This window comes from Mustelus asterias, chromosome 16 (genome assembly GCF_964213995.1).
Source record: "Mustelus asterias chromosome 16, sMusAst1.hap1.1, whole genome shotgun sequence".
NCBI classification, from domain to species: domain Eukaryota; kingdom Metazoa; phylum Chordata; class Chondrichthyes; order Carcharhiniformes; family Triakidae; genus Mustelus; species Mustelus asterias.
The window spans coordinates 80,131,533-80,234,525 of NC_135816.1; the positions used below are offsets into that span (position 1 = coordinate 80,131,533).

At 47.6% G+C, this 102,993-nt stretch overlaps 1 protein-coding gene across 4 annotated transcripts; it reads right to left on the reverse strand.

Annotated features, from left to right (window-relative positions):
- Nucleotides 1-11,183: 11,183 nt before the first annotated feature.
- On the reverse strand, nucleotides 11,184-98,781 carry LOC144505268 (NACHT, LRR and PYD domains-containing protein 3-like). 4 transcript variants are annotated; one of them, XM_078231320.1, is made up of 12 exons: nucleotides 98,716-98,781; nucleotides 62,648-62,743; nucleotides 61,259-61,425; nucleotides 53,652-53,823; nucleotides 53,482-53,547; nucleotides 39,908-41,645; nucleotides 38,226-38,312; nucleotides 31,246-31,416; nucleotides 25,370-25,540; nucleotides 19,467-19,634; nucleotides 12,265-12,357; nucleotides 11,184-11,523 (listed from the first exon to the last, which is right to left on the reverse strand). In XM_078231320.1, the coding sequence occupies exons 1-11, from the start codon at nucleotides 98,768-98,770 to the stop codon at nucleotides 12,270-12,272; spliced, it is 2,979 nt and encodes a 992-aa protein (XP_078087446.1). In that variant the 5' UTR covers nucleotides 98,771-98,781; the 3' UTR covers nucleotides 11,184-11,523; nucleotides 12,265-12,269. The 4 variants fall into 4 exon arrangements, with proteins under 4 accessions (XP_078087446.1, XP_078087445.1, XP_078087447.1 ...); XM_078231319.1 differs by lacking the exon at nucleotides 11,184-11,523 and having other exon boundaries at nucleotides 11,560-12,357; XM_078231321.1 differs by lacking the exons at nucleotides 11,184-11,523; nucleotides 98,716-98,781 and adding an exon at nucleotides 66,858-66,950 and having other exon boundaries at nucleotides 11,560-12,357.
- Nucleotides 98,782-102,993: the final 4,212 nt, after the last annotated feature.

Consider the following 102,993-nt stretch of genomic DNA (forward strand, 5'->3'; position numbering starts at 1 on the left):
GGGGTACAAGTGTTTTAGGCGAGACAGAGGAGGGGCCAAAAGAGGTGGGGGAGTAGCGGTATTAGTTGGAGAGCATATTACAGCGGTGCAGAGGGAGGACAATTCAGAGGGGTCGTGTAACGAGTCACTCTGGGTGGAGCTTAGAAACAGGAAAGGCGCAGTCACTATGTTGGGGGTGTACTACAGGCCCCCCAACAGCCCAAGGGAAGTGGAAGAATGGATATGTCAGGAGATACAGGATAGGTGCCGGAAATATAGGGTTGTTGTAGTGGGAGGACTTCAATTTCCCTGGTATAGACTGGAAATCGCTGAGGGCAGGGACTCTGGATGGGGAGGAATTTGTAAAATGTGTACAGGAGGGTTCGTTGGAACAATATGTAGACAGCCCGACTAGAGAGGGGGCTATACTGGACCTGGTACTGGGGAATGAGCCCGGTCAGGTCTTCAAAGTTTTGGTTGGGGAACATGTGGCAAATAGTGACCACAATTCTGTTAGCTTTAGGATAGTGATGGAAAAGGATGAGTGGTGTCCCAAGGGTAAGGTGTTGGATTGGGGGAAGGCTAACTTTATTGGGATCAGGCAGAAATTGGCAGCTCTTGATTGGGAGAGGCTGGTTGAGGGTAAATCCACATCTGGTATGGGAGCACGGTAGCACAGTGGTTAGCACTGCTGCTTCACAGCTCCAGGGAACCGGGTTCGATTCCCGGCTCGGGTCACTGTCTGTGTGGAGTTTGCACATTCTCCTCGTGTCTGCGTGGGTTTCCTCCGGGTGCTCCGGTTTCCTCCCACAGTCCAAAGATGTGCTGGTTAGGTTGATTGGCCAGGTTAAAAAAAAAAAAAATTGCCCCTTAGAGTCCTGGGATGCGTAGGTAGAGGGATTAGTGGGTAAAAATATGTGGGGATAGGGCCTGGGTGGGATTGTGGTCGGTGCAGACTCGATGGGCCGAATGGCCTCCTTCTGCACTGTAGGGTTTCTATGATTTCTATGATTCTATGGTATGTGGCAGTCTTTTAAGGAACAGTTGTTAGGGCTACAGGACAAGCATGTGCCTGTAAAAAAGAAGGATAGGAAGGGTAGGATTAGAGAACCGTGGATAACCAGGGAAATTGAGGGACTGGTCAAAAAGAAAAGAGAGGCGTATGTTAGGTCCAAGCAGCTAAAAACGGAGGGAGCTCTGGAGGAGTACAATGAAAGTAGGAAAGTACTCAAACGGGGAATTAGAAGAGCAAAAAGGGGTCACGAAATGTTCTTGGCAGACAGGATTAAGGAGAATCCCAAGGCATTTTATTCATACGTTAGGAACAAAAGGGTTGTTAGGGAAAAAATCGGACCTCTCAGGGACAAAAGTGGGGACTTATGCTTGGAGCCCAAAGAAGTAGGGGAGATCCTAAATGAATACTTTGCGTCGGTATTCACAAAGGATAGGGATGTGTTGACTGGGAGTGTCTCTGAGGGGAGTGTTGAACCGTTGGAGAAAATCTCCATTACAAAGGAGGAAGTGTTAGGTTTGTTAGAGAATATAAAGACTGACAAATCCCCAGGGCCTGATGGAATCTATCCAAGGCTGCTCAGGGAGACGAGAGGTGAAATCGTTGGGCCTCTGACGCAAATCTTTGTCTCGTCACTGGACACAGGTGAGGTCCCAGAGGATTGGAGGATAGCCAATGTGGTCCCGTTATTTAAGAAGGGTAGGAAGGATAACCCGGGAAATTATAGGCCGGTGAGCTTGACGTCCGTGGTGGGGAAGTTGTTGGAGAAGATTCTTAGAGATAGGATGTATGCGCATTTAGAAAGGAATAAACTCATTAACGATAGTCAGCATGGTTTTGTGAGAGGGAGGTCATGCCTCACTAACCTGGTGGTGTTTTTTGAAGAAGTGACCAAAATGGTTGACGAAGGAAGGGCCGTGGATGTTGTCTATATGGACTTTAGTAAAGCGTTTGACAAAGTCCCTCATGGTAGGCTAGTGAAAAAGGTTGGATCTCATGGGATAAAGGGAGAGGTGGCTAGATGGGTGGAGAACTGGCTTGGTCATAGAAAGAAGTTTAACAACACCAGGTTAAAGTCCAACAGGTTTATTTGGTAGCAAAAGCCACACAAGCTTTCGAGGCTCTGAGCCCCTTCTTCAGGTGAGTGGGAATTCTGTTCACAAACAGAACTTATAAGACACAGACTCAATTTACATGAATAATGGTTGGAATGCGAATACTTACAACTAATCCAGTCTTTAAGAAACAAAACAATGGGAGTGGAGAGAGCATCAAGACAGGCTAAAAAGATGTGTATTGTCTCCAGACAAGACAGCCAGTGAAACTCTGCAGGTCCAAGGCGGCCTTCGCGACACACGACAGCGCAGAGTCGCGGAGCAGAAACTGATAGCCAGGTTCCGCACACACAAGGACGGCCTCAACCGGGATATTGGGTTTATGTCACACTATTTCACATAAATATTTCTGCTTTTTTCCTCCTGAGTCTTTATCATGCGATCCTAGAATCAGAATTTATGTCACACTATTTGTAACTCCCACAGTTGCGTGGACCTGCAGAGTTTCACTGGCTGTCTTGTCTGGAGACAATACACATCTTTTTAGCCTGTCTTGATGCTCTCTCCACTCCCATTGTTTTGTTTCTTAAAGACTGGATTAGTTGTAAGTATTCGCATTCCAACCATTATTCATGTAAATTGAGTCTGTGTCTTATAAGTTCTGTTTGTGAACAGAATTCCCACTCACCTGAAGAAGGGGCTCAGAGCCTCGAAAGCTTGTGTGGCTTTTGCTACCAAATAAACCTGTTGGACTTTAACCTGGTGTTGTTAAACTTCTTACTGTGTTTACCCCAGTCCAACGCCGGCATCTCCACATCTTGGTCATAGAAGACAGAGGGTGGTAGTGGAAGGGTCTTTTTCCGGCTGGAGGCCTGTGACTAGTGGTGTACCGCAGGGCTCTGTATTGGGACCTCTGCTGTTTGTGATTTATATAAATGATCTGGAAGAAGGAGTAACTGGGGTGATCAGTAAGTTTGCGGACGACACAAAACTGGCAGGACTTGCAGATAGTGAGGAACATTGTCAGAGGCTACAAAAGGATATAGATAGGCTGGAAATTTGGGCAAGGAAATGGCAGATGGAGTTCAATCCTGATAAATGCGAAGTGATGCATTTTGGTGGGAATAATGTAGGGAGGAGCTACACGATAAAGGGAAGAACCATAAAGGGTGTAGAGACGCAGAGGGACCTGGGTGTGCAAGTCCACAGATCTTTGAAGGTGACGTCACAGGTGGAGAAGGTGGTGAAGAAGGCATATGGCATGCTTGCCTTTATAGGACGGGGCATAGAGTATAAGAGTTGGGGTCTGATGTTGCAGATGTATAGAACGTTGGTTCGGCCGCATTTGGAATACTGCGTCCAGTTCTGGTCGCCACACTACCAGAAGGACGTGGAGGCTTTGGAGAGAGTACAGAGGAGGTTTACCAAGATGTTGCCTGGTATGGAGGGGCTTGGTTATGAGGAGAGATTGGGGAAACTGGGGTTGTTCTCCTTGGAAAGACGGAGGATGAGGGGAGACTTAATAGAGGTGTATAAAATTATGAAAGGCATAGATAGGGTGAACGGTGGGAAGCTTTTCCCCGGGTCGGTGGTGACGTTCACGAGGGGTCATAGGTTCAAGGTGAAGGGGGGGAGGTTTAACACAGATATCAGAAGGACATATTTTACACAGAGGGTCGTGGGGGCCTGGAATGTGTTGCCGGGCAAGGTGGTGGAGGCGGACACACTGGGAACGTTTAAGACTTATCTAGACAGCTATATGAACGGAGTGGGAATGGAGGGATACAAAAGAGTGGTCTAGTTTGGACCAGGGAGCGGCGCGGGCTAATTGTTCCTTGTTTCTCGTTTCAAGGCTTCATTCTATGATCATCTTGCTGGTGCCAGTACAGAGCGAGACTGCGGATAGTTGGGAACCTGTCTCGGGGGCAGGGAATTCATATGGTGTTCGTGGAAGTGGAAATGACTAGGGTTGGGAAGCATTTTCCGATCAGGGCCAGTGTGATCTCCTGGACTCGTTTCGATCGCCTCAGGGGGTCGGAGAGGAATTTCCCAGATTTTTTTTTCCCCATATTGGCCCTGGGGTTTTCACTCTGGGTTTTCGCCTCTCCCTGGAGATCACATGGTCTGGAATGGGGGGGTGGGGGTGAGTTAATAGGTTGTGATGAACAAAGCATCGTAGCTGTGAGGGACAGCTCGGTGGATAGGATATTGGTATGTAGATAGGCTGGAAAATTGGGCGGGGATCCTGGATTCAGGATTCAATCCTGGACCGGGGAGCGGCGCGGGCTTGGAGGGCCGAAAGGCCTGTTCCTGTGCTGTATTGTTCTTTGTTCTTTGTATAAGCCGACCATGGGGGACCTTATCAAACACCTTACTAAAATCCATGTATATGACATCAACTGCCCTACCTTCATCAACACACTTAGTTACCTCCTCAAAACATTCTATCAAATTTGTGAGGCACGACTTGCCCTTCACGAATCCGTACTGACTATCCCGAATTAATCCGCATCTTTCTAAATGGTCGTAAATCCCATCCCTAAGGACCTTTTCCATCAATTTACCAACCACCGAAGTAAGACTAACCGGTCTATAATTACCAGGGTCATTTCTATTCCCTTTCTTTAACAGAGGAACAACATTCGCCACTCTCCAGTCCTCTGGCACCATCCCCGTGGACAGTGAGGACCCAAAGATCAAAGCCAAAGGCTCTGCAATCTCATCCCTTGCCTCCCAAAGAATCCTAGGATATATTTCATCAGGCCCAGGGGACTTATCGACCTTCAGTTTATTCAAAACTGCCAGGACATCCTCCCTCTGAACATCTATTTCCTCCAGCCTATTAGCCTGTAACACCTTCTCTTCCTCAAAAACATGGCCCCTCTCCTTGGTGAACACTGAAGAAAAGTATTCATTCATCACCTCGCCTATCTCTACTGACTCCATACACAAGTTCCCACTACTGTCCTTGACCGGCCCTAACCTCACCCTGGTCATTCTTTTATTCCTCACATAAGAGTAAAAAGCCTTGGGGTTTTCCTTGATCCGACCCACCAAGGACTTCTCATGCCCCCTCCTAGCTCTCCTAAGCCCCTTTTTCAGCTCATTCCTTGCTAACTTGTAACCCTCAATCAAGCCATCTGAACCTTGTTTCCTCATCCCTGCATAAGCTTCCCTCTTCCTTTTCACAAGACATTCCACCTCTTTCGTGAACCATGGTTCCCTCACTCGGCCATTTCCTCCCTGCCTGACAGGGACATACCTATCAAGGACATCCAGTATTTGTTCCTTGAAAAAGTTCCACTTTATAATAAGAAGTGCGTATTCCGCACACACCGCCTCGCCATCCTTGGTTGTGTTGTGGAAAACGGGGTCATTGGTCCCAATCCCGACCGCATGCGTCCCCTCCTGGAACTTCCCCTCCCCACCAGCCTCAAAGCACTGAGGAGATGCCTGGGCTTCTTCTCGTATTACACCCAGTGGGTCCCCAATTATGCGGATAAAGCCCGTCCGCTCATCAAATCCACCTCTTTTCCCCTGACGGCAGAGGCCCGCCTGGCCTTCGACCGCATCAAAGCAGACATCGCCAAGGCCACGATGCACGCTGCAGACGAATCCATCCCGTTCCAGGTGGAGAGCAATGCGCCTGACTTCACCCTAGCCGCCAGCCTTAACCAGGCGGGCAGACCCGTGGCCTTCTTCTCACGAACCCTCCAAGGCCCTGAAATTCGACACTCCTCTCTAGAAATGGAGGCCCAAGCCATAGTGGAAGCTGTACGGCACTGGCGCCACTACTTAGCTGGTAAACGATTCACCCTACTCACGGACCAACGGTCAGTTGCGTTCATGTTTAACAACATGCAGCGGGGCAAGATCAAAAATGATGAAATATTGAATCATAGGACTCTGCAGTGCAGAAAGAGGCCATTCGGCCCATCGAGTCTGCACCGACCACAATCCCACCCAAGCCCTACCCCCATATCCCTACATATTTTATCCACTAATCCCTCTGACCTACGCATCTCAGGAAACTAAGGGGCAATTTTATCATGGCCAATCAACCTAACCTGCACATCTTTGGACTTTGAGGTGGAGAATCGAGCTTTCCACCTACAATTATGACATCTTATACCGGCCCGGGAAGCTCAATGAGCCCCCAGACGCCCTGTCCCGGGGAATATGTGCCAGCGCACAAAGAGACCAATTGCAGACTCTCCACAACGACCTCTGCCACCCAGGAGTCACCAGGTTCTTTCACTTCATTAAAGCCCGTAACCTGCCCTACTCCATTGAGGAGGTCAGGTCTATAACCAGACACTGCCAGGTCTGCGCAGAGTGCAAACCGCAGTTCTATCGGCCAGACAGAGCACACCTCATAAAGGCCACCCGCCCTTTCGAGCGCCTAAGAGTCAACTTCAAAGGCCCCCTCCCCTCTTCTGACCGCAACATATACTTCCTCAACGTCATTGTCGAGTATTCACATTTCCCTTTCGCTATTCCATGCCCGGATATGACCTCGGCCACGGTCGTCAGGGCCCTGCACAGCCTCTTCACCCTGTTCGGTTTCCCTAGCTATATCCATAGCGACCGGGCATCCTTTATGAGTGATGAGCTGCGACAGTACCTGCTCTCCAAAGGCATAGCCTCGAGTAGGACCAGCTACAACCCCAGGGGGAACGGACAGGTAGAGAGGGAGAACGCGACAGTCTGGAAGGCCGTTTTACTAGCTCTGAGGTCTAAAGGTTTTCCAGTCACCCGCTGGCAAGAGGTCCTCCCTGATGCACTACACTCAATTAGATCACTCCTTTGCACAGCTACCAATGCTACCCCTCATGAAAGAATGTTTGTTTTCCCCAGGAAGTCCTCCTCAGGGACCTCACTACTGACATGGCTGACATCCCCAGGCCCTGTCCTGCTCCGGAAGCACGTGAGGACCCATAAGTCGGACCCCCTGGTCGAAAGGGTCCAGCTCCTCCACGCCAACCCCCAATACGCCTCTGTGGCGTACCCCGACGGGCGGGAGGACACGGTCTCTATTCGAGACCTGGCACCCGCCGGTGCCCCAGGGACCACTACGACCCACAACCCCACACCCCCAACCTCCGTATACAGCACGCCTGAGCCCCAGGAGCTGCCACCACGCACCCGACAACTGGAAGGGACTACAGACGACTCGCCCGAGCCCCAGGAGCTGCCACCACGCACTCGACAACCAAAAGAGACCACAAACGACTCGAGTGGCTACGGCCTGGCGCCTGAACCAACACCGCGGCCACTGGAACCGACACCACAACCGGCACTACGGCGGTCGCAGCGGCAGATCAAGCCCCCAGAGAGACTGAATTTGTAAATATTGTTCCACCCGCCTCACCCCCGCTGGACTCTTTTTAAAAGCAGGGGGTGAATGTGGTAAACCACTGTAAAGTTATTGCCTGTGTGTGTGTGACATGCTTGGACACGCCCCTGCCGGCCCCCCCCCCCGGGTATAAAGGTGACTGCTCCCACCCCCCCTGCTCAGTCGCCGGACCAGTTCGTCAGCATGGCTGTGCTCCAAGTCTTTCTTTTGTGAATAAAAGCCTGTTTGTTTTTGCGTACTCTCTAGTCCTCGCATAATTAATAGTGCATCACTATCTACAATCTCTCTACACATCTGCTGCTCGAGTTCCTGCCGGCTATTGGGGAGTCTATAATATAGTCCCATCGGAGTGATCATTCCTTTCTTGTTTCTAAGTTCTATCCATTTGATGAACCCCCAAGAATAACCTCTCTTAAGGACTGTTGTTATGCCCCCCCTTATCAAAACGGCAATTCCCCCTCCTCGCTACCTGTATCTCTGTCACGCCTGTAGCATCGGTATCCTGGAACATTGAGCTGCCAGTCCTGCCCTTCTCTCAGCCATGTTTCTGTCGTGGTGATAATATCCCCGTTCCCAGAGCCAATCTACGCTCTGAGCTCATCCATCTTACCTGTTAAGCTTCAAGTGCATTGAAATAAATGCAGTTTAAACCAGAGGTCTTCTATAAGAACATAAGAACATAAGAAATAGGAGCAGGAGTAGGCCATCTAGCCCCTCGAGCCTGCCCCGCCATTCAATAAGATCATGGCTGATCTGACGTGGATCAGTACCACTTACCCGCCTGATCCCCATAACCCTTAATTCCCTTACCGATCAGGAATCCATCTATCCGCGCTTTAAACATATTCAGCGAGGTAGCCTCCACCACCTCAGTGGGCAGAGAATTCCAGAGATTCACCACCCTCTGGGAGAAGAAGTTCCTCCTCAACTCTGTCTTAAACCGACCCCCCTTTATTTTGAGGCTGTGTCCTCTAGTTTTAACTTCCTTACTAAGTGGAAAGAATCTCTCCGCCTCCACCCTATCCAGCCCCCGCATTATCTTATAAGTCTCCATAAGATCCCCCCTCATCCTTCTAAACTCCAACGAGTACAAACCCAATCTCCTCAGCCTCTCCTCATAATCCAAACCCCTCATCTCCGGTATCAACCTGGTGAACCTTCTCTGCACTCCCTCCAATGCCAATATATCCTTCCTCATATATCTCTCTCCCTTTACTGTTCCCCTGGCTACCTTGACTACGAAACTTGCGTTTGTTGGCTCACGTAGCTACATTAGGGGAAGAAGAGGATGAATCTTTTCATCCAGAGGGTAGTGAGTGTTTGGAACTCACTAGCTGAACCATAGAATCACTAGAGTGCAGAAGGAGGCCATTCAGCCCATCGAGTTTGCACCGGCTCTCCAGAAGAGCATCTTACCCAAGCACGGCTCGGATCCCATGAATGAATAAAGAAAATAATGAATAAGACAGGTTGTCTGTTCAGTCTGTCACCATCAGAAAGCGTTCCCTCGATCACTGATTATCAAATTAGAGTTGAGATCATTGTTTGAGATTACTGCAGAGTAGGGAGACTCATTTAGTATCAATTATTTAGGAATCTAATTAATCCATTTAGTATTCTCTCTACCCGACACTGTTGATTAGTAGATCAGTTTATCTTGGGATTTTGGGGAATAATAGGCCGTGTTTTTTGTACTCGGCCAAATTCTCTTTTCCATTGCCTGTGGCTTTCACCAATCAGATGTCAATCTATGGCGCCCTCTGTCTGTTCAAGTGGACATGATGTGGAGATGCCGGCGTTGGACTGGGGTAAACACAGTAAGAAGTTTAACAACACCAGGTTAAAGTCCAACAGGTTTATTTGGTAGCAAAAGCCACACGGACTCTTTTTAAAAGCAGGGGGTGAATGTGGTAAACCACTGTAAAGTTATTGCCTGTGTGTGTGTGACATGCCTGGACACGCCCCTGCCGGCCCTGCCTGAGACTCCTGCCCCCCCCGGGTATAAAGGTGACTGCTCCCACCCCCCCTGCTCAGTCGCCGGACCAGTTCATCAGCATGGCTGTGCTCCAAGTCTTTCTTTTGTGAATAAAAGCCTGTTTGTTTTCGCGTACTCTCTAGTCCTCGCATAATTGATAGTGCATCACTATCTAAAGTGCATCACTATCTAAAAAGAGTCAAACTCGATGGGCTGAATGGCCTCCTTCTGCACTCTAGTGATTCTATGGTTCAGCTAGTGAGTTCCAAACACTCACTACCCTCTGGATGAAAAGATTCAAAAGCCACACGTGTGGCTTTTGCTACCAAATAAACCTGTTGGACTTTAACCTGGTGTTGTTAAACTTCTTACTGTGTTCAAGTGGATGCAACAGATCCCAACTGCTCTCATACAAGAAAATATGGAGAGTTCCCCAGTGTCTGCAGAGACATTTTTCCTTCAATTCGTTGATCTAGTGAGAAACTGATATTAGAAATCAGCAGCCTTACTGAAACCTTTCAATTTCCATTCCAAACATTTGAAACACCAGTCTTACACCGGAATGACATGTTTCTTCCCCATCCATTTCCCAGCTGTGGATTTCACTGTTAAAGTCACTAGAATCTTAGAATCTTAGAAACCCTACAGTACAGAAAGAGGCCATTTGGCCCATCGAGTCTGCACCGACCACAATCCCACCCAGGCCCTACCCCCATATCCCTACATATTTACCCACTAATCCCTCTAACCTACGCATCCCAGGACACTAAGGGGCAATTTTAGCATGGCCAATCAACCTAACCTGCACATCTTTGGACTGTGGGAGGAAACCCACGCAGACACGTGGAGAATGTGCAAACTCCACACAGACAGTGACCCAAGCCAGGAATCGAACCCAGGTCCCTGGAGCTGTGAAGCAGCAGTGCTAACCACTGTGCTACCGTGCCGCCCAGTAATCGTCGGCTCAAATTACCCTGAGATGTTGCTGTTGGGCTGTCTTCTTGAATTGTTGATGTGACTGTTCGATAAAACTAAGCGAAATACTCGGACACTTCAGAAGCAGCTAACATAACAGTCAATCACATTGGAGAGGGTCTGGAGTCAGATACAGAACACACCAGAAAAGGACGGCACATTTCCTTTCCAAAATCTCAGACAGATTAATGATCATTGACAATAATTTCTTTTTAAAATCCACTTTCCATTAAACTGGATTAAAATTCTCAAACTGTCACAGAATCATAGAATCGCTACAGTGCAGAAGGAGGCCATTCAGTCCACCGAGTCTACACCAACTCTCTGACACAGCATCTTACCCAGGTCCACCCCCACCTTATCCCCATAACCCCACGCATTTACCCTGCTAATCCCCCAACCTATACATCTTTGAACACCAAGGAGAAATTTAGCATAGCCAATCCACCTAACCTTCACATCTTTGGCAAGCTTTGACAGCTTTGACAAAGGGTCACCTGGACTTGAAACGTCAGCTCTTTTCTCTCCTTACAGATGCTGCCAGACCTGCTGAGATTTTCCAGCATTTTCTCTTTTGGCTTCACATCTTTGGACTGTGGGAGGAAACCAGAGCATCCGGAGGAAACCACCTAAACTCATGTTCTCTGGGTTATTACCATAATCTCTGGATTGTTAGTCCAGCAATATAATCAATACACTCCCCTCCCTGAGAGTTGAAATCTACTCCATTAAATGGTCATTTATTCCATTGTAATTTGAGAGTCAGGACCACTAATTGGGTTCCAGCATCGCAAAATATGTGAAAACTGTTAGAATATTTTTATCTTTCTGTTCACTGTTCTTTCCACAATATCGTATCAATTCCTCTTTACTGTACTGTGATTAATTTGACCTTTGAGTTGTGACTCTTACATTAAATCATGGCGTCTAATCCCTCTATCCTTTGATCTGTCAGTCTGTGGCTCCAGGTGGTATCTAACACCAGGCCATCTTTCTGTGTGAGCAGTAGGTGTATGTTGGTTCCTGTTTTGCTGATATTTGAAGTTTGATGAATACAGTGAAACTTCACCATTTATTATCGCAAAGTGAGAGTAGAATAAACAAACCACATATGATGGGAAATGTAAAATAGAACACGAAATGATGTAACGTACAGCAGGCCCATCAGTACCTGGAAACTAGAATCAATGCAACAGAGTTTACCAGGTCAGGTCAACTTCTTCATTTGACACACCCCAGGCCCATGTGTCATTCCAGCTGTTTAGAAGCTCACTCTTCAATGGGTAAATGGCAGCAATGTCAATAGGGCAGATTGTTTTCTTACTGAGGGAAGGCAGAAAATCACTGGCACTTTCAGTCCAATTCCCCAGTTACACAATCTGCAGGAACCTTCCCAACAAGATATTCTCCCTGGGTCACCCCATGCAGTGGGTGTTTGTCCCTATTGGATGGTAGGATCTATTCCAGCTGAACATATGACTCTATTAACAGACCCTAACCCCATCCTGACTCCACACAGGTTCACTTCCCAGCAGAGTCACTGGGCACGGATACGGAGCAGGAACCCTGGTACTTTACCCTCAAACCCAGGAATACTGAGTGTAATTGTCAGTGTCCCACTGCAGCCCAGACTGATCCCCCACCCTGGCTCCTTCCTTCTGCCCAGTGCCCCATTGGGGAGCATTCAGCCCGAAATCCTGCAGGAGCTGGGCTGTGGGTCCGGGCGGCCGAGTCATGTGACCCTGTTGCTGGGCCTCTGACGTCACAACGAGAGATGACACTCACTCAGCTCCAGCTGGAAACTGGGAAACGGCCAATAGGATTTCAATAGGAGTGCGGCCGCTTAAAGGGGAGGGACAGGAAACCAGACACAAATGTTCATAGAAAGAAAGCAGAAATGATTATAAATTACAATATTCACACCGCCACAGTCAGTCCCGGTCTGGATTCTTGCAGTGACTCCAATTGTCTCTCTCCATTTGGACTGAACTGATTGGACTTCAGGCTGAAACAAATTAAAGATGAAACAGGAAATAAATAGATTGAACAACAGTGTAAATAACAGGAGAATGGAGTTAACGGGACAAATCTTCTGGTCGCTGGATTGTCAAGAGTACAGACATACGGCTGAAGATAAACATCAGAGCCTGACACATGGGCCTACGTGGGAATTGCCCCGTAGGTTTATATTTCCATTGGGAACTCCCTTGCTGCCCGGGACCCTGTGTCTCTGACTCTGAATTAGAGTTGGAGACTTCAGATAGATCCACACGACTTAACTGATAGTTACTCAGGTAATGTTAGAAAGCACAGCCTGGTCTATTACCTGGTTAACTCCAAAACTGAGTCCCCCAGTCACCCCACAAAGACCACCATACTGCGCCTTCCACAATATTACTGGCACCCCGATTCATGTCAAAATGTCCCCCAACCACCACACCAACCCGACTACCTCCCCACCAACTACCCCCTTGAACAAACGTAACAAATCCTCCCAACTTGACCACACTCAACCCAACCTCTCCTGACCTGTGACCTAACAACCTCTGACCTAACCTCATTACTCCCAACTCAACCCAACCCCACTACCTTCTCCAACTCTGCCAACCAACACCAATCCCTCACCACTCAACCAGATCTGACTGGACCCCAACCACATGACCTGCCCCGAACTACCATCCAAACCCTGACTAATCCCCTCAACTCAACATGACTACCACCCGACCACTCCCCCAACAACAAAGACTATTTCCCCAACCTGTCCTCAGGTCCCTGACTAACCATTCATTCGCCTACAAACCTATCCTTTCACTCCACCATTAACTAAAATGAACTAAAAGGTTGAACTTAAACCTGACCTTATAGGAACATAGGAATTAGAAGCAGAAGGAGGCAAATTCAGCCCTTTGAACGGCAGAGCAGGCTCAATCAGATCATGGCTGATCTCTCCCCAGTCTCAAATCCAGCCCCCCACCTCTTCCCCATGCCCCCTTATCTCTTTTTTTATTTGAAATGTATCTATCTCCTCTTTGAAACTATTCAACGATTCAGCCTCCACCGCACTATGGTGCAGCGAATTCCACAAATTCCTCTGCGAGAAGTAGTTCCTCCTCATCTCAGTGTTAAATTAGTCTTTTATGCGGCACCTTGTCAAACACCTACTGGAAGCCCAGATATACCACATTCATAGGCTCCCCTCGATCCACTTTGCTGGTTATGTCTTCAAAGAATTCAAGCAACTTTGTCAAGAATGACTTTCCCTTCGTAAAGCCACGCTGACACTGGTGGATTGAGCTTTGTATTTCCAAATGCTCATTCATTTCCTCCTTAATGATTGAGTCCATCAACTTCCCCACCACAGAGACCAAGCTAACCGGCCTACAGTTTCCTACTTTTTTCCTCTCTCCCTTTTTGAATAGGGGCGTCACATTAGCGTGTTTCCAATCCACCGGGACCTTACCAGTGAGCAAGGAATTTTGAAATATCACAACTTAATGCATCCACTATCTCTGCTGCCACCTCCACTTCCCTAGGGTGCAGGCCATCAGGTCCTGGAGATTATCTGCCTTTAATCCCATTAGTTTATTCAATCCCTAGGGATGGTTATTGCACCAAGTTCCTCTGCATCAACGACAGTTTTTGGAAAATCTTCATTATTCTCTACCATGAACATAGAGGCAAAATATTGGTTTACTTGGGCCAACTCTTTCCTCAGGCCTGTATAATTACCTCTGCCCAACTCAAATTCTAGTTTGGTTCTCTGTCTTCTCTCGCTCAATCGGAATCTGAAATTCTAGCATGCTGGGATCACTCTTTCCAAGAGGATCTTTGACAACAAGACTATTTATCAACCCTTCTTCATTACATAATGCTGAATCTAAAATAGTCTGCTCTCTGATTTGTTCCATAACATGTTGCTCTGAGAAACAATCCCTCATACACTCTATGAAATCTCCCTCGAGGCTACCTTTGCCAATTTGATTAATCCAGTCAATTGCAGCTAATGCTGTAAATTGGGGTGTGTGCTCTCTCTTCCCCAACTCTACTCTGCTCCAATGGAGCTCCCCAGGGTCACTGTGCTGAACACCTCTGGAGAAATATGCAGTAGTTTCAGGTTAGGAGAATCTTCACGTACAACAGCAAACCACTTACCATTTCCTTCTTAATGAAGCTCAATCCATCATTGTGCCTATGAAAACAGAGACCTCAGAGTGCTGTTTTGAGTGCACGGTGAGTACTGTTTGACTAAGAGGAGTGCTTTCGGAGTTGGATGAAAACGGAGTTAAAAGGAGGTAAGCAGTCATTAAACTTGCTTTCAGGGTGAGCTAAATTAGTTCTTATTTGGGAAGTTAAAAGCTTTCCAAATAAGTGCATTCTGCAACAGGAATCAGCTGAGTCAGTTCTCAACTGAACTTGGCTGGTTGTTTGTACCACTAGTTAAAACCAGTTCCAGGGCTTTGTAAGTTGTGCCTATAAAAACAGAGGCCTCAGAGTGCTGCCCTGACTGCACCGTGAGTGCTGCCTGACTGAGAGGAGTGCTTTCGGAGTTGGATGAACACAGGGAGTTGGGTGAAAGAGGCAGCAGTGGCTACAAGCGAGAGTGCTGATTGGTAAGTAAGTGTTATTTTTTCTTTTTGCTCTTGACATTGTAGTTGTTGTTGTTGTTGTTGTACACTACTATAGTGTTTCTGGGTAATTTCTGTGGTTTATAGTTTGAAAAGGTTTTATTCGGTAGTAACAAGGAGCAGGAAAAAAGGGCCCTAGAAAATTGGATATAATCTGAAACAAAACATCTTTCAAAAGTTTAATTTAAAGGGGTAAGACATGACAGGAGAGCTCCAAGCCGTGGTTTGCTCCTCTTGCTCCATGTGGCAGGCTGGGGACAGTTCCAGTCCCCCGGGTCAGCATGTGTACAGGAAGTGTCTCCAGCTACAGCTCCTGGAAGCTCGAGTTTCAGAGCTGGAGACACTGTGGAGCATCCGCGAGTCAGAGAGTATCGTGGATAGCGCGCATAGAGAGGTGGTCACAGCACGGGCTCAGACTCCGCAGGGAATGGGTGACCACCAGACAGAGCAAGAGAGATGGGCAGGTAGTGCAGGAATCTCCTGTGGCCCTTCCCCTGCAAAACAGATATACCGCTTTGGATACTGTTCAGGGGAATGACCTCTCTGGGGAAAGCAGCAGCAGCCAAACTCGTTGCACTATGGTTGGTTCTGCTGCAGAGGAGAGGGGTAAAAAGTGTACCAGTGCAATAGTTATAGGGGATTCAATTGTAAGGGGGATAGACAGGCGTTTCTGTGGCCGCAAACGAGACTCCAGGATGGTATGTTGCCTCCCTGGTGCTCGGGTCAAGGATGTCTCGGAGCGGCTGGAGGACATTCGGAAGGGGGAGAGCGAACAGCCAGTGGTTGCAGTACACATTGGTACAAACAGCATAGGTAAAAAAAGGGATGAGGTCCTAAAAGCAGAATACAGGGAGCTAGGGAGAAAGTTCAGAAATTGGACCTCAAAGGTAGTGATCTCAGGATTACTACCGGTGCCACGTGCCAGTCAGAGTAGAAATGAGAGGATATATCGGATAAATAAGTGTCAGGGGGAGGGTTTCAGATTCCTGGGGCATTGGGACTGGTTCTGGGGGAGGTGGGACCTGTACAAATTGGACGGGTTACCCCTGGGCAGGACTGGGACTGATGTCCGAGGGGGAGTGTTTGCTAGAGCGGTTGGGGAGGGTTTAAACTAATATGCCGGGGGATGGGAACCTATGTAAGGAGTCCGAGAAGGAGGGAGCAAGGACAAAATGTGGGGAGAATGTTCCAACTACATCAAAAATCAGGAAAAAAGTTAAAAGGAAGGAGAACTCAGGAGATGTTATTAATGGAAGTATTAGAATTCAAAAAGAAGGTATAAAAACTAGCATAAAGGCACTTTATCTGAATGCTCATAGCATTCGAAACAAGGTAAATGAGTTGACAGCACAAATCATTGTGAACGAGTATGATTTGGTGGCCATTACAGAGACATGGTTGCAGGATGGTCACGACTGGGAGTTGAATATCCAGGAGTATCAAACTGTTCGGAGGGACCGACAGGAAGGTAAGGGAGGTGGTGTAGCTCTGATATTTAAGGATGATATCAGGGCGGTAGTGAGAGATGATATAGGTTCTATGGAAAAAAAGGTTGAATCCATTTGGGAGGAAATTAGAAATAGTTAGGGGAAAAAGTCACTGATAGGCATGGTCTATAGGCCATCAAATAATGACATCATGGTGGGGCAAGAAATAAACAAAGAAATAACTGATGCATGTAAAAATGGTACAGCAATTATCATGGGGGATTTTAAACTACATATCAATTGGTCAAACCAGGTCGGTCAAGGCAGCCTTGAGGAGGAGTTCATAGAATGTATCCGTGATAGCTTCTTGAACAGTATGTAATGGAACCGACAAGGGAGCAAGCTGTCCTAGATCTGGTCCTGTGTAATGAGATGGGAATAATTAATGATCTTGCAGTCAGGGATCCTCTTGGAAGAAGCAATCACAGTGTGGTTGAATTTCTGGTTGGCGATCAGTGACTAGATGGAGCGTGAGAAGGTAAAATCCAATACCAGTGTCTTGTGCTTAAACAAAGGAAACTACGAAGGGATGAGGGAGGAGTTGGCTAAGGTAGACTGGGAGCAAAAACATTATGGTGGGACAATTGAGGAACAGTGGAGAACTTTCAAAGCAATCTTTCACAGTGGTCAGCAAAAGTATATACCAGTGATAAGGAAGGACTGTAGAAAGAGAGATAATCAGCCATGGATATCTAAGGAAATAAAGGAGGGTATCAAATTGAAAGAAAATGCATACAAAGTGGCAAAGATTAGTGGGAACCTAAAGGATTGGGAAATATTTAAATATCAGCAAAAAGCCACGAAAAAAGCTATAAAGAAAAGTAAGATGTATTTTGAGAATAAACTAGCTCAGAATATAAAAACAAATAGCAAAAGTTTCTACAAATATATAAAATGAAAAAGAGTGGCTGAAGTAAACATTGTCCTTTAGAGGATGAGAAGGGGGATGTAATAACTGGAAATGAGAAAATGGCTGAGGCATTGAACAGGTATTTTGTGTCAGTCTTCACAGTTGAAGACACAAATAACATGTCAAAAATTGATGACAGGAAGGCTATGGCAGGTGAGGACCTAGAAACTATCATTATCACGAAAGAGGTAATGTTGGGCAAGTTAATGGGGCTAAAGGTAGACAAGTCTCCTGGTCCTGATGGAATGCATCCCAGGGTACTAAAAGAGATGGCGGGAGAAATAGCAAATGCACTAGAAAGAACAAAGAAACTATTAATTAGTGGTAATTTACCAAAATTCGCTGGACTCTGGGGTGGTTCCCGCAGATTGGAAAACAGCAAATGTGACCCCACTGTTTAAAAAAAGGAGGTAGACAAAAGGCAGGTAACTATAGGCCGGTTAGCTTAACTTCTGTAGTAGGGAAAACCATAGAATCATAGAAACCCTACAGAGCAGAAAGAGGCCATTTGACCCACCGAGTCTGTACCGACCACAATCCCACCCAGGCCCTACCCCCATATCCCTACATATTTACCCGCTAATCCCTCTAACCTACGCATCTCAGGACACTAAGGGGAAATTTTAGCACGGCCAATCAACCTAACCCGCACATCTTCGGATTTTGGACAAATAATTCTTGAATCTATCATCAAGGAAGAAATAGCGAGACATCTGCACACAAATTGTCCCATTGGTAAGACGCAGCATGGGTTCATGAAGGGAAGGTCATGTTTGACTAATTTGGTGGAATTCTTTGAGAACATTACATGTGCAGTGGACAATGGGGAACCTGTGGATGTGGTGTATCTGGATTTCCAGAAGGCTTTTGAAAAGTGCCGCACCAAAGACTGCTACATAAGATAAAGGTGTACAGTGTTACGGGTAATGTATTAGCATGGATAGAGGATTGGTTAACTAACAGAAAGCAAAGAGTGGGGGTAAATGGGTGTTTTTCTGGTTGGCGATCAGTGACTAGTGGTGTGCCTCAGGGATCAGTGTTGGGACCACAATTGTTTACGATTTACATAGATGATTTGGAGTTGGGGACCAAGTGTAGTGTGTCAAAATTCGCATTTGACACTAAGATGTGTGGCAGAGCAAAGTATGCAGAGGATGCTGAAAGTCTGCAAAGGGATATACATAGTCTAAGTGAGTGGGCGAGGGTCTGGCAGATGGAGTACAATGTTGGTAAATGTGAGATCATCCATTTTGGTAGGAATAACAGCAAAATGGACTATTATTTAGATGGTAAAAAATTGCAGCATGCTGCTGTGCAGAGGGACCTGGGTGTCCTTGTGCAGGAATCTCAAGGAGTTGGTTTGCAGGTAATTAAGAAGGCAAATGAAATTTTGTTCTTTATTGCTAGAGGGATGGAGTTTAAAAACAGCGAGGTTATGTTGCAGCTGTATAAGGTGCTGGTGAGGCCACACCTGGAGTACTGTGCACAGTTTTGGTCTCCTTACTTGAGAAAGGATATACTGGCACTGGAGGGGGTGCAGAGGAGATTCACTAGGTTGATTCCGGAGTTGAGAGGGTTGGCTAATGAGGAGAGACTGAGTTGGGGCTATACTCATTGGAATTCAAAAGAATGAGGGGAGATCTTATAGAAACATATAAGATTATGAAGGGAATAGATAAGATAGAAGCAGGGAAGTTGTTTCCACTGGCGGGTGAAACTAGGACGAAGGGGCATAGCCTCAAAATAAGTGGAAGCAGATTTAGGACTGAGTTGAGGGGAACTTCTTCACACAAAGGGTTGTGAATCTGTGGAATTCCCTGCCCAGTAAAGCAGTTGAGGCTACCCTCATTGAATGTTTTTAAGGCAAGGATAGATAAATCTTTGAACAATAAAGGAATTAAGGGTTATGGTGAGCGGGCGGGTAAGTGGAGCTGAGTCCATGAAAAGATCAGCCATGATCTTATTGAATGGCGGAGCAGGCTCGAGGGGCCAGATGGCCTACTCCTGCTCCAAGTTAGATTTAGGCCAATTTATATTTTAAAATCCAATTTATATTTAAATTTTTAAACCAAAAATTAACACAAACACTCACTTTATCCACATAAGACTCCTGCAGGTCAGTATGGTGCGGTGGAGAGCAGGGACAGCTTGGTCTGTGAAGAGATTTGTTACCAGGTTCAGTTTCCTCAGTGAGCGGTTTGTACTGAGAGCGGAGGCAAGATCCTCAGCACAAGAATCTGTGAGATCATTTTTGCACAGACTGGGGATCAGAAAGGAAAAAATAAGGAATTAGGGTAAATCCCCAGTGTTTTAAAGAATGTCATTATTAATGGTAACTATGAGACATTCAAAAATCAAACTTGTGTTTATTTAACTTAACTTAGAATCTCTACAGTACAGAAGGAGGCCATTCAGCCCATCAAACTACACTGACAACAATCCCACCCATCCCTATCCTCGTAACCCCACATATTTACCCTGCTAATCTCCCTGACAATAAGGGGCAATTTAGCATGGCCAATCAATCTAACCCACACATCTTTGGACTGTGGGAGGAAATCGGAGCACCCGGAGGAAACCCACGCAGACACGGGGAGAATGTGCAAACTCCACACAGACAGTTACCCAAGGCCGGAATTGAACCCGGGTCCCTGGCGCTATGAGACAGCAGTGCTAACCACTGTGCCATCATGTCGCCTTAAACAGTTACTTCAGGCAAATCCCTGCATAGAGGCTGACTCGAGTTGGACAACATTTAATTGAATTGATTTTTACTGGAAATGCTCAGCAGGTTAGGCAAATATTTGTGAAAGAGACAGAGTTAAAGTGTGAGCTTTCATTAGCACTGGGAAATGGCAGTGAATTGAGAGTGGTGGGTGGCTGGGGAGGAAACAAAAAGGACAAAATGGAGTGATTAAATGGCAAAAGGGATGATGGGACAAGACAAAAGCACAGGATCCTCTTGTCCTTACTTGGAGTGGCTCAGGAGGGACATGGGATAGTCAGTCGCTCGGGGATGAAGTTTGTGGTGAAGTTGAAAATATTTTATGGGTTGTGATTTTACCAGAAGCTCTGAAGTCCCAACATTGGGATTGGAAATGGGCGGTGTGCCCATGTGGGCAGGATAGACAGAGTTATGAAGATGATATTATCAGAGCTGGCAGGTAGGGGGAGCTGTCCACTCAGGTGGCATGGGCGGGGCAAGTCCTGGTTCAGGCAATGCTGGAGCCATTTTCAAAGGTAGCCAATAGCACTTCCAAACATGGCAGCTCTGGCGGGAGCAGCAAATGAAGGGCTGAAATGACAGAAAGCAGATCAAGGCTTGCTGCTCAATTACTAATGCCTCCCTGCAGGTGCTTCTCCCAGCTGCTCAGACTCGGAGGGAGGTCCTGTTCCCTCAGGATAGAAGGAGAAGATGACCCCATCTATCCAAAGATGTGCGGGTTAGGTTGATTGGCCAGGTTAAAAATTGCCCCTTAGAGTCCTGGTAGGTTAGAGGGATTAGCGGGTAAATATGTGGGGGTAGGGCCTGGGTGGGATTGTGGTCGGTGCAGACTCGATGGGCCGAATGGCCTCCTTCTGCACTGCAGGGTTTCTATGATTTCTATGATATCTAAGCAAATATTCATCATGGAGTGCGGTTACAAGTGGTGTACCTCAGGGATCTGTTTTGGGGCCACTGCTGTTTGTAATATTTATTAATGATCTGGATGAGGGTATAGTTGGGTGGATTAGCAAATTTGCTGATGACACCAAAGTCGGTGATGTGGTAGACAGTGAGGAAGGGTGTCGTAGTTTGCAGGAAGACTTAGACAGGTTGCAAAGTTGGGCCGAGAGGTGGCGGATGGAGTTTAATGCGGAGAAGTGTGAGGTAATTCACTTTGGTAGGAATAACAGATGTGTTGAGTATAGGGCTAACGGGAGGACTTTGAATAGTGTGGAGGAGCAGAGGGATCTAGGTGTATGTGTGCATAGATCCCTGAAAGTTGGGAATCAAGTAGATAAGGTTGTTAAGAAGGCATATGGTGTCTTGGCGTTTATTGGTAGGGGGATTGAATTTAGGAGTCGTAGCGTTATGTTGCAACTGTACACAACTCTGGTGCGGCCGCACTTGGAGTACTGTGTGCAGTTCTGGTCCCCACATTACAGGAAGGATGTGGAGGCTTTGGAGAGGGTGCAGAGGAGGTTTACCAGGATGTTGCCTGGTATGGAGGGGAGATCCTATGAGGAGAGGCTGAGGGATTTGGGATTGTTTTCGCTGGAAAGGCGGCGGCTAAGAGGGGATCTTATTGAAACATATAAGATGATTAGAGGTTTAGATAGGGTGGATAGTGATAGCCTTTTTCCTCTGATGGAGAAATCCAGCACGAGGGGGCATGGCTTTAAATTGAGGGGGGGTAGTTATAGAACCGATGTCAGGGGTAGGTTCTTTACCCAGAGGGTGGTGAGGGATTGGAATGCCCTGCCAGCATCAGTAGTAAATGCGCCTAGTTTGGGGGCGTTTAAGAGATCCGTAGATAGGTTCATGGACGAAAAGAAATTGGTTTAGGTTGGAGGGTCACAGTTTTTTTTTTAACTGGTCGGTGCAACATCGTGGGCCGAAGGGCCTGTTCTGCGCTGTAATGTTCTATGTTCTATGTTCTATGTTCTAAGTCTGGATGGAGATTGCCGAAGAGGTGAGCAGGTGTGAGACTCGTGGTTGCAGTGTGGCAAAAGGATCCTGATGCGTTCTGACAAGGTGAATGCAGCACAGCCTGATATATGAATAAGAATATGTTGCAGGGGATCAAATTAAGCTAATGAAAACATATATAATCATGGGTTTAAAACACTAACACAACACTGACACCGAATGAATGATCTTAGACTAAAGAATGTATTGATAAGAGACTGTCAGTGTAAAAGGCAGTTTGATTAAATAACAAGTATTTCTCATTTAAACATGTATTTTGGATTTCTAAAGCTATTTCTTAGAATTTATTTTGTAAAACTTCAGCCAATGGCAAGGTACAGCAAGGTCTGATGGGATGAGACACTCAGAAGTGAACCACATTGCCTGTTGAATGTGGACATTTTTATCAGAAGATGTCAGGAACAAAATGGCTTCCAAGACCAGCTCAATGAATAAGAGCGAGACAAAGCTGAAAGCACAGGTGCAGCCGGACGTGAACACTTTCTCAGGGTCTGGCTTATAGCGACGTGAATGTGAATCTGTGAGAATATTAACTTTAACCTTTGCTGTGTTGCTGGGCAACCAAGGGCGGTAACATCCAATATTAAGGACAAGCAATATCCCATGAGGTCAGGATGTAAGTTGTTATTGGCCTGGAGTTGGTGACAGGGATGATTATTGACTGATTTGTATTAATGTTTACTGGATTATGCCCACCAGGAAGGTGGGAGATAAGATTATGAGAAATGTATAATTGGCCTTACGGAGGCATTGTATTTTCAGAGTGGTATTGGGTTTGCCAGAGCCTCCTAGTGGGGTGCTGAGCCATATAATTCTCCCATTCGATCTATTGGTCAATAAAAACACGTCTTGGAACAGGACATTTGTTTCGCGAGTTTCTGTGTTTAGCAATTCAGTCTCACAGAAAAACCCTCTACATGATGGAAGTGAAATTGTAGAAAGAACATCTGCACCTAGGCACTGGCAATGCAAAGGCATTAAGCATCAGAGACATGTCAGCTAGGCTGGCACCGGCATAAGCTAGTAGAGGTGTTAACAGAGAAAGACTACAATACCAGGACCCTGCCTGGGATGGAACATTTAAGTTATTTAAGTTCTCCTTGGAGAGACGTAGGATGAGAGGAGACCTAATAGAGGTGTATAAGATGTTGAGAGGCATAGATCAGGTGGACACTCAGAGGCTCTTTCCCAGGGTGGAAATGGCTGCTACGAGAGGACACAGGTTTAAGGTGCTGGGGGGTAGGTACAGGGGAAATGTTAGGGGGAAGTTTTTCACACAGAGGGTGGTGGGCGAGTGGAATCGGCTGCCGTCAGTGGTGGTGGAGGCAAACTCAATAGGGTCTTTTAAGAGACTCCTGGATGAGTACATGGGACTTAATAGGATGGAGGGTTATAGGTAGGCCTAAAAGGTAGGGATATGTTCGGCACAACTTGTGGGGCCGAAGGGCCTGTTTTGTGCTGTAGTTCTTCTATGTTTCTATGAAGAGAGGTTTGCTCGGGTTGGGTTGTTTTCGTTGGAACAGAGAAGACTGAGGGGGCGACCTGATCGAGGTGTACAAGATTATGAGAGACATGAACAGAGTGGATAAGGAGCAGCTGTTTCCCTTAGTTGGAGGGTCAGTCACGAGGGGACATAGGTTCAAGATGAGGGGCAGGAGGTTTAGGGGGGATGTGAGGAAAAACTCTTTACCCAGAGGGTGGTGACGGTCTGGAACGCGCTGCCTGGGAGGGTGGCAGAGGCGGGTTGCCTCACATCCTTTAAAAAGTATCTGGATGAGCAGTTGGCACATCATAACGTTCAGGGCTCTGGGCCAAGTGCTGGTTGGTGGAATTAGCTGGGAGTTTAGGTGTTTCTAATGTGTTAGTGCGGATGCAATGGGCCAAAGAGCCTCTTCTGCTCTGCATGATTCTATAATTCTATAAACAATGATTTTAACAACAATAATGGCAATATTGGCTTTAAAAATAAATTGTGTAACTAAGAGTTAAGCATGCTGGGGATTTTTGGTCAACTTATAATTAAAAACAGATGCAGAGCGTAAAGTTGCTGTGAGCCATGGCCTGACCTGGGAACTGTAATCTGAATCTTCCTGTGTTGACCAAATATTGGAAGTTGTTTATGTTGACTGAGACCTGATGGCACCGAGTTTTATGGGTTTTACGTGGGTCTTTTAATTGACTTCATTTAAATTTAAGACATAAACTTGACCCAGACTTCTCACTTTCACAGCAAAGACCAAATTCTATCATATCATGTATCTATCTAGAGGCAGCTTTAGAACAAAGAACAAAGAAAATTACAGCACAGGAACAGGCCCTTTGGCCCTCCAAGCCTGCACCGACCATGTTGTCCAACTGAACTGAAACCCCTTACCCTTCCGGGGACCATATCCCTCTTTACTATGAGGTTGTTTATTAATCCTGTCTCATTGCACACCACCAGGCCTAAAATAGCCTATTTTGTGTTGGGCACTATAATAACATGCTTCTCCAAGAAATTGTCTTGAACACATTCTATAAACTCATCTTCCATTCAACATTTGACAATCTGATCCATCCAATCTCTATGAAGATTAAAATCCTCTATGATTATTGTAGTACACTTTTTACAAGCCCCCATTATTTCTTCTTGTAAACTCTGTCCGAGATTTAGTGGTGTTTGGAGCCTATAAACAACTCACACAAGTGACCTCTTAGCTTTGCTAATTCCTATCTCTACCCAAACTGATTCTGTGGCTGGAATCTTATCACCAGTCACACTCGTGCGGGATTTTCCCATCCCGCAGTGAACGGAGATTTGACTGGGCGCCAAATTCTTTGACCTCACTGCAGCAGGGGCATGGTGTCAATGGCAGGTAAGATCACGTCCTATATCTTGACCATTTCAACTAAGTTGACTTCTCACTACTGTACTAATGTTATAAAGCAGAGTGACTCCACCACACTTTCCTGGCAGCCTGTCCTCCATTTATTGTCATCTATTCACTTGTCCTTTCTTTGAAAATCAAGGGCTGCTGTGTCCAGGGGAGAGCTGTGCGCCACTGAGGAGGAGGAGAGGACCTCAGAGGTGCACAAACCGTTATTCCCCCGCACCACTGACACAAAGATTTGTGGGACTGATATCCCATTACCTTGGGATCAAAGAGAGATAAGCAACAGAAGTTAGAGTAAATGCAGTTTTCCTTCTTAATAACTGACACCAATGGTAATGAATAGTGTTTTTTATAGGAATACCAGTCCACAAAATATATTGTTGAATATTCAGTTCTTATAAACACGATCCGACAAAGTATGGCACTTACTCCAGTTCTTGTATTTTACAGTCAGGATTCCTTAGAGCCACAGACAGTAGTTTAACTCCTGAATCTCCCAATACATTATTACCCAGGTTCAGATCTATCAGTGACTGGTTTGGACTGAGAGCAGAGGTGAGGTCCTCAATGCAAGAATCTGAGAGATTGTTACAATACAGCCTGGAGATCGGAGAGGGAGAAATAACAGGAATCAGAGTAAATCCCAGTGTTTTTAAGTATACCATTCTTAAAAATAATAGTGTGAAGTGTGGGGCATTCAAGAAACATAACTTCAGTTTATGGAGGAGGCAAAACTGGAAATTTGAAATATAAATAAAATATGCCAGGAACTCTCAACAGGTCAGGCAGTATCTGTGAAGAGAGAAACAGAGTTAATTTCAGTTCAATTAGCTTTTAATAAAACTGGAAAATCGCAGTGAATTAAATTGTTTTAAGTGAGAGGGAAATGGGGATGGGCGGGTGACAAGGAAAGAACAAAATGGAAGTGCAGGGGTGATTAAATGAGAAAAGGATGATGGTGCAAGACAAAAGCACAGGATTCCCATGTCCTTAACCTGAGTCACTGTGGTGGGACAGGTGATGGTCAGTGGCTCAGGAATGGAGCTTGTGGTGGGGCTGAAGATGACTTGAGAAAAACCTTTTTCACACTGCCAGTGATTGGGTCTGGAACGCACCAGTCTTGAAGTGTGGTGGAGGCAGGCTGAATTGAGGAATTTAAGAGGGCCTTAGATTAATATTTGAATAGAAACTATGTGTAAGGATATGGAAAAAGGCAGGAGAATGGCCCAAGTCATAGAACAAAGAACAATACAGCACAGAAACAAGCTCTTCGCCTCCAAGCCTCCAGTGCTCATTTGGAGAGTCAGTGCAGACACGTTGGCCTAATGGATTGCTTTGGTACTGTAACAATTGTGTGATGATAATGACTGGCAACTTACTGCTATTTTGACTGGAAGCTGGTGATGTTGCAGTGTGGACAGGGTTAGGTATTTCAACCATAGTCCACAAAGGATCATTGGTATCTCTCTCGAGAGAGAGAGTTTGTAATTTCAGAGACACGACTGAGAAAATGTGGGGCAAGGGGAAGAGGTGGGAGTCCATGAGCTTCCATAGCCAGTACGGATGTCAAACCCTCTTAGTGTCACACTCTAGCCACTGAACCGACTAACACCACACCATTGCCAGAGACAGCCAATTAATATCTGATAGGAGAGGGGAAGCCGTCCACTCAGGCAGCACAGGCAGAATCACAGAATTGTTACAGAGCAGAAAGAGGCCATTTAACCCATAGTGTCTGAACTGGCTCTCTGACTGGGCAATTCACTAAGTGCCATTCTCCCACCTTCTCCCTGTAACCCTGTGCATTCTCCCTTTTCACATTACAGTCCAATTCCCTTCGGAATTCTTCAATTTGACGGGTTTCCACCACACCCTCAGACAGTGCATTCCAGACCTGAACCACTCGATGCAGGGGAAGTCTCGGTTCAGGCACTGCTGGCACCATATTTAAAGTAAGAAGTCTCACAACACCAGGTTAAAGTCCAACAGGTTTATTTGGTAGCAAAAGCCACTCGCTTTCTGAGCGCTGCCCCTTCACCAGGTGAGTGGGATTTCTGTTCACAAACAGGGCATATAAAGACAAAAACTCAATTTACAAAATAAGGGTTGGAATGCAAGTCTTTACAGGTAATCAAGTCTTAAAGATACAGACAATGTGAGTGGAGAGAGGGTTAAGCACAGGTTAAAGAGATGTGTATTGTCTCCAGCCAGGACAGTTAGTGAGATTTTGCAAGCCCAGGCAAGTCGTGGGGGTTACAGATAGTGTGACATGAACTCAAGATCCCGGTTGAGGCCGTCCTCATGTGTGCGGAACTTGACTATCAGTCTCTGCTCAGCGACTCTGCGTTGTTGTGTGTCGTGAAGGCCTCCTTGGAGAACGCATACCCGAAGATCAGAGGCCGAATGCCCGTGACCGCTGAAGTGCTCCCCAACAGGAAGAGAACACTCTTGCCTGGTGATTGTCGAGCAGTGTTCATTCATCCATTGTCGCAGCGTCTGCATGGTCTCCCTAATGTACCATGCCTCGGGACATTCTTTCCTGCAGTGTATCAGGTAGACAACGTTGGCCGAGTTGCAAGAGTATGTACTGTGTACCTGGTAGATGGTGTTCTCATGAGATGATGGCATTCGTGTCGATGATCCGGCATGTCTTGCAGCGGTTGCTGTGGCAGGGTTGTGTGGTGTTGTGGTCACCGATTCTGGAATCGGTTGCATTCTTGGACACACGCATCCCCATCAAGGATGGTCACCTCGGCACTTCACTGTACGGCACGCCCACGGATAACCTCACGATGCTCCACTTCTCCAGCTTCCACCCTAAACACGTTAAAGAAGCCATCCCCTACGGACAAGCCCTCCGAATACACAGGATCTGCTCGGATGAGGAGGATTGCAACAGACACCTCCAGATGCTGAAAGATGCCCTCATAAGAACAGGATATGGCGCTCGACTCATCGATCGACAGTTCCGACGCGCCACAGCGAAAAACCGCACCGACCTCCTCAGAAGACAAACACGGGACACGGTGGACAGAGTACCCTTCATCGTCCAATACTTCCCCGGAGCGGAGAAGCTACGGCATCTCCTCCGGAGCCTTCAACATGTCATTGATGAAGACGAACATCTCGCCACGGCCATCCCCACACCCCCACTTCTTGCCTTCAAACAACCACGCAACCTCAAACAGACCATTGTCCGCAGCAAACTACCCAGCCTTCAGGAGAACAGTGACCACGACACCACACAACCCTGCCACAGCAACCTCTGCAAGACGTGCCCGATCATCGACACGGATGCCATCATCTCACGTGAGAACACCATCCACCAGGTACACGGTACCTACTCTTGCAACTCGGCCAACGTTGTCTACCTGATACGCTGCAGGAAAGGATGTCCCGAGGTATGGTACATTGGGGAAACCATGCAGACGCTATGACAACGGATGAATGAACACTGCTCGACAATCACCAGGCAAGACTGTTCTCTTCCTGTTGGGGAGCACTTCAGCGGTCACGGGCATTCGGCCTCTGATCTTCGCGTAAGCGTTCTCCAAGGAGGCCTTCACGACACACGCCAACACAGAGTCGCTGAGCAGAAACTGATAGCCAAGTTCCGCACACATGAGGACGGCCTCAACCGAGATCTTGGGTTCATGTCACACTATCTGTAACCCCCACAACTTGCCTGGGCTTGCAAAATCTCACTAACTGTCCTGGCTGGAGACAATACACATCTCTTTAACCTGTGCTTAACCCTCTCTCCACTCACATTGTCTGTACCTTTAAGATTTGATTACCTGTAAAGACTTGCATTCCAACCATTATTTTGTAAATTGAGTTTGTGTCTTTATATGCCCTGCTTGTGAACAGAACTCCCACTCACCTGATGAAGGAGCAGCGCTCAGAAAGCTAGTGGCTTTTGCTACCAAATAAACCTGTTGGATTTTAAACCTGGTGTTGTGAGACTTCTTACTGTGTTTACCCCAGTCCAACGCCGGCATCTCCACATCATGGCTACCATATTTAAAGGCAGCCAGCAGGACTTTCAAAGGCAGCAGCTCTGGGGGGACAAGTGAGGGAGCCCTGGTTATTAAACAGAGGGCTGAAATGGCAGGAGGCAAATTAAATGTCACCCTCAATTCAATGATGCCTCCCTGGATGTCCTCCACAGGGTCAGAAGGAGGTTTTGTTCCCTCGGCACCATCAAGCCAAGTAAGTCTGATGGAGATTGCCGAAGATCTAAGCAGATGTAGGGCATGTGGTTGCAGAGTTGGAAAAGGTGAATGCAGCAGCTTATAGCATTTAATGTGAGGCACATGGGGTTAGACGAAGATGAAGGTGAAATTGGTAAAAAGGCTATCACTAATCAGACACTGGCAATGTCTAAGCAGCAGTCTTGACAGTCAGACTCTCTGTGGAGTCCCTCAATCGGTCAGAAGTGACTGCTGCACTGGCAGGGAGGAGTAGTTGCATGCAGGAGGCATCCCTGTGGAGACATGATGGACGGTCAGGCTGCCACCAGCACTGGTGCTGGGAGACCTAGAGAGAGAGTGGGAAATCGCTGATGGTGAGATGGGTTGTGGAGCTGATGGTGAGATGGTTAAATGGATGGGCACAGGAGACCTTCTGGTGACCACAAAACATAGAGCTCACGTGTCCATCACTGGTCACATGGAGCAGCCTGAAGGATGGAATGTGCATCTGATCACTCTCCTCTCTCATCAATCACAGCTTGTGTGACCGGGCGAGAGCCATCCCCAGGTGAGCAGGTCCTCAGAGTGTGCACTGTCACATTATTCCCCCACATCCCCGGCACAAACATCTGTGGGGCTGACATCCCATGGCCTGGGGATCAGAGAGAGAAGTAACAGGAGTCAGAGGAATGCAGTGTTTGGTCCAAAGCTTCCATTCCCTGGGATGTTGTAGACTTTTACTGTGGAAGCTGAGCTCCAAGGTCAGCTCTTATCTCTCTCCAGAGATGCTGTCAGACTTGCTGAGATTCGCCAGCATTTTCTGTTTTTGATTTATTATTGTCACATGTATTTGGTTACGGTGTTACTGCCTCCTCAGCCTTCCCTGCTCTGAGAAGAACAAGCCCCAGCCTAACCAGCCTCCCTTCATAGCTGAAACGCTCCAGCCCAGGCAACATCCTCTGCACACTTGCCAGTGCAATCACATCCTTCCGACAGTGTGGGGATCAGAACTACACACAGTATTCCAGCTGTGGCCTAGCACAGTTTTTATACAATTCCGTCATAACCTCGCTGATCTTGCATTCTATGCCTCGGGTAATAAAAGCCAGTATCCCATAGCCTTTTTACCCATCTTATTTACCTGTCCTGCTGCCTTCAAGAACATGCACCCCAACGTCTTGGGGGGTACTCCAAAGATGGATGGAGGACTCTGGGAAGACTCCATGTAAGCATTGCATGGCAATGGCCCTGCAAGTTCAGACTTCTGTTGGGCAATTGCTCTGCAATGGGAACCATCTGATATTCCGATTCAAATTTCAGATGGTTCTGACTGTCTTATAGTAATAGTTGCCCAGAAAATGTTAGAACAATTAAAACCATGTCTAACTCCTGGGTAACTATAGTCCTGACCATTGCGACCAGCCAAGGGACTCCCCCCAACTGTCCCACAGCAACACCCCAGAATACAGCCCCTCTCCCTTAGTCGCCCCCCCCCCCCCGCCCCGGCCCCCCCTCAATTCTGACCACACTCCCCAGCCCAAATATCCCTATAACCCTGGAAAAAAGACAACCGTCCCTTCCTTAATGTTCAACTCTTCCGCCCTCGACTGAAGGAGTCGGTAACCTGCTGCGCTGCACCCTTCTCACCTGGCCTGAGTCAGAAGGTGGGGTGAGAAAAGGCGTGGCTACATTTGAGAGTAAACAGCGAGGAGCAGAGTGAGAATCTGACGCTGATTGTCACCCTACACAAGTTATGGTTCTATCACTGACAGTGATAATAATGATGTGGAGATGCCGGAGTTGGACTGGGGTGAACACAGTAAGAGTTTTAACAACACCAGGTTAAAGTCCAACAGGTTTATTTGGTAGCAAATACCATTAGCTTTCGGGGCACTGCTCCTTCGTCAGATGGAGTGGAAGACGAAGGAGCAGCGCTCCGAAAGCTAATGGCATTTGCTACCAAATAAACCTGTTGGACTTTAACCTGGTGTTGTTAAAACTCTTACTGTGATAATAATGGACAGTGTTTATTGATTATTCTGATAACAGTGGCCATAAGATATTGTTGGATTTGCAGTTATTAGAAACACAATCTCACAGTCTGGTACTTACTCCAGTTTCTGGATTTTACAGTTCGGATTCCTCAGAGCCACACACAGGAGTTTCACTCCTGAATCTCCCAGTTCATTGTAATCCAGGTTCAGATCCACCAGTGAGTGGTTTGCAATGAGAGCAGAGGCAAGGTCCTCAGCACAAGAATCTGTGAGAGCGTTATTATGCAGCCTGGAGATCAGAGAGAGAATGTTAACAGACTCAGGGTAAATCCCCTGATTTTCACAATACTATTATTAACCATAATAATGTACAAAACTCCAAAAAGCACAACTTCCATTTGAACAGAAGGTTAAATATTGTAGATCCCAAAAATACTCAATGTCTGAAAAGAATCAAAAAAAAAACAAGACAAAGCTTCCTGGCTCCCCAGTGTCAGATTTGGTGAGCTAAGAATCCACTGGGAAATGCCTCCTGGAAGCTCCGACATAAGGGTTTACACGGCTTTGCCCAGGAGTGTGAACTTCCCCTGGGTAACTGGGCTGGAAACGATCTACCAAAGTAACCTTAATGTGCAACTTTGGATGGTGCTGCCAGTTTCACCCCGCGGGTTACTCAGAAACACTTCTAACTTCAGAGTAACTAATTTAAACATGCAGACTGAGCTCCACATGGTGCATGTCCACAAATTCCATCTTCCTCCCCCCCCCTACCCCCGGGGAACCCCCACACCAAATAATTACCCAACAAATAATCACCCAACCAACCCTCCCACAGCATTTACCACCCACATCTCCTACCTTGGCCTGAGACAACTGAAACACCCTGATCAGAACGACAATACCTCCCACTCTTCCCCAACTCAACGCCCACCACCCCTGACCCTACTCAACTCCACCCCTTCCCCACCTGTCAGGAACCCCCAGCACCAAACAACCCCCTGTCCCCCAAACACCTCCTTTCCAACCCCAATGACATCCCACCCTGACCTGGTCCTCCACACCAACTCCCCCCCACCAACACTCCCCCCCCCCCCCCCCCCCCCACCCCCAATATCCAGAACTTTCCCATGTCCAGACCCCTACCCATTCCGATGTCTGGTTCCTGTCCCACCATGTCTGATCACCGCCCCCATCATGTTTGGACAACCCTACTCCCCTCTCCACTGTCCAGCACCGCCGCGCCTCCCCCTGCCCCCACCACCCCCCCCTCATCCCACCCCCCCCACCTCCCCACCCCCACCACCCCCCCCCACATCCCACCCCCCCCATCCCACCCCCCCATCCCACCCCCCCATCCCACCCCCCCATCCCACCCCCCGCCCCCCCACCCCGCCCCCCCCACCCCAACACCACCCCACCCCGCCCCCCCACCCCCACACCCCCCCACCCCACCCCACCCCAACCACCCCCCCCACCCCACCCCCCCACAACCCCCCCCACCCCACCCCCCCCACAGCCCCCACCCCCACCCCCCCTCCACCCCCACCCCCCCACGAACATTTAAGCGGTTATTGGATAGGCACATGGAGCACACCAGGATGATAGGGAGTGGGATAGCTTGATCTTGGTTTCAGATAAAGCTCGGCACAACATCATGGGCCGAAGGGCCTGTTCTGTGCTGTACTGTTCTATGTTCTATGATATAGAAACATTGAAATGTCAGGAGTCGGCCATTCGAGTCTGCTCCGTCAATCACTTTGATCATCGAATTCAATATCCTGACCCCCCCCCCCCCCCCCCCGCCCTTCCCCCCCCTATCCCTTGATCCCTTTAGCCCAAGAGCTATATCTAATTTCTTCTTGAAATCAGACAACGTTTTGGCCTCAACTATATTCTGTGGTAGTGAATTCTTCACCTCTGGGTGAAGACATTTCTCCTTGCCTCAGTCCTAAAAGGTTTACCCCCTATCCTCAGACTATGATCCCTAGTTCTGGACTCCCCCACCATTGGGAACATTCTTTATGAATCTACCCTGTCTAACCCTATTAGAATTTTATGTGTTTCTATGAGATCTCCCCTCTCTCTTCTAAACTCCAGTGAATATAATCCTAACCAACTTAGTCTCCTCATATGACAGACCTGCCATTCCAGGAATCAGCCTGGTAAACCTTCACTGCACTCCCTTTATAGCAAGGACATCCTTCCTCAGATGAGGACACCAAAACTGCACACAATACTCCGGGTGTGGCCTCACCAATGCCCCATACAATTGCAGCAAAACATCCCTATCCCGATACTCAAATCCTCTCGCTATAAAGGCCAACATACCATTTGCCTTCTTTCAGTGACTGGTGCACGAGGACTCCGAGGTCTCGTTGAGTATCTCTGCAGGTTACGTTGAGTATCATTGAGATGCTCTGGGCTCCCTCCTCAGTGACAATAGGGATTTTTGTGGCATGTTAGTATTTTAATTGGATGATTGGATGTGACAAGGCTGCAGAGCTTTGATGTCATCCATTGGTTTTGGCATCATTTAGCTCCATGTGTCAAATGCTGCTTCCACTGTTTAGTCTGCAAGTGGCCGTGTGCTATAGAGTCATAGAGATTTACAGCGTGGAAACAGGCCCTTCGGCCCAACTTGTCCATGCTGCCCTTTTTTTTGAACTCCAAAGCCAGTCCCAATTGCCTGCATTTGGCCCTTATCCCTCTATCCCCATCTTACCCATGTAACTGTCTAAATGCTTTTTAAAAGACAATATTGTACCCGCCTCTACACCAATTGAGTGTCTGGCAGTTCATTCCAGACACTCACCACCCTCTGTGTGGAAAAGTTGCCCCTCTGGACACTTTTGTATCTCTCCCCTTTCACCTTAACCTTATGCCCTCGAATTTTAGACTCCCCTACCTTTGGGAAAAGATATTGACTATCTAGCTGATCTGTGCCCCTCATTGTTTTATAGACCTCTATAAGATCACTCCTCAGCCTCCTACGCTCCAGAGAAAAAAGTGCCAGTCTATCCAGCCTCTCCTTATAACTCAAACCATCAAGTCCCCGTAACATCCTAGTAAATCGTTTCTGCACTCCTTCTAGTTTAATAATAACCTTTCTATAATAGGGGGACCAGAATTGCACACAGTATTCCAAGTGTGGCCTTACCAATGCCTTGTACAACTTCAACAAGATGTCTCAACTCCTGTATTCAGTGTTCTGACCAATGAAACTAAGCATGCCGAATGCCTTCTTCACCACTCTGTCCACCTGTGACTCCACTTTCAAGGAGCTATGAACAAGTACCCCTAGATTTCTTTGTTCTGTAACTCTCCCCAACGCCCTACCATTAACTAAGTAAGTCCTGGCCTGGTTTAATCTACCAAAATGCATCACCCTGCATTTATCTAAATTAAACTCCATCTGCCATTCGTCAGCCCACTGGCCCAATTGATCAAGATCCCGTTGCAATTGGAGATAACCTTCTTCACTATCCACTATGCCACCAATCTTGGTGTTATCTGCAAACTTACTAACCATGCCTCCTATATTCTCATCCAAATCATTAATATAAATGACAAATAACAGTGGACCCAGCACTGATCCCTGAGGCACACCGCTGGTCACAGGCCCCCAGTTTGAAAAACAACCCTCTGCAACCACAATTTTGTATCCATTTAGCTACCTCACCCTGGATCCCGTGAGATTTAACCTTATGCAACAACCTACCATGCTATAGCTTCATAAAGCTAACACCTCATTTTAAATGCAGCCAAGTCTAAGTTGTTGATATATGTAAAGAAAAGTAGTACTTGCACAGTACCGATTATTGAGGAAAACCACTGTATGCTTCCTGCATCTGAAAAAGTACCGCTCGCCACTATGGTCTGTTTCCTGTCAGACAACTTCATATCCATCCTGCCTTTGTCCCTTTTATTTCATGGCCTTCAAATTGCTACCAAGCTAACGTGTCTATTAATAATAGTGTTTTTAATAACACAATTACTGACAGGAACAGCAGTGTTCATATCAGTATTAGTTGTATTGCAAACACTTCCACTATTAATAAGTACATTATTAAAATTATTCTGTACCATGATTAGTGCCATTGACAACTGAACCAAGCCTTAAACTCCTGGGCTGTAAACTCTGGAATTCCCTTCCTAATCCTCTCCACCTCATCTCTCCCTTCTCTTTTAAGAAGCTTCTTAAACCTCCGTCTTTGACAAAGCTTTTAGTCACCGGTTATAATAACAATGTAACTGATACTAATATTGCTGTATTGTGTTAGACATCCCAGTATCATAAACATAATCTCACAGTTTCTATATTCTACAGTCACAACTCTGATGGCTTATTCATAGAACGTAGAACATAGAACAGTACAGCACAGAACAGGCCCTTCGGCCCACGTTGTTGTGCCGAGCTTTGTCTGAAACCCAGATCAAGCTATTTCCTCCCTATCATCCCGAAGTACTCCATGTGCCTATCCAATAGCTTCTTAAATGTTCCTAAAGTTTCTGACTCCACTATCACTGCAGGCAGTCCATTCCACACCCCAACCACTCTCTGAGTAAAAAACCTACCTCGGACATCCTTCCTATATCTCCCACCATGAACCCTATAGTTATGCCCCCTAGTTACCACTCCATTCACCCGAGGAAATAGTCTTTGAACGTTCACTCTATCTATCCCCCTCATCATCTTATAAACCTCTATCAAGTCTCCTCTCAACCTCCTCCGCTCCAAAGAGAAAAGCCCAAGTTCCCTCAACCTTTCCTCATAAGACCTACCCTCCAAACCAGGCAGCATCCTGGTAAATCTCCTTTGCACTCTTTCCAGTGTCTCCACATCCTTCTTATAGTGAGGTGACCAGAACTGCACACAATATTCCAAATGTGGTCTCACCAAGGTCCTGTACAGTTGCAGCATAACCCCACGGCTCTTAAACTCAAACCCCCTGTTAATGAACGCCAACACACTATAGGCCTTCTTCACGGCTCTATCCACTTGAGTGGCAACCTTCAGAGATCTATGGATATGAACCCCAAGATCTCTCTGTTCCTCCACATTCTTCAGAACCCTACCTTTGACCCTGTAATCCACATTTAAATTTGTCCTACCAAAATGAATCACCTCACATTTGTCAGGGTTAAACTCCATTTGCCATTTTTCAGCCCAGCTCTGCATCCTATCTATATCTCTTTGCAGCCTACAACAGCCCTCCACCTCATCCACTACTCCACCAATCTTGGTGTCATCAGCAAATTTACTGATCCACCCTTCAGCCCCCTCCTCCAAGTCATTTATAAAAATGACAAATAGCAGAGGACCAAGCACTGATCCCTGTGGCACTCCGCTGGTAACCGGTTTTCATTTTCATACAGTGAAATTGCGATGAGTCAAACTCAGATGACACAAAATTCCGGCTATGTTGAATTTGTCAACAATTCCTGCTTTGAGAATAGCAAATCGAGCTGAAATTCTGCACTAATAACTCTGGATTAGCTGGACTTGTCGAAACTTCTCATATGACTGCACTGACCTATCAGAGTGGTGTCAGATCACGCGAGAGCTGAAATCATGGACTGCTGGGTATTTGTTTGAACAAATCGGAGACAGCCTTGAAAAAAAATACACAGTTGCTGCTTTACTGCATTTTCATTTGGCTCTGAATCTGTTATTTTTGTGTTTATGGACTGTGTTTATAGACTGTGTTTACAGACTGTGTTTATAGACTGTGTTTATAGACAATAGCAAGTTACTTAAAAGATGCATTCATGCATTCAGGTAGAACTAACGAAGGGGGAGCTATATGATAAATGGCAGAGCCATAAAGGGTGTAGATACGCAGAGGGACCTGGGTGTGCAAGTCCACAGATCCTTGAAGGTGACGTCACAGGTGGAGAAGGTGGTGAAGAAGGCATATGGCATGCTTGCCTTTATAGGACGGGGCACAGAGTATAAAAGTTGGGGTCTGATGTGGCAGATGTATAGAACGTTGGTTCGGCCGCATCTGGAATACTGCGTCCAGTTCTGGTCGCCACACTACCAGAAGGACGTGGAGGCTTTGGAGAGAGTACAGAGAAGGTTTACCAGGATGTTGCCTGGTATGGAGGGCTTAGTTATGAGGAGAGATTGGGTAAACTGGGGTTGTTCTCACTGGAAAGACGGAGGATGAGGGGTGACCTAATAGAGGTGTATAAAATTATGAAAGGCCTAGATAGGGTGAACGGTGGGAAGCTTTTTCCCGGGTCGGTGGTGACGTTCACGAGGGGTCATAGGTTCAAGGTGACGGAGGGGGGGGAGGTTTAACACGGATATCAGATGGATGTATTTTACACAGAGGGTGGTGGGAGCCTGGAATGCGCTGCCGGGCAAGGTGGTGGAGGCGGACACACTGGGAACGTTTAAGACTTATCTAGATAGCCACATGAACGGAGTGGAAATGGAGGGATACAAAAGAATAGTCTAGTTTGGACCAGGGAGCGGCGCGGGCTTGGAGGGCCGAAGGGCCTGTTCCTGTGCTGTATTGTTCTTTGTTCCCTCGGTTAACACAAAGCTTTGCTTAACACAAATTAGTGGGAGGATCCCCTCGGATGTAACTCATCAGAATTGAACAGAGTTTGTTCACTGTCTAACCAATATATAACAGTTTACTATTTTTCAGCAAGCCAAGAAACTTACAAACTTAAATCGCTATGATCTGAATGAATAATTAAACTAAATTGAATGTGCAAATGTTACAGATAGCAACTGTATAAATGTTTAATTGCTTTGTTCATCTTTTTATTCTGATGTATGTTTTTGAGATTATTTTTTAAAGGCTTTACTCCTGAATCTCTCAGTTTATTGTAACTCAGGTTCAGAACTATCAAGGGCCGGTTTGTACTGAGAGAGGAGGTGAGAATATGTGAGGCTATTCGGCCTGGAGTTCAGAGGGAGAAACATTACAGGAATCAGAGTAAATCCCTGGTGCTTATTAATTACACGAATACTTAAAGTAATGATAATGTGCAGTGTTCATTAATGACACTATAACTAATAATAATTTACAGTGTCATACACCCAGTTATCATCAACACAAACTCACACATTCCGGTACTTACACCAGTTTCTGTATTTTACACTCTGGATTCTTCAGAGCCTCAGACAGTAGTTTCTCTCCTGAATCTCCCAGATTATTGGAACTCAGTCTAAACAGCGAGAGTGAGAAACACGTTAAGTAGGTAGAATTTTTACCAGGAAAAAAGAGCGAGGTTTATTTCTGGGTCAGAATCTCACCACCGGGCAGAAACTGATTTAAGTTAGGATACTACCCCTCACCTAATTCCAACTGAATGGAGAAGAAAAATAGTGAGCAGTGAAACTTGCTGAACAATTCACCACCACTGGTTTGACCTCTGGAGAAAACCACTTTCACCCCATCTCAATTTTTTTTAAATGTATTTGTCCATGGGAGGTGGATGTCACCAGACAGGTTACCGCATTATTGCCCAGGCAAAACTGCTCTTGTGAAGGTGAGGGCAATTAGGGATGGGCAATTAATGCTGGCCTAACCTGCGATGCCCACATCACGGGAATGAGGGACCCTTGCTTTTCCTAATATATAGTAATGATCTAGATTTGTGCGCAGTGTACAGTTTCAAAGTTTGTAGGTGACAGGAAACGTGTGGTTAGTTATGACGACTTAACAAAGTCAGCACTTCCATTAATTTTTATAATATCCATATTCTATTCTTGTAACAATGTCCCACAGTCTGGCCTCATTTCCTGATGATCAGAATTACCCTCCTGAAGCTCAGTGACTGGCCCAGAAATCCAGATACAAATGGAAAAAAAAACTTGAAATAGAAGAAAAAGAGAGAGCATGGATAGAATGGATAGTTGGAGTCTTTTTCCCAGGGTAGAAACGGCAATTACTAGGGGACATTGGCTTCAGATAAAAGAGGGAAAGTTTAAAGGAGATGTAAGAGGCAAGTTTTTCTTACACAGAGGGTGGTAAGTGCCGGAATGGGCTGCCAGAGGAGGCGGTAGAAGCAGATACGTTTAAGAGGCATCTTGACAGATAGGCAAGGAATAAAGGGATATGGACTGTGTAGAGACAAAAGGTCTTCAGTTTAGAAAGAAGTCATGTGTCAGCGCAGGCTTGATGGGCTGAAGGGCCTGTTCCTGTGCTGTACTGTTCTTTAGTTGTTTGATTTTTTTGGGCTGGAGAAATGTTTGAAGTGGAGTTCGCCAGGGCTCAGCATTGGGACCCTTGCTTTTTCTGACATATAGTAATGATCTAGATTTGTGCGCAGTGTACAGTTTCAAAGTTTGTAGGTGACAGGAAACGTTAATTATGACGACTTAAAAAAGTCGGCACTTGCATTAATTTTTGTAATATTCATATTCTGTTCTTGTAACAAGATGTCACTGTTTTCATCCTTATTCATGTTAAACTCTTTGAATTTCCACTAAGTAAACCAACAACCTGTTAGCAAAGACAGTAGATGGAATTTTCCCGTCCCGCCTGCCATGGGAATCGTAGCAGGCGGGACAGGATTGTGCAAAGGTCCGAAGACCTCGGGCAGGATTTTCCGGTCTTGGGGGCGAGCGTGGCCGGAAAATCGTGCCCATTGTTTTATTCTCCACCTTAGAATTTGACACCCGTTTCCTTACTTTGTAAAGTTTTCTCCAACTCTAGATATCTTTGCTTGAACTGGAAGGCTTTTCTTTCCTTTCACAAACATAAAAAATCTTTCCTCAATAATTAAAATTCCAGCCACATCACAAAACAAATAGTTACCTCAAATCGTGGCAATTGTGCAGAATGGATGTCAGTCGCTGGAGTCCCTCACACTGAATGGAGCAGCCCCACAGATCGAGTTCTTTTATTGTATCACAGAGTCCAATGACCTGAGACAGGATCGTGCAGTCAATTGGGATCAGTGAAAATTCATTAAAAGTAAGTGTTTCCACAGATCCCACTGTGGCCCGAGCCAGTGCTTTGTTCTGAGACTCAAACAGGTAGTGGAATGTGTTCAGGAGGTTTATTTTATCAGTTTCACTCTCTATGTTTCCAATCTGTCCTTCAACCATCTCCTTCACCCAGTCAATCACTTGACACTTTGTCTGATGAAGAAATGGACCCAGAATCTCCTCCAGGGGCCGAGCTGCTTGTGGAGAGGAGAGACCAGCAACAAAACGGAGAAATATCTCAAATCGCCCATCTTCCTTGCTGTGGGCTTCCCTGAGGAGTTTCCCGATGTCCCCGGGATCCGGAGTCAAGAATTGTGCGAGTGCAGCTACAAACTCTTGGATGATGAGGTGTGGGAATGTGTAAACCACACTCTGGGCAGAATCATCTCTCTCCAAAAGTTCCATCAGGAACCCAGACAGGAACTGCGAAGGTTGCAGATTGTACTTGATCAAATCTCCATTTCTAAACACAATCTTCTTCTCGGAGATTCCTGCGAAGGCCATCTCACCAAGCTTCAGTAACACATCACGGGGGTTTTCAATCTCTCGGCCATGGTTTTTCAGAATGTTGTAAATATGGTAGGAATATAGTTGGGTGATGGTCTTGGGAACTTGCTGCTGTTTCCCGTCTCTTTGTGTAAAGAAGGGACCCAGTGACAGACCGAGGATTGAGCAGTAGGAAGGGTTGTAACACATGGTGTACAGGATCTCGTTCTCCTCCATGTGTTTGAAAACAGCTGCTGCCACTGCCTGATCTTCAAAAGTCTTGTTGAAATATTCCTTCCGTTCATCACCAACAAATCCCAGGATTTCAGCCCTGACACTGATCTCAGCCTTTTCCAATAAATGTAATGCAGTGGGGCGGCTGGTCACTAACACTGAACATCCTGGGAGCAGCTTGTGCTGTATTAAACTGTACACAATGTCAGACACTTCACACCAGCATTCAGGATCTGTGCACATGGACTGGGGTTCTGTATTTCTCCAATTGTCAGCCAAATCAATACTATCCTTGAATTCATCCAAACCATCGAATATAAACAATAATCCTTCTGGGTTCTTCCAGAGCTCTCCCAGGACATTCCCAAAGTAAGGATACTGATCGAGTATCAGATTCCTCAGGTTTATTCTGCAGTTAATTGTGTTCAAATCCCGGAATTTAAAACTGAAAACAAATTGGAAGTGTGGGAATATTTTCCCAGTGGCCCAGTCATAAACAATCTTTTGTACCATTGTTGTTTTTCCAATCCCCGAGACTCCGCTCACTGCTGCTGAAATCCCAGATTTGGATTTTCTCTGGGAGAGGTTGCTCTGGAACAATTGATCAGTTCGGATTTTTTCCAATTCTTTCGGGAGATGTTTCTCTCTCCACTCTTCATGGTCTCGGCCTCTTGCCAGCAGTTCATGTTCGACAAGTGTCCGATCTCGAACAGTAGAAATGATCGTTAGCTCAGCGTATCGATCAAGCAGCAGGAAATTCTTAACCTTCTCCTTTATTAGGATAGTGTTCACTCTCAGTGTTTCAGTTTGTATTCGCAGCATCTCCTTGTGTTTCTGTTGAACATCTTCAATTAAAACAGACAAAGTCCTCTTCAGTTTTAGCTGCATTAATAAACAAGTTCTCAATACCATTTTACTGAAAAGGTAGATTTAATTCAATAAAATCTCAGTTAATGGAAAACTCATTTGAAAGTGAACAAAAACCGAGAGAAACATAGAAGATAGGAGCAGGAGGAGGCCATTCAGCCTTTCATTGCTGTTCCGCCACTCATCACGATCATGGCTGATCGTCCAACTCAATAGCCTAATCCTGCTTTCTCCCCATAACCTTTGATCCCATTCACCCCAAGTGCTATATCCAGCCGCCTCTTGAATACATTCAATGTTTTGGCATCAACTACTTCCTGTGGTAATGAATTCCACAGGCTCACCAGTCTTTGGGTGAAGAAATATCTCCTCATCTCTGTTCTAAATCATAGAATCATAGAATCCTACAGTGCAGAAAGAGGCCATTCGGCCCATCGAGTCTGCACCAACCACAATCCCACCCAGGCCCTATCCACATATACCTTCATATTTACCCACTAACCTATGCATCCCGGGACACTAAGGGGCAATTTAGAATGGCCAATCAACCTAACCCGCACATCTTTGGATTGTGGGAGGAAACCGGAGCACCCGGAGGAAACCCACGCAGACACGAGGAGAATGTGCAAACTCCACACAGACAGTGACCCGAGCCGGGATTCAAACCCAGGTCCCTGGAGCTGTGAAGCAGCAGTGCTAACCACTGTGCTACCGTGACGCCCATCTAATTCGGGGTAGAAATGATCTACCCCGAATCCTCAGACTGTGACCCATGGATCTGGATTCCCCCCACCATGGGGAACATTTAATATTGTCTCGTGATTCTAAGTTTACTGAACACAGATTTCCATGCAAGTAATATTTTCTCTCTAATAATAAATACTATCCAACTTGCCCTGTACTGTGGACAGTACACGTGATCCTGATTATACAACAATAGAGAATCTGAAGCAGAGCACTGGATAGTGTTAGGAGGTGGTACACCGATTGCTGAAGTGATTGTCAGAGCAGAACTTTGCCAATTTTACCCAAGCTGGTGTGTATACTGCAAGGGAGAATCTGTCCTATTTGAAGCTGCATCGAGCTTCACAACAATCAGCTGCATCCATAATAGCAACGTAGTTCCAACAAAACTCAGCTGTTGCTGCAACCCTGATCTGTTCGCACCAGGCTCAGGTGGTTCCACACTCACCTGATCATTTATTTTAATGTTTCTTCTTTTTGGATCAAATTCCTTCTAATTTGTGAATGGAAAGATTTAAGGGATAAAGGTAACATCTGCCTTGGGTATTGCTCTCAACTTGCAAACCCAAAGCATCTGTATGCTACATGAGATTGTATGAAAATGCACCTGCATCTCAGGATCCTGCCAGGTGTGTACAGGGTTTCACAGTGCATCAGGATCCTGTCAGGTGTGTACGGAGTTTCACAGTGTATCAGGATCCTGTCAGGTGTGTACGGAGTTTCACAGTGTATCAGGATCCTGTCAGGTGTGTACGGAGTTTCACAGTGTATCAGGATCCTGTCAGGTGTGTACACAGTTTCACAGTGTATCAGGATCCTGTCAGGTGTGTACACAGTTTCACAGTGTATCAGGATCCTGCCAGATGTGTACACGGTTTCACAGTGTATCAGGATCCTGTCAGGTGCGTACGGGGTTTCACAGTGTATCAGGGTCATAAGAACTAGGAGCAGGAGTAGGCCATCTGGCCCCTCGAGCCTGCTCCACCATTCAATAAGATCATGGCTGATCTTTTTGTGGACTCAGCTCCACTTACCCGCCCACTCATCATAACACTTAATTCCTTTACTGTTCAAAAATTTATCTATCTTTGCCTTAAAAACATTCAATGAGGTAGCCTCAACTGCTTCACTGGGCAGGGAATTCCACAGATTCACAACCCTCTGTGTGAAGAAGCTCCTCCTCAACTCGGTCCTAAATCTGCTCCCCCTTATTTTGAGGCTATGCCCCCTAGTTCTAGTTTCACCCGCCAGTGGAAACAACTTCCTGCTTCTATCTTATCTATTCCATTCATAATCTTTTATGTTTTTATAAGATCTCCTCTCATTCTTCTGAATTCCAATGAGTATAGCCCCAGTCTACTTAGTCTCTTCTCATAAGCCAACCCTCTCAACTCCGGAATCAACCTAGTGAATCTCCTCTGCACCCCCTCCAGTGCCAGGATATCCTTTCTCAAGTAATGAGACCAAAACTGTACACAGTACTCCAGGTGTGGCCTCACCAGCACCTTATACAGCTGCAACATAATCTCGCTGTTTTTAAACTCCATCCCTCTAGCAATGAAGGACAAAATTCCATCTGCCTTCTTAATTACCTGCTGCACCTGCAAACCAACTCCTTGTGATTCATGTACAAGGGCACCCAGGTCCCTCTGCACAGCAGCACGCTGCAATTTTTTACCATTTAAATACTAGTCCATTTTTCTGTTATTCCTACCAAAATGAATGACCTCACATTTACCAAAATTGTACTCCATCTGCCAGACCCTTTCCCACTCAGTTAGACTATCGATATACTTTTGCTGACTTTCAGCGTCCTTTGCACACTTTGCTCTGCCACTCATCTTAGTGTTGTTGCCTCTTATCTGCCGCACAGTCTGTTTTAACCCTTATACAGTGGACAAATAACTACGAGTAGACGTCTTATTAGTACAACCGATATATATTTAAACACACAATCAATAATCACCCATCCAACCAACGATAAGTTATCTTACAGGAAAATATCAAAGTTCAAGTCCAATATAAGACCTTAACTTTGTGTGACTGACAAGTACCCAAGCAGATATTGGCCTTTATCTGTGTGTTGGTCTCGGTCGTCCTCTGTGTAGTCTGGTCCTTTGGTCTGGTCTGGCACTCTGGCTCTGGTCTTCCTTCCTCAGTAGACGAGTCCTCATTTGATGAGGACTCATCTACTGAGGTAGTTTGGGCTGAGGTTAGAAACAGGAAAGGAGAGGTCACCCCGTTGGGAGTTTTTTATAGACCCCCGAAAAGTTCCAGAGATGTAGAGGAAAAGATTGCAAAGATGATTCTGGATAGGAGCGAAAGTAACAGGGTAGTTGTACTGGGGGACTTTAACTTTACAAATATTGACTGGAAAAGCTATAGTTCGAGTACTTTAGAGGGGTCAGTTTTTGCCCAATGTGTGCAGGAAGGCTTCCTGACGCAGTATGTAGATAGGCCAACAAGAGGCGAGGCCACATTGGATTTGGTACTGGGTAATGAACCAGGCCAGGTGTTAGATTTGGAGGTAGGTGAGCACTTTGGTGACAGTGACCACAATTCGATTACGTTTACCTTAGCAATGGAAAAGGATAGGTATATACCAAAGGGCAAGAGTTATAGCTGGGGGAAAGGAAATTATGATGCGATTAGGCAAGATTTAGCTGGCATAGGTTGGGGAAGGAAACTGCAGGGGATGGGCACAATTGTAATGTGGAACTTGTTCAAGGAACAGCTACTACGCGTCCTTGATAAATATGTACCTGTCAGGCAGGGAGGAAGCTGACGTGTGAGGGAACCGTGGTTTACTAAGGAGGTTGAATCTCTTGTGAAGAGGAAGAAGGAGACTTATGTTAAGATGAGACGTGAAGGCTCAGTTAGGGCGCTTGAGAGTTACAAGTTAGCCAGGAAGGACCTAAAGAAAAAGTTAAGAAGAGCCAGGAGGGGACATGAGAAGTCTTTGGCAGGTAGGATCAAGGAAAACCCTAAAACTTTCTATAGGTATGTCAGGAGTAAAAGAATGACTAGGGTAAGATTAGGGCCAGTCAAGGACAGGAGTGGGAAGTTGTGCGTGGAGTCTGAAGAGATAGGAGAGGCACTAAATGAATATTTTTCGTCGGTATTCACACAGGAGAGGGACAGTGTTGTCGAGGGGAGAACTGAGATGCAGGCTGTTGGACTGGATGGGATTGAGGTTCATAAGGAGGAGGTGTTAGCAATTCTGGAAAGGGTAAAAATAGATAAGTCCCCTCGGCCGGATGGGATTTATCCTAGGATTCTCTGGGAGGCTAGAGAGGAGATTGCAGAGCCTTTGGCTTTGATCTTTATGTCGTCATTGTCGACAGGAACAGTGCCAGAAGACTGGAGGATAGCAAATGTTGTCCCCTTGTTCAAGAAGGGGAGTAGGGACAACCCTGGTAATTATAGACCGGTGAGCCTTACTTCTGTTGTGGGCAAAGTTTTGGAAAGGATTATAAGAGATAGGATTTATAATCACCGAGAAAGGAATAATTTGATTAGGGATAGTCAGCACGGTTTTGTGAAGGGTAGGTCGTGCCTCACAAACCTTGTTGAGTTCTTTGAGAAGGTGACCAAAGAGGTGGATGAGGGTAAAGCGGTTGATGTGGTGTATACGGATTTCAGCAAAAGCGTTTGATAAGGTTCCCCATGGTAAGGTTTTGCAGAAAATACAGACACATGGGATTGAGGGTGATTTAGTGGTTTGGATCAGGAATTGGCTAGCTGTAAGAAAACAGAGGGTGGTGGTTGATGGGAAATATTCATCCTGGACTTCAGTTACTAGTGGTGTACCGCAAGGATCTGTTTTGGGGCCACTGCTGTTTGTCATTTTCATTAATGACCTGGATGAGGGCGTGGAAGGATGGATTAGTAAATTTGCGGATGACACTAAAGTCGGTGGAGTTGTAGACAGTGCGGAGGGAAGTGGCAGGTTACAGAGGAACATAGATAAGCTGCAGAGCTGGGCTGAGAGGTGGCAAATGGAGTTCAATGCGGAAAAGTGTGAGGTGATTCACTTTGGAAGGAGTAACAGGAATACAGAGTACTGGGCTAATGGTAAGATACTTGGGAGTGTGGATGAACAGAGGGATCTGGGTGTCCATGTGCATAGATCCCTGAAAGTTGGCACCCAGGTTGACAGGGTTGTTAAGAAGGCGTACGGTGTGTTAGCTTTTATTGGTAGAGGGATTGAGTTTCGGAGCCAGGAGGTCATGCTGCAACTGTACAAAACTCTGGTGCGGCCGCATTTGGAGTATTGCGTACAGTTCTGGTCGCCGTATTATAGGAAAGATGTGGAAGTGTTGGAAAGGGTGCAGAGGAGATTTACCAGGATGTTGCCTGGTATGGTGGGAAAATCGTATGAGGAAAGGCTGAGGGGCTTGAGGTTGTTTTCGTTAGAGAGAAGAAGGTTAAGAGGTGACTTAATAGAGGCATACAAGATGATCAGAGGATTAGATAGGGTGGACAGTGAGAGCCTTTTTCCTCGGATGGTGATGGCTAGCACGAGGGGACATAGCTTTAAATTGAGGGGTGAGAGATATAGGACAGATGTTAGAGGTAGGTTCTTTACTCAGAGAGTGGTAAGGGCGTGGAATGCCCTGCCTGCAGCAGTAGTGGACTCGTCAACATTAAGAGCATTCAAATGGTTATTGGATAAACATATGGATGATATTGGAATAGTGTAGATTAGAGGGGCTTTAGATTGGTTCCACTGGTCGGCACAACATCGAGGGTCGAAGGGCCTGTACTGCGCTGTAATGTTCTATGTTCCTTCTCGGGTGTGGTGGCTCTCCTCGTGCTGGTCGTCGCTGGTGATGTTCACCGGTGTTGTAGCTCGTTCGTGGGGTCAGAGAGAGAGAGAGCAAAAGAAAGAGAGAGAGAGAGCGAAAGAAAGAGAGAGAGAGAGAGAGAGAGAGATTCCTGGTTGCGCAGCACCCTTTATACCTTGTTGGGTTTCATGCCCCTTTTGGCCAATCAATCGATCAGGACTTGATCACCCTGATCGAAAGAGTCCAATCAGGTGCTGCTGCACCGATCTCTGGATGTGTACCCAACGTCCATGCCTGTAGGTGCTGGAGGCACATAGGTCACATACCTCCCTCCTAAACAAGGAGCCACGGCGCCCTTATGTCTGGTAAACAACCCAGTGTGACCAGAAAGTCTCTTTCATCCTGGAGATGAAACATATCCTGTTTATTCACTCGTCTGAGTTGCAGCCTGTTTGTCTCTGTCTTTAAACTGCAGCCTGTCATTTTAGTTCTTGCCCAATTGTCCCAGAGTGCTTTACAAATCGCCATTTTAGATGGCCCGTTTGGCCACAGTGTCATCTGCGAATTTTGACACACTACACTTGGTCCCCAACTCCAAATCATCTATGTAAATCGTAAACAATTGCGATTCCAACACTGATCCCTGAGACACACCACTAGCCACTGATCGCCAACCAGAAAAACACCCATTTACCCCCACTCTTGATTTTCTGTTAGTTAACCAATCCTCTATCCATGTTAATACATTACCCATAACACCGTGCAACTTTATCTTATGTAGCAGTCTTTGGTGTGGCACCTTGTCAAATGCCTTCTGGAAATCCAGATACACCACATCCACAGGTTCCCCATTGTCCACTGCACATGTAATGTTCTCAAAGAATTCCACCATATTAGTCAAACATGACCTGCCCTTCATGAACCCATGCTGCGTCTTACCAATGGGACAATTTATATCCAGATGTCTCGCTATTTCTTCCTTGATGATAGATTCAAGCATTTTCCCTATTACAGAAGTTAAGCTAACCGGCCTATAGTTACCCGCCTTTTCTCTACCTCCTTTTTTAAACAGTGGCATCAAATTTGCTGTTTTCCAATCTGCGGAAACCACCCCAGAGTCCAGCAAATTTTGGTAAATTACCTCTATCCCAGGACATTGTGGGAGGGTAGGGAGGAAATTGCAGGTCCCCTCGCCGAGATATTTGAATCATCGATAGTCACAGGTGAGGTGCCTGAAGATTGAAGAGTGGCAAATATTGTGCCTTTGTTTAATAAGGGCTGCAGGGAAAAGCCTGGGAACTACAGGCCAGTGAGCCTCACATCTGTGGTGGGTGAGTCGTTGGAAGGTATTTTGAGAGACAGGACCTACAGGCATTTAGAGACCAAGGACTGATTAGGGACAGTCAGCATGGCTTTGTGAGTGGAAAATCATGTCTCACAAATTTGATTGAGTTTTTTGAAGGGGTAACCAAGAAGGTAGATGAGGGCAGTGCTGTTGATGTTGTCTACATGGACTTTAGCAAGGCATTTGACAAGGTACCGCATGGTAAGTTGTCGCATAAGATTAAATCTCACGGGATCCAGGGTGAGGTATCTAAATGGATACAAATTGGCTTCTTGACAGAAGTCAGAGGGTGGTTGTAGAGGGTTGTTTTTCAAACTGGAGGCCTGTGACCAGTGGTGTGCCTCAGAGATCAGTGCTGGGTCCACTGTTATTTGTCATTTATATTAATGATTTGGATGAGAATATAGGGGGCATGGTTAGTAAGTTTGCAGATGATTGGTGGCATAGTGGACAGTGAAGAAAGTTATCTCTGATTGCAACAGAATCTTGATCAATTACACTTGATCGGGCCAGTGGACTGACGAATGGCAGATGGAGTTTAATTTAGATAAATGTGGGGTGATGCATTTTGGTAGATTGAACCAGGGCAGGACTTACTCAGTTAATGGTAGAGTGTTGGGGAGAGTTACAGAACAAAGAGATCTAGGGTACATGTTCATAGCTCCTTGAAAGTGGAGTCACAGGTGGACAGAGTGGCGAAGAAGGCATTCAGCATGCTTGGTTTCATCGGTCAGAACATTGAATACAGGAGTTGGGACGTCTTGTTGAAGTTGTACAAGACATTGGTAAGGCCACACTTCAAATACTGTGTACAGTTCTGGTCACCCTATTATAGAAAGGATAGTATTAAACTGGAAAGAGTGCAGAAAAGATTTACTAGGATGCAACTGGGACTTGATGGTTTGAGTTATAAGGAGAGGCTGAATAGACTGGGACTTTTTTCTCTGGAGCATAGAAGACTGAGGGGTGATCTTATAGAGGTTTATAAAATAATGAGGGGCACAGATCAGCTAGATAGTCAATATCTTTTCCCAAAGGTAGGGGAGTCTAAAACTAGAGGGCATAGGTTTAAGGTGAGAGGGGAGAGATAAAAAAGTGTCCAGAGGGCAATTTTTTCACACAGAGGGTGGTGAGTGTCTGGAACAAGCTGCCAGAGGCAGTAGTAGAGGCGGGTACAATTTTGTCTTTTAAAAAGCACTTAGACAGTTACATGGGTAAGATGGGTATAGAGGGATATCGACCAAATGCGGGCAATTGGGACTAGCTTAGGGGTTTAAAAAAAAAGGGCGGCATGGACAAGTTGGGCAGAGGGCCTGTTTCCATGCTGTAAACCTCTATGACTCAGTAGTGAACATAGAACATAGAACAGTGCAGCACAGAACAGGCCCTTCGGCCCACGATGTTGTGCCGAGCTTTATCTGAAACCAAGATCAAGCTATCCCACTCCCTATCATCCTGGTGTGCTCCATGTGCCTATCCAATAACCGCTTAAATGTTCCTAAAGTGTCTGACTCCACTATCACTGCAGGCAGTCCATTCCACACCCCAACCAGTCTCTGCGTAAAGAACCTACCTCTGATATCCTTCCTATATCTCCCACCACGAACCCTATAGTTATGCCCCCTTGTAATAGCTCCATCCACCCGAGGAAATAGTCTTTGAACGTTCACTCTATCTATCCCCTTCATCATTTTATAAACCTCTATTAAGTCTCCCCTCAGCCTCCTCCGCTCCAGAGAGAACAGCCCTAGCTCCCTCAACCTTTCCTCATAAGACCTACCCTCCAAACCAGGCAGCATCCTGGTAAATCTCCTCTGCACTCTTTCCAGCGCTTCCACATCCTTCTTATAGTGCATTTGCTATTTCCCCCGCCATCTCTTTTAGTACTGTGGGATGCATTCCATCAGGACCAGGAGACTTGTCTACCTTTAGCCCCATTAACTTGACCAACATTACCTCTTTCGTGATAATGATAGTTTCTAGGTCCTCACCTGCCATAGCCTTCCTGTCATCAATTTTTGTCATGTTATTTGTGTCTTCCACTGTGAAGACCGACACAAAATACCTGTTCAATGCCTCAGCCATTTTCTCATTTCCAGTTATTACATCCCCCTTCTCATCCTCTAAAACGAAAAAGCCAGGTGTGTATGGGGTTTCAGTGTATCAGGATCCTGCCAGATGTTTACAGGGCTTAACAGTGTATCAGGATCCTGTCAGGTGTGTACAGGGTTTCACAGTGTATCAGGATCCTGTCAGGTGTGTACAGGGTTTCACAGTGTATATGGATTCTGTCAGCTGTGTACAGGGTTTCACAGTGTATCAGGATCCTGTCAGGTGTGTACGGGGTTTCACAGTGTATCAGGATCCTGTCAGGTGTGTACGGGGTTTCACAGTGTATCATGATCCTGTCAGGTGTGTACAGGGTTTCACAGTGTATCATGATCCTGTCAGGTGTGTACAGGGTTTCACAGTGTATCATGATCCTGTCAGGTGTGTATGGGGTTTCACAGTGTATCAGGATCCTGTCAGATGTGTATGGGGTTTCACAGTGTATCATGATCCTGTCAGGTGTGTACAGGGTTTCACAGTGTATCATGATCCTGTCAGGTCTGTACAGGGTTTCACAGTGTATCATGATCCTGTCAGGTGTGTATGGGGTTTCACAGTGTATCATGATCCTGTCAGGTGTGTATGGGGTTTCACAGTGTATCATGATCCTGTCAGGTGTGTACAGGGTTTCACAGTGTATCATGATCCTGTCAGGTGTGTATGGGGTTTCACAGTGTATCAGGATCCTGTCAGGTGTGTATGGGGTTTCACAGTGTATCAGGATCCTGTCAGGTGTGTATGGGGTTTCACAGTGTATCAGGATCCTGTCAGGTGTGTACAGGGTTTCACAGTGTATCAGGATCCTGTCAGGTGTGTACAGGGTTTCACAGTGTATCAGGATTCTGTCAGGTGTGTACAGGGTTTCACAGTGTATCATGATCCTGTCAGGTGTGTATGGGGTTTCACAGTGTATCAGGATCCTGTCAGGTGTGTACAGGGTTTCACAGTGTATCAGGATCCTGTCAGGTGTGTACAGGGTTTCACAGTGTATCAGGATCCTGTCAGGTGTGTACAGGGTTTCACAGTGTATCAGGATCCTGTCAGGTGTGTACAGGGTTTCACAGTGTATCATGATCCTGTCAGGTGTGTACGGGGTTTCACAGTGTATCATGATCCTGTCAGGTGTGTACGGGGTTTCACAGTGTATCATGATCCTGTCAGGTGTGTACAGGGTTTCACAGTGTATCATGATCCTGTCAGGTGTGTACGGGGTTTCACAGTGTATCATGATCCTGTCAGGTGTGTACAGGGTTTCACAGTGTATCAGGATCCTGTCAGGTGTGTACAGGGTTTCACAGTGTATCATGATCCTGTCAGGTGTGTACAGGGTTTCACAGTGTATCAGGATCCTGTCAGGTGTGTACAGGGTTTCACAGTGTATCATGATCCTGTCAGGTGTGTACGGGGTTTCACAGTGTATCATGATCCTGTCAGGTGTGTACAGGGTTTCACAGTGTATCATGATCCTGTCAGGTGTGTATGGGGTTTCACAGTGTATCAGGATCCTGTCAGGTGTGTACAGGGCTTCACAGTACATCAGGATGCTGGCGCTGTGAGGCAATAGTGCTAACCACTGTGCCACCGTGCCGTTCATTCTATATGGAAACATCTCAAACTGGTCACACCATCACAAAGGGATGGGGAGTGTTGGTGAGAGGTCGGACTACAGAGTCACATCCAGGGTTTCAGTGTTTAAGGATCCTGCCAGGTGTGTACGGGGTTTCACAGTGCAGCAGGATCCTGTCAGGTGTGTACGGGGTTTCACAGTGCAGCAGGTTCCTGTCAGGTGTGTACAGGGTTTCACAGTGCAGCAGGATCCTGTCAGGTGTGTACAGGGTTTCACAGTGCAGCAGGATCCTGGAAGGTACGTACAGGGTTTCACAGTGCAGCAGGATCCTGTCAGGTGTGTACAGGGTTTCACAGTGCAGCAGGATCCTGGAAGGTGTGTACAGGGTTTCACAGTGCAGCAGGATCCTGTCAGGTGTGTACAGGGTTTCACGGTGCAGCAGGATCCTGGAAGGTACGTACAGGGTTTCACAGTGCAGCAGGATCCTGCCAGGTGTGTACGGGGTTTCACAGTGCAGCAGGATCCTGTCAGGTGTGTACAGGGTTTCACAGTGCAGCAGGATCCTGTCAGGTGTGTACAGGGTTTCACAGTGCAGCAGGATCCTGTCAGGTGTGTACAGGGTTTCACAGTGCAGCAGGATCCTGTCAGGTGTGTACAGGGTTTCACAGTGCAGCAGGATCCTGTCAGGTGTGTACAGGGTTTCACGGTGCAGCAGGATCCTGGAAGGTACGTACAGGGTTTCACAGTGCAGCAGGATCCTGTCAGGTGTGTACAGGGTTTCACAGTGCAGCAGGATCCTGGAAGGTACGTACAGGGTTTCACAGTATATCAGGATGCTGGCAGGTATGTATGGGGTTTCACAGTGTTTAAGATCCTTCCAGGTGTTTACGGAGTTTCACAGTGTTTAAGGATCCTGCCAGGTGTGTACAGGGTTTCACAGCGTATCGGGATCCGGCCAGGTATGTACGGGATTTCTTGGTGCAATGGAATTTGGATAGGAGTGTAGTAAGCTCCATTAGGGTAACCTTTGGATTAATGCAATATCCTCATATTTACAAGAATATCAGATGTCGCATGCATTGAACCTTGTATCTATGCTGAGTGCACAAGGATTGATGACAGCTCCAAACAAGGTGTAGTCTTGCTCCTGGGCCCTTTGAATTTCTGTTCCAAAATTCTGATAATCTTTAAACATATACTTATGAATATCCTGATTCTCACAAGTAAAATGAATGGCCTGAAATCTCCATTTCGTCCCTTACCTTTCAGGTGACTGGGTATTTCTGATAAATTTTGACGAAGTTTCATATAATTGGTTGGATCATAACCTGTTGAAAAGAATTATCTTTCATGAAGTTAGGTCTGTGAAATTATTATAATAAAGTTTGAAGTGTTTGAATCTGGAACTGAATTCAGTGTGATTTGACCGTACCAAGTTCCTGTATTTCTTCCAGAATGATGTCCAATTTTCTGAACCTCTGGTGCATTTTCACAAAGGATTCCCACATCATCCTTCGGGCCTGAGATCCTTTCTCCAGCACCAGATTCAGTAGAAGTTTGGAACTGTCCGCCCGGTTTCCCTTCTCCACGAGCTCAGTCACTTTCTGTAGGAGAATAATAATGAATATATTGGTGTGGAAGATAAGCACCGAGAATGAGAAGGACAGGATCTGCCAAAGGAAACAGCAACTGGTTTGGGCACTAAGCCACTCGGAAAATGGATTAATATTCTGTACACATCATCATTCCATCATTCACGTTAAATGAATGGGGACGATCTTACTGGCTTGTCACACCGGTCAATGAATGGGCCACTTAAGATCAGTGAGAGACAAAAAATCAGGTTCGTGCCCAGTTCCTCGCCTCTCGCGATCTTACCGGCCCAAGATTTCCGGCGTGATCAGCCTCACGCCCAAGAAGCACAAGGCGCTGATTTTAAGATTTAAATTTGCATTTATATCGAATTAGTGAGCCCGGGATACAATCGTCCGAGCTCAACTGCCACAATGGCTTCGCCAGTGAGGGTCCTCACCGGTGAGGATCATGTAATGTCTCCATCGATGGGGACTTGACATGGTGGTCTTGCCAGTGGGACTGGAGGCCGTTGAGGACCACTGGGAGGGCAGGGCGGAGCATTGCCGCTTGGCAGCCCAGTGGCACAGCCAGCCTGGGACCCTGGCAGTGCCACCGGGCACCCTGGCTCTGCCCACCCCCTCAGGGCCCAAAGCGCCAGGCCAGGGTGTCAGTGCCAATGTTCCAGGGAACAGTGCACCATGTACAGTGCCAAGATGTATGGACTGAAAAGGGAGAATGAAAGGGGCCTGAGTGGCGGGTCAGAGGAAGAGGGCAGCTGAGTAGGGGATCTGAAGGGAAGAGAGACCGAGTGGGGGTTGGTGAGGGGGAGGGGGTGCTGTTGGGGGTCTGCAGGGAGAGGGGGCTGAGTGGGGGTCTGAGAGGGAAGGAGGGTCTGGGGGGAGGGTGGCTGAATAGGGTTCTGAGACAGAAGAGGGCCGTGTAGAGGGTGTGAGGGGTGGGTGGCTGAATAGGGCATCTGCAGGGGATGAGGGCTGAGTGGGGGGCCTGGGGGAGGGGGGCTGAGTGGGGGGCCTGGGGAAGGGGGCCTGAGTGGACGGCCTGGGGGAGGGGGGGCTGAGTGGAGGGCCTGGGGAGGGGGGCTGAGAGGAGGGCCTGGGGGAGGGGGGGCTGAGTGGAGGGCCTGGGGAGGGGGGGGCTGAGTGGAGGGCTTGGGGAGGGGGGCTGAGAGGAGGGCCTGGGGGAAGGGCGGCTGAGAGGAGGGCCTGGGGGAGGGGGGCTGAGTGGAGGGCCTGGGGAGGGGGGGCTGAGTGGAGGGCCTGGGGGAGGGGGGCTGAGTGGAGGGCCTGGGGGAGGGGGGCTGAGTGGAGGGCCTGGGGGAGGGGGGCTGAGTGGAGGGCCTGGGGGAGGGGAGGCTGTGGAAGGTCTGGGGGGAGGGGGGCTGAGTGGAGGGCCTGGGGGAGGGGGGCCTGGGGGAGGGGGGCTGAGTGGGGGGCCTGGGGGAGGGGGGTGCTGAGTGGAGGGCCTGGGGGAGGGGGGTGCTGAGTGGAGGGCCTGGGGGAGGGGGGCTGAGTGGAGGGCCTGGGGGAGGGGAGGCTGTGGAGGGCCTGGGGGAGGGGAGGCTGTGGAGGGCCTGGGGAGGGGGGGGGGCTGAGTGGAGGGCCTGGGGGAGGGGGGCTGAGTGGAGGGCCTGGGGGAGGGGGGCTGAGAGGAGGGCCTGGGGGGAGGGGAGGCTGTGGAAGGTCTGGGGGTAGGGGGGCTGAGTGGGGGGTCTGGGGGGAGGGGGGCTGAGTGGGGGGTCTGGGGGGAGCGGGGCTGAGTGGGGGGTCTGGGGGGGAGGGGAGCTGAGTGGAGGGCCTGGAAGGTCTGGGGGGAGGGGAGCTGAGTGGGGGGTCTGGGGGGAGGGGGGGCTGAGTGGGGGGTCTGGGGGGAGGGGGGCTGAGTGGGGGGTCTGGGGGGAGCGGGGCTGAGTGGGGGGTCTGGGGGGGAGGGGAGCTGAGTGGAGGGCCTGGAAGGTCTGGGGGGAGGGGAGCTGAGCTGAGGGGCTGAGTGGTGTGTCAGATTTCCCTCATTCTTGCCTGGTGTTGGGGGTTACCTGTTGTTTGTGGGTGGGGGTGGGGAAGATGCCCCTTTTTGCTGGGGGGTTAGTGGTGCACCCTTGGTCGTTGTGGGGATTAGGGGGGCGAGGGGGGGTGCGGGTGTCTCCGAGTCTGGAGATCGGACTGCCCTTTAAAAAGGCCACCTGAGGCCCATGTAACTGACCCTGCCGACACCAGCGGGAAACACTCCCACTTTCCTGCCAGCCTCAAAATGGGAGGATTGGGCCCCAGAAAATGAAATCTCGCCAGGGAGAATCTCGATTCCTGACTTTTGCGGGATTTTTGCACCCATGTGACAGTTTGCACTCGTGGTAAATCCCCCCACCCATTAAAACCCTCCTCCTCCTGACACACGAGAGAGCAGAATGAGAGCAACAGAGAATTCCAGTCGAACAGGAGTGTCCTGGAGATTGAGCAGATGTGGAAGATTAAGTTTCTGAAGGATATTTAAACAGGAAAATGCAAATTTTAAAGAAGAGGTTTTGGGCAGGACCTGGGGAGTGTCATGGGACAAGCAGCAGGGTTTTGGCATTCCTGAAATTAGAGAATAAAGAGGCTTGGACTGAAAGTACTGAATAGTCGAGACTGGAGCCAACAGGGAAACACGTGAAGGTTCATCAGGAGATGGACTAACGTGAGCCTGGAGATGGAGAAGGTATGGTGGACTGAAATAAATGATGTTTAAAACAAATTGTGTCGGCTAGAGCAGATTTTCCCAAACTCTTTGAACCACAGAACCCATATTGAGAGGTTAGTGATGCTCCCCTGGTCATTGTGGGGGGGTGACCATGGGCGGATGGGAGGCACCCCCCAAGAGCACTGGGAAACCCCAAGGATTCTCACAATATCGACACCCCCTTTTTCCCCAACAGCCTGTTTTTGCTGTGAAATCAGTGCAAACACAAAATTAGAAACAGAAAATAGAAACTAGAAGCAGGAGTAGGCCATTCAGCTCTTTGAGCCTGCTCCACCATTCATTTTGATCATGGATCATCAAAATCAATATTCCGATCCCCCTCACCTCCTCCCATATCCCTTGGTCTCTTTAGCTCCAAGAGCTATATGCAATTTCTTCTTGAAATCAGGCAATGTTTTGGCCTCAACTACATTCTGTGGGAGTGAATTCCACACATTCACCACCCTCTGGGTGAAGAAATTTCTCCTCACCTCAGTTCTAAAAAGTTTACGCCTTATCCTCAAACTTTTTTGTTCTCGCTGGAGCGATGGAGGTTGAGGGGAGACCTGATAGAAGTCCACAAGATTATGAGAGGCATGGACAGAGTGGATAGTCAGAAGCTTTTTCCCAGGGTGGAAGAGTCAATTACGAGAGGGGCACAGGTTTAAAGGAGATGTACGAGGCAGATTTTTTTACACAGAGAGTAGTGGGGTGCCTGGAACTCGTTGCCGGGGGAGGTAGTGGAAGCGGATACGGTCGTGACTTTTAAGGGGCGTCTTGACAAATATACGAATAGGATGGGAATAGAGGGATTATGGTCCCTGGAAGGGTCGAGGGTTTTAGTTAAGTCGGACAGCATGGTCGGTGCAGGCTTGGAGGGCCGAAGGGCTTGTTCCTGTGCTGTAATTTTCTTTGCTCTTTGTTCTATGACTCCTAGTTCTGGACTTCCCCACCATCGGGAACATTCTTTCTGAATCTACCCTGTCTAATTCTGTTAGAATTTTATAAGTTTCTATGACATTCCGTCTCACTCCTCTAAACTCCAGTGAATATAATCCTAACCAACTTAGTCTCTCCTTATATGATAGACCTGCCATCCCAGGATTCAACCTGGTCAACCTTCTGCACTCCCTCTATAGCAAGGACATCCTTCCTCAGAGAAGGACACCAACACTGCACACAATACTCCAGGTGTGGCCTCACCAATGCCCTGTACAATTGCAGCAAAACATCCCTATCCCGATACTCAAATCCTCTCGCTATGAAGGCCTACATACCATTTGCCTTCTTTGCTGCCTGCTGTACCTGCACGCTTACTTTCAGCGACTGATGCATGAAGACACCAAGGTCTCACTGAGTATCCATCTTTCTCAGTTTACATCCATTCAATAATAATCTGTCTTCCTATTTTTGCTACTGAGGCTGATAACCTCACATTTATGCACATTATTCTGCATCTGCCATGCATGTGCCCACATATTCAGCCTGTCCAAATCATGCTGCAGCATCTCTGCATCCCCCTCACAGCTCACCCTCCCACCCAACTTTGTATCATCTGCAAATTTGGAGATAATATATTCAGTTCCCTCTTCCAAATCATTGAAATATAATATGAACAGTTGGGCTCTTAGCACAGATCCCTGCGGAACCCCACTAGTCACTGACTGCCAATCAAAAAAAGACCCATTTATGCCAACTCTTTGCTTCCTATATGCTAACCAGCTTTCTATCCATCTCAAGACATTACCTGCAATCCCAAGTGCTTTAACTTTACATAGTGGTCTGTTATGTGAGACCTTGTCGAAAACCTTCTGAAAATCTAAATAAACCACATCCACTGGTTCTCCTTGGTCAGCTTTACTATTTACATCCTCAAAGGATTCCAATAGATTTGTCAAGCATGATTTCCCTTTTGTAAATCTATGCTGACTCTGTCTGATTTATACTACTGCCTTCCAAACGCTGAGTTATGGAATCCTTGATAATGGACTCTAGCAACTTCTCCAGTACGGACGTTAGGCTCACTGGTCTATCGTTCCCTGTTTTCTCTCTGCCTCCCTTTTTGAATCGCGGGCTTACATTAGCCACCCTCCAATCTGTAGGACGCCCAGTTTGGGTTTCGCCAGGATCATTCAGCTCCTGACCTCATTACAGCCTTGGTTCAAACATGGCTGAAAGAGCTGAATTTGAGAGGTGAGGTGTGAGAGTGACAGCTCTCGACGTCAAGGCCGCATTCAACCAAATGTGGCAGATATGGGCAGAGAAATGGCAGATGGAGTTTAATCGGGGCAAGTGGTGGAGACTATCAAGGTAAATGCGTGGGGTTACAGGAATAGGGCCTGGGTGGGATTGTGGTCGGTGCAGACTTGATGAGCCAAATGGCCTCTTTCTGCACTGCAGGGATTCTATGATTCTATGAAGTGTAAGCTGCTGCACTTTGGGAGGTCAAATGTTAAGGGTAAATATACAGTTAATGGTAGGACCCTGAACACCATTGATGTACAGAGGGATCTTGGGTTCAAGACCATAGCTCCCTAAAAGTGGCTACACAAGTAGATATGGTTGTAAAGAAGGCATATGGTATGCTTGCTTTAATTGGTTAGGACATTGAGTACAAGAGTTAGAATGTCACGTTGCAGCTTTATAAAAGTTTGGTTAGGCCATACTTAGAATATTGCGTTCAATTCTGGTCATCACAATCCAGGAAGGATATGGAGGCTTTAGCAATGATGCAGAAGAGGTTTACCAGGATGCTGCCTGGATTAGAGGGTATGAGCTATAAGGAGAGGCTGGACAAACTAGGGTTGTTTTCTCTGGAGCAGCGAAGGCTGAAGGGAGACCTGAAGTCTATAAAACTATGAGAGGCACAGATAGGGTTGACAGGCAGAATTTTTTTCCCAGAGTTGAAATGTTTAATACTGGGGGGCATGCATTTAAGGCGAGAGGGGGAAAGTTCAAAGATGTGAGGGGCAAGTTTTTTTTTTTACACAGAGAGTGGTAGGTATCTGGAACACGCTGCTAGGGTAGTGGTGGAGGCAGGTATTATTGGGACATTTAGGGGGCTTTTAGATAAGCACATGAATATGCAAGGAGTAGAGGGATATGGACCAAGGGCAGGCAGAAGGAAGTAGTATAATTTGGCATCATGTTTGGCACATGAATGGCCTGTTCCTGCGCTGGACTGTTCTATGTTCTATGTAATTGCTGGTACCTGTGTGCAAAGCCCTGGCATGGCTGAAAAAAAGGCAAAGTTTCGGGCTCCAGCGACTGGACCATTTACGTTTTTTGGGAAATTCAATCCAAAATCTCAGTGAGCAAGTGGTCAGTTATGGAAGATCATCCCCAGCAATACTGAATTGCAGTTAGCTTTGAATCATTCCAAAGTAAATAGGTGGATTTATTTCACATAATAACATATCAGTAATTTGACAAGTGGCTTTAATGGATGTTTTGGGGAAGGAAGTTCCTATGGCTGGGATTTTAGAGGCCATTTGGAGACGGTTGCGAGGCAAAATGGTGGAGGAAAGCATCTGATGTCATTTCAGAAGGTGAACTCTGGTGACCTCCAGTGGATTCTAGGGGAAGACACCCTTTTTGGACACTATTTGATCCATGGAGAGGCCTATCCCCCAGGGAAATGGCTATGCAACAGTACTGCTTGCCCTCAGCAAAAAGTAATCTCTCTATATAAGACCCTCGTCAGACCCCACTTGGAGTACTGTGCTCAGTTCTGGTCGCCTCACTATAGGAAGGATGTGGAAAAGATTGAAAGGGTGCAGAGGAGATTTACAAGGATGTTGCCTGGATTGAGTGGCATGCCTTATGAGGATAGGCTGAGGGAGCTCGGTCTTTTCTCCTTGGAGAGACGACGGATGAGAGAAGACCTAATAGAGATGTATAAGATGTTGAGAGGCATAGATCGGGTGGACTCTCAGAGGCTTTTTCCCAGGGTGGAAATGGCTGCTACGAGAGGACACAGGTTTAAGGTGCTGGGGGGTAGGTACAGGGGAGATGTTAGGGGTAAGTTTTTCACACAGAGGGTGGTGGGCGAGTGGAATCGGCTGCCGTCAGGGGTGGTGGTCGCGAACTCAATAGGGTCTTTTAAGAGACTCCTGGATGAGTACATGGAGCTTAATAGGATGGAGGGTTATAGGTAGGTCTAGAAGGTAGGGATGTGTTCGGCACAACTTGTGGTGCCGAAGGGCCTGTTTGTGCTGTAGTTTTTCTATGTTCTCTGTGGACTCCAGACCCAACTTATCTGCATTTCACGGCTTGCAGCCATTAATCTGTGCTCATCATCGAGGTGCAGCACTAGCAATGGCCACCACTCATGGTGGTGCTGCTGAGCTGCTGGTTGTCTGACTGGGCTGCCAGGTTTTGAGTACAGGCTGTCATCTTTAATAAGGACAGCAGGCCCCTGGGTCCCCACCATCCGCTGAAGCAAGGTTCCTGTCAGTGGGATCTTGCCACTTCCAAAAAAATTCTGTCTGGCCTTTCTATCTACGGTTTCAACAGCTCTGAACCACTGAGGTTTGTCTCCTTCCATACATGGGTCTGTTGTAGACATACTGATTGCTATGATTAGTCAACAATTCAATTGTCATTACATCCTGCGAATAACAAAATGTAAGAAGGCGAAGTAGAGAGACTTGAGGTCCTTTTTTCTCATCATTTCTCTGGATCCTGTGATGTGAGAATAGACTAAATTCATTCTACATCCCACCCACTTACCTGATATTCTTGTCCACTGAAATGGTCCTCTTCTGTTAACACGAGAGCAAATCCCTCCACCCCTTCTTCAATCGCCTCTTCCAGTCTGTCCTGGTAGAATTTGGTTAACTGGAACAACTGGTAATCATCGCATTTTGTCACAAACTCAGTGACAGTAGTGTTTGGATCTGTGAACACAAACAAACACTGATACATTATTGATTTTCTACCCAGATGGCTCCATTTCCTCATACCGCACCCTCCTGTAATCAGGCTATTAAAGCTGTGTTTAATTGTGTGGCTGTACACTAGGGGGAGCACTTCTTGGGCATGCTCGGATGTCGTAGTCAGTGACATCCCAGGGAGTTTCCTGTATCAAACACTAACTCCAAATTAACCTGGATAATCTTTGGGAGTTTCCCAATGCAGGCTCCAGCTCAGTGCTGCATTAAGAACATGTAGTTGGCACACAAGTAGAAACAAAGGAGTTTCATTAGCTTTTCAAAGTGGTTGACTGACAATCACTCGCCACTTCCCTCACTCCCCTCTTCTCACTTTAACCGCCACCCTTACCATTTCGCCACTGACTCAATGTCCTCCTCACATTTCCTTGCCTCTCCCAGGCAGGCCCTCACTGCTGGCTCACTTCCAGAATGCAGGGTGGCAAGGGAAGATTTCATTAAAAATGTACAATTTGTCAACATGACCTCCCTTCAGTTCTCAGACCATGCCCTGAATTTATAAATGGTTATCAATTCAACATCAAAACAGGTTCTAGGAGTTTACCCAATCTCTCTATCTCCTTGCTCTTTAAATGTGCTGTTTCCATCTTAGTCCTTAACTGTATGCATATATATTTTAGTGGCACGGTGGCACAGTGGTTAACACTGATGTCTCATAGCACCGGGGATCCGGGTTCGATTCCCAGCTTGGTCCACTGTCTGTGTGGAGTTTGCATGTTCTCCCCGTATCTGCGTGGGTTTCCTCCGGGTGTTCCGGTTTCCTCCCACAGTCCGAAAGACGTGCTGGTTAGGCGTATTGGCCATGTTAAATTCTCCCTCAGTTCCCAAACAGGTGCTGGAGTGGAGCGACTCAGGGATTTAGGCAGTAACTTCATTGCAGTATTAATGTAAGCCTCCTTGTGACACTAATAAATAAACTTTAAACTACAAAAAACTTTAAACTATTGCAATAGCGCGGTTGATACAAATCTGGATATTTCCCATTTCCCCAGTCACATCAGCTGATACGCTTCACACTGTCCCATTCACTTGCTCTGTAAAAGTTACTGTTGGTGGATTCAGACCCCTCCCTTCTCGCGGACCTCACTTTAATGCCCCAAGGACATTTCACGTTGATCTTGAACTTGTGTCCCCTTGATTTATCATTTGGATTATTTTCTGAACCTACCCGTGTCCATTTTCATTCTTGATGTAGATGTTGGATCTTCTCCCCTGTTTGAACCTGCAGCCGTGGTGGCGACAGAGGTTCCCAGATTCCGATGCTCTGTAATAAATACAATATTACACGTAAGATTCCAACCACAGACTCCTCATAATGGCTGAGTATTTCACATGTTGTATTTCAGGGACTTTATTGGTGACTCAGAATCACTATTAGATTCTTGAAACAACAACAGAAGGTGCTGGAAAATGTCAGCAGCCCTGGCAGCACGTGGGGAAAAACAGTAAATGTTTTGGATGCTTGATTGGAACTGCAATGTTAACTCTGATTCTCAATCCACAGGGCTGCTGAGTTTTTCCAGCATTTTAAGTTTTTATTCCAGGTCTCCAGCATCCACAGTATTTCATTTTTACTTGATTTGTATATTCTGATTGGAAATGCACCCAGACATTATACAAATGCTCTTTTCCTTTTGGTCTTGGCTATCTTTCAGCAGTATCGCGGATAGAGACATTCCCTGTCAGTCCCAATACCCAGTTACCTATTATCATTTCCATTATGCTCAGATCCAGAACAGATGATGGGGCCGATTCTCCCAAAGAAATTCTAAGTGTCAAATTCACATAAAAGCTGATGTAAATAAGCTTTTTCCAGTTTTTCCAGCGGGTGTTTAAAAAAGGAATCTCCCACACTCTGTGCACGGTAGAGTGTCTCAGCGTGAATCACGCTGAAATTCAGTGAGCAGGAACTATTCCCGCTGGAGAGGCCGGCAGCACAGCGCTGAGCGGGCCACCGCACGTGCGCTGATCTGTCTGTGCCAAGATCGGTGCATGCACAGTGGCCCCACACTGCCGGCCTCCTGATCGCTGGCCAGCTCTGTGACCCCACATTGCCGGCCCTCTGACCACCCCCCCCCCCCCCCCCCTTCTCCCCCCCCCACGGCCCGATCGCTGGCCCCCGAACATGTCCAGGCCTAGCCCCTCCCCCTCCCGGCCCACCTCGATTCCACTTCCGCACCCCCCCCCTCCCTCCCCCCCCCCCCCCTCGCAGCCCCAATCTCCCAATCCCTCCTCCCCCCGCCCTCGCAGCCCCAATCTCCCAATCCCCTCTCCACCAGTAGCCCTGAACGCCCACACCCCCAGCAGACTAAACCCTCCCCCGACTTCCCAATGGCCTGCCCTATCGCTGCTTCCCTCTCTCTGATTGCGATCCCAGTGCAGAGTGGCAGCAGCACCTTCCAGCCCCACCAATCACCCCCATTCGGCCCCGCCGCCTTGGCATTGCCTGATGGGCAGTGCCAAGATGCCCTTAGGGTATTGGCACTTTGCCCCTTGGGCAGTGCCATGGAGCCCAGGCTGGCACAGCCAAGGTGGCAACGCCCAGGGGGGCAACCCCCGGCACCCGACCCTCTGGGGGCCTGGCCGGGCCTCCTTCGCAGCAGCGGGGTCGGGCCGCCAGCTCCCCATAAATGAAGAGCTACTGTAAACTCCACTGGACTGAACCACTCCTGGCGGAGGGGTGGGGGTGGGGAGACGCTAGCGAGCCCAGAGATTTCAGTCCCGGGCCCGCTAATGATATTTAAAATAGGTTTATATGCCCATTTACATAATTTATACAGTTCTGCAGCAGGAATCGGTGCGGAGCCACCAAAACGACCTCGTCCCTGTCCTATAAACCCAGTAAGAAGTCTCACAACACCAGGTTAAAGTCCAACAGGTTTATTTGGTAGCAAATACCATAAGCTTTCGGAGCACTGCTCCTTCGTCAGATGGAGTGGTTATCTGTTCTCCAACACTGCACAGACACAGAAATCAAGTTACAGAATAGTATTCTGTAACTTGATTTCTGTGTCTGTGCACTGTTGGAGAACAGAGACCACTCCATCTGACGAAGGAGCAGCGCTCCGAAAGCTTATGGTATTTGCTACCAAATAAACCTGTTGGACTTTAACCTGGTGTTGTGAGACTTCTTACTGTGTTTACCCCAGTCCAACGCCGGCATCTCCACTTCATGACTACAAACCCAGTGCAGAGGGCTGAGTTGTATGAGTTAAATATATACAGTCCCAGTATTTATTGGACAATTCCAGTACTCAGGAGCTCTCTCCAGCTGTGACTCTGACGTCCCTCTGGACGGTCACTTACGTCATTCTTTCTACCCACTCATTATCTACATATTTACCTCACAAAATGCAGCAGCTTTCCTGGAGCTAGGTGTATTTTTACTTACAATTGGTAACAACTGGCTTCAGCCTCCTGCTGACCTGAGCTCCCTTTTTGTCTTGACAATTAAGTCCAGGCTGGATTCCCTCTCCATGAATATCTGAGCATCTATGTCACCTGGAGAACAGTTTGCTGATTATTATCGTCACTGCATGCCTGCTTTGGTCTGATGTCATAACAACTTCCTTCTGCTGCAAATACTTTGTGTCGGATAGATTCTGATCATCAAATAAATCTATTGCACAAAAATCTATTTCTTTCCCCATATCTTTCAGTGCCGTCACACCCTCCAATAGGAGATAGCTGATCTCTAGTAGGAACAGGAATAGAGTCAGATCTTTCCTCTCACCAGTCTGGAGACAATGATAGTTGTCTTGTCACGGCCACACCTAATGACAGTAACTCATTACAGGTCGTTGGCAGGTCCATATCACAGGAGGATCAAACCTGAGTCACTAACCTGGCTCGGGAACAGAAATGGTGGATGCAAAATTCCTATTTCAAGTGCTCAATAACTATCTACACCATAACACAGCTGAGAACTGGTATCTATTCTTAACTGGATCATAATCCCTCTGCTACACACTGTCTGATCTCACTGGCTCCATCCTCCCCGGGTTACACACTGTCTGATCTCACTGACTCCATCCTCCCCGGGTTACACACAGTCTGATCTCACTAACTCCATCCTCCCCGGGTTACACACTGTCTGATCTCACTGACTCCATCCTCCCCGGGTTACACACTGTCTGATCTCACTGACTCCATCCTCCCCGGGTTACACACAGTCTGATCTCACTGACTCCATCCTCCCCGGGTTACACACTGTCTGATCTCACTGACTCCATCCTCCCCGGGTTACACACTGTCTGATCTCACTGACTCCATCCTCCCCGGGTTACACACTGTCTGATCTCACTGACTCCATCCTCCCCGGGTTACACACTGTCTGATCTCACTGACTCCATCCTCCCCGGGTTACACACTGTCTGATCTCACTGACTCCATCCTCCCTGGACTGAACATTATGTTGCGCCCAGACTGTACATGTTACTCCAGATGAAGTCCACCTAGCATATTGTAGAATTTCAGTGTAACCTCCTTCTCTCTGCTCCTATTAATAATGCCCACATGCAAAATGCTTTTTAATTGCTCTCTCCACATCCCTTGCCATTCTCAAAGATCAAAGCACATGTGCACAAGTCACCCTGCTCCTGCCCTCATTAAGAATTTTACCCCATCTTCCAACCAGAATGCATCGATTCTCACTTTGAACCAGGAGGCCATTCAGCCCATCTTGTCCATGTCCTTTCTAATCCCACCTTCCTGCATCCGGCTAATAGTCCTGTAGCTTACAGTACTTAAGGTGCAGATCCAGGTACTTTTTAAAAAGAGTTTAGGGTCTCTGTCTCCACCAGCAACTCAGGCAGTGAATTCCAGACACCCACCACCCTTTGTATAAAAAAACCTCTTCCTCATGTCCCTCTACACCTACTGCCATTATCTTGAATCTATGTCCCCTGGTTCTAGAATTTTCCCAGTAAGAAGTTTAACAACACCAGGTTAAAGTCCAACAGGTTTATTTGGTAGCAAAAGCCACACAAGCTTTCGGAGCCCCAAGCCCCTTCTTCAGGTGAGTGGGAATTCTGTTCACAAACAGGACATATAAAGACACAAACTCAATTTACATGAATAATGGTTGGAATGCGAATACTTACAGCTAATCAAGTCTTTAAGATACAAAGAATGTGAGTGGAGAGAGCATCAAGACAGGCTAAAAAGATGTGTATTTGTACCGAATTGCAGTGGCCTTTGAGATGTGGAGAAAAGAAGGAAAAGGAGAGGGTGGAAGTGGGAGCGATGATCTTGCAGAGCCCGGCACAGGCTCGCTGACTTCCTGTGCACTATCCTGTTCTTTAGACCACCACCACCACACCACGGTGGGTGCCTACATTAAAACACAACAATGGTAATCACTATATTCTGGGACTTACTTTGTGCTGCGGTTCTGGTTGCACAGAGTCCGGAAATGTTTGTATAATGGGTTGTACAGTTTGTTGAACCCTGAGTCACAGCCAAAAACACGACCTTCAATTCCCAGCTTGGGTATCGTTTGCACGTTCTCCCCGTGTCTGCGTGGGTTTCCTCCGGGTGCTCCGGTTTCCTCCCACAGTCCAAAGATGTGCGGGTTAGGTGGATTGGCCAGGTTAAATTGCCCCTTGGTATCAGGGGGACTAGCTGGGGTAACTGCAAAGGGTTATGGGGATAGGGTCTGGGCGGGATTGTGGTCAGTGCAGGCTCGATAGGCCGAATGGCCTTCTTCTGTACGGTAGGGATTCTATGACCACTGTTCGTTTATTGGACCCAAACACCAGAGAAAAGAGCATGCTGAGCTCTTGTGTTGAATCCATCCGTCCAGCTGTTATTTCTGTCCTGATTCTAACTGTTAAATGTAATATTTTTGGATTTCAGATTAACTAACCTCGGTATCCAGGCTTCTACTAAACAAATTAGACTGGCCTGAATTTGTACATTTTCTGTAATAGACTGGTTACTCATTAACCACAGAACCACGGTTAGAATCTTATAAAGATAATCTCCAGTTAATAATTAATAGGCTGATCTGCGATTAGATATATTGCAAAAGTAATATTTTGTGATGATTCCACTTATTGGGCCACAAACATCCTGCTTGTTAGCACCTGATGTGTCCACTCCTCCACCTGCGAATCATGTTAAATATCACTTGAAAGAAACATGGGATTTTCCGTCCGCGCTCGCCCCAAAACTGGAAAATCACACCTGAGGTCAACAAACTTTTCCACGGTCCCCCGCCTCCCGCTCTCCGCCCCCCCCCCCCAAAAAAAACCCCCACCCCTGCCGTCTCCCCCTGTCCCTCCCTCGAGAGTGTCAAGGGCAAAAAAAATCTATTTGGTGTGGGGGACCTCTTTGTCTACTGAAGTCCACGAGTGACTATATGCAGCAAGACTTCTGACCTTGCTGTCCGGGCCTCAAGGGACATGGCTTCTAGACTGGAACTGCAGCTAGTGGTGAGGTAACCAATAAGAGGGATTAGCTCATCCCTTTCCATCCTCATCTGGGGCTAAAGGGATATGGGGGAAGAAGGGATCAGGATATTGAATTTGATGATCAGCCATGATGATAATGAATGGCGGAGCAGGGTCAAAGGGACAAATGGCCTACTCCTGCTTCGAGTTTCTATGAGCCCTACAACATTCCCAACATCTGTAACCTCCTCCAGCCACTACACCCCTCCCTATCTCAGTAACATCCTCCAGCCTCTCCAATGCTCCGTATCTTTGTAACCTCCTCCCACCCCCTCTAACACTCCATATCTCTGTATTCTACTCCAGTCCCTACAATCCTCTCTATATCGTATGAAGCTCCTCCAGCCCATGCAACCCTCCTTATCTGGAGCCTTGTCCAGCCACTAAAGCCTCCCCATCACTACAACATCCTCCAACCCTGCCTACCTCAGTAACCTTATCCTTCCCCTACAAATGTCCATAGCTCTCTAAACTCCACCAGCCCTATTATTCCTCCCTATCTCTGTAACCGTTTTGAGCCCATACAACCCTCACTATCCGTAATCTTCTCCTGCATCGACAACACTCCTATCTCTGTAAAATCCTCCAGACCCTACAACTCACTCTATCTCTGTAACCTTCTCCAGCCCCTCCAACCCTCCCCATCTCTGTAAACCCCACTAGCCCTTATTTTCCTCCCTATCTCTCACCTTCTTGAGCTGCTACAACCCTACCTATATCAGTAACCCTTACAGGCTCTACAAACCTCCATATATCTGTAAAAATCTACAGCACAAATTACTCTCCCTATATCTGTAATTTCCTCAAGGCCCTACAATCCTGCCTACCTGAGGAACCTCCTCCAACCTGCACAAAACTCCATATCTCTCTACACTGCTCCAGCCCCGACACTCCTCCCGACTACCTTGTAGTCACCTTTAGCAGTTGTAACCCATCCCGTGTACCCACCTCCAGCCCCCACAACCCTCCATATCTCAGCAACCTTCTCCAGTCCCTACAACCCTCCCTATCACTGTAACCTCCTCCAGCACCTACAACCCTCCTTATGTACCTGGGAATACAGGTACAGAATTCCCTAAAAGTGACGTCACAGGTGGATAGGGTCGTAAAGAGTGCCTTTGGTACATTGGCCTTTATAAATCGGAGTATCGAGTATAAAAGTTGGAGTGTTATGGTAAGGTTATATAAGGCATTGGTGAGGCCGAGTTTGGAGTATTGTGTACAGTTTTGGTCACCTAGTTACAGGAAGGATGTAAATAAGGTTGAAAGAGTGCAGAGAAGGTTCACAAGGATGTTGCCGGGACTTGAGAAGCTGAGTTACAGAGAGAGATTGAATAGGTTGGGACTTTATTCCCTGGAGCATAGAAGATTGAGGGGAGATTTGATAGAGGTGTATAAGATTTTGATGGGTATAGATAGAGTGAATGCAAGCAGGCTTTTTCCGCTGAGGCTGGGGGAGAAAAAAACCAGAGGGCATAGGTTAAAGGTGAAAGGAGAAAAGTTTAAAGGGAATATTAGGGGGAGCTTCTTCATGCAGAGAGTGGTGGGAGTGTGGAATGAGCTGCCGGATAAAGTGGTAAATGCGGGGTCACTTTTAACATTTAAGAAAAACTTGGACGGGTTCATGGATGAGAGGGGTGTGGAGGGATATGGTCCAAGTGCAGGTCAGTGGGACTAGGCATAAAATGGTTCGGCACAGACAAGAAGGGCCAAAAGGCCTGTTTCTGAGCTGTAATTTTCTATGGTTCTATGTAACCCCTTGCAGCCTTTACTACCCTCCCAACCTCCTCCAGCCAGTACAACCCTTCCTATCTCTGTAACAACAACTACTGACTCTATATACTCCTTAAAAATCTCCATACTTCTGTACTCTCTTCCACCTCCTACAACACTCCCTACCTCCATAACCTCCTCCAGCTACTACAACCCTCCCTATTCCCACCTCCAGCACACCTTTGTTTCAAACAGTGTTAAAGTTTTTTTAAAGTTTAAAAGTTTTTAAAAGTTTATTTATTAGTCACAAGTAAGGCTTACATTAACACTGCAATGAAGTTACTGTGAATTTCCCAGTTGTACATTAAACAGATTTTTAACAGCATCCTAATCTAAACAGAGATTTTAAATAGTGCCCTACAGTAAACAGAGATTTTAAACAGTGCCCTACAATAAACAAGATTGTAAATAGGGCCCTATTCTAAACAGTCTAAACTCCTCTCCCTATTGTTATAACCTCCTCCAGCTACTATAACCAGCCCTATCACCACCTCCAACATATCTTTATTTTAAACAGTGTCCAACACTAAAGAGAAATTTTAAACAATGCCCTACACTAAACAGACATTCTAAGTTGCGCCCTTCAGTAAGCACAGATTCTAAACAGTGCCCTGCTCTAAAGAGAGATTTTAAACACTGTCCTATTCTAAACAGCCTAAACTTCTCTTCCTACATCTGTAACCCCCTCAAGCTCCTACAGCCCTCCCTACCTCTGTAACCTCCTCAAGCTCCTACAGCCCTCCCTATCTCTGTAACCTCCTCAAGCTCCTACAGCCCTCCCTACATCTGTAACCCCCTCAAGCTCCTACAGCCCTCCCTATCTCTGTAACCTCCTCAAGCTCCTACAGCCCTCCCTATCTCTGTAACCTCCTCAAGCTCCTACAGCCCTCCCTATCTCTGTAACCCCCTCAAGCTCCTACAGCCCTCCCTATCTCTGTAACCTCCTCAAGCTCCTACAGCCCTCCCTATCTCTGTAACCCCCTCCAGTCCAAGAACATGCCTCACAGTAACTTCATTGCAGTGTGAAGGTAAGCCTACTTGTGACTAATAAATAAACTTTAAAAACTTTTATTGCTGTAACTTCCACATAGACATGGCCCTCTGTTCTCCACAGACTTCGTGTATAAAATTATGAAAGGCATAGATAGGGTGAACAGTGGGAAGCTTTTTCCCAGGTCGGTGGTGACGTTCACGAGGGGTCATAGGTTCAAGGTGAGGGAGGGGGAGGTTTAACACGGATATCAGAAGGACATATTTTACACAGAGGGTGGTGGGGGCCTGGAATGCGCTGCCGGGCAAGGTGGTGGAGGCGGACACACTGGGAACGTTTAAGACTTATCTAGATAGCCACATGAACAGAGTGGGAATGGAGGGATACAAAAGAATGGTCTAGTTTTGGACCAGGGAGCGGCGTGGGCTTGGAGGGCCGAAGGGCCTGTTCCTGTGCTGTATTGTTCTTTGTTCTTTAACTTAGGACCCCTTCCCCAACCCCAACTGCCACATCTTCTTCAGAGTTCCCTTCCCCCTCCCCCCCCCCCCTCCCCAATCGCCATCCATTCTGCAGTGTTCATCCCCCCCTCCTTCTAGCAGAGTTCCCCATTTCCTCCCACCACTGGTAAGTTGCCATTGCCTGCTCCCCTGTCATAAGTCCACCCCACTAAGGTCCCACCTCTTGGCACTTCTGCTGGCAGTGTTATGATGCTCAGTGGGCAGTGCCAGGATGCCAGGTCAGTAGTGCCAGTGTGCCAGGCTGGCACTGCCTCGTGGGCACAACCTAGCCCTGCCCCCACTACCCCAGGGAGCTTCAATGGCCTCCGATCCCCCCAGCGAGGCCGCCGTGTCTGATCATCGCTGGTGGAGAGCAGCTGTGATTCTCGCCGGGGAGAAGCTCGGGCTGGCGAGGTGGTTAAGGAAAGTGAGCCTGGACGATAGAACCCAGGACTCATTAATGACATGCAAACCATGTCATTAATACTTTGCCGGCAAACAGGCCTGGTACAATTGGGGTAGAAGAAAAACCAGGCGCGTTTCTGATTTTTCACCTCTCGCCCGATCTTACCACCTCACCTCAACGAAACTTGGGCAAGGACGAGGTTGTACGATTGTGCACCAAGTGGCAAAACTGTCTGAAAATGGGCTGAATCACGATGGTCTTTTTGGTACGTCCCACAACAAATTCGTTTGACACTCAATGTGATTCTCACCCAAATGGTGCGCGACTCGCCCAAACTGCCCAGAGCTGAGTGCTCTATAAAGCACAAACAATGCATACACAGTCACGCCAGGAATATAGCATCCCACAAAGCAGCCCTACAGTTCACTGAGGGGGAGCTGGGACGGCTGCTGGATGCGGTGGAGGAGAGGAGGGCAATATTTTTCCCCCAAGACGGCTTTCGGACCAGGGGTCGGGCCGGCACTGTGGCCTGGGAGGGGATGGCAGCGGCTGTCGGTGCCCGAGCATTGGCACAGAGGACTCGACAGCATGTGTCAAAAGAAGATGAATGATCTCACTTGGGCAGCAAGGGTGAGTGTCCACCTTGTCCTGACATCAATCCCATCTGTCACGCTTGCAATGTCCATGTCGAGCCACTCCCTATCGCCCTGCGGCCTCCCAGCACCGGACCCCTTAGCACCTTCCTCTAACCACTCTGGCATTTCCATCCCCCGCCCCTTGTCACAACACCTGCCTATCGAGGCACGCTCCTGATATACCGCACCCCCAACAACCCGTCCATTCCCACCTATCGGTCTTTAATTCCCCCTCCTTCTGTCCCTGCAGGAGAAATCAACATTATTGTGACCTATCTCAAGTAAGCTGCAATCTGCCCATAAACCAGTCCCTCCCCTGCACATACCCATGTGTCTTCTGTTGCAGGAGACAGTCCAGATGAAGCAGGGCCCTCGGGAGTTCATACAGTCGCCTGCCCAGGCGTACAGGGCTCCATCACCTCATGGATGCACTTGTGCACAGAGGGCTGAGCAATGTCACAGAGATCTCCACCGGTGCCTGGAAGGACCCGGTTGCGTATAGGTTGAGGGCCGCAATGACCTTCACTGCACCTGGGAGCAGGTGCCCTCCTGTCCCACAAGGTGTGAAGTGCGTGAGCATATGGCACAGGTCTTCTTGCCAAGACACAGTCTACAGTGACACACAGTGTTTGACAGCCCTTCGAAGGACTTGGGGGTCCCCGTCTCTGACTTTCTCCGTCCCTCCCCTGGAGCCGATGGGCACCCACCTCCTGCCCTCCACCAGCAGCCCCTTCTCCTCCTACTGTGGCTTCTGGCCTGAGGCTTGCCTTGCCACGGCTGCACATCCCCCTCCTCCTCCAGAGCCGCAAGTATCACAGCCAGTTCAATGGGCTGTATTGTGATATACATGTTATCTATTGGGTTGGGGTGGAAAGGAGAGAGAGAGACATTCAGCCAAATTATCCTTCCTGGCCTCCTCACTTCCACTTCCCCAACCCCCCCAAAAGCAACCGGAGCACCCATGAATCTGGACGCTGGCAAATAGACACCATCCCCAGTGCCAGGCACAACCTCAGTACGCTGCTGACCACTGCCACATTCTCACCATGGTGGACATGGAGGGCATATGGGTGTCTGTGATGGGGTCCCCATTGGGAACTCCAACATCATGGAGACGTGTGTGCACCCACTGTCTGGCGCAGTGGCTTCCAGGAATGGTTAACAGTTCATTCAGGTGGGGAAGGGGCACCCTCATGACTATCATAGGACGGATTCCTATCGAGGACAGCACTGCAGAGTCCATGCAGTGTGAGGAACCGTGTTAACACCTGCCGAGCTCCCTCGGTTGGAGCAACAGCTGTGGGAGCTCATTATTGTTAGTGGAGCCTGGGATGGGATGCCAGTCGTCATCCACAGAGCCTGTCCAGCAGATGATGGCAGGGTAACCATGGCAACATCAGTGGGGTTGGGAACCACCCTCATAAGCAACCCTTCTGTGGGAACGCGTGCAACATAATTCCCAAGCTAGCACTGACTCCCGAGCTACGGGCCCCCATCCGAGCACAAGACCCCCCCCAAAACCCATTCAAGCCTCCCCACCCCAGCCGCACCATGGCAGTGGCTGAGGAACCCCCCCCCCCTCAACCCCAACCCGTACCCTGGGGTTTGGCACTCAGTGGTACTCACCTCCTCACTCCCCTTTGCTACTGCTGCACCGGCCCAGACATTCATAGAGCGGTAGTGATTCGTGCCAACGTGGCATCACGCCAGTGAGGTGGTGAGATTCCAAGAGGGGGGCGACGATAGCGTACCAACCTAGCTAATATTGAAATGCATTCAAATTCATGCTAATAAGCCTCACGCCCATTTTGGGCACAAGGTTGCTTGCACCCTTAAAATGGGGCTGGGAGATAGCACCTGCACAAATCTGATTTTCTTTTTACCTCAGGTGTAATCTAACCAGCCCACCGCACTGATTGATGGGCAGGATGGGGTGGTAAGATCGCCCCCAGACATTTTAAACAGTGTCCTACACTAATCAGAGATTTTAAACAGTGCCCCATTCTAAACAGAGATTTTACAAAATTCACTCTCTTACCCCCTTCTAGCCCCTACAACCCTCCATATCTTTGATAGAATTTTTCAAAAAAGCAATCGAGTGTGTGGATGAGGGAAGTTCAGTTGATGTAGTTTATATGGATTTTAGCAAAGCTTTTGACAAGGTGCCACATGAGAGTCTTTGAGAAGGTTGAAGCACATTGAATTCGGGTAAACCTGCTGATATGGATCCGAAACTGGTTTAGTAATAGGATATAAAATGTGTTGGGGTAGGCTGCTTGAGTGACTGGAGGCCAGTGTCCTTACCAAAAGGTTCAGTGCTGGGGCCACTATTGTTCATTATATACATAAATGATATAGATGAGAATGTGGGGGAATAATAAGTAAGTTTGAAGATGACACCAAGATTGGTAGGGTGGGTAATAGTGAAGAAGAAGGTTGTAAGTTACAGGAAGACTTAGATGGCCAGAAGGGCAGAGCAGTGGCAGATGGTATTTAACCCTGGTAAATGCAAGGTGATGCACTTTGGAAGAAGTAACAAGACTAGGGAGTATTTAATGAATGGCAGGAAGCTCAGAGGAACAGATGGATCTTATTCACAGATCCCTGAATGTGGCAGAGCAGGTGAATAGGGTCATTAAGAATATGGGACACTTTATTTTATCAGTTATGGCATAGAGTATATGATGTGGAGATGTCGGCGTTGGACTGGGGTAAACACAGTAAGAAGTTTAACAACACCAGGTTAAAGTCCAACAGGTTTATTTGGTTGTGTGTGGCTTTTGCTACCAAATAAACCGGTTGGACTTTAACCTGGTGTTGTTAAACTTCTTATAGAGTATATGAGCAGGGAGGTTAGACCACCAATGGAGTACCGTGCACAGTTCTGAGCACCTCACTAGAGGAAGAATGTGATTGCACAAGAGGAGGTGCAGAGGAGATTCACCTGGGATGGAGCATTTGAGCTATAAGGAGACTGGATAGACTGGTTACCCACCTAGGGCAACCAGGCAACAAGGAAGTGACTTTAGCCAAGATGGAAGTTAGTGTCTGGATTTAATGGACAAGTAAGATGTCACTTTGCTGGATGGTGAAATGCAATTGGCTGAGGTGAATGTCGGGGATTATTATTGACGTGTGTGTATACTAAATATAATTGATTTTAAGTGAATGTAAGGCAGGAATGATTGATAAGAAACTATATACATTTATCACTGTATCTCAGAGCTACTGAAACCTTTTGGTGATCTCATTGCAGCTGTTTGTTTTTCTTTGAATAAATGTTACCATTTTATACAGAGATAGCTGCCTCATGAGTTTTTTATTGTCTAAAGTTAAGACAATGCCAGTCATCTCAACATAACCCACAACACCTCCCTATTTCTTTAATGTCCTCCAGTGCCTAAAACCCTCCCTATCTCTGAAACCTACTCCAGCCACAACAACCCTTCCTTATCTCTGTAACATCCTCCAGTCACCACAACACTTCCTATCTCTAACCTCCTCCAGTCCCTACAACCCTTCCTATCATTGTAGCCTTGTCCAGTCCCTACAACCCTCCCTATCTCTGCAACCTCCGCTAGCCCCTACAACTCTTTCTATCTTTGTAACTCCCTCCCTATAAATGTAAACACCTTCAAGCCCTACAAACCTCCAGAGCTCTCTAACATCCTCCAGACACTGTAACCCTCAATATCTCTGTCACCTCCTCCATTCACAACAACCCTCCCTATCTCTGTTAACTTCTCCAGTCCCTACAATCCTCCCTTTCTCTCTAACGTCCTCCAGCTCCTGCAACCCTCCCTATCTCTAACCTCTTCTAGCCCCTTCAAACACCCCTATCTCTGTTATCACCCCTAGCCTCTACTACCATCCCTGTCTCTGTCACCTCCTACAGCTTCACTACTCTTCCTATGTCTCTAACCTTTTCCAGCCTCTATGATCTTCCCTATCTCTGTAACCTCCTCCAGTACCTACAGCGTTCCCTATATCTATAACCTCTTCTAGTCCCTACCTCCTCCCTATTACTGTAAACTCCTTCAAGCCTTACAATCCTCCCTATCTCTGTAACTTCATCCAGGCCCGACAAGCCTCCCTATCTGTTATATATTTAAGTAGTTGCATAATTGCTGTAAGAGCTGATCGCATGATTTGATGATGATGTCACTCTGATGTTGCTACTCTGCACAGGGCAGAGCTCCGAGAATAAATTGGTTGCTGTGAGCTTGTATCTATGTGTGTACAGTAAGAAGTTTAACAACACCAGGTTAAAGTCCAACAGGTTTATTTGGTAGCAAAAACCACACAAGCTTTCGGAGCTCCAAGCCCCTTCTTCAGGTGAGTGGGAATTCTGTTCACAAACAGGACATATAAAGACACAAACTCAATTTACATGAATAATGGTTGGAATGCGAATACTTACAGCTAATCAAGTCTTTAAGATACAAAGAATGTGAGTGGAGAGAGCATCAAGACAGGCTAAAAAGATGTGTATTGTCTCCAGACAAGACAGCCAGTGAAACTCTGCAGGTCCAGGCAGGCTGTGGGGGTTACAAATAGTGTGACATGAACCCAATATCTCGGTTGGGGCCGTCCTCGTGTGTGCGGAACTTGGCTATCAGTTTCTGCTCAGCGACTCTGCGCCGGTGGATGCGGTGTTTTTGGATTTCCAAAAGGCGTTTGATAAGGTGCCCCATAAAAGGCTGCTGAAGAAGATTAGGGCACACGGAGTTGGGGGTAGTGTGTTAAAGTGGATTGGGGACTGGCTATCCGACAGGAAGCAAAGAGTCGGAATAAATGGGTGTTTTTCCGGTTGGAGGAAGGTAACTAGTGGCGTGCCGCAGGGATCGGTACTCGGGCCGCAACTGTTTACCATTTATATAGATGATCTGGAGGAGGGGACGGAGTGTAGGGTAACGAAGTTTGCAGACGACACAAAGATAAGTGGAAAAGTGAATCGTGTGGAGGACGGAGAAGATCTGCAGAGAGATTTGGACAGGCTGAGTGAGTGGGCGAGGATATGGCAAATGGAGTATAACGTTGAGAAATGCGAGGTTATACACTTTGGAGGAAATAATAACAAATGGGATTACTATCTCAATGGAAACAAATTAAAACATGCTACCGTGCAAAGGGACCTGGGGGTCCTTGTGCATGAGACGCAAAAGCCCAGTCTGCAGGTACAACAGGTGATCAAGAAGGCAAATGGGATGTTGGCCTATATTGCGAGGGGGATAGAATATAAAAGCAGGGATGTCTTGATGCACCTGTACAGGGCATTGGTGAGGCCGCAGCTGGAATACTGTGTGCAGTATTGGTCCCCTTATATGAGGAAGGATATATTGGCATTGGAGGGAGTGCAGAGAAGGTTCACCAGGTTGATACCGGAGATGAGGGGTTTGGATTATGAGGAGAGGCTGAGGAGATTGGGTTTGTACTCGTTGGAGTTTAGAAGGATGAGGGGGGATCTTATGGAGACTTATAAGATAATGCGGGGGCTGGATAGGGTGGAGGCGGAGAGATTCTTTCCACTTAGTAAGGAAGTTAAAACTAGAGGACACAGCCTCAAAATAAAGGGGGGTCGGTTTAAGACAGAGTTGAGGAGGAACTTCTTCTCCCAGAGGGTGGTGAATCTCTGGAATTCTCTGCCCACTGATGTGGTGGAGGCTACCTCGCTGAATATGTTTAAAGCGCGGATGGATGGATTCCTGAGCGGTAAGGGAATTAAGGGTTATGGGGATCAGGCGGGTAAGTGGTACTGATCCACGTCAGATCAGCCATGATCTTATTGAATGGCGGGGCAGGCTCGAGGGGCTAGATGGCCTACTCCTGCTCCTATTTCTTATGTTCTTATGTCGTGTGTCGTGAAGGCCGCCTTGGAGAACGCTTACCCGAATATCAGAGGCCGAATGCCCGTGACTGCTGAAGTGCTCCCCAACAGGAAGAGAACAGTCTTGCCTGGTGATTGTCGAGCGGTGTTCATTCATCCGTTGTCGTAGCGTCTGCACGGTTTCCCCAATGTACCATGCCTCGGGACATCCTTTCCTGCAGCGTATCAGGTAGACAACGTTGGTCGAGTTGCAAGAGTAGGTACTGTGTACCTGTTGGATGGTGTTCTCACGTGAGATGATGGCATCTGTGTCAATGATCCGGCACGTCTTGCAGAGGTTGCTGTGGCAGGGTTGTGTGGTGTCGTGGTCACTGTTCTCCTGAAGGCTGGGTAGTTTGCTGCGGACAATCGTCTGTTTGAGGTTGCGTGGTTGTTTGAAGGCAAGAAGTGGGGGTGTGGGGATGGCCTTGGCGAGATGTTCGTCTTCATCAATGACATGTTGAAGGCTCTGGAGGAGATGCCGTAGCTTCTCCGCTCCGGGGAAGTACTGGACGACGAAGGGTACTCTGTCCACCGTGTCCTGTGTTTGTCTTCTGAGGAGGTCGATGCGGTTTTTCGCTGTGGCGCGTTGGGACTGTTGATCAATGAGTCGAGCGCTATAACCTGTTCTTATGAGGGCATCCCATCGTATCGGGCAATGGGACCCTGGGCGAGAACCCCTCCGGCTATGTCGAGGGTATCCTGAAACCCACTGTACAAAGAACCCCCAGCTTTTGTCGCGACACTACGGACTTCCTAAAGAAACTCAGCACACATGGAGCAGTTGAACCAGGAGCACTCCTCGTTACAATGGATGTCTCGGCACTCTACACCAGCATCCCCCACGATGATGGCATTGCTGCAATGGCCTCAGTGCTCAATGCCGTCAACTGCCAGATTCCAGATGCAATTTTACAACTCATCCGCTTCATCCTGGACCACAATATCTTCACCTTCAACAACCAGTTCTTCATCCAGACACATGGAACAGCCATGGGGACCAAATTCGCACCTCAATATGCCAACATCTTCATGCACAGGCTTTTGCTACCAAATAAACCTGTTGGACTTTAACCTGGTGTTGTAAAAACTTCTTACTGTGTTTACCCCAGTCCAACGCCGGCATCTCCACTTCATGACTACCATCTATGTGTGTAGACAGTAAGAAGTCTCACAACACCAGGTTAAAGTCCAACAGGTTTATTTGGTAGCACAAGCCACTAGCTTTCTGAGCGCTGCCCCTTCATCAGGTGAGTGGGATTTCAGTTCACAAGCAGGGCATATAAAGACACAAACTCAATTTACAAAATAATGGTTGGAATGCGAGTCTTTATAGGTAATCAAGTCTCAAAGGTACAGACAATGTGAGTGGAGAGAGGGTTAAGCACAGGTTAAAGAGATGCGTATTGTCTCCAGCCAGGACAGTTAGTGAGATTTTGCAAGCCCAGGCAAGTCATGGGGGTTACAGATAGTGTGACATGAACCCAAGATCCCAGTTGAGGCTGCCCTCATGTGTGCGGAACTTGACAATCAGTGCCGGCTCCAAGTGGAGAGGATCTCCAAGAAGATCATGCATATCAACGGCATCTCCATATCTATGTGTGTAGGCCAGATCTTTTTGTTTTTGTTCAAAGCCCACAACTCCTAAAAGAGTTAGGATATTTCAGAAAGACAATTGGTGACGAGTCAGGATTTTGTTTCACCAAGGACATCGAGAAAAGATCCTAAGTAGAAGAAAAAGCATTGTGGGTCCTCACACTTCAAATATCACAAGGCTGGGGAAAACCAACAACAGGATTAAAGATTGAAGTGCCAGTGCAGGAAGACCAAGTAAGAAAAAAGCTCTCAGTGCTGTTTGAAAAGGGTTCTTTTCTCCCCGATCAGGGAAGGGTAAGGTTCCGGGCAGTATCTGACATATTTGAAAAGTTTGCTGTAAAGTTGGGGTTGTTTGAAAAAAATACATTTTCAATGGTCTCCAAGGTATAAAGCAGATTTTGATTTGATTATTGTCGCATGTATTAGTATACAATGAAAAGCGTTGTTTCTTGCACGCTATACAGACAAAGCATACTGCTCATAGAGAAGGAAATGAGAGAATGCAGAATGTAGCGTTATAGTTATAGGCTAGGGTGTAGACAAAGATCAGCTGAATGCGAGATAGGTCCATTCGAAAGTCTGACGGCAGCAGGGAAGAAGCTGTTCTTGAGTCGGTTGGTACGTGACCTCAGACTTTTGTATCTTTTTCCCGACAGAAGAAGGTGGAAAAGAGAATGACGAGACAGAGTAAAGGAATGAGATAGAGGATCTGGTGAACTGGTGCGGCGGTAATAATCTCTCCCTCAATGTCAACAAAACGAAGGAGATTGTCATCGACTTCAGGAAGCGTAGTGGAGAAGTAATGGGAAGTAGAGTAAGACAATAAAAATATACAAATACAGAGCAGTCTCGAGTTGCTGGTGCCTGCAAGAGAAATAACGGATCAATTAGGATCCATGGGACCATCCAATTAAGAAAATGACTCATGGAATTCCCATTGAGCATTTTCCTTATTTGGTACAGGCAAATAAAATTGAAAACATGTTGCTCATACCAATTTTTCTTGGTACAACTGGAAATAAAACCTTCAGTTTGCTCCGGAGCTTGTTCATCCAGCAAAGCTAGGAACCAAAACTTACAATGACTTGACAAAGATCCTTGAAGAGCATTACTCTCCAAAGCCAATGATCATTGCGGAACGGTTCAGGTTCCACCGAAGAAAGGTAAAAGCATTGCTCAGTTTGCGGCAACCTTAAAAGGGCTGGCACAACATTGCAAGTCCTTAGAAGATACTCTTCAAGATCGTCTAGTTTGTGGTCTCCAAAAGAAGATTGCTGACTGAACATGCTTTGAATTTAAAGACAGAAGTTGAAACCACGTTTTCAATGGAACTGGCTGCTAAAGAGGCATCAGAGTTTGGTACAGGAATGAAGATCCACAAGTTGGGAACTATTGTAGGGGGATGTTTAATGACATCCAAATTTATTTCAATGAATGTAAATAAGATCCTCACCCATTATGGGCACGAACCTGATTACGTTGTCAGTGGTGGTTGGGAGTCGGGGAGGTGGAGTCAAGGATCTTCTCGGCAAGATTTGCAACTTCTGGGTTTCGTCAGATCTTGAGCCCCTGCCACAGTTCCCATTTGAGCAGACTCAAGATCATCCTCATGTGTGAAGCAAGCATGAGACTGGACAGCAGAATGTGAGAAAACATACAAGGATGTCAAAGATATCTAAAGCTCCCATTATTGCTTGGACGTAGCACTTCACCTTATGGAGTAGAGACAGTAATTTCACATATTACACCTTCGGGAGAAGAATGACCAATAGCTTTCACTTTGTGTACTCTGACTAGTGTTGAATCTAACTATGCCTCGCTAGAAAAAGAAGCATTGAGTAGAATTTTTGGCATACAAAAGTTTCATCATTATTGATATGGTCAGCATTCCACATTATTGACTGAATCATTGACCCCTAACTACCATTAGTGGGCTGTATAAAGGTATACCATTATTAGCTGCAAGTTAATTACAAAGATGGTCACTGATCCTATCTGCACACTCTTACAATATAAAACGTTGACAATCAGAGTGCCATGCTAATGCATTATCTTGCTTATCTTTACCTATTGAGCAGATGCCACCAACTAACTTTGCTGACATTAGAAATCATAGAATCTTTATAGTGCAGAAGCAGGCCATTTGGCCCAGTGAATCTACACCTACTCTCAGAGCATCCCACCCAGACACTATCCACGTAATCCCACATACTTAGCCCACTAATCCCCCTAACCTACCCATCTTGGTGCAATTTAGCATGGCCAATCCACCTGACCTGCACATCTTTGGGGTGTGGGAGGAAAACAGAGCACCCGTAGGAAATCCACACGGGCATGGGGAGAGTGTGCAAACTCCACACAGACAGTCACCCAAGGCCGGAATTGAACCCGGGTCCCTGGTGCTGGGAGGCAGCAGTGCTAACCACTGTGTCGCCCGTATTCTTCACTTTTCGCTAGTAGATCATGTGCCTGTGACAGTTTCTCAAGTTCAAAGACATACCAGAAATGATCCCATGATGGGGATGTGATGGATATGGTATTGAGTGGAATGATAGCTGGAGCACATTTTACACATTCTGATTTGAAACCGTAAGTGTCAAGAAAGCTTGAGTTGATGAGGATGAGGGGTGACCTAATACGGGTGACCTAATAGAGGTGTATAAAATTATGAAAGGCATAGATAGGGTGAACGCTGGGAAGCTTTTTCCCAGGTCGGTGGTGACGTTCACGAGGGGTCATAGGTTCAAGGTGAGGGGGGGGGAGGTTTAACACGGGTATCAGAAAGGCGTATTTTACGCAGAGGGTGGTGGGAGCCTGGAATGCGCTGCCGGGCAAGGTGGTGGAGGCGGACACACTGGGAACGTTTAAGACTTATCTAGATAGCCACATGAACGGAGTGGGAATGGAGGGATACAAAAGAATGGTCTAGTTTGGACCAGGGAGTGGCGTGGGCTTGGAGGGGCGAAGGGCCTGTTCCTGTGCTGTATTGCTCTTTGTTCTTGTTCTATCCAAGGTGGTTGTTTGTTGTGGGGAATCCGAGTGATCATTCCCCCTCGTCTGAAAGAGTTCTTGAGCAACAACATGAAGAACATCCTGGTATAGTCTGGATGAAGGAATTAGCACTTAGCTATTTTTGGTGGCCAGGTCGAGATGCTCAGATTGAAAAAGTGAGACAGTGTCAATCTTGTGCATAAATAAGAAATACACCACTGTTGTCTCCATTATGCCCTTCGGAGTGGCCGAAGATGCCATGACATTGATTGCATGTAGATTTTGCTAGTCTGTTTGAGGGTTACTTCTTGTTAGTCATAACTGATGTACACTCAAAAGTGTCCAAAAGTTGTTATCCTGAGATATACTGCAACTGAACAAGCTATTGAAAAATTTGACAAAATGTTTGCATAATTTGGTAAACTGGAACAGATTGCTAGCAATAATGGTTCACTGTTTACTTCACAAGAGTTTGAAGATTATCTCAAACTAAATGGTATTCAGCATGTAAAGCCTGCACCTTATCATCCATCAACCAATGGATTAGCTGAAAGATTTGTGCAATCCTTGAAACATTCTTCAAAAAGCAAGGTTCATTGTAACATGAATAGCTTTTTGGTATCTTTTAGAATCACTACTCACGCAACTACTCAAAGTTCACCTGCATTACTACTCTTAAAGAGAAAGTTAGGAATGATGTTTGAATTATTGCCTGTAGAAAATTCAGATACACACTAGAGCATCAGGAATAATCTCAAGTTGCTGGATGTGAAGTGAGGGCAAAGCAACCTTCTTTTCAACAAAGTGATCGAGTGTTAGCGTGTAATTATCCCAGAAGTGAGAAATGGGTACAGGCCATGGGTACCAATAGAAATGGATACTGCCAGCAGGTCCAATTTCTTGCACAGTTCAAAATGAAGATGAACCAGTTTGGCGGTGCTCTGCTGACCAATTGTTGCCATCTCAAAATGATTTCTCAGAAACATTTCCAGAAGTACAACTCTTTTAGTCCCTAGTGTTGTGAATACTACTACAGGAGACTTTGTTGAACTCGAGTTGCCTGATGATTGTGTCTTTGCTACGATACCATGTGAATGCAGAATTCATTCCAAGAGAAGAAGTGTCTACTGAGGTTCAAAAACTAAACAATCAAATTCCAGAACTTTGTATATAATGAAAGCGGTATAGGCTTCCTCCTGATCAACTTTCTTATTGATTGTGTATAATGATTAAAGAAGTACTGTCTAGAGTATTATTGATCCTACGAATAAAACCATAGTAATTTATTGTCATCACCACAGAAGTAAAAGGGGCAGGATGTTATATATTTAAACAGTTGCATTACTGATTTAATTTGATGGGTGACGTCATTAGGGTGTTTTACTGGCTGCAGTTGATCCAGTTTCTGGTCCATGCAGAATAGAGAGGTTAGGGCAGCAGGGCGAAGTGGCCAAACGGGCCATCTAAAATGGCAATTTACAGAGCACTCTGGGATAATGGAGCAAGAACTGAAACAGCAGGTGGCAGCTTAAAAGACAGAGATAAACAGGCTGCAGCTCAGACGACTGAATACACAGGATATGGGCCATCTCTAGGACAAAAGGAACTTTCTGGTCAAACTGGGTTGTTTACCAGACATAGGGGCGCTTTAACCCCTTATTTGGGAGGGAGGTGCGTGTCCTACCTGTCCCCAGCACCTACAGACATGGCCATTGGGGGGACACCCAGGGATTGGTGTGGCAGCACCCGATTGGACTTTATTGATCAGGGTGATCAAGTCCTGATCAATTGATTGGCAATGGCCAAAAGGGGCGCGAAAACCAACGGGGTATAAAGGGTGCTGCACAACAAAAGAATCTCTCTCTCCCTCTGACCCCACGAACGAGCAACAACAATGGTGACCATCGCTAGCAACGACCAGCGTGAGGAGAGCCACCACACCCAAGAAGGAAGGAAGACCAAAGCCGGAATATCAGACCAGACCAAAGGACCAGACTACGCAGAGGACTACAGAGACCAACACGTGGATAAAGGCCAATATCTGCCTGGGTACTCGCCAGTCACACAAAGTTAAGTCAAGGTCTAGTATTGGACTTGAACTTTAGTATTTCTATAAGATAACTTATTGTTGGTTGCATGGGTGATTATTGATTGTGTGTTTAAATAAATATTGTTGTACTAACAATAAGTCTACTCGCAATTCTTTGTCCACCGTATAAGAGTTAAAACAGACTGTGCGGCAGGCACAACAGTGGCACTGTGGCAGGGCGGCATGGTAGCACAGTGGTTAGCACTGCTGCCTCCCAGCGCCAGGGACCCGGGTTCAATTCCACCTCAGGCCACTGTCTGTGTGGAGTTAACACATTCTCCCCGTGTCTCTGTGGGTTTCCTCCGGGTGCTCTGGTTTCCTCCCACAGTCAAAAGATGTGTGAGTTAGGTTGATTGGCCATGCTAAATTGACCCGAGTGTCAGGGGGATTAGCAGGGTAAATATGTGGGGTTGCAGGAATAGGGTCTGGGTAGGATTGTGGTCAGTGCAGACTTGATGGGCCGAATGGCCTTCTTTTGCACTGTAGGGATTCTATTCTATTCCATCTGCACCTGCGCAATGGCATGATCTGCTGCAATCTGCCGGCTTTCTGTGAGCTTAAGCCCTGCCCCTCCCTCTTGCTTTTTTCTTCAGGATGGTAAGATTGAATTTTTAACTCGCCAAAAAAAAGCACAATTCTTTCTTGTTTTCTCGCTTTTTGGCACTTAGAGTGTTTTTGGTAAGATCTCCCCCCACATCCTTTTCTTTCTTGTTTCAAAACCACAACCCCTAATATAATTAGGACATTACACTAACCCCGTGCTGTACTTGTCCTGGGAGTGTTTGATGGGGACAGTGTAGAGGGAGCTTTACTCTGTATCTAACCCCGTGCTGTACCTGTCCTGGGAGTGTTTGATGGGGACAGTGTCCAGCGAGCTTTACTCTGTATCTAACCCCGTGCTGTCCCTGTCCTGGGAGTGTTTGATGGGGACAGTGTAGAGGGAGCTTTACTCTGTATCTAACCCCGTTCTGTACCTGTCCTGGGAGTGTTTGATGGGGACAGTGTAGAGGGAGATTTACTCTGTATCTAACCCCGTTCTGTACCTGTCCTGGGAGTGTTTGATGGGGACAGTGTAGAGGGAGCTTTACTCTGTATCTAACCCCGTGCTGTACCTGTCCTGGGAGTGTTTGATGGGGACAGTGTAGAGGGAGCTTTACTCTGTATCTAACCCCGTGCTGTGTCTGTCCTGGGAGTGTTTGATGGGGACAGTGTAGAGGGAGCTTTACTCTGTATCTAACCCCGTGCTGTACCTGTCCTGGGGGTGCTTGATGGGGACAGTGTAGAGGGAGATTTACTCTGTATCTAACCCCGTGCTGTACCTGTCCTGGGAGTGTTTGATGGGAACAGTGTAGAGGGAGCTTTACTCTGTATCTAACCCCGTGCTGTACCTGTCCTGGGAGTGTTTGATGGGGACAGTGTAGAGGGAGCTTTACTCTGTATCTAACCCCGTGCTGTACCTGTCCTGGGAGTGTTTGATGGGGACAGTGTAGAGGGAGCTTTACTCTGTATCTAACCCCATGCTGTACCTGTCCTGGGAGTGTTTGATGGGGACAGTGTAGAGGGACCTTTACTCTGTATCTAACCCCGTGCTGTACCTGTCCTGGGAGTGTTTGATGGGGACAGTGTAGAGGGAGCTTTACTCTGTATCTAACCCCGTGCTGTACCTGTCCTGGGAGTGTTTGATGGGGACAGTGTAGAGGGAGCTTTACTCTGTATCTAACCCCGTGCTGTACCTGTCCTGGGAGTGTTTGGTGGGGACAGTGTAGAGGGAGCTTTACTCTGTATCTAACCCCATGCTGTTCCTGTCCTGGGAGTGTTTGATGGGGACAGTGTAGAGGGAGCTTTACTCTGTATCTAACCCCGTGCTGTACCTGTCCTGGGAGTGTTTGATGGGGACAGTGTAGAGGGAGCTTTACTCTGTATCTAACCCCGTGCTGTACCTGTCCTGGGAGTGTTTGGTAGGGACAGTGTAGAGGGAGCTTTACTCTGTATCTAACCCCGTGCTGTACCTGTCCTGGGAGTGTTTGGTGGGGACAGTGTAGAGGGAGCTTTACTCTGTATCTAACCCCGTGCTGTACCTGTCCTGGGAGTGTTTGATGGGGACAGTGTAGAGGGAGCTTTACTCTGTATCTAACCCCGTGCTGTACCTGTCCTGGGAGTGTTTGATGGGGACAGTGTAGAGGGAGCTTTACTCTGTATCTAACCCCGTGCTGTACCTGTCCTGGGAGTGTTTGGTGGGGACAGTGTAGAGGGAGCTTTACTCTGTATCTAACCCCATGCTGTTCCTGTCCTGGGAGTGTTTGATGGGGACAGTGTAGAGGGAGCTTTACTCTGTATCTAACCCCGTGCTGTACCTGTCCTGGGAGTGTTTGATGGGGACAGTGTAGAGGGAGCTTTACTCTGTATCTAACCCCGTGCTGTACCTGTCCTGGGAGTGTTTGATGGGGACAGTGTAGAGGGAGCTTTACTCTGTATCTAACCCCGTGCTGTACCTGTCCTGGGAGTGTTTGATGGGGACAGTGTAGAGGGAGCTTTACTCTGTATCTAACCCCGTGCTGTGTCTGTCCTGGGAGTGTTTGATGGGGACAGTGTAGAGGGAGCTTTACTCTGTATCTAACCCCGTGCTGTACCTGTCCTGGGAGTGTTTGGTGGGGACAGTGTAGAGGGAGCTTTACTCTGTATCTAACCCCATGCTGTTCCTGTCCTGGGAGTGTTTGATGGGGACAGTGTAGAGGGAGCTTTACTCTGTATCTAACCCCGTGCTTTACCTGTCCTGGGAGTGTTTGATGGGGACAGTGTAGAGGGAGCTTTACTCTGCCTTTTAAGTGTCAAACCTACCCCTCCAAGTATTCATTAAATAAACTCAAGAAGCATTCTGTGATATTTTTAATCATTTATTATCTTTCTCCATGTTAGTTTTAATCACATCATCTCAACTGGAACAGCCCAGGGCTCATATTTAGGAGGAGACCATTCACCTCACCTCGAGAACATCAGACAGATAACAGATGAGGCCACTCAGCTCCTCACAGGCCTGTGCCATCCTACAGTGAGATTATGGCTAACTTGGATCTTAAATCTATCTACCTGCTTTGATTCATTAACCCTTACATCACTGTCCTAACATAAATCTATACATCACTTCATGGAAATCTCCGTTTGATTGCCAGTCTCGAGGGAGGAGAAGGTTCCAGATTCTGATTCCCCATTGGGTGACCAAGTGCTTCCTGACATCATTCCTGAATTACCTCATTTCAACTTTAACCTCTGGCTGCAGCCTCCCGCAGAGGTAATAGTTTCCCCTGGTCTATCAAATCATTTTAAAAATATATCTTTAGATCAATCCTGATTTCTTTTGAACATTGAGGCAGTAAAGGATCAGAGTTAAACCTGCCCCAATTATTAAGTCCATTCAGCCTTTCTGCTTCTCCAAATCAATCTGCGCTGCATTCCCCCCATCAGCAGCTCCAACAGTGTGGGGTGAAGTCAGAATTGACAGCTACACTGTCAGACGGTCAGTACTGAGGGAGTGCTACACTGTCAGACGGTCAGTACTGAGGGAGTGCTGCACTGTCAGAGGGTCAGTACTGAGGGAGCGCTACACTGTCAGAGGGTCAGTACTGAGAGAGTGCTGCACTGTCAGAGGGTCAGTGCTGAGAGAGTGCTGCACTGTCAGAGGGTCAGTACTGAGGAAGTGCTGCACTGTCAGAGGGTCAGTACTGAGGGAGTGCTGCACTGTCAGAGGGAGAGTACTGAGGGAGTGCTGCACTGTCAGAGGGTCAGTGCTGAGAGAGTGCTGCACTGTCAGAGGGTCAGTACTGAGGGAGTGCTGCACTGTCAGAGGGTCAGTACTGAGGGAGTGCTACACTGTCAGAGGGTCAGTGCTGAGAGAGTGCTGCACTGTCAGAGGGTCAGTACTGAGGGAGTGCTGCACTGTCAGAGGGTCAGTACTGAGGGAGCGCTGCACTGTCAGAGGGTCAGTACTGAGAGAGTGCCGCACTGTCAGAGGGTCAGTACTGAGGGAGTGCTACACTGTCAGAGGGTCAGTACTGAGGGAACACTGCACTGTCAGAGGGTCAGTACTGAAGGAGTGCTGCACTGTCAGAGGGTCAGAACTGAGGGAGTGCTGCACTGTCAGATGGTCCATACTAAGGGAGTGCTGCACTGTTAGAGGGTCAGTACTGAGGGAGTGCTGCACTGTCAGATGGTCCATACTAAGGGAGTGCTGCACTGTCAGAGGGTCAGAACTGAGGGAGTGCCGCACTGTCAGAGGGTCAGTACTGAGGCACGGGAGCACAGTGGTTAGCAGTGCTGCTTCACAGCTCCAGGGACCTGGGTTTGATTCCCGGCTTGGGTCACTGTCTGTGTGGAGTTTGCACATTCTCCTCGTGTCTGCGTGGGTTTCCTCCGGGTGCTCCGGTTTCCTCCCACAGTCCAAAGATGTGCAGGTTAGGTTGATTGGCCATGCTAAAAATTGCCCTTAGTGTCCTGAGATGCGTAGGTTAGAGGGATTAGTGGGTAAATATGTAGGGATATGGGGGGTAGGGCCTGGGTGGGTTTGTGGTCGGTGCAGACGCGATGGGCCGAATGGCCTCTTTCTGTACTGTAGGGTTTCTATGATTTCTCTGAGGGAGCACTGTACTGTCAGAGGGTCAGTACTGAGGGAGCGCTGCACTGTCAGAGGGTCAGTACTGAGGGAGTGCTGCACTGTCAGAGGGTCAGTACTGAGGGAGCGCTGCACTGTCAGAGGGTCAGTACTGAGGGAGTGCTGTACTGTCAGAGGGTCAGTACTGAGGGAGCGCTGCACTGTCAGAGGGTCAGTACTGAGGGAGTGCTGTACTGTCAGAGGGTCAGTACTGAGGGAGTGCTGTACTGTCAGAGGGTCAGTACTGAGGGAGTGCTGCACTGTCAGAGGGTCAGTACTGAGGGAGCGCTGCACTGTCAGAGGGTCAGTACTGAGGGAGTGCTGTACTGTCAGAGGGTCAGTACTGAGGGAGTGCTGTACTGTCAGAGGGTCAGTACTGAGGGAGTGCTGCACTGTCAGAGGCGCAGTACTGAGGGAGCGCTGCACTGTCAGAGGGTCAGTACTGAGGGAGTGCTGCACTGTCAGAGGGTCAGTACTGAGGGAGTGCTGTACTGTCAGAGGGTCAGTACTGAGGGAGTGCTGCACTGTCAGAGGGTCAGTACTGAGGGAATGCTGCACTGTCAGAGGGTCAGTACTGAGGGAGTGCTGCACTGTCAGAGCGTCAGTACTGAGGGAGTGCTGCACTGTCAGAGGGTCAGTACTGAGGGAGTGCTGCACTGTCAGAGGGTCAGTACTGAGGGAGTGCTGCACTGTCAGAGGGTCAGTACTGAGGGAGCGCTGCACTGTCAGAGGGTCAGTACTGAGGGAGTGCTGCACTGTCAGAGGGTCAGTACTGAGGGAGCGCTGCACTGTCAAAGGCGCATAGGAAAAAAGGAGCGGCAGTTGGCAATTCAGCCCTTCAGTCCACCTTATCAATCCCCTTTAGTATTTTATATACCTCAATCAGGTTCCCCCCTCATCCTTCTGTACTCCAGCGAGTACAAGCCCAAGCTATTCAACCGCTCCTTCTACAACAGCCCCTTCAAACCTGGAACCAATCTGGTGAACCACCTCTGAACTGCCTTCAGTGCCACCACATCCCTTCTCAAATAAGGAGGCCAAAACTGGACACAATACTCCAGGTGTGGTCTCACCAATGCCTTATACAATTGTAACATTTCTTTACTTTCAAAGTAAATTCCATTTGTCTTTCTTATTATATGCTGCATCCGCAGACCCATTTTCTGTGATTCCTGCACTGGGACACACACATCTCTCTGCACTGGGACACACACATCTCTCTGCACTGACACACACACATCTCTCTGCACTGACACATTTTGAATCTGTTTCTCATTTAAATAACAATTCTCCCTTTTGGGTTTTTTTGGCCAAAATGGATAACCTCGCACTTAAGAACATAAGAACATAAGAAATAGGAGCAGGAGTAGGCCATCTAGCCCCTCGAGCCTGCCCCGCCATTCAATAAGATCATGGCTGATCTGACGTGGATCAGTACCACTTACCCGCCTGATCCCCATAACCCTTAATTCCCTTACCGATCAGGAATCCATCCATCCGCGCTTTAAACATATTCAGCGAGGTAGCCTCCACCACCTCAGTGGGCAGAGAATTCCAGAGATTCACCACCCTCTGGGAGAAGAAGTTCCTCCTCAACTCTGTCTTAAACCGACCCCCCTTTATTTTGAGGCTGTGTCCTCTAGTTTTAACTTCCTTACTAAGTGGAAAGAATCTCTCCGCCTCCACCCTATCCAGCCCCCGCATTATCTTATAAGTCTCCATAAGATCCCCCCTCATCCTTCTAAACTCCAACGAGTACAAACCCAATCTCCTCAGCCTCTCCTCATAATCCAAACCCCTCATCTCCGGTATCAACCTGGTGAACCTTCTCTGCACTCCCTCCAATGCCAATATATCCTTCCTCATATAAGGGGACCAATACTGCACACAGTATTCCAGCTGCGGCCTCACCAATGCCCTGTACAGGTGCATCAAGACATCCCTGCTTTTATATTCTATCCCCCTCGCGATATAGGCCAACATCCCATTTGCCTTCTTGATCACCTGTTGTACCTGCAGACTGGGCTTTTGCGTCTCATGCACAAGGACCCCCAGGTCCCTTTGCACGGTAGCATGTTTTAATTTGTTTCCATTGAGATAGTAATCCCATTTGTTATTATTTCCTCCAAAGTGTATAATCCACATTAAACTCCATCTGCCAGATCTGGCACATTCTCCTAGCCTAACAATATCCATCTGTAAACCTTGTATCTCCTTTTCACAGCCTGCTTTCCCACCTATTTTAGAATCATCCGCGCATTTTGCTATGTTACACTCTGCCCCTGCTTGCAGATCATTGATATAGATTGTAAACAGTTGAGTCCGAGGACTGATCCCTGCGGCACCCCGCATCGTTACAGTTCGCCATCCTGAGAAGGACACATTTATCCCAACCCTCTGCTTTCTGTCAGTCAGCCAATCCTCTCTATTCAAGCTAAAACTCTACTGCCAGCCCCCCTCGGATCTCACCCTCTGGATCAGTCTTTTATGTGGCACCTTGTCAAATGCCTTCTAGAAGTCCAGATATACCACATCCACAGGTTCCCCACTATCCACCGTGCTGCTTATATCCTCAAAGAACTCCAGAAATTTTGTCAAGCACAACTTGTCCTGAAAACCATGCTAACAATGGTGAATTGAGCTTTGATTTTCCAAGTATTCAGTTATTTCCTTAATGATTGATCCCAGCAACTTCCCCATAAAGAGCAAAGAACAAAGAGAATTACAGCACAGGAACAGGCTCTTCGGCCCTCCAAGCCTGCACTGACCATGCTGCTCGACTGAACCAAAGCCCCCTACCCTTCCGAGCACCATATTCCTCCATTCCCTTCCTATTCATGTATATATCCAGACGCCCCTTAAAACTCACTATCGTATCTATTTCCACTACCTTCCCCGGCAACAAGTTCCAGGCACCCACCACCCTCTATGTAAAAAACTTGCCTCGTACATCTCCTTTAAACCTTGCCCCTCACACCTTAAACCTGTGCCCCCTAGTAATTGACTCTTCCACCCTGGGAAAAAGCTTCTGACTATCCACTCTGTCCATGCCCCTCATAATCTTGTAGACTTCTATCAGGTTGCCCCTCAACCTCCATCGTTCCAGTGAGAACAAACCAAGTTTCTCCAACCTCTCCTCATAGCTAATGCCCTCCATACCAGGCAACATCCTGATAAATCTTTTCTGTACCCTCTCCAAAGTCTCCACATCCTTCTGGTAGTGTGGCAACCAGAATTGAACACTATATTCCAACTGCGGCCTAACTAATGTTCTATAAAACTCAATGCCCCGGCTGATGAAGGCAAGCATGCCGCATGCCTTCTTGATTATCTTCTCCACCTGCATTGCCACTTTCAGTGACCTGTGTACCTGTATACCCAGATCCCTCTGCCTATCAAAACACTTAAGACGGCTGCGGTTTACTGTATATTTCCTTTCTTTATTAGACCTCCCAAAATGCATCACGTCACATTTGTCCGGATTAAACTCCATCTGCCATCTCTCCGCCCAAGTCGCCAACCGATCTACCTCCTGCTGTATCCTCTGATGGCCCTCATCACTATCTGCAAATCCACCAACCTTTGTGTCGTCCGCAAACTTACTAATCAAACCAGTTACATTTTCCTCCAAATCATTTATATATATTACAAACAGCAAAAGTCTCTCAGGAAAGCCACTTGTCACAGCCCTCCATTCAGAAACACACCCGTCCACTGCTACCCTCTGTCTTCCAAGACCTTGCCAGCTTAACTCCGATCCCATGCGATTTCACCTTCTGCACCAGTCTGCCATGAGGGACCTTGTCAAAGGCTTTACTGAAGTCCACGTAGACAACATCCACTGCCCTATCCTCATCAATCATCTTCATCACTTCCTTGAAAAACTCGATCAAGTTAGTGAGACATGGCCTCCCCTTCTCAAAACCATGTTGCCTCTCACTAATATGTCCACTTATTTCCAAGTGGGAGTAAATCCTGTCTCGAAGAATCCTCTCCAATAATTTCCTTACCACTGACAGAAGGCTCACTGGCCTGTATTTACTTGGATTATTCTTGCTACCCTTCTTAAACAAAGGAACAACATTGGCTATTCTCTAATCCTCTGGGACCTCCCCTGTAGCCAGTGAGGATACAAAGATTTCTCTCAAGGCCCCAGCAATTTCCTCCCTTGCCTCTCTCAGTATTTTGGGGTATATCTCATTAGGCCCTGGGGACATGTCTACCTTAATGTTTCTCAAGAACCCCAATACCTTCTCCTTTTTGATCTCAACATGACTCAAACTATCTACACACCCTTTCCCAGATTCATCATCCACCAAGTCCTCTTTGGTGAATACTGACTCAAAGTACTCATTTAATACCTCGCCCATTTCCTCGGGCTATAGATTCCCTCTCCTGTCCTTGAGTGGGCCAACCCTCTCCCTGGCTACCCTCTTGCTCTTTATATATGTATAAAAAGCCTTGGGATTTTCCTTAATCCTGCTGGCCAATGCTTTTTCGTGACCCCTTTTAGCTCTTCTTACTCCTTGCTTAAGTTTCTTTCTACTTTCCTTGTATTCCACACTTGCTTCGTGGGTTCCCAGCCTCCTAGCTTTGACAAATGCTTCCTTTTTCTCTTTGACTTAGATCACAATATCTCTCGTTATCCAAGGTTCCCAAAACTTGCCATACTTATCCTTCATCCTTACAGGAATGTGCCGGCCCTGAATCCGTATCAATTTACACTAGAAAGCCTCCCACATGCCAGATGTTGATTTGCCTTCGAACATCTGCCCCCAATCTACATTCTTCAGTTCCTGCCTAATATTGTTGTAATTAGCCTTCCCCCATCAGTACCTTAAAGCTTACTGAATTGTGGTCACTGTTCCCGAACTGCTCCTCTACTGAAACATCGACCACCTGGCCGGGCTTATTCCCCAATACCAGGTCCAGTATGGCCCCTTCCCTAGTTGGACTATCTACATACAGTTTCAAGAAACCCTCCTGGATGCTCCTTACAAACTCTGCCCCGTCCACGCCCCTAGCACTGAGTGAGTCCCAGTCAATATAGGGGAAGTTAAACAGAGGTTCTCCGAAACATAACAGAGGTCAAGCTAATCGGCCTATAGTTTGACACTTTTTGCCTGTTTCCTTTCTTGAATAAGGGGGTCACATTAACACGTTTCCAATCCACTGGCACCTTACCAGGATCCACCTTCTTTAACACCCTAGGGTGTAGGCCATCAGGCCCCTAGGACTAATCTGCCTTTAATCCCATCAGTTTACTTAATACCTTCTCCCTAGTTACAGGAATTTCACCACATTCCTCTGTAGTAACTGCAGTTTCTGGGAAAAAATTATCTTCCACTGTGAAAACAGAGATAAAGGGGGCGATATTCCCAAAGACATTCGAAGTGCCGAATTCATGTAAAAACTTGAGTAACTCCCGCCGATTTATTTAGCAATGACATTCAGAATGAATTTCCCACACTCTGCACACTGTGGCCCCGGCACCAACACCACCCCCTGCTCCCCCCTCCAACCCCCCCACCCCCAAAACCCGAATGGTCAACCCCAATCATCCACTTCCCTCCCTCTGCCACCTATGCAGAAGGAACCCCTACCGATCGGCCCTGCCCATTCTGGCTGCACTCCCTTGGCACTGCCTGCAGCCTGATTGGCAGCGCCGGTTTGCCCCTTGGACAGTGCCAGGGGTTCCTTGTCCCCAGCCTCTGTTCCCTCCAGTGGGCTCAGGCCGCCTGTTATAGGGTAATAGAGCCATAGAGGCTTACATATTGGAAACAGGCCCTTCGGCCCAACGTGTCCGTCCTGCTTTTTGTTAAACCCCTAAGCTAATCCCAGTTGCCCGCATTTGGCCCATATCCCTCTATATCCATCTTACCCATGTAACTGTCTAAATGCTTTTTAAAAGACAAAATTGTACCCGCCTCTACTACTACCTCTGGCAGCTTGTTCCAGACACTCACCACCCTCTGTGTGAAAACATTGCCCCTCTGGACCCTATTAGGGGGGGCAGGAGTAAACCCCGCTGGAGGGAAACACTCCTGGCAGGGTGGAGACACTAGCAGGCCTGGAGACTTCAGTCCTGGGCCCACGAATGGGATTGAAATTCAAATTTAAATATGGAAATCAACTCCGCGCTGGAACTGATTATTCCAAAAAACGTGGAGCTGGAGATGTGCGGAGGCAGCATCCCACAACCACTAAACAGCCTCCTCTGATGTCACCAAGCCTATTGCATTGCTGGGAGAATCACCCCCAAAATATTGGCTCAGTCCCTCTGCAATTTCTGAGTTTCCCATTACTGCCTCACCATTATCCCGCACAACATCCGCACAACATCCGCACAAAGATGTGCGGGTTAGGTTGATTGGCCATGCTAAAATTGCCCCTTAGTGTCCTGGGATGCGTAGATTAGAGGGATTAGCAGGTAAAATATGTAGGGATATGGGAGTAGGGCCTGGGTGGGATTGTGGTAGGTGCAGACTCGATGGGCCAAATGGCCTCTTTCTGTACTATAGGGTTTCTATGATTATCGTCCTCTAAAGGGCCAATATTTACTTTCATTATTCTCTTCGTTTTTATATACTTATAGAAGCTTTTGCTATCAGTGCTTATGTTTTCTGTATTATTGTCAGTGCCAAGGTAGCACCTCAGTGTCGGAGGGTCAGTACCGAGGGAGCGCCGCAGTGTCGGAGGTTCAGTATCGAGGTAGCGCCTCAGTGTCGGAGGTTCAGTATCGAGGGAGCGCCACAGTGTTGGACGGTCAGTACCGAGGGGGCGCCACAGTGTCGGAGGGTCAGTACAGAGGGAGCGCCGCAGTGTCGGAGGTTCAGTACAGAGGGAGCGCCGCAGTGTTGGACGGTCAGTACAGAGGGAGCGCCGCAGTGTTGGACGGTCAGTACCGAGGGGGCGCCGCAGTGTTGGACGGTCAGTACAGAGGGAGCGCCGCAGTGTTGGACGGTCAGTACAGAGGGAGCGCCGCAGTGTTGGACGGTCAGTACCGAGGGAGCGCCGCAGTGTTGGACGGTCAGTACTGAGGGAGCGCCGCAGTGTCGGAGGGTCAGTACCGAGGGAGCGCCGCAGTGTCGGAGGGTCAGTACAGAGGGGGCGCCGCAGTGTTGGACGGTCAGTACCGAGGGGGCGCCGCAGTGTCGGAGGGTCAGTACCGAGGGGGTGCCGCAGTGTCGGAGGGTCAGTACTGAGGGAGCGCCGCAGTGTCGGACGGTCAGTACAGAGGGGGCGCCGCAGTGTCGGAGGTTCAGTACAGAGGGAGCGCCGCAGTGTTGGAGGGTCAGTACTGAGGGGGCGCCGCAGTGTCGGAGGTTCAGTACCGAGGGGACGCCGCAGTGTCGGAGGGTCAGTACCGAGGGAGCGCCGCAGTGTCGGAGGGTCAGTACCGAGGGAGCGCCGCCGTGTCGGAGGGTCAGTACTGAGGGGGCGCCGCAGTGTCGGAGGGTCAGTACCGAGGGAGCGCCGCAGTGTCGGAGGGTCAGTACAGAGGGAGCGCCACAGTGTTGGACGGTCAGTACTGAGGGAGCGCCGCAGTGTCGGAGGGTCAGTACAGAGGGAGCGCCGCAGTGTCGGAGGGTCAGTACCGAGGTAGCGCCTCCGTGTCGGAGGGTCAGTACCGAGGGAGCCCTGCAGTGTCGGAGGATCAGTACTGAGGGAGTGCTGCAGTGTCGGAGGGTCAGTATCGAGGGAGCCCTGCAGTGTCGGAGGATCAGTACTGAGGGAGTGCTGCAGTGTCGGAGGGTCAGTACTGAGGGAGTGCTGCAGTGTCGGAGGGTCAGTATCGAGGGAGCCCTGCAGTGTCGGAGGATCAGTACTGAGGGAGTGCTGCAGTGTCGGAGGGTCAGTATCGAGGGAGCCCTGCAGTGTCGGAGGATCAGTACTGAGGGAGCGCCACAGTGTCGGAGGGTCAGTACTGAGGGAGCGCCACAGTGTCGGAGGGTCAGTACTGAGGGAGCGCCACAGTGTCGGAGGGTCAGTACTGAGGGAGCGCCGCAGTGTCGGAGGGTCAGTACTGAGGGAGCGCCACAGTGTCGGAGGGTCAGTACCGAGGGAGCACCGCAGTGTCAGAGGGTCAGTACTGAGGGAGTGATGCAGTGTTGGAGGGTCTCTAATGAGGGAGCACCGCAGTGTCAGAGGGTCAGTACTGATGCAAGCCACACACATTAATGAGACATTAATCCTATATTCCATTGCCCTCATGAGTTTGATGTAAAATATTTCCTGGTCACGATTGGAAGAAGAGTGTTAGGAGTGTTCCAATGTCAATATTCATTACCCAACCAATGTCACTACAACCAAAAGATGATTTGCTCATTTTTGCCTCTCTGTTTGAGGATATGGCCATACTCTATTCGCTGCTGTGTTAGAATTACCAGTCATTCCACCTGGAGTAAACTACTCCATTTTCTGGAAAGCTTTTAGAGATCCAAATTATAGAAATGCAAATGTCTCTCTCTTGAACTGCTGCAGTCCCCGAGGTGTAGGTACACCCACAGTGCTCTTAGGGAGAGAGTTCCAGGATTTTGACCCAGCGACAGTGAAGGAGCGGTGATATATTTCCAAATCAGGACGGTGAGTGACTTGGAGGGGAACCTCCAGGTGGTGGTATTTCCATGTGTCTGGTGTCCTTGATCTTCCAGATGATAGTGGTCGTGGGTTTGGAAGGTGCTTTTGAAGGAGCCTCAAATTCAGTTCTGGGATCAACAGGAAGATATGGATTGGAGTTGGAATCCAGGACTGGGAGCAAGAGGGGAAAATGCGGAAAGGAGCCCAACCTCTCCAGGACTGGAACTAGAGAGAGGAAACAGGGCTAGGACGGATAGCAATGGGGAGGAAAACCAGAGAGAATCTCGATCACAAGAGAAACACAAACTGGAGTAAGAGTCTGGGGCAATAAGAAGGAAAGAGAGAGTTGGAGAGAAGAGAGAGTGAGGCAGAGACTGAAGAGAGAATAGTGAAGACAGAGAGAGGGAGACAGTCACACAGACAGGAAACACAGAGTGTAGTATGCCCAGCGGGATTGGGTTGAGGGACTAGCACTGTGGAGGGAAGGGAATATACAGAGGGGTCGTCCTACTGACTGAGAGAAATGGAGAGTCTGGTGGGTACGGGAAAATGCCTCCCGGCAGGACCATGTATGGACATGACCGGATGACCAAATGCTCTCGGAGATGGGGACCGAAGCCTAGAAGGAAGGAGGAAGAGCAGAGAGAGAAGATAGTCAGGAGAGAAACTCACCATCTCAATCAATCCCACAGACTCTGCACTCTCAGGCACTCACCTGGTAGAACTCTACTATCTGAGAGGGAAGAGCAGATTCCAAAAGCGCCATCCATTTGCAGCTTCCTCCGACCTACATCCCCATCCCGGAGTCTGTGCTGGACCTGGGGAGAATCTCGGGACTCAGTGAGACTCACCATCCCCTCCGTAAGGCTCTTGTGGGCCAACAGCTGCTGAAAGTGAGGGAGGAGGGAGAGTTAGAGCACTGGGAGGAGGAGGGAGAGTTAGAGCACTGGGAGGAGGAGGGAGACTGAGAGGGGAGTGAGGAGCTCATTAAGAAACTATCCCTCTCTGATAAAGATCTGATTGTCTCCGCAAACTCTTCCCGTGGGGCTGCCTTGTAAATGTGAGGGAACTGAGGACCACACTGATCTCAACAGGGTTCCTCCCTGTACTCCTCTAATCCCCTCCACACCAATCCCAAAACCCCCGCTCTCCAATATTCATCCCCTCCAGTTCCATCCCCTCCAATTCCTTCCACTCAAATACTTTCCCCACCAAACCATTACCCTCCAATATTCCTCCCCTCCAATACATTCCCCAATGCTCCTCCCCTCCAATACATTCCACAATGCTCCTCCCCTCCAATACATTCCACAATGCTCCTCCCCTCCAATACATTCCCCAATGCTCCTCCCCTCCAATACATTCCCCAATGCTCCTCCCTCCAATACATTCCCCAATGCTCCTCCCCTCCAATACATTCCCCAATGCTCCTCCCCTCCAATACATTCCCCAATGCTCCTCCCCTCCAATACATTCCACAATGCTCCTCCCCTCCAATACATTCCCCAATGCTCCTCCCCTCCAATACATTCCCCAATGCTCCTCCCCTCCAATACATTCCCCAATGCTCCTCCCCTCCAATACATTCCCCAATGCTCCTCCCCTCCAATACATTCCCCAATGCTCCTCCCCTCCAATACATTCCCCAATGCTCCTCCCCTCCAATACATTCCCCAATGCTCCTCCCCTCCAATACATTCCCCAATGCTCCTCCCCTCCAATACATTCCCCAATGCTCCTCCCCTCCAATACATTCCCCAATGCTCCTCCCCTCCAATACATTCCCCAATGCTCCTCCCTCCAATACATTCCCCAATGCTCCTCCCCTCCAATACATTCCCCAATGCTCCTCCCCTCCAATACATTCCACAATGCTCCTCCCTCCAATGCTCCTCCCTCCAATGTTCCTCCCCTCCTCACTCCTCCCCCTCCTCACTCCTCCCCTCCCCTCTCCTCTCTTTAACTTCCACCCCTCTCTGTGCAAGAACACACAAAATAGGAGCTGGAGTAGTCCATTTGGCCCATCGAGCCCACACTGCCACTCAATATGATTGGGCTTCAACTCCATGTTCCCGTCCGCTCTCCATATCTCCTAATTCCCGCAGAGAACAAAATTCCATCTATCCCCAATGATGGAGCATCAATATCAGAATTCCAAACATTCACAACTGTTTGAGTGAAGAAATTTCTCCACATCTCAGTGATTCGTCCCTCATCCTGAGACTGTGCCCCCATGTTTTGGATTCCCTGACCAGCGGAAACAAACTTTCAGCCTCCACCCTCCAACGAGATCACCTCTCACTCTTCTAAACTCTAGAGAATATAAACCCACTTGACTCAGCCGCTTATCATAGCACAACCGCCTCATCCCAAGAACGGGGAGGCGATGGCCTAGTGGTATTATTGCAATACTATTAATCCAGAAACTCAGCTAATGTTCTGGGGATCTGGGTTTGAATCCCGTCATGGCAGATGGTGGAATTTGAGTTCAATAAAAAATATCTGGAATTAAGAATCTACCGATGACCATGAAACCATTGTCAATTGTTGAAAAAACCCATCTGGTTCACTAATGTCCTTTAGGGAAAGAAATCTGCCGTCCTTACCTGGTCTGGCCGACATGTGACTCCAGAGACACAACATTGTGGTTGACTCTTAACTGCCCTGCAAGGGCAATGAGGGATGGGCAATAAATGCTGGGCAGCAAGCGGTGCCCATGTCCCACAAATGAATAAATAAAAAATAAATTTAGTGAACCTTTACTGAAGTAAAAAGGGGAAAGCTCAAATAATGAAAAATTAGTCATCAGTGCCATCAGTACCGGAGCGGGCAGAGAGGGGAGCAATTTTGGAGGGGAGAGCTGGAAGTTAAGCGGAGTTTATTTTCACTTACTTTTTTGGAGCTTTTTTTAAAAAAGCAGCAGGAAGCCGGAAACTTGAAGTCGGCCGTGGGGAGACCTGGGTAATTTTGTTGTATCCAATAAATCTGAACGGTGAGGAAACCCGAGACACTACACATGTAGAGTCTCCCACCCTCCCCCCTCCTCTAACCTAAAAAAAAGACCCGGAGTGAAAGCAGGTAAGCTCTTCCTTTATTTTTCTTGTTGTATCAGCAAGTTATCTAGAGGGGATGGAAGTGAAGGCAGTGCAATGTTCCTCCTGCAGAATGTTTGAGGTGAGGGACACCGTCAGTGTCCCTGCTGATTACACCTGTGGGAGGTGCACCCATCTGCAGCTCCTCAAAAACCGCATTAGGGAACTGGAGCTGGATGAACTTCGGATCATTCGGGAGGCAGAGGAGTACATAGATAGAAGCTTCAGGGATGTAATTACTCCGAGGAATGAAGATAGATGGGTGATGGTGAGAGGGGCTGGGAGGAAACACTCAGTGCAGGGAGGGATCCCCTGTGGTCGTTCCCCTCGGCAACAAGTATACCGCTTTGGATACAGTTGAGGGGGCCGACCTACCAGTGGTAAGCCACGGTGACCGGATTTCCATCACTGAGTCCGTCCCTGTGGCTCAGAAGGGAAAGGGGGAGAGCAGGAGAGCAATAGTTATTGGGGACTCATTAGTTAGAGGGACAGATAGGAGGTTCTGTGGCAGGGAAAGAGACTCACGGATGGTATGTTGCCTCCCGGGTGCCAGGGTCTGTGACATCTCGGACCGTGTTTTCAGGATCCTTAAGGGGGAGGGGGAACAGTCACAAGTCGTGGTACACATCGGTACCAATGACATAGGTAAGAGAAGGGATGGGGATTTAAAACAGGAATTTAGGGAGCGAGGGTGGAAGCTGAGAGTCAAGACAAACAATGTTATCATCTCTGGTTGGTTGCCGGTGCCACGTGATAGCGAGTTGAGGAACGGGGAGAGAGTGCAGTTAAACATGTGGTTGCAGGGATGGTGTAGGAGGGAGGGTTTCAGTTACATGGATAATTGGAACACATTCTGGGGAAGGTGGGACCTGTACAAACAGGACGGTTTGCACCTGAACCAGAGGGGCACCAATATCCTGGGAGGGAAATTTGCTACGGCTCTTCGGGGGGGTTTAAACTAATTTGTCAGGGGGATGGGAAAATGAGCTGTAGTCCAGAAGCCAGTGTTGAGTGTAGTGAGGTACTGAGGAGGGTATCAAGGTCGCAGGAGTGTACCGGCAGACAGGAAGGTGGGTTGAAGTGTGTCTACTTCAATGCAAGGAGCATCTGGAATAAGGTTTGTGAACTTGGAGCGTGGATTGGTACTTGGGACTGCGATGTTGTGGCCATCACAGAGACATGGTTAGAACAGGGACAGGAATGGTTGTTGGACGTCCCGGGGTGTAGATGTTTCAGTAAGAGTAGGGAAGGTGGTAAAAGAGGTGGAGGAGGAGCATTGTTAATCAAGGATAGTTTAACGGCTGCTGAAAGGCAGTGCGAGGGGGATCTGCCTACTGAGGTAATATGGGCTGAAGTTAGAAATAGGAAAGGAGCGGTCACATTGTTGGGGGTTTTCTATAGGCCCCCAAATAGTAACAGAGATGTGGAGGAAGAAATTGCAAAGCAGATTATGGATAGGTGTGGAGGTCACAGGGTAGTTGTCATGGGTGACTTTAACTTTCCAAACATTGATTGGAATCTTTATAGGTCGAATAGTTCGGATGGGGCAGTTTTTGTACAGTGTGTGCAGGAGGGTTTCCTGACACAATATGTGGATAGGCCGACAAGAGGTGGGGCCACATTGGACTTGGTACTGGGTAATGAATCAGGCCAAGTGTTCGATTTGTTTGTGGGAGAGCACTTTGGAGATAGTGACCACAATTCGGTGTCTTTCATTATTGCAATGGAGGGATAGGGCCGTACGGCAGGGCAAGGTTTATAATTGGGGGAGGGGTAATTATGATGCGATTAGGCAAGAATTAGGGAGCATAAGATGGGAACAGAAACTGTCAGAGAAAGGCACAAATGAAAAGTGGAGCTTGTTCAAGGAACAAATACTGCGTGTCCTTGATAGGTATGTC

What these genes read in the sequence shown, in the direction of transcription:
- LOC144505268 (XM_078231320.1), bottom strand. Translation starts at nt 98,770, where the DNA reads ATGGATGGCGCTTTTGGAATCTGCTCTTCCCTCTCAGATAGTAGAGTT. An exon ending in TGTAAAATACAAGAACTGGA is followed by an intron (nt 19,635 to 25,369) that starts GTAAGTGCCATA and finishes TCTGATCCCCAG; the next exon opens with TCTGTGCAAAAATGATCTCA. An exon ending in AGGAGTCTTATGTGGATAAA is followed by an intron (nt 12,358 to 19,466) that starts GTGAGTGTTTGT and finishes AATTTGTTTCAG; the next exon opens with CCTGAAGTCCAATCAGTTCA.